The sequence below is a fragment of the Chenopodium album genome, chromosome 23 (genome assembly GCF_948465745.1).
Source record: "Chenopodium album chromosome 23, dcCheAlbu1.1, whole genome shotgun sequence".
Lineage (NCBI taxonomy): Eukaryota > Viridiplantae > Streptophyta > Magnoliopsida > Caryophyllales > Amaranthaceae > Chenopodium > Chenopodium album.
Genome location: NC_137856.1, coordinates 39,679,890 through 39,794,309, shown reverse-complemented (window position 1 = coordinate 39,794,309; position 114,420 = coordinate 39,679,890). Strand labels below are relative to the sequence as shown.

The 114,420-nt window shown below is 34.7% G+C and overlaps 12 protein-coding genes and 1 long non-coding RNA gene across 19 annotated transcripts in view; 7 read left to right on the top strand and 6 right to left on the bottom strand.

Moving 5' to 3' along the window:
- The first annotated feature begins 1,547 nt into the window (after positions 1 to 1,547).
- LOC145608576 (uncharacterized) lies at positions 1,548 to 5,448 on the top strand. The gene is made up of 5 exons (XM_081664188.1): positions 1,548 to 1,612; positions 2,285 to 2,429; positions 3,635 to 3,830; positions 4,350 to 4,369; positions 5,092 to 5,448. Exons 2-5 carry the CDS (start codon positions 2,317 to 2,319, stop codon positions 5,120 to 5,122), a joined length of 360 nt encoding a protein of 119 aa, XP_081520314.1. The 5' UTR covers positions 1,548 to 1,612; positions 2,285 to 2,316; the 3' UTR covers positions 5,123 to 5,448.
- Positions 5,449 to 6,583: 1,135 nt separating this feature from the next.
- LOC145609665 (protein REDUCED WALL ACETYLATION 2-like) lies at positions 6,584 to 13,670 on the bottom strand. 2 transcript variants are annotated; one of them, XM_081665117.1, is made up of 16 exons: positions 13,228 to 13,670; positions 11,708 to 11,799; positions 10,792 to 10,938; positions 10,644 to 10,700; positions 10,469 to 10,541; positions 10,049 to 10,207; positions 9,710 to 9,859; positions 9,369 to 9,624; positions 9,163 to 9,278; positions 8,882 to 8,968; positions 8,695 to 8,783; positions 8,539 to 8,601; positions 8,377 to 8,433; positions 8,055 to 8,151; positions 7,805 to 7,963; positions 6,584 to 6,991 (listed from the first exon to the last, which is right to left on the bottom strand). In XM_081665117.1, the coding sequence occupies exons 1-16, from the start codon at positions 13,258 to 13,260 to the stop codon at positions 6,986 to 6,988; spliced, it is 1,641 nt and encodes a 546-aa protein (XP_081521243.1). In that variant the 5' UTR covers positions 13,261 to 13,670; the 3' UTR covers positions 6,584 to 6,985. The 2 variants fall into 2 exon arrangements, with proteins under 2 accessions (XP_081521243.1, XP_081521244.1); XM_081665118.1 differs by having other exon boundaries at positions 10,792 to 10,935.
- Positions 13,671 to 16,644: 2,974 nt separating this feature from the next.
- Positions 16,645 to 22,714, bottom strand: LOC145609666 (4-hydroxy-tetrahydrodipicolinate reductase 2, chloroplastic-like). 3 transcript variants are annotated; one of them, XM_081665120.1, is made up of 9 exons: positions 22,659 to 22,714; positions 22,345 to 22,554; positions 20,780 to 21,017; positions 19,621 to 19,754; positions 19,455 to 19,529; positions 19,146 to 19,247; positions 18,099 to 18,208; positions 17,920 to 18,007; positions 16,645 to 17,151 (listed from the first exon to the last, which is right to left on the bottom strand). In XM_081665120.1, the coding sequence occupies exons 2-9, from the start codon at positions 22,540 to 22,542 to the stop codon at positions 17,083 to 17,085; spliced, it is 1,014 nt and encodes a 337-aa protein (XP_081521246.1). In that variant the 5' UTR covers positions 22,543 to 22,554; positions 22,659 to 22,714; the 3' UTR covers positions 16,645 to 17,082. The 3 variants fall into 3 exon arrangements, with proteins under 3 accessions (XP_081521246.1, XP_081521245.1, XP_081521247.1); XM_081665119.1 differs by having other exon boundaries at positions 22,638 to 22,702; XM_081665121.1 differs by lacking the exon at positions 22,659 to 22,714 and having other exon boundaries at positions 22,345 to 22,592.
- A 4,033-nt stretch (positions 22,715 to 26,747) lies between these two features.
- LOC145608187 (uncharacterized) lies at positions 26,748 to 30,612 on the bottom strand. Of its 2 annotated transcripts, XR_014105748.1 has the most exons (3): positions 30,147 to 30,612; positions 28,109 to 28,423; positions 26,748 to 27,027 (listed from the first exon to the last, which is right to left on the bottom strand). XR_014105748.1 is itself a non-coding variant. In XM_081663798.1 (2 exons), exons 1-2 carry the CDS (start codon positions 30,477 to 30,479, stop codon positions 28,181 to 28,183), a joined length of 576 nt encoding a protein of 191 aa, XP_081519924.1. In that variant the 5' UTR covers positions 30,480 to 30,611; the 3' UTR covers positions 27,786 to 28,180. The 2 variants fall into 2 exon arrangements, 1 of the variants encoding a protein (XP_081519924.1); XM_081663798.1 differs by lacking the exon at positions 26,748 to 27,027 and having other exon boundaries at positions 27,786 to 28,423; positions 30,147 to 30,611.
- Positions 30,613 to 37,365: 6,753 nt separating this feature from the next.
- LOC145608845 (nuclear poly(A) polymerase 3-like) lies at positions 37,366 to 47,551 on the top strand. The gene is made up of 11 exons (XM_081664436.1): positions 37,366 to 37,568; positions 37,714 to 37,912; positions 38,038 to 38,115; positions 38,996 to 39,115; positions 40,258 to 40,320; positions 40,405 to 40,566; positions 40,786 to 40,899; positions 43,170 to 43,232; positions 45,300 to 45,605; positions 45,923 to 46,093; positions 46,868 to 47,551. Exons 2-11 carry the CDS (start codon positions 37,769 to 37,771, stop codon positions 47,237 to 47,239), a joined length of 1,593 nt encoding a protein of 530 aa, XP_081520562.1. The 5' UTR covers positions 37,366 to 37,568; positions 37,714 to 37,768; the 3' UTR covers positions 47,240 to 47,551.
- Positions 47,552 to 48,215: 664 nt separating this feature from the next.
- LOC145607630 (uncharacterized) lies at positions 48,216 to 51,199 on the bottom strand. The gene is made up of 2 exons (XM_081663221.1): positions 49,024 to 51,199; positions 48,216 to 48,616 (listed from the first exon to the last, which is right to left on the bottom strand). Exons 1-2 carry the CDS (start codon positions 51,197 to 51,199, stop codon positions 48,216 to 48,218), a joined length of 2,577 nt encoding a protein of 858 aa, XP_081519347.1.
- An 8,651-nt stretch (positions 51,200 to 59,850) lies between these two features.
- LOC145609059 (uncharacterized) lies at positions 59,851 to 63,410 on the bottom strand. Its single transcript, XM_081664632.1, has 4 exons — positions 63,134 to 63,410; positions 62,241 to 62,927; positions 61,462 to 61,606; positions 59,851 to 61,211 (listed from the first exon to the last, which is right to left on the bottom strand). Exons 2-4 carry the CDS (start codon positions 62,743 to 62,745, stop codon positions 61,151 to 61,153), a joined length of 711 nt encoding a protein of 236 aa, XP_081520758.1. The 5' UTR covers positions 62,746 to 62,927; positions 63,134 to 63,410; the 3' UTR covers positions 59,851 to 61,150.
- A 3,198-nt stretch (positions 63,411 to 66,608) lies between these two features.
- LOC145609756 (uncharacterized) lies at positions 66,609 to 67,386 on the top strand. Its single transcript, XR_014106061.1, has 2 exons — positions 66,609 to 66,747; positions 67,145 to 67,386. It is a non-coding gene; the product is annotated as an uncharacterized LOC145609756 (long non-coding RNA).
- Positions 67,387 to 69,812: 2,426 nt separating this feature from the next.
- On the bottom strand, positions 69,813 to 79,462 carry LOC145606752 (galactokinase-like). 2 transcript variants are annotated; one of them, XM_081662576.1, is made up of 13 exons: positions 79,228 to 79,462; positions 78,965 to 79,149; positions 78,238 to 78,287; positions 77,974 to 78,068; positions 77,753 to 77,835; positions 74,259 to 74,327; positions 73,398 to 73,583; positions 72,969 to 73,103; positions 72,562 to 72,696; positions 71,741 to 71,811; positions 71,389 to 71,466; positions 70,299 to 70,440; positions 69,813 to 70,199 (listed from the first exon to the last, which is right to left on the bottom strand). In XM_081662576.1, exons 1-13 carry the CDS (start codon positions 79,388 to 79,390, stop codon positions 70,089 to 70,091), a joined length of 1,503 nt encoding a protein of 500 aa, XP_081518702.1. In that variant the 5' UTR covers positions 79,391 to 79,462; the 3' UTR covers positions 69,813 to 70,088. The 2 variants fall into 2 exon arrangements, with proteins under 2 accessions (XP_081518702.1, XP_081518703.1); XM_081662577.1 differs by having other exon boundaries at positions 78,238 to 78,284; positions 79,228 to 79,461.
- Positions 79,463 to 82,068: 2,606 nt separating this feature from the next.
- Positions 82,069 to 96,067, top strand: LOC145606592 (hyperosmolality-gated Ca2+ permeable channel 2.1-like). 2 transcript variants are annotated; one of them, XM_081662383.1, is made up of 13 exons: positions 82,069 to 82,284; positions 84,348 to 84,752; positions 85,549 to 85,695; positions 86,431 to 86,494; positions 88,121 to 88,330; positions 89,426 to 89,596; positions 91,177 to 91,224; positions 91,564 to 91,862; positions 92,429 to 92,708; positions 93,917 to 94,195; positions 95,092 to 95,325; positions 95,425 to 95,599; positions 95,706 to 96,067. In XM_081662383.1, the coding sequence occupies exons 2-13, from the start codon at positions 84,472 to 84,474 to the stop codon at positions 95,801 to 95,803; spliced, it is 2,286 nt and encodes a 761-aa protein (XP_081518509.1). In that variant the 5' UTR covers positions 82,069 to 82,284; positions 84,348 to 84,471; the 3' UTR covers positions 95,804 to 96,067. The 2 variants fall into 2 exon arrangements, with proteins under 2 accessions (XP_081518509.1, XP_081518510.1); XM_081662384.1 differs by lacking the exon at positions 91,177 to 91,224 and having other exon boundaries at positions 82,070 to 82,284.
- Positions 96,068 to 101,157: 5,090 nt separating this feature from the next.
- On the top strand, positions 101,158 to 101,817 carry LOC145607629 (uncharacterized). Its single transcript, XM_081663220.1, has one exon. It carries the CDS (start codon positions 101,158 to 101,160, stop codon positions 101,815 to 101,817), a length of 660 nt encoding a protein of 219 aa, XP_081519346.1.
- Positions 101,818 to 107,588: 5,771 nt separating this feature from the next.
- LOC145607628 (3'-5' exonuclease-like) lies at positions 107,589 to 108,278 on the top strand. The gene has a single exon (XM_081663219.1). It carries the CDS (start codon positions 107,589 to 107,591, stop codon positions 108,276 to 108,278), a length of 690 nt encoding a protein of 229 aa, XP_081519345.1.
- Positions 108,279 to 112,204: 3,926 nt separating this feature from the next.
- The window catches only part of LOC145607627 (uncharacterized), a 14,689-nt gene continuing 12,473 nt past the window's right edge, over positions 112,205 to 114,420 (top strand). Inside the window, exon 1 of the mRNA XM_081663218.1 lies at positions 112,205 to 113,254. Coding sequence (XP_081519344.1) covers positions 112,205 to 113,254 — 1,050 coding nt within the window. The remainder of the gene's footprint in view (positions 113,255 to 114,420) is intronic.

The window sequence follows — 114,420 nt, the reverse complement described above, 5'->3', positions numbered from 1 at the left end:
TGATACAGTTATAGGGGGTGGTCGTGCAGCTTCCCCTCTCCAGGCTGAGCTGCAGGCTTGCTATTGGGGTCTTCAGGCTGCTATCCATAGAAGATTTCATAGTCTCTTCATTTACACAGACAGCGCTATCATGGCTTCACTTTTCCAGAAAGGTCATTCGACGGATGTTTCTTGCTTATGGTTACTCTGCAATATTCGTCGTCTTTTGGGTTTTCTCACCGTTTGCCGGGTCTCCAAAGTGCCTCGGGACTAGGTTTTGCCAGCTCATTGGCTAGCTGGACGGGCGTGTGAGCGTAGGATTTTGTTTTGGTCCTTTTGATTTCCTTTTAGTTTTGCTCTTCTTTTGTTTTGTTAGTTACTATTGTACAAAAAAAATAAAAAAAAAATAACACTGGACACTTGACACACACGAGATAATAGTATAAACTATGCCCCAAATTCATCATTAATGCTTGTAAATTTACAAAGCTTCACTGAGTTATAAATAGATACAAACCTTCATCATTTCGAATTCATTGTAATGTTAGGCTTGACATACCGTTTAAGGAAAAATATAGAGTAGGCAAGACCTAAAAAAGTTTTTATAATAAATATATAAACAACATGTCATACAATATTTGTAAATAATAGATATTTGATCGGACAAATACATGCATAAAGTGAAATTAATAAAATTTAGCAAATTAAAGGTAACTGTCATCAAAATTAGACAACATTGGCCTCAAAGGCACCAATTATGACATGGATGCACCCAATGTCACTACCTTAAAAGGGTGTAGTCCACACCATGAACTATTAGATTGTGTGCACGAAATGACATTAATGGCATATCAAAACTCCATAGTTAGCAAGCCAATCCGCTACTCTATTCACCTCTCTGTAGCAATGTTCAATCTTCACTATCCAATCATTCCTTCCAACAGTTTCAAGTAACGCTTACACTTTTGAATCACATGAATAAAGGGAAAGTTAAGTGGTGTAGGATCCAGTAACAAATGAAAAACCACCTCAGAATCGACACGGAGCTGCACCTTTCGGTGACCACCATTCCAAGCAATAGCAAGTCCCCTAAGCACAACGAGTAGCTCGGCTCTTGTACAGGTGCAAGTGCCACAATCAAGGGAAAAATTGGTATTGCTTAATCTTTAAAAACAAAAATTAGTGTTGCTTAATTTATTTATTTTTTTTAAAGTAAGGCTATTTTAGTCATTAGTTACAACTTTACAAGGGTGTTTTCCCTTTATTCAATTGGCAAACATTAAGGCCCTGTTTGATTCACCTTAAAAAAATAATATTAAGTAAAAATAATTTCAGTTCAGTAAAATTAATTTCAGTTCAGTAAAAATAAGTTCAGTTCAGTAAAATTCAGTTTTCTTAAAGAAAAATTATAATAGAAAATCAGTAAAAATAATTTCAGTTCAGTAAAAATAATTTCACTTCAGTAAAATTAAGTTCAGTTCAGTAAAATTAATTTCAGTTCAGCAAAATTAAGGTGAATCAAACAGGGCCTATGTAATCGTTTTCAGCGCAAAATAAAGTCCAACAACACAATACTTTATTCATCTTCTCTACTGTCGTCTCTCTCCAGTCTCGATCTGCTGCTTCTCTCAAGGTTAGTTCTAACCTCTATTGTTTTTGGGCAATGTAAATCTTTCAATTTCCCAATTATTTTGTTGAATTCGTTTTAAGTTTTAATTCTTCAATTCTATGATTCAATGACTATTGCATAATTTCTGGCTTAATTCGGAGGACATTGAGTGTTAAATTGATCAAATTCCACTGAGTTTTTGGGGTTAGGGTTTTTGATTTATATCTATAGTGCAAATTAGCAATCCCCAAATTAGGATTTTCGCATAGGGATGTAGATATAGTTTGTGGAATTTAAATTTCAGGTTTTTAGGATGATTTGGTCAGAATTTTGAAAGGGATCAGAGATGTAGATGAGTTTATGGAATTGGGTATTTTTCTGATTGTGATATTTCATCTGAATGTGTCTGCTGGTATTTGGCTGCTTACATAGGAGACTTATGGAGGTTTAGAGCTTATAGTCAAATAAGATTATGATAATAACATAGAAAACGGAGGGGGAGGGGGTGGGGGCGGTGAGGGCAGTTGGCCCGGGGCTTTCGAGGGAGCTCGAGCTAATTTTGTTTAATTCCTGATGATTCTGCCAATTTGAAGGAAAGGAAGTTAGAGTTTTGTTCGTATTACTAGTTTGTTGATGACTTAGATCTGTCAATGATAAACTTTTATTTACTATAAATTTTTTAATTATTTTTTTCAGGCTGTGGTATTTGTTTTGGTATTAGAGAAGGCATGGCTGCAGACGCTACTTCTAGTGTATATGCCCAGAATCTTAAAGGGGACCTTAATGCACCCTACATCAATGCCGAGAATGTGCAGAGTAATATGAAAGTCATCTATTATAGGTACATCTTAACATGAGCTGGCAGGTTCTGTTTCAGTTATATATTCACTCTGGTATCACACTATCACGTCGAGGAAGAAATACATTTGAATTATAGAGCGAGATCAAGCTTGTATGGTGCATAATTTATTTGCAAGGAGATTGAATGTTTATTTCTGCACAAGATTAAGGCATATTAGGAACATTTGTTATTTCTAATTTCTATGGGCTAAAATCAATAAGTTTGAAAATTTTGGATTGTAGCCTTTTAAGGCTAGATTTTCTTAGCAAGAATCAAACTCTACCAAAATGCCTGTTAGCCTGTTTTCTGCTCTGCATTATTTGAAGTCACTCATCTTCCTGAGTCCTAAGTCCTAATTTCTCTGTGACTTTGCCCTCCTTCCCCTTTTCTTATTCCCCTTTGGCTTGACGAGTGTTCTTGGTTCTATTGTGGTTGTTATGTGTGGATAATTGTTGACTATAAGCTGCAGAATTTTTTAACTGACTTATTTTGTATATAATCTTTCAAATCTTTCAATCTTCTAATTCGTATTCTAGACCATCGTCCCACGAAAAATAATAGTGAATTTACTATATAGAACAAAAAAAAAAAAAAAAAATGGCAAGCCTGCACACTCTATAATTATGATCCATCTGTCCTTTTATTTGTATTTCGGTATGGCTGTGATTCTGTGAATGCTTAAAATTATGCACCAGGTGACTTTGGGAGGTTAGGGAAATTCAGAAAGCTATACTTCCTCCGCTTTTTTTAAGTGTTACACTTCCCAATTTCGGCCGTGTTTTTTTAAGTGTTAAACTTCCTTTTTTGGCAAAAAGTTACATTAAAATATTATATCTCTCTATTCTCATGGTCCTCACCCAAATCCACTACTACTTTTTTATTATATCTTTTCTCTCACATTCATTACTTTTCAATATACTATTAACCCCCCTATCTTTCTTTTTCAATTTTTAATACTCCAACTACCCCACTTACCTCTTATTTTATATAAGTCAATTAAATTGCCTAAAACTATGTGCCGGTCAAATTGTAACACTTAAAAAAACACGGAGGTAGTATTTTTTTTTTTTTTTTTTTTGAGGGAACTGGTCTATCTTCTAAGTGACAATATGTTTCTTTTTTAGTTTGTGGATTTTGACTTCCTGTGATCCAAGTACAAATAGCATCTGTTGAAGCTTTGACCATTTTGTTTTTCCTGTCTGCAGCCGGACATTTATGTCAATAGTAGGAGGAATCATTGCTGGGATTCTTGGATTTACAGGGCTAACTGGGTTTATCTTCTACTTTCTGGTGATGGCGGTAACTTCAGTGGGACTTACAGCCAAGGCAAAATTTTCAATTCATTCTTACTTTGATAGCTGGAATCGCATTTTGCTTGATGGCTTCTTAGGTGGCCTTATGGTACTGTTCTCTATTGTTTACTACTTGTTTCTTTGTTCACAATTCATCTTCAACCAATTCTCATAGGCACCTTTACATTTAGGCACTTAGGATAGACAAAGGACCTGAAATGTTTTCCTTGTTGTACAGAGAATATATTAATTTTAACCTTCACGTCGTGTTTTATTACACTGTTTTAATAAACCAAAGAAAGGAGAGGGATAAGGCCCATTCGGGTCTGCACATAGAAAAATTCATGTAACAAATGGAGTTTTGTTTCCATATGTTTGGCTTTCCTTTTGCCAATCAAACGCCATGGTCACTCTTTCAGTTCAATGTTTTATTTAGGCCGTCGGTTGTTATGTCTCATTATTGCAATTATATAACACAAATGGACACTAAGTTTTTAGTATTCTGGCCTTCCAGCACCTTCTTTCAATTGTTTCCTGTGAAGTTTGTTTGCTTGTTAAACTCATAATACGATGCTTTTTTAAAAATCTGTTACTTTTTCATTAATGAGCTTCTTTTGGTCTTATGCAGTCGTTCGTGCTGTTTTGGACGTATCCTTCCCACAAGTTTGGTTTTTATCTTCTACTTGGTTGAGAGATGTGTTTTGTTTGCTACTTATACTTTTTGCATGCATAAATATGGTCAACTGCAGAACTAAGAGTGTTTTTAATGTCCGTTACTAATCTTACTATTCATCTTATATACTACTCGTATCTTAATATGACCATTTCTTTATCACTGTTCTATTACTACATGCAATCCAATAATCAATATACCACTTAAGTTCAAAACATATAATCTAAAAAATCTTGTGTTGACACCATAAATATCCGTGCATTGTAGACAAGGTGATATGTAGTATCTCTTGTATTAAACATAGGTTCATTTAATGCCAAGTGAAATCCTTTGAGCATTCAGAATTCCTGGAGTCAGTTACATGCTCTTTCCTACCTGCTGGAACTGTGAACCTGTGTACTAATGTCTTAATTGTCTTAGTGAGTATAGTATTGTCAAGTTTCATTTTTCTTGTTACTTATAACTATGCAGTCGTGCAAGATGCTAGTTGGTGTTTCTTTTAGGCCCTAAGTACCAGCCTTTAAGCAGTCTGAAGTTTGAACATTCTTATATTACTGTAATTGCTTATGCATACAGAGATATACTGTAATGCTGGTCAAAATTTATACTTGTAAATATGTTAGCTCATAGTTACTGCGTGACCAAAATGTTGACAATTGCATTTAGACTTACTGCCTGTTTCCTTGACAATAAGTAGATTTGCTTATGACATTGTGCACATCTTTTGATGGACTATATCCTACAAGACTAAGGGCTGCTGCTGCTGCTGCTGCTGCTGCTGCTGATCCACTTGCAGCACCGATCTGCATTGCTGTTTTCATATTCAGAAATATTAATGGAGCTCGCACTTTCTTTCAGCAGATGTCATTTCCAGTTTCCTATGATATTCTAACTCAATTTTGACTTTGCTAGTCTTTTTGTTTGAGGAACTTCCAGCTTATGGAGTTTCAGTTATATTTGTTTTTGATGTAGACAGATAACTTGAGCAGAAAAGCTTAACACATGTTTCACTCTTTTTAGAAGAAATAGACAAAAAGTAACGTTATATTCTTTTTTTTTTCTTCTCATTATTATGTATGTAATATTATATTTTAAGAGGGAATTTTGGTGCAGTTTCTTACCATTTCCTCTGGATGGATATTAAATTGCACAATGGTGGCATCGACAATCTTTCAATTAGAATCTGGCATGACCACAATATAGCAACGTGGAGATGTGCATACCCCAAATTTTTTCCAGTTTTACACTTAAAAATTTGGACCTTTATAATGTCTCTTGTACAAGAAAGGTATTAAAATAAAACGTAGATTGCTTTTTAAGTTTCAACCTCTACAGGAAGAGTACGGGCGATAATTCTTGTAGATCGAGCCTGGAAAAGTAATTAGGGCCAGTCGGAAACCTCTAGGAGTGGCATAGGTTGGACCTGCAAGGATACGGGGTACGAATCGGTTATCGGGAAGGGCGGCCTCCCGATCCTGGGTGAATCTCCCCTCCAAGCAGAGTTGAGAGGGATCTCGGATCACCATCTACAGGCCCGATTTAGATGCAACATCTCTTACAGGACATTCATTTGCAGGGCAGTATATTTTCTTTTTATTATGTTATGTATGTTTCTAGACAGGTCGTACAGGATGCCCATGATCTGGTTGTCAGGGCCTGGGATACTGACCTAGGTATTTGTTTAGTGCCTGTCAAAAAAAAAAAAAAAAAAGAAGTTTCAACCTTAACAGTGGCAAAAATGATCACACAAGGGTAGTTTAGAAGCATGTTTTGTGAAATATTTCTCCTCCACAAAAGGATAATTTTCAATATACAACCAATTGTACAAAGTTATGTTTTTACTAGGGGAATTTCTTTGCACACGTACTTGTACCTTGTGACTTATGACCACACGTACAAGGTGCAAGGTGTAATCCGTTGTAGAGGAAGACTATCTTGCTATCATCACAGCTCATTGCCTACTGTCATCAGATTCTAGCTTTGTTACTTGTTTAAAAGCTATCACTTAGTGTGAAGTCCGCATTCACTTATAATTTACTGTTTTACAGAGATCACTAACCAACTCATACAATTCTACACTTCCTAGTCTACAAATGCATTCAAATAAAATGTAGGTGACCGTCAGCTTAGGTTATAACTGCAGAGGTAACACCACCTATACAATTTCATAGCTCACAGGGCACAATTAATTTGCCATAAAGGCCACGACAAAAGAGTCATGCTAACCACATATAACACATGATAACTTGTAATTGATACCATCCAAAACTGGTTGGTATACGGGATTAACCAGCAAGCTAATTTTTAGCATATTACATCTTCTGGATTTGAGAGTATATAGAAAGAATGGCTATTAAATGAATGAAACGTGTTTTCTTGTGCGCGCGTGTTCACCAGCCTTTCAGCTTACTCCTGTACACAGATCAGAAAGACTGGGCCTCAATTTCGTCTGGGTTTCATACGACTAGTATTTTCTCTGAACCATCTTTATTAGATAAGTTCTTTCGTGATAGATGATAACATATCAATGTCTAAGCATTTGAGTAGACTAGGATTCTGCAAGCATCTTCAATACTTCTACAGCTCTAAAATCACACCTGTTGACAAACAAACATTTACACCACATGAGACACAGTACAAACATCAAACAAGATTATTATCTTCGTGTATTAAGCAGCAAAGCACGACAAAAGAATCAACACACCACCTCATCCCAAATGGAGAGGGGTAGGAGTATAGCAAAAGGGGGAGGATGAGAGAGAGAAATTAAGATAACCCCGAGATGTGATAAATTCACAAGGTACCCTTTTTCTTTAACTTACCGAGGAACCTCTAAGGCTATGCAGCATACACAACTTTGGAAAAAAAACAAAACAAAAGGACGTTACTATCCTTATAGATAGCTGACTGGTAAAGTGTAGACTGGTAAAGTGTACACCGTCAACAAATCAAGAGTAGAATGTGAAAAAAGTGCACAATGTTAAATATATTGATGTTAACTACAAACAAAAATTAGAAGAATGAACACCACTGTGCCAAACATTAAATGCTCAAGCTTAAGTAAGCATATAATTGAGCACAGTTTAAAACAAAACAAACAAACAAAAAAGGAAATTGAGAAAATGGCACCCTATGCATTTTCTTGAATCCACAGCCATAAGCCCATGACCCAAGAATTATACCAAAATATGCAAAACAGAATTTATTTTGAGATAAAGCATAGTGCTAAATTCATAGATGCTGGGAAACAGTGATTAAAAAACCACTCAAGTTCAACCAGTTTTTAGTAATGCAAACAACTGTGAAACCAAGAACTTGATGGTGAATGAAAATGCTATCATGAGCAGATGAGCTTCTACGGAATGCAAACCCATAACAGATAATGATATCTTTTATGAAGACATTCTCACCATTATCTGAGGGACTTTTAGTAGCATTAGTGACAGAGTGTAGAGAACACAAGAGAGAGCCAAAGCTGCAACTATATTGTTCGTTAGCCTTTTGTCGTCTTTGCTTGGAAGAAATGCCACTTTTAATGTATTAGTTAATTCAAATAGCCTATACGAAACCTGTACACATTTAGCATACACAATCAGGAGAGTTGAAAAGGCATACAACAATTTTACAAAATAAAATAATAATTAAAAGTAATTAACTTACTGCTACATAAATGCTAGTAACGAGCATGAAGTTCAGCAGTGGGTACTCTGGGATAAATGACAGCAACAACTTGGGTTGTCCGTCAGGCACACTAGATCTGAAAATGAACAGACATTAGTACTACTTAAACTGAGTAGGAGAATGTACTATAAGACTTAACAAAATGGGTATACAAAAATCTGGACTCATCAAGGCCATAAAATGAGAATTAACTGGAACAGAAACAGCATTGCATGTAAACATCAATCTCAAAGCACCTCACCAGACAGTGATTCCAGAAGATACCTAACATATTACCAATATAAGATGATCAGTGTAATACCTTAGCCATATGTGAAACTGGGAGATGTAAGTCTCCAATGTGATTTTGCCAAGCCATCTGCAAAACCAAAATCAACCACAATTTAAGACAACAAAGACCACTGAAATCAATTACATTGTATTCCAAATTTAACCATACATGGTAGTCTTGAAGGCTACTTACGCAAAAAGTGTTAACGAGTAGCTTCGGAAGTGCTGGGTAACATTCCTCAAGCAAATGTAGACACTGGTGACAGAAAATACGAAGAAATCAGGATTGCAAAGTTTAGGTTACACTGTTACAGCAATTAAGGTTACAGATAGGGTAACTGATACTTACGTAATTGGGATCCACGAGGTGTAAGGATGATACTTATTGTATGTAACTTTATCTAGCTTGTATATGTGCTCAAACCAGAGATACCCTACCTAAAGATCAGAGTGAGATCATGTCATCACCCCAGATTCTATCTAACATAAAATTTTCTTTACAAGAGATGGCCAGTGATGCAAATTAGGGATATTACCGACAAAGAGCTAATCACGACAGCTGCTTTAATAGCTATTTTCCGTTTCACTTCTGCTTCTTCCAGTTTCTCCATCCACCGCTCAATCTGTAATAAAAATTTAGAACTTGAGACATGAAGGGCAGCTCAACAGCCCAAAAGACCTATGAATTAATTAAAACTACCCAAAAGTTTCTAATAAGTAATGCCATTTCCATACCACAAGACTAGTGAGGTTGCTTGTAGAAATGGGGGGGGGGGGGGGGGGGGGGTGGTAGAGAAAGATAAGTATTGAAATTCACCATGGGGTGATAATATGCATATATCATTCCAATTATCCAAATGTAGCGATCAAGGCCTGAGCGAAAGTGCCATTCATACAAGATAGGACGATTTGGTCTTGCAGGATCAACATAACCTTCAGTTTCAGAGCATTTGTTAGATCTGAAAAATCAAAATGATTAATAAATTTAAATTGAAGGCACCCATTGTAGACAGATATATTTACCAAGAAGAAAAGTGAATGGGCTCCAGAGCAGTTCAAACACCCCAGGTATTTCCCAAACCAGTATAACAGTCAGAAAACAAGCACCCATTTTTACAGTCATGATCCATCCAATCTCATTATATTTGTGCAGAATGCCAAGAGCACCATAAACCATTAGAGTAAAAAGAGTATGCATTGGGCATATGTAATACAACATATAACTGTTGTTTAGGACAATGCAGCAAAATATCACCAAGAAATTGAGCCGCCACATCATCTGCTTGCGCAAAAAGCATAAGTCAGAACCAATTCAACAAGTAATTATTGCGGATTAAAATTATCCCAGTTTAAGCGAGTCGCACCTGAGCAAACCTCACAAAGCTAAAATCCTTGCGGATATAATAATATGAGAAGTTCCCAAATCCAGTCATCCATACATAAGCAGCAATGAAAACACGGATAGCATTATAGACCTCAGTAGCAGCAAAATAGTGGTACATCAGAAAAAGAACCTGCCAGGAAAAATTACAAATGGACTGAGAATTGAAGAAAGAACCCATAAGATGAGACAATACTCCATAAGTCATTTTCTATTGAAAAAAGTGCACCAAAGGTCCAAAGGAGGATATTAAGCCGATAGCATATAAAACTCATGAAGTATTAATCATACAAAGAGGAACAATGAATGTTGTAGAACAAACCTGCATCCAGCCTTTCCATTCTTCAGTTTGATGCCTATTCAAATAAAGTATAGATTTTCCAGAAAATGGTGATCTGTCCGTATGTATTGTAAATGATGTAATAGCTGCAACAATGATAAGTAGAAAGTAGAGAAACAAGAATAGATCTCGATTGTAATCCTGCATCCAAAATTGACAAAAAAGGATTCAGAAGCTAAGAAGGTCAAATCAAGAAATCGACAGAGGTTACAAGAATATATATATATATATAAAGAAAAAATAATTAAAAAAAAAACGATAAACTACATGCATATCAAGTTTTTACAGATAACATTATATCACTACACGCATTAAGATAAGCCACTCCTCCTTCTAATCTAGTTTCTATAAACAATTTTACACTCGTTAAAGCATAAGCATAACAAAGTGGAAGGAAAGTACCTTTTTAGATTCACCAAAAAGATTTGTCCGGTCACAGAAGTAGAAGTAACCCAAGAAGAGACCGAACTCAGACCTGAACAAAACTCAAACAAAAAAATTCAGTCTACAATGACCACCTGAACAAAGCTCTAGAGTCTGAAGATACAAGAAGCACTATGAAAATTCATTTACTCACATAGCTCTCAATGTCAACCGATTATCAAGCAAGAAAGTCTCATCCATTAAAAGAAACCTGGACACATAAGACAGTGACTCATCAGAACAAAGTAGAATGCAAACTTCTGAAACAACTCTTTAATTGAGATGAAAGCCATTCTTTGAACCTTGAGATATGATGCATGAAAGATTCATTTCGAGCTCCCGAAGGCACTGAATTTGCTCCTCCACCTTCCAGCAAAATAGCATTCTCATTTTCCTCAGTTGCACTTGCACCATTTCTAATCTCAACCAGATTGACTTCAGAATGCCTGCTAAAAGAAAATAGCAGGCAATAATATTTATATATACTGTGATGGTAACCCAACGAGTAGCATTTAACCTTGCAATTGGCCTAATTTGTATCAATAAACAAGCTCACATGACATGTTCACAATATTCAGCAGGTATACGGCACTCACAGTTTAACACCCATAAAACAGGACCAGTGAATTCAGATAATAACACTCTTCCCCCTTGCATATAAAGATATATTTCACACAAAAAGGTATTATCAGAACATTCACCACAAACTAAATACCTAAAAAAAAATATTATAATTCCAAATAGATAAAGAGATTGGGCCAGATAAGTGTAAGGAATGTTGCAGCCTGATAGAATGATAGATCTTAGGAAGTTTCTCTTTATCGATAGTCCTTGACCTCATAACACTAGAGGGAAAATTAATCATAGGACATCATGTTCTTTATAATCATAAGCATTAGAGTCTAACAGCAACAGAAGATCGATACAGAACTGAACTTCACCAAACGGCTTTACTTAGAATAGATAGTAATTTCTTGCTGCATGCCAAAAAAATCCATATATCGTTGCTGGCTAGTAGTTATTGTTGTCCATATATTTAACCAAACTATTACATATTGTCACTAGTTTTCAGTTAAAATCAAATAAATAAATAAAACAAACACATGGATTACAATATCAGTTCATATCCTACAAAGTCCATTTCAATTATAGTGGAAGGTCCATCACCTAGATATATGCCCTAAAATAAATTAAACAAAGCCAAGAATTGGAACTCACGCTTTGGAGATGGTAGACCTTTTTCTATACTCCAATAATTCAGAATATAGCCATGCCACAAGAACTGGAACAAGTCCCAGGACAAATGATACCTGCAAGATATTTTTTAGAAAGCAAAAAATAAATAAAAGAAACAGTAGTAACAAAAAGACAACAAAATGTCAGGAGGAAAAAAGAAAATGGAGACTGAACTAGGTCTCAGCAGTAGTGATGTGATCTTATTACTATCTGTTCTACAAAATCAACAGTGAAGTTGAACTCAATATGTTGCAGAAATCAAAATAAACTGGAACAACCTTCCCCCACTACCCCCCATCCGAAAAATTAAAAAGCCAAATAGAATATGAGGCTTACCACATTTACCTTGTCATTGTTTACCAAAAACAATAGTTTCTAAATAGAAATTTGGAAGTTATCATGTATGATCCCATTACTACACCTTTGCTACATTAAAACTACTCATATCACATTATCAAAAGTTATTGATGGAAAAACCACATTAATGTTGAAGGTGTGCATAACCATATGAGATATGTCCATACGACCATACTTAGAGTAACATACTAAATTATATAAATTCAAAACTAACTAGTAGCATAAAAAGTCATATTGTGCTTGACACAATAGATGGAGCCTAAACTTGTGACCACAAGATCCAGATTTCTGGGATTGTTCATCAAAATATCACACGATACTGCTCATTTTGCCCACTAATTACCACCCACAACCAGCTATCCTCTTTTTAAGTACAAAATTAATTAATGTCCTATTTTGTACTTTGTATTTGTTTCCATCTCTAATTTTATAGGCTCAACTTGTAACAATAAAAAGAATTACATTTCAATAATACTGCTACTATTTCTAACAATTCATAGCTTAAAAATCTAAAATTCACTGTTGTAAGCTTTTATAATTTAACCTACAGTTTCATGTACTAGTTGTAATATATACAAGTACTAATATATATTTTCGAACTCACATATTCCAGCAATACCACTAATTTTACCCAGTGTTTCTACATTGAACATCAATCGAATACTATTTCCTCGCAAATTCGAATCAAACTTTGGAATCATCACAGTAACATACTTTACCGAGAAATTAGGTATTAAGCTAACATATCACACTAACATCAATCAATATGATTTCGTCATAAATTCGAATAAAACTTCACTTTCATCACACTAACCTTTTCGATCTAGAGAATAGAATATTAAGCTAACAAATCACACTAACATCAATCACATACACTTTCCTCGCAATTCCGCATCAAAAATTCGATATCATCGTACTAACAACAATGATTTACGCCTAATCCTCTAAATCATAAAACCTCAACCAAAAACTCAGATTCCACAATACAAACGAAATATATACGTATTTACCCCCAATAACACTGAAACAACAACATATTAGCGATCAAATGAAATACAGCATTAAACTCAAATCAAGCATAAAACCAACTAAAATCATAAAAAAAAAAATTAACAATAAAAAGTTGAATATTGAAAATATTGTACCTGGCCAGGTGTAACAGGATCTTGAGTCGGCATTATTCAAATTCTTCCGCAAAAAAAATAAATCGAAAATGAATTTTGCGAAGAAATTAATGTGAGATTATGTTGAATCAGTGAGAGTGAGGACGAAAATGTAGTAGCATTGAAAGTAATAGGAAGAGTAGAATGATTGGAGATTGGAAATTGGAAATTGGGGAAGATCTGACGAGATTTAGGGGGAAAAATTGAGAGAGAAAACCCTAAAAATCTGTGTCGGTCATCTGCTTGAGAATCGCCGGGAAGATGGAAAGAGAGAAAAACGCGGATAATACAGAAGAGGGAGAAGCAGAGTAAAAATGCCGAGTTGGCAGTTGATCACGTTTTCTAATCTTTTCCCCGCTATTTCTTCTTCTTTTCTTTTTCCCTTTTTTAGGTTTATACACTAGTTCGTCACATATTTATTCTTTTGTATGATTAGAGCTTAACGTATCTACACTTTTTGATTGCTAAACTAATCTCTCTTAGCAATTTAATTTTGGATTCGTGTATTTTGGATTCGTGACCCACAGGATTAAGTCAGGGTGGCTTAAATGGAGAGCGGCCACGGGAGTGTTATGCGACCGCAGCATTCCCTTAAAGTTGAAGGGAAAATTCTACAGGACTGCCATAAGACCAGTGTTGCTCTATGGTACAGAATGTTGGGCTTCTAAGAAAGAGCATATTAAAAAGATGGAGGTTACGGAAATGCGCATGTTAAGGTGGATGTGTGGAAACACTTTAAGAGATAGAATCAGAAATGAGGTTATTCGCAAGAAAGTAGGTGTGGCGGGCATTGTAGATAAATTAAGGGAAAATCGTCTGCGTTGGTTTGGACATGTAAGACGGAGACCCGAGGGTGCACCGGTGCGAAGAGTGGAAGAGTGGGACCATGGAGGGATTAAACGAGGAAGAGGGAGACCAAAGATGACTTGGTTGGAAGGAGTGAGGAAGGATATGAAGTGCATGGATTTACGTGAGGATGAAGTTTTGGATCGTAAGGGATGGAGGAGAAAGATTTATGTTGATGACTACACGGAATAATCAAATTTGGTTCATGTTAGCCGACCCCACTTTTGGGATTAAGGCTTTGATTGATCAATTCCATTTGCATGTACCCGGTGTACAGTATTTTTACTGTACATCGGGTTTTTCCCACGTGCAACATATTTACTGTTTTTTTTTTAAATCGCGGAATTTCATACCTAAAAATCAAAAAACGCAGAACAACAATGGAGGAGAGAGAAAGTGAGAAAACGCAGCTCTCGATCATCCATTGAGGAGAGAGAAAGTGAGAAATCGCAAAAATTGCAGAAAACGATCATCAATCGAGGAGAAAAAAGGTTAGAAAACGCAAAAATTGCAGAAATCGATCATCAATCGAGGAGAAAAAAGGTGAGAAAACGCACAAATAGAAGAATTCGATCATCAATTAAGGACAAAGAAAGTGAGAAAACTTACAAATTGCAGAATTCGATCATCAATGGAGAATTCGACTTTCGATACAACAAATTGCAGCAATCTCATTCACGAATTGCTACAAAAATAGAGGCAAATTGAGACTGAATTTGAAATCGATTTAAATCGATCGATTATAGAAGAAGAAGAAACTTATTGTTTTGGAGATGAATTCGTACCAATATTCAACCATCCAGACAATGCAGATGAAGCAATTGATAATGCAGATGAAGCAATTGAGAATGCAGAAGACGCAATTCACAATGCAGAAAATCAAGTGGTTCCTGATAAATCAATTGATTCAAATTCAGAACAAACAACCAAATCAAATGCAACTGAAGGTAATTTCTATAAATTTTTGAGATTGTATGCAAAAAGTAATCCTTTGAATACATAATTGTTACCCTTTTCATGCATAAACGTGACTGTACTTATGCCTAAATGTTACCCTCAGATTGAATGCAGAACTTTTGAGATTGTATGCAAAAAGTAACCCTTTGAATGCCTAAATGTTACCTTTTTCATGCTTAAAAGTGACCCTATTTATGCACAAATATTACACTCAGATTGTATGCTGAAAATTCAGATTGTATGCAAAAAGTAACCCTTTGAATGCCTAAATGTTACCCTTTTCATGTTTAAAAGTGACCCTATTTATGCACAAATGTTACACTCAGATTGTATGCTGAAAATTCAGATTGTATGCAAAAAGTAACCCTTTGAATGCCTAAATGTTACCTTTTTCATGCATAAAAGTTACCTTATTTTCACACGAATGTTACCCTTTTTTTATGCTTCCTGTGGTTATTATCTGATTTGTTTGTATTAAATAACAGATACAAATCCAATTGATGCTTCTAGTTTAGATCTTAGAGGATCATTTGTTGGTGTGGTAAGAGAAACTTTTGAAGAAATTTTGGAATTGTATGAAAAACATGCTGCTATACTGGGGTTTTCAATAAGAAAACATACAACTAGATTCAAACAACACACAAAAATAGTAACTGAGAAAAACTATGTGTGTTCTGCTGAGGGAAAGAGACATTCAGGTCAGAAGAAAACAATGTTAGTTGAAATGGTTGATGAAGAGTAACAATGGAGGAGAGAGAACACGCTCGAAATCGCCAGTTAATTGGTTTTTAGAGAGAGAAAAACGAGGAGAGAGAAAGCTGAAGTGAATGAGTGAATGAAGAGAGAAAATCGAGGAGAGAGAAAGTTCTATTGTTTCTTTATTTTGGCAATCATTATGAAGCACGTGCCATGGCAGTTTTCTTGTCCGTAAAATCCGCCATTCAATAATGTTATTGAACACCGGTTTTTTTAAAAAATTTGTGTTGATTGATTGATTGATTGATTGATTGTATTTGTAGATTTCATTAGCATAACGGCATATTAATTATTGGATAAAGTTATTGACTAATTTTAATTGTCATTTATTTCTTTTGTTAATCTCGTTGATGATCAAATTTGCTCTTAAGAAATAGAAAAGATAACACATTTTTGTTAAGCTCATTTTTTATGATTTTATGAGTAAATACCTTATAAATTGGAAAGGTATATCTTTTGTTCTTATTATATGTGTAACTTAATTTTTATTACTCCGTAATATATTAAAATTTCGTTTAGATGGTAACCTATACTCCAAATCAAGCAATCATCAATAAATAAACATATACTAAAAGCGAATCTTAAATGACACTTGTCAATGTGTGGTTAAAAAAAATAATCCGCACCTAATTTTTCTTTCCAAATTTCTCTTTTAACATAATTGATACTAATCAGCAAAATGAATGTGTGAACAGCCTTAGAATGTGGCCTACGTTAATAATTGTGAACCTCACGTGAGAAGACGTGGGCGTGGTGGGTAAACTGGAAAGCAGTAAAGCATTACTCTGTATTCAACCGACGATATGCATCTCACGTTCACTATACAGTATACACACATGATAAAATATTAATACCAGCACCAGTTTACCACTAGTAGGTCCACTATTAACGGCTTTGGCAAATTACACTTAATGCATACTTGATTTGTTGGCTTATTAATTCTTCTTAGGATTCTACAACATCTATGTTTCTCATATGGCAAAGTCATAAATGAGGCTACAGTCCCAGTAGACACAAAGCCAGTTCCGGCCATATTAGTCACTGCCTGAATAAGCAAATTCCTAGCTCAAAAATTTTTTAAATGTTCATTGGCAAAACCGCTAAGCCATAGAATTTAACACTCTAAACTACAAAACTTATGCTCAACAGCTCAAGCTTGTGACACTGATTTCCAAAAGATACCTGCTATGCAACAAAAATATCTAGTTCTACATGATTCCAAGCAGGAAAATGTGAATCATTGCACTGAATTGCAACCGATCTTCAAGCATCACAAACTCATCGCATGTTGCCTTCACGCAGGACATCAATCATATTGTAGATCCGTTTTGTAGCCTTGGATTGCACCTGTATGTACCGCATTTTTTAGTCCTCGTGGGTTTTTGCAACATCAATTACACCAAAAATTAAAGAAAATCAGGTTAAGCAACCTATTTAAATGCCATGAAACTATGGAGTACGTTTAGAAACTACAAATTCACAGCAAAATTATTTAAATTGATGTGCCAATACAAAAAGTTCTAGATTTTCACACAACAGCTATGTCACTCAGAAAATTGCAGCCTAACTAGCAATCAGTCCAACATCCATATAATATACTCCGTAACGTCCCTGGTGCCATACATTTGCCCACCAACGAAAATCAAGTACACTTACTTCATTACACTAAGCACTAATCCAAGTTATCCTACAGCTCTTGGAGCCAAAAATACAAACTAGTAACTGATCCCCACCTCCATATAGCCTGATTCAACAATAACATCCATATAGCATGATTCAACAATAACATTCTAAACAACTCCTAAACCAATATTCCCAGCCACCAGGAATAAGGGAAAAAAATAAATAAATAAATAAATAAATAAATTCCCCAAATTTCCAAGTATTAACAACAAGATATGAGTTAGCCAAGAACAAGCACTTTCTCGTTGAGCTTTCATCAATAGAGAGAAATTCCCTTTCAACACATCATATTTTGAGAATAATTTTGAATTTAAATTACCATAATGTCCATTCTTCTAATATTATAAGGACTCCCGTCAAAACAAAAAATAAATAAATAAATAAATAATAAGGACGGAAGAAAAATAAAACAAGACAGACAAAAATCTCTACCTTCTTTGCCAGGAAAAGCACAGCATCGACAGTACCCTCGGCATATATAGACCTTCCACATACATTATGCTGAAACTCAAATGATACCCTAAAAAAGAGACCAAAAAACTCCAAACTCTTTAGTAGGAATAGATTAACCATAGATCTAAAATAGGTGGATGAGATAAGTGTAAATTTACGTTTGGTCAGGAGACGTTAGGTGGTACATGTGGAATGCATGACCAGTAATGTGTTCTTTCGGGACACCAACCATCTCAACTTGCAACTCAGGATCCCGTATTAGTTGTATCTGATAAGAATATGAGCAAAGGATCAGGGAAAAAAAAATTACATTATGATCAAATAAAGCTGATGATAACAGCAACTCAAATCACATAGTGTTAGTGCCTCTAAGAAAGTTCTATAGATATTCCAAGCTCATTACGTAAGAAATAGTATGTTTGAAGCAATAACCATAAAGCCCTACTATGTTTTAGAAGTCGATGATCATACAGATGAAGAAAACAGTATTCGAAATAAACACAAAACAATAAAAGGTTTCTCACAAATTATCTGCTTCAATTCTTCTAAACATCATATATTAATAAAACTATGAGCAATTATGTCGCAAGGTGCATAGATATTCAGGGAAGATCAGGCACAGAGAGTATCCATAACTAAACTCCATCCTAAAGTTCCTAGTTTCCTACCTAACAAAGAAGCATGGAGATTCAAAAGCTTCAGGTAGCAAACTACGTATGGACTTGCCTCTCAGGTAGCAAACTACGTATGGACTTGCCTCCAATTTCCATCCTTGTCTCCCAAGTTCCAAACATATATCCAAACAATTCCATACACTCCCCTGCCCCCCCCCCCCCCCCCCTCTTCCCCCTAAAAAAAGAGGAAAAGAAGAAAGAAAGCAAAACACTCCCCATGCCCATACAGCTGTAAAGCAGAGGTGAGACAGTCAAGGTTGAATGATTAAATAGTTAAATACTAATGCTGGTCATAACAAATCCATTAAACCTGGAAAAGGAGGTGTAAAGAGTCACTTTAACGGATGGTTAGTAATGCTAATTTCTCCCTAAGAACGTAATATACTATTATCAGAAAGATGATTTGGATTTTCTTAACTACTGTAATCAAATAGTCATCCTAAGGAAAATTGAACAGTAAATTGATTAAATAAATTTTATTTATAAAAAAAACACCAAGGTAATTCACCCCTGTATACAAGACACACTTACCTGATCCATATCAAAGTCCACTCCGAGTTTCTGAAAGCATGAGATAACAGCTTTAGCAGTCCCAGATGCATCCTTTTTGTTGGCTTGATGAGACTCCATGACCTTCACATCACAATGTATCAGTCATACCCAATAATTAAGCAAATAAACCATGTCAACAAACCAAATTGATGATATAGAATCAAAATCATGATTGGCAGACAATATTCAACCATATATCAGATACAAACCACTGCTTGAATAACATTTTTTTTTTTTTCATAAGGAATTATTTGTATGCATCAGACAGAGCAAGAGGAGATGGCATACTTGAAGAGAATATCCAGAAAAAGCTCCAGGGAATTGCTCAGCCATAATTTCCATGGCTGCAAGAAATGCTACAACCTTAAATAGCCAAGGGTTTAGATATTCAGTGAAGAGAACTGCAATAAATAATTTGAAATTGGCTTGCACTACAGGACTATAAATGTAACACCTGCTTTCCCATCTGGGGTGATATAACAGCATAATTTTTCGAGTCCTCCACAGTCTTATGAAGTCTATCCCTGTCTCCACCAGTGGTTCCAATCACAAATGGCACCCCAATTTTGCAATACAAATCTGCATTATCTGCATACCAAATGATCCAAAATGATCAATCAAACTAGAAGGTAATTCCAAGTATCAAAGCATGATTAGATACTTCACCAACAATATGATTATCAACGAGCCCTCTAGACATTCGAAATAAATATTAGAACCTTGGAGTATAGCTTAAAATAATTCAACAATCAGGCCATAACATTTATTGATGGTACATTTTTAAAAGAGTTGCACTAGGGTTCTAGGGTGGACTAACTCGGATAATACTTTTTTATTGATCATGCATTCTGTCATTATGCATCTAGCTTTACTGTTGACCAACGAAATTGTTGCTTATCTATAGAAACAAAAGGGTAGAGAGCTTGGTTGAAGTTTTACAGGTCAAAATCTACATACGATGGTTGAAGTTTTACCGGTCAAAATCTACATACGATGAAAAAAAACTGAATATCTCCCATGACTTGTTTAGTATAACATTTTAGACAAAAATGATGAATGTCTCCCATGACCTTGTTTAAGAGAACACCCTAGACAAAAAAGGTAGGAGGAACATAACCTCACCCCTGAAAGCTGAGAGGCCTCATACCCCCAAAATCCATCCCACAAAAAAAATAACCCTGAAAACTTCAATACAGTAAATATTTCCAAGACAACGAAGAATAGATAAAAATATATATATACAGTATAAAAGGTATTCAGCAGAAAGCGAAAACTCGATTTTCATGTATATATAAAATGACCAGCCAAGACATGATAAATATAAAAAAAACCCAATGATCACACATTAATTATCAAATAAAATAGTCAAATGCAAGATAACTTAGGGAAAGAAACTGCAAATTCTTTATTGTAATAGCACAGAACTGAAGAAAAGAAGTATTGCACTGCACCATAAGAGAAGGACTAATGATTGATGGATAGCAAGAAAGCATCCACATTTAAGGCTAAAACCTTTTACTATTTACAGCCAATCAACAGCTGCACCCCATTAATTACTTATAAGCATAAAGAAACCTAGCTATAAATTACCAGTTTTCATATGTTCTGCATACCATTTACTGCAGTTGGCACTGTATAATCCACCACAATCAGCTCAGGATATTCATCATAGACAGAGGCAAGGATATCTTCTCTTTCGGAAGGACCGTGGACCTGAATTTCTTTATCCCCCACTTGGACAAGCTGACCACTCTCCTCTTGAGCACCGAATGATACAGGAACAATATGAAGTCCAGCATTAGCTGCTGCTTCAATAACTGCCTTTCCCATTTTGCCCATGCAACTATTGACCTAAATTCAAAGAACCACGTTGAACAATGATTTTAAGATAAAACCAGCCTAACAGAAGCACGTGATGTTGTTACAACCATGATATTCACATATAGCAGAGCAATGACTATAGAGTTTGCCAACTTTCGTCAAGATGAAACATTACAAAAGATAGCAATCTTTGATTTTTTTTTTTTTTAGTGGCTCAAAAATTGTAATACGTTTATAGGTATTTGTTTTTTGGCATCCAAGTATTTTTACAATATTTTTCTAGACGTTATTCTGAAGCCAGTGGCGAAGCTACTAGAGCATCCACAATGGTTGTGCATAAGGACCTGCTAGCAATTTCTAAATAATTGCAAGCTACATGCTAGCCATTGTGGAGCTACAACCTCTTGTAGCTAAGCCAAACCTATGTTAGTATCCTAGGATCAGCCAAGCAGCCAAACACTTGAGCCGTTTCAACAAAACTAATACATCAAAGAATCAGATCAATGCTTGCCAATTGATTCAAAAAATATCAAAGAAAACATAAAGATCAATCTAGCTGAGAAATCAATGAACTTAGCTTACACCTAAGAAATCAATCAGAAAGCTTCATACAACACACTTATAATTGAACTCCAGCTTTAAAAGCGAGACTTAAATTTCAAAAAGCCAATTCTCTACAGCCCCTCTATCCATGTTAAGGATTCCAAGGTAATAAAATAGAGGGACAAACAAATAAATAAATCGTGAGCACATTGAAGACTGTCGGCCATAAACTTAGCACCCATGTCTCGTGAAGTCGTGAACTTCTTATTTCCAAGAATCACTGATTATTTCGTGTATATAGCCAGTTCCAATCTCAGCATATACCCTCATTCATCATGCTCTTATTTTATCAGAGCACAACTATAAGCAACAATAACACTTTAATTTTGATTTGCTACAAATTTTCATTCAGCCAATTAATTTAACAAATGGGTAACAATAGGACACCAAAAAACAGTGATCAGGTTGATTAAGCATTATATGAATCACTCATACAGAGAAGGAGGAAATCAAACAGTATACCATTCTGCTAATGAGAAAAATGTGTTACTAGCAAAATTCAAGTTTTTATATAAACTGTACAAAAAACAAAGCATGATTTGTACTAATTAGTAAATACTAAAACCTAAACACTCCCTCCATTCCAAACTAATAACCAGGCTCGAAACTCGATAATTTTGACCATAGATTCCTCAAACAATATAACAATTCACGACACGAACATACTCCAGCAAAATTCAATTCAACATGATAGCAAGTTTTAGAATTAGGAAATGAAGAGGAGATAATTAAGAGAATAGCAAAGAGTTGATACCATAACAGGCAATCCAATATCTTTGGACTTGATAGAAAGATTTTGGGCATTAGGAGCAGGGCTGCTTGACATTACAGCTGAAACAAACGATCTTCGCCCATTCTCAAACCCAGACTTTCTGATTATATTCCCAGAAAATCCCCCAAATTTGGATTGTGAAGAAATGCTCACATTCACAGGAACTTTTACGAATGCCATTTATATAATAATCTGCACCAAAAAAAAAAGTCAAAATGCAATCTTTATAAGATTATATACAACAGAAATGACTACATATGGTTGAAAAAACAAACCCAAATCTAATTTGTTCTTACAAGTACAAATGCAAAAAGAAAAGAAGAAAAAGCCCTAAGTTCAAATTTGGGACAGCGCAAGGAGAAAGACTGAAAGAGAGAGTAAACAAGCAGCAGTAAGGGCCTATTTTGATTGACTGAATTGAGTTAAACTGTACTGAATTATGAGAGAAAGAAATTAAAATAAGAACTGAAATGAGTTGAGTTCAGCTTATTGGAGTTGAACTGAACTGAATTGAATTGAAAATAAGTTGAAAAGAACAAGCAAAAGTTTCATATGGGTTATGAGTTATGAGTTATGAGCTTATATTGCTGTGCATCTAAGTTGTGACATTATTTATTACAAATTTTCTACACCTGTTATTCTTTATAGTTGTCACTTTGCATTTTCTGAGAGAGGAAGGAATAAATACAAAATTATACATTAATATAATTATAAACATAAGTTTCAAAACACAAGTGTTTAAAATAAGAGTATAGTGGCTATCTATAATGCGAACAAAGATATTTATTTACTTAAAAAGTAAAAAACAGCTATAGTGTGCACCAAAAACAAAAATAGCTATAGTGCAATATTTATAACACTTCAGCCTATAATCCATACTTTTTGTGGAAATTTTGAGGGTGTCGGGGCCCGGTGGCAAAAGAATTTGAGACCTTAGGGGATATATCTCGGGACATATAATGTCGTTTGAAACCATATGTGATCATTATATGTTGTCATAAACGTACATGGTAGGCTTGAGTATAAGAAATAACTACAAGTTGTGAACGGGTAAAATGATCGTTTAAGGGCATATTGGATGGTTCCATCGACCCAATTGAACACCCGGAGGATTAGTGACCATGGTAATAATCTCGCCAATTTTTATATTCGGGCGAAAAAGGTCAAAAAATTACAAAATCGATGGCTATAATCCACGCTTTTTTAGGAAATTTTGAGGTTTTGAGGCCGGTGGCGAAAAGACTTGAGACCCTTAGGGACACATCTCAGGTTCATATAATGTCGTTTGAAACCATATATGATCATTATATGTTGTCAAAACGTCCGTGGCAGGCTTGAGTTTACGAAATCGATGTAAGTTGTGAACGGATAAAATGACCGTTTCAAGACATATTGGATGATTCTACCAACCTAATTGGACTCCCGAAGGGTATTAGGAACCATGGTAAACATCTCGGCAATTTCTAATTCCAGACGAAAAAAGGTCAAAAAATTACAATATTGAAGGCTATAATCCACACTTTAGAGGAAATTTGGAGTTTTCAAAACCCGATGGCGAAAAGTGTAGAGACCCTAGGGGTATATCTTGGTGTCATACAATGTCGTTTGAAACCACGTATGATCGTTATATGTTGTCATAACGTCCGCGGTAGACTTGAGTTTACGAAATCACTACAAGTTGTGAATGAGTAAAATGACCGTTTAAGGGCAAATGGACTCCTAGAGGGTATTAGGGACCATGGCAAACATCTCGACAATTTTTATATTCAGACGAAAAAAAAGGTCGAAAAATTACAAAATTTAAGGCTATAATAACCAACGCTTTTTGAGGAAATTTTGAGGTTTCAAGGTCTGGTGGTGAAAATTGTTGAGACTGTAGGGGATATACCTCGGGGTCAAATAATGTCGTTTGAAACCATATATGATCATTATATGTTGTCATAAACATACGTGGTAGACTTGTGTTTACGAAATCACTGCAAGTAGTGAACAGGTAAAATGACCGTTTAAGGGCATATTGAATGGTTCCACTGACTCAATTGTACTCCCGGAGGATATTAGGCATCATGGTAAACATCTCGGCAATTTTTATTTCTGGACAAAAAAAGATCAAAAAATTACAAAATTGAAGGCTATCCACGCTTTTTTAAGAAATTTTGAGGTTTAGGGGCCCAGTGGCGAAAAGCCTTGAGATCCTTATGGACACATCTCGGGGTCATATAATGTCGTTGAAACAACATATGATCATTATACGGCAATTTTTTATTTCTGGCGGTAGAAGTCAAAAAATTACATGATTGAAGACTATAATCCATGCTTTTTGAGGAAATTTTAAGGTTTTGGGCTCCGGGGACAAAAACCCTTGAGACCCTAAGGGATACATCTCGGGGTCATATAATACCGTTTGAAACCATATATGATCATTATATGTTGTCATAAACATCCGTGCTAGGCTTGATTTTACGAAATTAGTGCAAGCTATGAACGGGTAAAATGACAGTTTAAGGGCATATTGGATGGTTCCACTGACCCAATTGGACTCCCGAAGAGTATTAGGGACCATGATAAACATCTCGGCAATTTTATTTTAGGGCGAAAAAGGTCAAAAAATTACAAAATTGAAGGCTATAATTCACGTTTTTTGTGGAAATTTTGAGGTTCAGGGCCCGGTGGAGAAAGGCCTCGAGACCCTTATGGATACATCTCAGGGTCATATAATTCCGTTTGAAACCATATATAATCATTATATGTTGTCATAAACGTCCGTGGTAGCCTTGAGTTTACGAAATCACTACAAGTTGTGAATGTATATAGAATGACCGTTTAAAGGCATATTGGATGGTTCCACTGACCCAATTGGACTCCCGGAGGATATTAGGGACAATGGTAAACATCTCGGATCGGAAATTTTTATTTACGGGCGAAAAAAGGTTAAAAATACAAAATTGAATGTTATAATTCACGTTTTTTAGGAAATTTTGAGGTTTAGGGGCTTGGTGGTGAAAAGCCTTGAGACCCTAAGGGACACAACTCGGGGTCATATAATGCCGTTTGAAACATATATGATCATTATATGTTGTCATAAACGTCCGTGGTAGGTTTGAGTTTACAAAATTGGTGCCAGTTGCAAACGGGTAAAATGACCGTTTAAGGGCATATTGGATGGTTCCACCGACCCAATTGGACTTCCGGAGGGTATTAGGGAATATGGTAAACATCTCGAAGATTTTTATTTACGAGCGTTAAAATGTCAAAAAAACTACAATATTGAAGTCTATATAATCCATGATTTTTAAGAAAATTTTGAGGTTTTAGGGCCCGGTGGCAAAAAGTAGCTAAATTGAAGACTATGATCCACTCCATTGTTCGAGTACAGGCTGGATTCAAATCATTGTTGGTTATGGTCGAGTCATTTTTTGACAACTTTAGGGTCTCAACACTTTTCGCCACCGGGCCTCGAAACCTCGAAAGTTTCTCAAAAACTGTGGACTATATAGCCTTCAATTTTGTAATTTTTTTTTTACCTTTTTTCGTCTGGAAATAAAAATTGTCGAGATGTTTACTATGGTCCCTAATACCCTTCGAGAATTTAATTGGGTGGGTGGAACCATCCAGTTTGCCTTTAAATGGTCATTTTACCCGTTTTCGTACATGCCTCTTGTATTGGCTATATGCTCTCACAGGGCCTTTACGTTGTTGGATAATGGTCATATATGGATCCACATAAAATATTATATGATCCCTGGATTCATCCCGCAGTGTTCCGTGAAATTCCAACACCAGCTCCGACACCTCTTAAATCGCTCCAATTTTGTGTATTCAAGTCGGAATTAGGTTGGGTTAAATCATGTCTTGAGTTAAATTAGGATCAAGTTATGTCGGGTCAATCTAGCCACATAGTTTGGGTCGGGTTACAGGTCACTAGTTTCACCCCATTATCCGGGTACATGTTGGGTTCAGATCATTGCCGGTTCAGGTCGAGTTCTCAAGTTGGGTTAGTTTTTAACAGCTCTATACTTCTCAAGAGGTGCCATGGAATAAGAATGGAGGATGTATATAAAGTTCACTTACAATTTTTTTTTATTTTTTTTTTAAATTACTACGTAATTGTCATAAAAACAATACAAGTCCACTGGCCTTTTATCCGTCAAGGTTTTTTTAATTCTAATTTCTACTTGAACTTGGTACTCCCTCCTTTTTTTTAAATGCATCACTTTGAAAATTGTATTATTCACATACCATGATTCCATGATTGACTTAATTTTTTCACCACTAAAAAATGAATAAATATTACTTCGTATTATATTATATATCATTAGATTTGTCATAATATCTAGTTTCAAAATGTAATTTTTTTTTATAATTTGTTTTAATACACAATTAAAGATATTAAATAGTCAAAATAACATTAAAAAATAACTTTAAAAAAATTTATATATATTTCTGTATTCACATATACTCGGTAATAAATTTTTGCTCTCCTCTTTCCTCGATTATTTACTGGGCTGTCGAATACCGACCCACAATTAATCCACAGCCTATGTTGATCTACTTTTAACAACGCTTTGGCCCAATAAGATATGAGCCTGTCCAGTCCAGTCCATTCGCCGGGGCCGACAGTCTATGCGATCGCCTTTGCTATCACCCATTGTCGCTGTCTAGTGTCTACAAACCAAACAAACCCAAAAAATACACATCAGTTACAGATGAAACAAATCATACAATAACAATTAACAAATAACAATAGACCTCATTACACGGGTTTTTTCCCCCCAAATATAAGCCAAAAAATCAATACAATTGTACAAATAAAACGAATATGTCAACAAAAAAAGATGCGGTGTTTGTTTGTCTGTCTTATCCCAAAAAGGTTGGGACCCATGCTGCAGCAAAATATCAGTAATCCAGCAAAAAGTAGTGTCCCACAACCCATAATGTTAGTTACACGTGTCTTTCAGCATCTTAAGTTTCTCTCTCAAAGATTAATTGGCCAATATCATTAGTGTAGTAATAGGGTATTCAACATTGATTAATTAAACACAATATTCTACTTTTGATTATACCAAACTAACCCAACCCTTTGAGGTATTAGTATACATGATACAGGCCAAAAATGTATGTATGTCGAACCGAGCCCAAGACATATTGGCTAATAACACACTTCTTAGAGCCTGACCACCTCACATTGGATGGCCGAAACCAGTTGAGGGGAATAATGGGCTATAACAGCTTGTCATAATTTTGATCAATGAAATAATGGGTTATGAAGTATATGTTGGCCATGCCATCAAGGTCAATAACGGTCCGTGTCATTGGTCGGACTCATTTGCCACATAAATCCACCACATCTCCATGCCCCATCACAGTACAGCAAATGAAAACAGGCATGTATGGGCAACCACTGACGATGGTGCTAAATTACGGAACGGCACAACCAGTAAACTAAAGTTGTATAAAAAAACAGATCATCGGAATTGAAACAGTAAAAAAAGAAAAAAAAAAAAAAAAGCCTAACTTACACCCCTCTACTCTAAAACATACCTAACACTACAGAAATTTAACAGAGTTCATAACATCAACATGTATCAGATCTAAAGCTGAGAACAGTTCAAAGAGCCATTCTACTAGTATGCACTTTTTTTTTTTTCATTTTGTCTGCACCATTATGACACTAAAGAGAAATTGACACCATGATGATCATAATACAAGGATGACAGAGAGGATAAAGAGAGAGGGATTGACTTACATGCCGATGGGTCAAGCCTCCATCGGCATTTTTCCAGAGAGTAACAGAAGCCAAACCCCACGGTCCTCAACACTACCGTTTGGGTGGTCTTTCATCATCATCTCCATCATCATCACCAGAATCATCCTCGTCACCTGACCTTTTGCGCTTTGGTGGGGCCTCAACTTTTCCATCCTCATGATCATCATCATCCTCATCATCGGTATCTTCATCAGTATCTTCATCATCACCATTCTCTTCGGGCTCAAAATCAGAGGCATCCACCTCATCTTCGGCAGGAGCAACAGGGCGAACAAGATACTCAGTATCAGGCTCCTACAAAATCAGGTTCAAGAAAACTTTAATTATTCACAGAAAGATGACCAAAACATTAAACATTACCCTCAGCAAATTCGCTGTGTTAACTTTGTAAAATTTAAGAAGCACTTGTGAGCTCAGACTACCTAAACAAGCCACATCTTAATTTATTTAAGGACTAATATACACTAGTGAGTCGTCGTCGTTTGCTCTTAAAAGGGATCAGAGTGCCACCCAACCCCTTGTTACAAATCGCTAATCCTACTGAACCTATTAATCTATTAGTCTATTACAGATTTACAGTGAATGCTAAGTTCCACAGACCAAGAAGCTGCAAGGCATGCAACGTGTCTAAGAATCAATTAAATTATTACAAACCAGTATTAAGAATGTGTTTTGTGAGCATTATGGCCAAAAAATTAGATGAACATCATCACACAAAAGATCATATCATCAATACTTAAAGCTTGACACATAGTCTATAACAAAATTACAGGTATAGATGATTTGATTAGTTCCTGCATGCTACACCAGATATTGAATTGATATTACATCCAAAAGTAATCATCTTGCTTAGTTACAAAGTATTGGATAAATATCATCCATCCACAGTATTTAATGAGGCTAAAAATGCAAAAACTCAGAAGTCATGGTAAAAGTTACAGAATAACAGCTACGATTTTGACTTTTACCACCTTAAGATTTGTTACCAAAGACTCTATCAACAATCAACACGCACACACGAGCAATAAAACGACTCAACCCAGACACAACACCATAGGCCAGATTTTAAAAAGCTTTTACCAATGATGACCTTTCCAACTTTCTTTCAAAACCAATGAATCCAAAACTCTGCCCCAAAACTTGACATGAAGTAAATTTCATAAAATCGTCGAAATCGAGCATAACAATCATGTAATCCTCAAATAGTTACTGTAAATTTAGATCAAAAAATTACGGACACAGAACATTTACGACATCACTTTCATTAAAATCATTTCTATCGAATCACAAATTCCCTGAACAATGGAAAAGAACAAAACTTGCAAACAAAAATAAACTTTAAAGTTTAAACCAAAAGACTTTTTACTTCAATCAGAAAACAAAGAAAAAAAAAAATTGCCGAAAAAACAAAAGAAATGTTAAGAACTTTCAGATCTACCTAAAAAAAATTGCCGAAAAAACAAAACATTTTTCAGGAAAAAAAAAATAAATAAAACACATAAACCCTAAGACTTTACCAATAGACAGTAAAATATCGCATTCTGACTACTCCAACCTCAAAATTGACCAAAGTACCCTTCAAACAGTACATAACTCTGATATATGCATAGATCTACGCTACACAGCCCGCAGATCTAATAAATTAAGGTCCAGAAAACCAAAATAAAAAGCAGAAGCTGAACACATAGAAAAACAACATAAACACCATAAACTTCTTGATAAAAAAAAGTATCAAAAACGAAGAAAATCACAAATTTAAGCATAATAAAAAAAAAAGTATCAAAAACGAAGAAAATCACAAATTTAAGCATAATAAAAAAAGTATCAAAAACGAAGAAAATCACAAATTTAAGCATAATCAAACCTAGATCTACAGAAAAACGAAGCACATAAACAGATCTGACAATGAAATCCACAAAAAATGCTGAAATCAACATACCAATGATAAAATTAGCAGATATTTGGAATAATCCAGAATATCAACAAAAAAAATTATACATAATACGAATTTCGTTACCTCATCATCGTCATCGCCGTCGTCATCATCGTCGTCGTCGTCGTCATCATCGTCGTCGTCGTCGTCGTCGTCATCTTCATCTACCGACTGAACTGCGGGAGTATCAGAAGACGGTAGACCTTCCTGCACTGCATCCTCATCACCTTCATCATCATCATCGTCGTCTTCATCGTCATCTTGTTCAGAACCATCATCACCGTCATCTTCTTCCTCGCCGTCAACCTCTTCTTCTACAACTTGTTCAACTTCCTCCTTTATCTGGCCGTTAATGGCGGCTGCGACCTCCTTCTTCGCCGCCTCAATTTCTCTCTCCTCCTCCATTATCATCTTCATGGTTGCAATAACAGAGAATTTTTTGGGAATTTTCCTTTTTTAAAAAAAAAAAATTATTTTTGGGGGAAAAGGGGGAAAGCAGGGGAGTGAAGAGAGAGAGAAAGGGTGAAACAGAGGTTCGAACCAGTAGCAACTCTAGGGTAAGTGTGATCTCAACCGTTGAAAAAAGAGGTAAATGGGATTGATGACGTGTAAGGAGATCGGACGGTTGTGGATTGGTGATGATGGATATTTTGTGTGTTTCTGAAACGCACGTGTGATACGCGTGCGTGGAAGTTAGGGTTGAGGGTTTTTTGATAATTTCAAGAGGGTTTGATCTTCTTCTACGTACTTACGACTTTACGAGGCTTTGCTATCCCGAATATTCCTGAATGAAAGCCACCTTATTATTTGGGCTTCTGTTCAAGTCAGATTACTGAAATAGTGGGCCGTTAATTGGTTTGGAACCTTTTGGGCCTTTTGAATGGCTTAAAATATTCGGGAGGCGTTTGGCTCACAAACTAATATGATTGTATGACCCCTCTAACTACAACACTATTAGCAGAGATGGTAGTTGGCAACATTTTCCAGTTTTGATTCTATTACCTAATGATTTGGAAATGAAAAGGAGTGCCCTTCAATTTATTTGCAGAGGTGACAAAACAATGGAACTTGAACACTTGATTTTATTATCTGTTATGTCTATATATCATATATTGATCTCACTATTTATTTTCATCCTAGATCAAGGTTATTGCGATTTTAGAATTAATTCCAAACCCTATGTACAGCAAATTGGTAAACCAACATATGATGACCAAAGTGAGAACCGATTACACAATCTCAAAGCATGTACATGACATTATTGCATTATATACATGTGATCCTCATACTAATCGTCGTACCTCAAGTCCTCAACCATCAACACACACCATCATTTATAAATGTGAATTAAATAATTGTTGTACATGAAATCACAATTACAACATTAATTTATACTCAACCAATTTTAAACAAAACATGTTCAATTGTACACACGGGATAAGACTTTTTTCTAACCACACCCCAATAAAAATCAACAATCCTTAGGTGTTTGGTTCAAGCATCATAGGTATAAGGTATGGGTTTAGAATGACCAAAACCCATACCTTGTGTTTGTTTTTAGAAATTTCATTTTTCAAACCCATACCTCAAACCCCCAAAATATGGGTTTTTAAAACCCAAGGGGGAGGTGGGTATGGCTCATACGGTCATACACTCATACCTATACCTTTAGGTTTAAAATTAAAAGAATAACTATCATTCCTACATAAAAACCAAACCCATGAAATCAAGTTCCAACCCCATACCACCCAGATTTCATTCCTCATTCCAAACCTATACCATTGTTTGAACCAAACACCCCCTTAAAAAGTTAAGTAACACAAGCTTAAAATAAAACATTGAAATAACCATCACATAATTCACATTCACAAAGTTCACACTACAAACAATACGCAACTCTATACCTATCAAATTGTCTGTATTTCCCTCTTTGATAAGATAAAATTCTCCAATAAATGAAAAATGGGTCCACAAAATAACAATCCAACGTTTAACTCCTCCTCCAAATTCTCTCTCCTCACTAGACCCTTCTTCTTGCTCCACCAAAGTATATGCTCATAATATCTCCATCAAACAAATAAATAATAATAATAATTCTACCTTTAAATTAAAATTCAAGTATAAAAGGTGGATAGATCAACATCAATGGGTTGGATATGGACAGCAGCAACATCGTCGATATACCGGTGGTCGGAAATAGGAATTCAGGGAGCATCATCGTCAATCTCCGCAATTTTCCGGTGGTCGGAGTGTAACTTCACGAATTATACGGCGGAGAGATTGCAGTGGTTGAATATATGGGTGTTTGATAACGTGCTATGGACTTTGGTAACTATGATTGAGTCTCTTGCTTTGTTTTCTCTCCTCTGTTTCTTCTATACTTTTTGTGGTTGTACTCTTTAATTCAATTAATTAATGGAATTTGTCTAATGTTATTCTTTTTTTTTTTTTTTTACTGTATTTGTATATATTTATTGGCTTATAGTACTCGTATTAGTTACTTGTATTTTCCTTCAATTAAAAATTGTAATTTGCTGCTTTGTTAAGCTTTAATTGCTTGACATTTTCATTGTGGAAGGAGGGAGAGAGAAGCAGGATTTTTTAAAATTTTGTTTTGGTTTTTTTTTTTTTTTTTTTTTCACTTTGTTTTATTTTATTGTTTCGATTTATGTCTAGGTTCTTACCTTTTTTTTTTTTTTTTTTTTAAATGTAAGAATAAGGGGATCATTTAAAGGGAGAGATAAGGAAAATACCTCAAGAGGCTCAAGTAGTCGAGTACCTTGAGATTTGAATCTTTGATCCCTAGACTGCTACTATAGTATATGAGATGAGAGCAATGACACTATTTCATCACCTCAACCTCTATTGCTATTAGAGTAGTATATTTTTGTATGGTATCGTATTCTTATGGTATATGTATCTTTAAAAAATAAAGAGTACATCTATATTCTCATGTAAATGTCTCAAGAAAAGTTTATGAAATTTTTTTACTTTGGAGGTAGGTAGGGATTCCCTTACCCTCCTCTCAATTCCCAACTGAACTACAAAAACGGTGAGGGTTAGGGTGAATAAGACGTGGTCATGATCTTCCTTACAATAAAAAAAATAAAAGGAATTAAACTTTGTAAAATCAAGTGAGGAACGAAAATAACAAGGAGACTAGTAATGACAAATAAGTCATTGTACAATTGTACTCAAGTGATGGTATACGATTCATACGTATTACATATTTCCTCCGTTTTCAATTAGTTGCAACATAACCCTTTGACACGTATTTTAAAGAAGATATTAAACTATGTAACGGATAAATTAATTTACAAAATTTTACCATCTGTAAGAAGAAGGGATAAGTTGCTACAGTTTAAATTTCTTAGCTTAATTTATTCGTTTACCAAGTTTAATCACCTCCTTGAAAAGCGTGATAAAAGGTGTATTGCAAGTATAAAAAAAACAAAGGAAGTATGTATTTTCCTTGTGTCCTTAGGTTTTTGGTACCTTGAGCTTTTAAATTTTTGTTAAAGTGTTATGTTTTGTGATTTGGTAATTTCACTTTGGTGTCATGAAATTTCTACTGGTATTTCTTTTCAATTTGATAATCTGAAATTTATTAATCTGATATATATAAGATATTGAAGTACTGATATTATATATATTTAGGCCCTGTTTGGTAGTAAGCTTATTGTAGGTATATTAGCTTATTTGACTAACTTTAGCTGATTGACTAGTCAAACAAGCTAATACAAGTGTTTGGTAGTTAGCTTATTGAATGAGCTTATTCCACTAAATAACCTCATTTTGAAAAAGCTCATTTTAGGAGCTTTTTCAATTAGCTTATTCATTAATTATTGTGAAATGACACTTATAATCTCATTTAATTTAAAATCCTATCTAAACTACCTACCCCACAATTAACTTATTGGTCATTTCACATACTCAATCACCTTTAAGCTATCAGCTATTTACCAAACACTTTTATATAATCAGTTAATACAATAAGTTAGTCAAATCAGTTAATAAAATCAACTAACTCAATCAGCTTCAGCTTTCAGCTTTCTCCCAAACAGGGCCTTAATGTTGATACTAGTGAGTAGCCTGGGTTCGTTACTACTTTTATAGTTGTGCAACTACTAATTTTTAAGAGCATCTAATAGACTAATAGTTTGTATCTAGTATGTGTTTTTGATACTTTGCAGTATAATATTATATATCGTGCAATGTTAAACCATAATTAACATTAGCCTGAAGGTTCTTCTAAGAGGTCAAGTGTTCAAACCTTTTCCTCCATTTATTTTTTCAATATAGTTAAGACAACATGGAGTATTGTTGGTTGTACGTGTGGATGACGTGACATATTGAGGAGTTGAGAGGATGATGTTGCATATTGAGGAATTGAGTAAGTGACGTGACGAAATGAGGGAATTTACGTGGCGCATAGACGTTCTTGAAAACGCCTTTTAATATATTAGTATAGATTTCATTCATGGTTTCGGTCATACATAATACATTTTTAAGCATGATTTAAGAAGTTTTATCGATAATGACAATGTTAAAAGACACTCCACCTAAATAAGACACCATAGCAAAATTTCATTTTTTTAAGGCATTAGAGAGAAAACAATACAATTTTTAAGGTATCAGAGCGAAAATAATATATGGAGTACTCAAGATAGGTATTGAAATGGAATTACCAAACCATTGGATTATATAGCGAAACAAATTTTAAAAATCCAAAAACCAAAGTGGAATCATTGAAACCATTAGACACCAAATTGAAATTAAATTATGTCAAATCTCAAGGCACTAAAGTGTCAATTTTCAAAAATAAAATTTACCAAGTAATGCTTGATTAATGATAATGTTACATGTTACAATTGTGAAATTTATAATTTAATTAAACTCCATAGAGGTGATATCCCCCCCACCATCCAAAGGGCCTTGCCCACTAAATTAAGGAGTAACAATATTAGTTCATGCAACAATTTATACTTGTGCAGTAGTGCAATAAGGAATCTTATTTTGTTAAATTTTAACTTATAATTAATAAAAATCTTATTGCCTAATTGGCAAAAGTCATTTACGCAATTACCGGTTTATCGATTTAACCTTTGAAAAAACTACCCTCTAACTGATTTTGTGTGGCACACTAACTATGTGTACACTATGTGAGTATATAATTTTCACTATGCCTATAAAGAAGTATTCCACAATTCTTATTTTAGCATTATTTGAGAGGCAATCAAACCTCACCATCCGGAAAAACAAAATATGTATAACAAAGGGGAAATTTGTAATCGGTAATATTTAGGATAAATAAAACTAATCCCCTAAACTTTAACAAAACAATTTTCCCAACATGTAAATTGAGACAATATTCAGGCAATATTGAACTTATAAAAAGGCGTATTAATTTTTAGTTGTTGTACCTATTAGAATACTCATATTTCGTAGTGTTAATTATTCTAAAATAGATGGAATAGCCGAATAAATATATACTCCGCATTCGTATACGTGGACGTCGAGAAATTACAAGTTTATCTTATGAAAAAAAAAATAGTGACATTTTTGTAAATAAATCAATATTTTTTTTTTTATTAAATATGAACTCAATAATGTTGAATTATTTACTCCCTTTGTGTTTTTTAAGTGTTACAGTTTGACCAAACACGCATACCAAGACACGATGACTTTGACCACTAATTTATCTAATTATATGTTAGTAAAATCATAGGGAATTTGATATTATGAAAGTATACATCATGACAAATCCAACAATGTATAATATAATAACATTTGTTTTTTTTTTTTTAGATTAGTAAACTAATCAAGTCAAAACCATTATGTGAATAGTAAAAAAAAAAAAGTCAAACTGTAACACTTAAAAAAACACGGAGGGAGTACAAAAATAACATACTAACTAAATGTTGGTTTATTTACAAATATAACACTAGATAATCGGTTTTTTTTTTAAAAAAAAAAAAATTAATTTTATTTTTTAATTTTTTATCACAAAGATAAATCGGGGTTTCCTTTTCGGGTGCCATGTCTAATCACCTCAATATCAATTATTTCAGGTGTAATAAGTTTAGTTAAGTTCAATTCAGCATAAATAAGTTTTGATAAGGGTTAATCAATTACAAATTACAACTTAGGACAATTAGGAGCAATTTCCATGAATAATGTGAGAAAAGAACAAAATTCCATAAATATGCTACATTTTAATAAAATTCCCGACATATTGTCCAGGTCATCAAGTGTAATTATAATTATTATTATTTTTTTTTCCAAATTTAAAACAAAATCGCTAATTGAATTAACGGTTTCATATAATGTAATGTACTGTAATATTGATTGGCTTGCTTGAATAATTGGTTGAAAAAATAAACCGCTAATTGATTTAGCGTTTCAAACTTTTATTTTATTTTTTTAAAAATATCAAGTTTACAAAAGATGACGTGGACAGAACCCCGGGAATTTTATTAAAATGTAGCGTATTTATGGAATTTTATTCTTTTCTTACATTATTTTTGGAAATCGCTCACTTAAATAAGTTTCAATAAATTTAAATGAATTCAGATAAAATAAGATAAGTTAAGACGAGTAAAAATCAGATGAATAGAATAAAGTTAGAGCTGCTCATTTGCGGGTTTGAGCCGGACATGGGCCGGGCCAAATCCTTCAATCTTGTCCAACGGGCTTAATATGCAAGTCCAAGCCCTTTTTAGCGGGCTTAATATGTTGTCCATACTCGCCCTCTTAAACGGGCCGGGCTTGCCCACAAGCTAACAGGCCTTATGACCTTTGTTATTTTCGGTGGATTTATTTCTTAAAAATTGCAACCTATAATTATTGACGGTTTTAAATCTTAAAATATAAAGAGTATACTATTTCGTTAGATTTAAGGGTATTTTTGTTTATGCTATGGGGAGAGATAAATGACAATAAAATATACTGTATAAAGACTCTTCACTCTTATAGATATCTAGTACCTACTACTTCGTATTATCGTATATAATTTGTACTTTATTTTCTACGTCGTATATATTTTATAAGAAAATATTATTTAATAATTTACAAAATGGGCCGGCCCGTAGTTACTGTTGTCCATGCCCGCCCATTTCTACAAACGGGCCGGGCTTAGCCCATCCATTAATATTTTTGTTTCTAATAAAGTTGTCCAAGTCCAAATTTTAACGAGTCAGACGGGCCGGGTCTAGCGGGTCGGTCTGTCCATGAACAGCTCTAAATAAAGCTTTAATTTTTTTGAAAACACCTTGGAAACACATAAAATGACCACAATGTATATTCAACGGCAAAAGCCAAACGGAGAAATGCCCTTTGCCCTCCTTGAATAAATTTTAAAAATTCTCAGTTTCAGACCACACCACATCAGGTCATCAGCACTATATAACCCAGAAAATTTCTCCCAAATTTGGTTGTAGTACTCTTTCAAACTTCATCTTCCTCAACGTGCTGCTAATTTTCTCAACTCTTTCCCAACTCAAACCAGTATGTAATTGTTCCTCTTCCTCTCTTCAATATTTTTTTACTGTTGCATTTCCATGTCCAATTCTTCAAGATTACCCAGAATTTTCCTCTAAAATTTTTTGTTTGTTTGTGTGTTTTTTTTTTTTTTTTTTTTTTAATTTTGTAGAGAAATTGCAATTTAATTCTAGCGCTGAAAGGATTAAAAATTGTGATATTGGTGTATGGCAAATGCATACCATCACATAGGAAGAAGAGTTGATTTAATTAACCCACACGACGTTGTGTGCTTTGTTCCTGTATATAATCCGCTTCCTCCTGCTTTCCTTGTTCGTATGGATGTTCATCTCTCCATTTCTTTGCATCAGGTATCTCCCCATTTATTCAATTTTTCTGGGTTTATCTTTAATTTTTCTGGGTTTCATGTTAATTATTTTCTGGGTTTAATGATATTCTGTTTTTGGATTTAATTTCATGTTCTTTTTGGGTTTAGTTCATGGTTAATGAAGGTCTGTTGCCGTCTCCTGAAGAGACACTCAAGAGAGAAACCATAGTTCAGAAGCTCAAAATGGTATTTCCTTTTTTTTTTACTTTTTTTTTTTCGCCTTTAATTATATGATTTAATTTTTTTTGAAAGAATTATATGATTTAATTTAATGAGTGGGGTTTTGTTTATAAGATTGCCTTAATTTAGAAAATCATGTTTTTGTGCTTCAAAAAAGAAAAAAGAAAATCATATTTTTGGGTGTGTTTATTAAGGCATTAATTGATAAATGCTTTATATATATATATATTACCTCCGTTACATATTAGTTGCAACTTCGGAATATTTTATCTCTCACAAATAATACCCAAAGTTGCAACTAATATGTAACGGAGGTAGTATATATATTCTTGATCGGGAACGTGTGCTTTTGTGTATAAAGTGTAAACACTGGTTGTTTTCAATGAAAGTTTTGATGCTACGATAGTATGACTGCATGAGAATGTCACCAAGGCATTAAATGAAAATAATGTATATTAAGGAGCAGTAAAGTCCCTTTTCCAATAGGTGAAAGTAGTACTACTGGCGCTGGTGATCCTATTTAAACTATTAATTTGCAATCTGCATCTTATATTCTTATATCCCTGGTTCCAATTTTGTTTTATCTCATGCCATTCTACCAAAGTAGGATTTGAAATCAAGAATATCCATGTGGATGTATAGTGTATGTTGCTCAAGGGCATCATTTAGTTGTATAGTCATCCACTCATTTTTCCTAAGGGTGGTGTTTTGTTCAGATAAGCTATTGATAGAGGCACTTATTTTTCTCCCTCTTGTGGCAGACCTCCCATTTAAGTGTTTGTTATTAGAACTACTGCTTTTTGTGGTGTATGAATCTAATTCTAACTGCTTTCAGCCTTTCAGTATCCTTTTTAATTGGCTCATGGTGATTATTTCCGTGTTGTAGATTGTACAGGAATGGATTATAAAAATTGCTCACCAGAGGAAGCCTCCTAAACAGAGAAGAAACTTAGGGGTCAACAATGCATCAGCTACAATATTAACTTATGGATCTTTTGGCCTTGGGGTAAGAATTCTGTTTCTCACTTGCAGTATGTGCATGGACGCATGTTCTTATGTTTCTTACACTCATAAACTCATTTTTTATATTAAGATTTTGGGCCTATTAATTACGGAGTATTGTTTTCTTTGATAAATTGTGATCAGATTGCGTTTTTAATGCTCTGAATCTGTTCTCCTAGTTTAAGGCCTTGTTAAGCAATAACTTCTTAATCAGCTTTTAGAATTTTGACCCATTAATTTATGGATCTTCTAACTATAAACAACAGTGTTTGATAAAATAGTGTTTTGGGGTAGTTTTGACTTTTGAGAGGTATGATTAATTGTTTGGAAAAACTAAACATGAAGTTCTGTTCTATTTTTTTTCCACCCTAATTTAGCAGTTTGCTGTACAGAACACTAAAGTCTTGGTAGATATTCTCTATTATAAGATTTAATAGCTCAACTACTACAACAGCTAATAGAGCCTTAGTCAGTTTTGTATGCATTGAGGTCTACATGCAAGCAAAGTATATATTTAATGGTCCTAACATGGTTAGTACTTGGTTAAAGCTCAACAGAGAGGCCTGCGTTTTTATATGGTTCTTAGAAGTTAGATCCATCTGCCTATGTTGATTTGAGTGGTTTCTGTCCTCCTTGCCCCTTTAGGGGGTTGGGAAGGGGATGTTCAAATTTTTAATGGTTTGACTATTTTGAATGTATGTTACATGGACTCGGGTAGTAGTGCCAGACTGCCAGTCCTTTTGGATATAAGTATGCATCAAGGAGTTGGCCATTTTATGAAAGCTTGATGATTATGGTCCATAATGAAGTGTTAAATATTCATATCACGTTGAAGTATCACGTACCAAAATGGTAATTGAGGTCTAATAAAGAGTTTAAGCACCATAATATGTGCAAGCTCGTAATATTATATAATCTTGAAATCTCCTGGAAAATTGAAACTAAAAATATCTGATGTCATATTCATAACAAGGTTAAATTTGCTTCTAATGGAGCTCCTTGCATCTTATGCTCTTTCATGTTGATATAATTTAGAATTGATGCTCCAATTGTTCAATATCATGGTTATGTTTCTGTTTAGGCGACGATTGATAACAAGCATGATTCAGAATTTCATCTGTAGTTTCTCTTATATGCTTTACCCAGGTTCATAGTTCAGAATCAGACATTGATGCTATATGTGTTGGTCCTCGGTTTGCTACTCTGGAAGTAAGTTTCTTTTTTCTATCAATCAATTTTATGGAATTGATGCGTGGCTTGGATGTTGTCTCATAGTTATCTTTGGCATCACAGGAGGATTTCTTTATTGTTTTATACAATATGCTTAAAAGCTCACCTTCAGTGTCTGAAATCTACTGTGTCAAGGATGCTAAGGTGCCATTAATGCGATTTAAATTTGAAGGGATCTCTGTTGATATGCCATATGCTCAACTTCCAGTCATGTCAATTCCTGAAGTGAGTAAATGTTCGCTGCTTAAAGATGGAAAGTTAGTATGAACAATATAGAGCTTATTCACAAGGATAAATGAGAATTAATCTTCATTCTGTTTATTTCTGTTATGTAATTTAATTTATTTCCATTACAAAGGATACATTTTCCCCTTTTACCCTACAAATAACGTATCCTAATAAAAAAATGTTTCTTTTCTTGATCTGCTGAAATCATGAATGCAGAGTGTGGACCTGCTGAATCCATTGTTCGTGACCAGTATTGATAAAACTAGTTTGAAAAGCTTATCCGGTGTTTGTGCTAATCAACACATCCTTCAGCTTGTTCCAAACTTGGAGGTAGTATGCTCTTACCTGTGTCCCTCTTTTTTATTCAGATATTATCTAGATAATTGTGTCAATCCTTCTGCTTCCAGAGCCATATATGTGATATTGTAGAGCCTTTCAAAAATGAAAAATTGCAGTTTCACAAAAATTGTTGTCCCAAAGTGTCATGTATGCAGCGTGTGTGTGGCTATTTATAAATGTGGTCAAAACATGTGTATACTTTTACTTTTGCTGATAGCGGGTTTATTTTCCATGTTAGGCTAATGTGGGTTTGTATATTCAGTCTTGTCTTTGAGTAAATGATTCTTTTTGGCTGATATTGTGCTTATTATGATTTTTTTTTTTTTTTTTTTTTTTTTTTTTTTTTTTTTTTTTTTCTGTTCTTGAAACTAGCCTGTTTCACTACTACCAGTTTCTGCTTTTGAAATCTGAAGTTTAGTCTTTTTTGATGAAAATATTTTGGTTGATGTCAATATCAACCTCTTATTGGAAGGTGAGCTAGTCTATTATTCCTATATTTCATGTCCTTACCATCAAACCGTGTCTCTTGCAACTTCTCGAGTTTTGTCTGCTGTCTATTGTACACAATGCAAGGTTGATAAAGGTTGATAAGAGAGATGATAAGTTCACCTCTTTGATTGTCACAAATCGTCTCACTTTCTTATTAATTCTTCTAGATACCTTCACTAAAAACCATTTGGCCAAGTCTTGCTTTAAGCAGCTTTACCTTTCTTCTTAGGTCTATCAGAGCTATCTACGTGTTGATGATTAATTGATTTTAACGGGGTTATAGGTGGTGCTGCATTTTGGTGAACTTTGTCTAATATGTTACCTTCTTTGCATTAATCATCTCCCAACATTATTGTCAAACAAAGGATCAAATTGTTCCCAAAGTTCGAATGAGTCATTATTCATTACTCGCTGTCTTAAGACCATCTCCATTCTCCAATGGTGTAATTCATAGGGAGTTTTTTTAGGGGAGAGTATTTTTTTGTAAAAAAAACCAATAAGTATCTAAACTTTGATTCTCATAAAGAAAATTGCTAAGTTTAGATACTCAATTTTGAGTCTCAATTGACAAATTTGTGGTCCCCTTATCAATTAATTCATAACTATTTTTTTTATTTATTTAATTTTTAGTCACTATAATCTCCTACCAAAAATAATAAAGAATTGGAAATGGTGGGCCATAATAATAGTATGCTTAAGAGAGTCTCACCATTGTAATACTATATATTACAGGAGTTGCTACTTGCTAATTTAAGAAGATGGTTAAAATTTTAAAAACAACTCATTTTGGCCATTGGGTGTTAAAAACAACTCATTTTGTATTTCAATACTCGAAATTTAGTCTCACCATTGGAGATAGCTAATTGGTGTCATTTTTCTGGCATGCCACCCGTGACACAAAGTAGCTCAGTAAGAATTAATTAATAGGGGTGTCTATTCGGTTTTCGGTTTGGATTTAGGCCAAATCCAATCCGATTCGAAATAAAATTCGGTTTTTGATTTTTAAATCCAATCCGAATTATTCATGAATCCAATCCGAATTAAAATTCGGTTATTTGGATCCGATCCGAAAATTCGAACTAAAATACATTGTAAATTTTTAGGGAATTAAGTGATAATAAAAATAAAAATGCAATTATAAAAAGCCTAGTCTTAAATTCATAGTTTTTATGATTAATACAAATATTAAAAACATAATTTATATTAATGTAATTATCAACAAAAATTTTACATGATTTATATATTATATCCTTATTTGTAAAAGCATGGTTTCACATTTCGGTTAATTCGGTTTTTTGGATCCGAACAAGGTCAATCCGATCCGATCCGAATTTTCAAAAAATTTCAATCCGATCCAATCCGATTTAAAGTTTAAATCTGATCCGAATTAATAATTCGGTTTGGATTGGATTTCGGTTTTTATCCGAATAATAGACACCCCTATCAATTAATCAAGCATTGTTTATTAGTTTACTACATTCCCTTCTACCGGGAATATTGTTATCCATACTATAGTAGGATATCTGGAGAAAATTTTACCAAATCCATGTTACAAAGAAGTATTTTTTTAAGAGGTTTGATCTAACATGAATTATCCATAATATCCATTTGGTGATTATAGCGGATCTGAGTCATTTGATACTGGTGCCTGAGGCTAATGAAGAGTAGTCATGTGTAATATATATATGTTTATTGTTTCTTATATATGACTACTCTGTATATCTACAGCATTCAGTTATTAGTTTCTTATATTTGTGTTTCATATGTTACAGAATTTTCAGTCATTGCTGCGGTGCATCAAGTTTTGGGCCAAACAACGTGGTGATTATGGTAATGTAAGTCATCTTTGCTTGAACTTCGTCAGCTAGAGATTAACAGTTTGCTTTCGGAGCTATGTGCTCCTTGACTGCTTTAAGCTTTAAAATGCATTAATCTGGTGTTAGTTCTTGTATAATTACATTTATCATGTGACTTCTGGATCTCTTGAAACCCAACAACATTCTGTTCTTTCTTCCTGCTTAAGAAGAATGTCACATTAAGAGGGACTGAAAAATCTATGTTTGAATTGCTTAAAGCACACCTCTAAGATTAAATCCCCATTTTTTCATAATCTCGCTCTTCTCGAATCTGGAGTAGTTGTAATTCGTGACCATCAACTATAGTCACCAGGACGAAAAAATGAGGCAGCAACTTGTGCTCTGGTTATTAGCATACATTTGTTAAATTGACGAAAGTATAGTATGTTTACATGAAGACATAATTAATGCAATCCTGCAGCACAAATTATAGAAGGCCTCGTGCATATATTTCCATTTTCTATCCGTGCAAAATGCAAAATTTTATAACTGTTCCTTCGTGCCAGGCTTACTACAACCATTCATATGTCAAACTTAGAATAATTTCATGCAGAAGGTTTGGGATTTTATATTGTGGACCGTGTCAACTTACTGGATCATAACCTGCTATAATAATTCCATTAACACCTTGCAAAGATATGGCAGACAAATAGAGTAGCCCAATGTATGGATTTGAGTCGGACAAAACAATACCATAATCAACAAATCCAGCAACTAGACTTAGCATAAATGTAGTGACTGGAGCCATTCTAAAAAGGGAGAAATTAGCACTACTGTGTGAAATAGGTTCTTTTAGAATCAATTTTGAACCATTTGCTAATGGCTGTAACAACCCGAATGATTTCACTATATCAGGACCCTCTTGACATTGAACAAAAGCCATTACTTCACATTCAGCTAGCACTAAAAAGGCCCCTTTTCTTTACTCACACACCATGATCTGTTGTCTGGATTTTGGCCATCAGCCAATGTCAATTGCCCCACCAACTAGCTATGATGTTTCTAAACTCTTGCCTTTTCATTTAATGCAATAGCACATGTCACATTGTCAGGAATGTCGTAATAATTTATCCTTTATGGGCTGTTGGCCATTCTTAATCTGTAATTAAGTGTAAAGTAATTATGCAATTCTTCCCGTTGGACTGTGGTGGCATGTTTTGTTAGTACACAAAAAGAAACCTGTATTGTTGCACTTTATATTATCTGTAGTAGCTACACCAATTTCCAGTGAGGTTTCTGCCTCAGTATCGATTTAAGCAGATAATACATGCAATTTTACGTCTTTTGTTGTTTGTGAGGCAATTATTTAGCAATATCTGCTGGTTGCGTGTTCTGATTCACTATGATTCGTTGTGGCATCGTGCAAATTTAGTGCTAATATTGGTATTCAAAATGGATGGGATGCTCAGTGGGTTACAAGCTTACAACACTGAAATATGCTTGCTCGTGGAAGCTTACCTCTCAGTTGTATTTAGAAGCTTATCTCTCAGTTGTATTTAGTCTTCTCTTTCTTTGTCACTGCATTAGGTCATGGAGGATGTTTGGAGAGTAAAACAACTGCTTTGTTTCCATTCTCATCGATATTATTGTTTTTCTACACCAATTGGCACTCTTTGTATCGCTTTTCTTAATGACAGGGTTATAAATGAGTGATTTTCTAGGTTCTGGTTCCCCAATGATTTGAGGTGAAGGTTTTAGGAGCTGGGTGGGTGATTTTCCATGTACCTGCTTTTCCCAGATTGTTTTATAAGTATATTGAGGCCAGGTTATCTTAAGGCTAATACTATCAACTTGGCATCACTCCATGTAACGTCATAATGGTAACAGTGATAGGTGATTAACTTGTTGAGTTTTGTATGCAATAAGAAATAAAGGCAGATGAAGTTTGGAAGAATTGGAATTAAGAAATTTGCCTTTCTGTTGTTTTAAGTGTGCATCTCTCAGCATCCATGTTTTACGTTCTTGTCACACGTTATCCCATTGGCCACTTCTTTCAGGGTAGTCTCCATGTAACTGGATATTTGACAAGTATGTGTTTGTTTTCAGCTGTTTGGATTCCTTGGAGGGATACATTGGGCTATATTATCAGCTTTTGTTTGTCAAATGAGTCCAGATGCTTGCTTAAGTGCCCTTGTGATGAACTTCTTCAACACATTTGCCAATTGGCCCTGGCCTACACCTGTTGTTTTGCATGATGGAATGATACATGTTGTGCAAGATGTGACCGAGAAAGTAAATTGGATGCCAATTTGTCTGCCTTGTAGCCCTAATCAATGGTGCCAATCTAACGTCACACGGAGCACGTTTAACCGAATTAAGAAAGAATTTTTAAGAGGGCATGAGATCACCAAGGTTAGCATACTTGATTTTTGTATTAATAAAACCTTTTTGACCAATTTTATAATTCATCAGTGATACCAGACTGTGATTTTATGAATGGCTTGGTTGTTTTTTCATTTTTTTAAATAACTATCATAACCTATAATATGAGCAAAGGTACTGTTATTTGACATTTGAATTCTAGTAGATTGCAGACAATAATGGCTCAAGAAATTTTGTTTACTATTTTTACATTTGGAAAAGATACTCTGTTTTTTAACCTGTCTTTTTCAATTTTATAGCTTTCACGGACTTATTTCTTCTTACACATTTTATCTTTAAATTTACAGGAGATCCTGCGGCCGAATTTTGACTGGGATTGTTTATTTGAACCTTATAGTATGATGTACTGTCATTTGTATCCCCAATTTCTCAAAATTTACCTCTTATCTCGTACGAAAGATGAATTGGGAGAATGGGCTGGATGGGTGAAATCACGTTTTCCCTCTCTCATTTTGAAGGTAAGTGAGTTTATATGTCACGCAATTAGCTCATTGGCCCAATTCCTCTTTTTTCGTTTTTTATTTTCCAGAAAAGAAAAATACATCATGTTTAGGGGAGTCTTCTCCCAAGACTGAACCCTACCTTATCAAGAGTCTAGAACCTGAATGTTTTTTGATGAGCAATTCTACATCTTTTATCTTGCTCTGCCTCATGTTATTTTCCCTCCTTTTATGGGTGGAAGTCTATCCTCATCCGTGTAAAGAGCACTAACTTTAACTGTGAGATGATGAATCTTTTGTCTTAGGCCATTTCTCATTTATGTGTCTCTCTGTGTAGTTGTTGCATCCGTCTCTTGCCATTTTGTTTGAATATAGTCGCTGGCATTCTTCTCTAGCCTTTTTCGTTCCTTCTGCATTTGTTAAAATGCTATATGAGTATATTTTGGGTGAACAGGTAAAGAATGGTTAAGAAAATTAAAGATGATGAGAGAACCTTTTGACACCAAACCATTTCTTTTCCTTGTAGCCATAATCCTATGGTTGTTAGTTTGTGCGTGTGACTTGTGTCTTTATTTGCTTTCCGTCTCCTTGAGCTCCTTACACTTTGTAAGCCTTTTCTTGTGGTAAAGTTGCTCACGCTTTGTATGCCTAGTCTAGTAAAGAAAAGGGCTTCGGTAAGCATGCTGTCCCCCTTCCACTCATATGAGCAAACAATACTCACACGAGTAGTCACACACAACACACCAATGCCCATTGTTGTCTGGAAATTCTCATGTTTGGTTTTCCCTGCAGTTGGAGGACATCCACGTTTCCTGTGACCCCAACCCCACAGAATATGTTGACTCTGGAGCAAGTGTAGTTTTCTACTGGGGCCTTAATATTGATCAATGTACTGATGTCAATGTAGCTTTGCTTGAGAAGGAATTCAGGAACTGTCTCAGTAACAGCTACCGAGGAAAGCCAGGGAAGATGTTACTGAGTATTGTGCCAGCTTCAGAACTGACCAACATCGAACTGGTTCCTACCAGGAAAATGAAGAAATTGAAAGCGTTCTGCCGAATTCCTGAATATGATCAGTATAGAATGCCTGTGTACTCGAACCCGCCAAACAAGTTTGTTGGTTATGTTGCCAGTGAAGGTGGTCATGCTGGCGTATTAATTTAGGCTTGCACTAATTTCCTTTTCATGAAATGAAATGGAAAATAGAAAAACCGAAAGCCCCTATTTTTGGTAGATTCCTCTGCTAATCATCAGCTCTAGGTAGCGTTATTAAACAATAGATGTTTGTACATAAAGAAGGTAAAAGTTGCTCTGAAATGTATAGATTTAAGTGGCGATCTACATCTGTACAGGAAAAAACGAGTACATTAAATTCTTTGAAGATCAACTAACAGTAGAGGAAGAATTGAAGTACACTGCTGATTTTTTTAGCCATAAAGCTGCTTAGTTTTCCAGTGGAAATTTTTTCAATTGCTAGATGTACTGTTTCTTATTTTCCAAATCTTATAGATTGAACTTCACTAAAATACCTGTTGTATTTTACATCTTATACAGGTTCTTTTGAGGAATGTACTAGACTAATTGAAGTGTACGTTGTGTTTAGCAGTTATTTTGAGTCATAGAGTAGAAATTTGGCAACCAGTATATCTCTGCTTGTTACCTTTTTTTTTTTTTTTTTTTTTTTTTTTTTTTTTTGTGATCCAAAAGCATAAGTTGTTTTAAAACAAAATGTAATGCTTATTACTAATGCTACCACGGTTTTTCACCCAATACCTTTGCATTTCTAAGATTGTGTCTGTGAAATTCCTACAGAATGCTGATTTACTACAGTACGCGCTCATGAAATTTAAGAAGATACACCATAAATAAAATCTACATACCAAAATAAAAATCCTGCCAAGTTTATATTCTTTACAGAAACACATACTAAAGAAAACATATTGTGTGTAGTATGATGCTCGACTTTCTGGTACAGTACTTCTGGATCCTAGGACTGAGTCTGTCTGAATACTTTGATTCCACACTGACACTAACAATCTGTCGAAACGAAAGCTGATGCTAAGTTAATTAGTTTCATGCTGCTGTAAATCATGTTTCAGTGTTTTATCAGTTGTGTTAGATTTGTGTACCTTTTGAAAAATTAATAACGCCTCCGCCTTGGATTGAGAAGGGTGTTTCTTGCTTCTCGTAGCTCGCTTATGGCTGCACTTATTTCCATTCGATCATGTGGCAATTGATTAGAGCATGCCACTCCAATCTTTATCATAACTATGATGCATTTATCTTGTTTTTGAAGCATTTCTTGGCTTCTTAATCCTCTGCTACTGTCCGGTTGTTCGATTTCATGCTCAGTAACTGCAACGTCAACAATCTGCAACACTTGGTGAGGCAATGCTAATGCTGCCTTTGCATACATATGGAGGTTGAATTCTTCCTTAAACATATCGTCGGTAGGTCTCTTTCCTGTCATAAGCTCCAGCAACAAGATTCCATAACTGTAGAGGTCAGCTGCAATGGATACTTCGCCTCCCAAGCCATACTCTTAACATATATAGAATTTCAATTCAATCAAAATTTCATATGTAGTCAAAAAAATGCAGGAGAATACTTTGAAGAATATTGCAAGATTAAATATACACCATGCTTACATACATGTTATTTGTTGGAGAAATTTATTCAGTACTAGTCTAGCTTAGAGAATTGAAGTGCAAGAATGAATTCCTTGATAAAAGACTTATAGATATACTTTATCATGGTACTAAAAATTAAATGGGGCTAAGAGGTTGTTAGGAGTATAATCAATCAGTTGGTCATGTGCTTTAAATAAAGGTAATACCGTAATAGTCCAACTTTCACCATGAAACCTTCCTTAGTGTGTTGCAACTATTGTGACATTTTCATTTTTGCAACTATAAGAAACGGATGAAGTATAAACATTAAAGTTATACCTGGAGCAACATAGCCGACAGTTCCTCTGACTCCTGTGGAACTGCTTTGATTAGGATGTAAGGGTTGAGCAAGAATCTTTGCTAACCCAAAATCCGATACATGTGCGACCATGTCATGATCAAGAAGGACATTGCTAGGTTTGAGATCACAATGTACAATCGAGATTCCACATTCATGGTGGAGATAGTTGAGTGCATTAGCCACATCAATCGCTATATCCACCCTTTGGAGAAGGGTCAAGTTTCCGTTTTCGTGTAACCATCTATCGAGACTTCCATTAGGCATGAACTCATAGACGAGAGCTTTGAATTCATTTCTTTGGAAATCAATAGTTGAGCAAGCTGTTATTATCCTTACCAAATTACGATGTCGAATGTTCCTCAATGCTTCACACTCAGTGATGAAACTCTTTAACCCACCTCGTTGTTGCAAGTTGACTACTTTTACCACAACAATCTCTTGGTCGAGGATTCCTTTAAACACAGATCCATGTGTACCAGAACCAAGTAGATTTATTGGAGAAAATCCATCAGTTGCTTTGAGTAGCATATCATAAGATACTTTCAAGAATGAATCCTTCTCTTGTGCATTTTCTGAGTTTGATTTTCTTTTCCTATATCGACCTGTCAAGTACAATGAACATATGCAGGTTGCCATGGCTAGTACCCCAACAAGTGCACAAACTATTGGAATTATCGTCGTTCTTCTTCTTCTTCTTCTTCTTCTTCTGTTCCTATCTTTCTCCTCACACCTTGGTAGATGAAGCTCATGAATCCCACCACAAAGCCCATTGTTTCCAACAAGAGATATTGCACTTTCATTTGCAAAAACCCCTTTAGTTGGAACGCTTCCCTTAAAATTATTGTAAGATAAATTAAGGTTGTATATTAAGGGAAATGAAGAAAGATATTCTGGAATCGGACCTGAGAGGTTATTATGAGAAAGATCAACATTCAAAAGATTTTTCAAGTAGTGAAATGACGGAGGAATTTGACCTTGGAATAAATTATGATCCATGTACACTTGTTCAAGAACTGGTAAGCTGTTAAAGACATTTGGAAGTTCTCCAGAAAAATAATTATTAGACACACTGAAAATTTCCAAATTTTTTTGGTTGCTAATCTCCATAGGTAAGGACCCTTCTAAACAATTTTTAGCAAAACTCAATTGAATAAAATATGTTTTTTCAAAGAGCTCTTTGGGCAAGGATCCATTGAATTTATTTGAGGTTAAATCCAAATATAACAAGTATGTGCAATTACTAAGGTTGGGATGTATATTTCCATGCAAGTTATTATTATAAAGACCAAGTTTTCTTAGATGTGATAAATTTCCAAATGAATTGGGAATTTCACCTACTAGTTTGTTGGAGTAAAGGTCTAGACATTCCAACTTTTGAAGGCTCCCAAAATCATCAGGGATGGAACCTGTGAGTTTGTTATTTTCCATCATAATGGCCTTAAGATTAATGAGCTTACCAATACCTATAGGAATTTCTCCATTTATAAGGTTTTTTCCAATCCCAAGCCAAGTTAAATGGTTGGAAAGGTTGGCTACAACTTTTGGTAATGCTCCTGTAAAGCTATTTTGTTGCAAGTCTATGACTTTTAATTTGGTACAATTAACAAGTGTACTAATAAAATTGATGTCACCTACAAAATTATTAGAAGCAAGGTTTAAGAATTTTAGGTCATGGAGGCGTCCTAAATGAATTGGCATGTTTCCTGTTAAGTTGTTATTATTGTAGAGATAAAGTATTTCAAGTCTGAACAAACGACCTATCTCAGGGGGGATTGAGCCTAACATGTCATTATCATTAAGAGCAATCATTCTCAGGAAGCTTAGGTTCCCAATGAAAGGAGATATGGTTCCAGACAAACCTCTTGCTTCGAGGTCTAGCATAATGACCCTATCATGTTTGTGGCCACAAGTGACACCCTCCCAAAAACAGTGGTGAATAGAGTGATTCCATGAGCTCAAAACACCATTATTAGGACTACGATCAATAAGTTTACTCTTGATGGCCAACAATGCCATATAATCCGTTTCATTACCGACGGCATCAACATAAGCATTAGCTACTCTAAGATGTTGTGTTGCTAATAATAGTAATACAGCAAGCAACAGGGAAATAGTTGGGGGTTGTATAAAAGAAAGAGGGTGGTATGGCTTCATTTTGTGTGTTTTCTTTTGCAATATTTGCAAGTGAAATCAAGTTTTCATTCCAATTCTATATATACACACTGAGTATTTAGTTTTTATATTTTAAAAGGTTGATTTTTCAAGTATAGCTTGTAATAATTGTCAAAGTCTTCCACTCATCATTTTTTATTATAATAATTTTATGTAACCTGGACATTTATAACAAATTTACCACATGGAAACTTTTTCATACTACTGTATACCTTTATTACTTGTAATTTAGTATCGGCCTATGATTTTTATATTATATTTTCAAAGTAACTTTTATATACTGTTAGAAAGTTTTTTTTTATCAAAAGAAAGAAAATATTGGACTTGTTTCAACTTTCAAATAAAAGAAAGAAAATGACTGATGCACCGTGCATCACGGGTGTAATTTTTTTTTTAAAAGCATGTAACACGGTGCACTTGATCATTGCGTTACATATCTATACTATTATACTAATATATTATTAGGCGTTTATAAAAACGTTATGCGTCATGTAGATTCCTCCAAATTATACCATGTCACTTCACAAACACTTGATGATGCCATGTCACTTCATGAACACATTTATGATACCACATCACCTATTAACATCTAATCATACATGCCACACCGTACCATCACTTCATATAAAAAATTTGAAGTTAAGAAGTTTGGAACCCCAAACAACTTATAACAAAACTGACTACTCAACCATCTAAGCTAATTATCAAACATGTTACAAATATGTAAAAGAAATATACATAACTATAAACCACATAGTTTTTGTTTTTGTTTTTTTTTTTTTTTTTTTTTTTTTTAAAAAAAAACACACACACACATTCATTCCCCAAAAAAAAAAATGGCAGGCATAATTAATGATTTAAGGCGGGTATTGAAATTACCTTGACAGTTTGACTCTTTATTCCCTATTATTTTATTTTATTTTTTTAAAAAAAGACCTTTACTCTTTTTTTTCATTATTGTAAAATTGAAGTGTCAGAGCTATCTTATACGGAGTAAATTATAAAATTGATTCAACAATAGTAGAACCAATTAATTATACTCCCACCGTTTTAAATACTTGTTTCACTTTTCATTTTCGGCCGTTTTAAAATACTTGCTCCATTTCCTTATTTGGAAAACCTTTACTATATTTAGGGCCTGTTCATATTTACTGAACTGAACTAAACTAAACTAAATTGATTGGAGCTGAGCTGAACTGAACTGAACTGATTAGTTTTGAACTGAATTGAACTGAAATTGTGGGAGTTTCGGGGCCCGGTGGCGAAAACTCTTGAAACCCTAAGGGATACATCTCGGGGTCATATAATGCCATTTGAAATTATATATGATCATTGTATATTGTCATAAACGTCCGTGGTAGGCTTGAGTTTACGAAATAAGTGCAAGTTGCAAAAGAGTAAAATGATCGTTTAAGGGCATATTGGATGGTTCCACCGACCCAATTGGACTACCGGATGGTATTAGGGACCATGGTAACATCTCGGAAATATTTATTTTCGGGCGAAAAAAAGGTCATAAAATTACAAAATTAAAGGCTATATAATCCATGTTTTTTGAGGAAATATTTAGGTTTCGGGGCCTGATGGCAAAAACCCTTAAGACTCTAAAAGATACATCTCGGGGTCATATAATGTCGTATGAAACTATATATGATAATTTTATATTGTCATAAACGTCCGTGGTAGGCTTGAGTTTATTAAATCACTACAAGTTGCGAACGGGTAAAATGACCGCTCAAGAGCATATTGGATGGTTCCACCCACCTGATTGGACTCTCGGAGAGTATTAGGGACCATGGTGAAAATCTCGGCAAATTTTATTTCTGGGCGAAAATAGGTTTTAAAATTACAAAATGGAAGGCTACAATCCGCGCTTTTTGAGGAAAGTTTGAGGTTTCGGGGCCCAGTGGTGAAAACTCTTGACACCCTAAGGGATACATCCCGGGGTCATATAAAGTTCATTTGAAACTATATATGATCATTGTATATAGTCTTAAACGTCCGTGGTAGACTTGAGTTTATGAAATCGATCACTGTAAGTTGCGAACAGGTAAATTGACCGTTTAAGGGCTTATTGGATGGTTCCACCCACCGAATTGGACTCCCGGAGGGTATTAGGGACCATGGTAAACATCTTGGAAATTTTTATTTCCGGGCGGAAAAAAGGTCATAAAATTACAAAATTGAAGGCTATAATCCACGATTTTTGAGGAAATTTTGAGGTTTCGGGGCCCGGTGGCGAAAAGTGTTGAGACCCTAGGGACATATCTCGGGTTCATATAATGCCATTTGAAATCACATATGATCATTATATGTTGTCATAAACGTCCGTGGTAGGCTTGAGTATATGAAATCGGTGCAAGTTGCGAACGGGTAAATTGACTGTTTAAGGGCATATTGGATGGTTGAACCCACCCAAATAGAGTCCCGGGGTGTATTAGGGTCCATGGTGAGCATCTCGGAAATTTTTATTTCCGGGTCTAAATAAGTGAAAAACTGTCCAAAATTGAAGGCTACAATACACGATTTCGGTCAATTTTTGACATTTTTTTGAAAAATTAACTAGATGTGTTGGGTGGCTCCTGGGGTCATATAAGGAGGTTTGAAACCATAAGACACCGATAAAGATGTCCATAAAGTACCAAGAATGAGTTTTGATTCTACTTTGAAATTCATAAAATATAGTGTTGTCATGTAAGTGTAATAATGTGATGTGACTTGATTATAATAACGTTATATAAGTATATTGAAGTGATGTCATATAAATATAATGACGTCATGAAAGTATATATATGAAGTGATGTAATTTGGTTATAATGATGTCTTGTGAAAATAATTTTTTAATGACGTGATGTTATAATATGACATGACTTGACAATAATGATGTCATAAAAGTATAATATGATACATAAGTGATGTAATATAGGTAAAATAGTGATGTGATATGATCAAGGGCGGGGGGGGGGGGGGGATGGTGGAGGTCCGACCCCCCGTGGCCCAACTGCTAGCTCTCTATTTTAACAAAGCTGGCCCCCTTAGTATTAGTATAAATATTAAACTCTTACATAATTATTACCTTATATGTCACAACCCAGTGGTAGAGTAACTATAATTGCATTATGGGCTTGAGTGCAGGGTTCGATTCTTGGAATACAAGCATTAATATATATATATATATATATTAAAGATTTGGTGACGAAAGTGTGCAAGAAAACAAGCTACTTTGATCTATATATGCATGACAATTTTATTCACAGACTCGAGAAAATGGACAAGCGATACAAAAGGCCTGGCCAAGATAGTTATTGAGAAAGATCTAAACGAGGAATCTCGTCTACGAACTTATTGTCGATGTGAGGCAGCTATGCGTGTGCTATAGAGGAAAGAAAGCCCGTGACACGGGTAACGGCCTGTAAGAGAGAAACTAGTTTTTGAGCCCGGGCGATGCCCTGGATTATTACATGAAACTAATTGATCATTAATATACATTGTAATTTATGATTTAATTTTCTTTAAATGAATATGTGTTTTTTAAAAAATAATTAAACCATGTGGTTTATACTGCTATATATATTTATTTTTCATATTTATAACATGTTTGATAATTAGCTTAGATGGCTAAATAGTCAATTTTGTTGTAAGTGGTTCAGGGTTCGAATCCTCTTATCTACATATTTTTTTTATATTTAGTGATGATGTGTCATGTTGTGATCGATGTTGGATAGGTGACGTGGCGTCATCAAGTGCTTGTGAGTTGACGTGGCGTCATGAATTGTTAGTGAAGTGACGTGGCGTAAATTGGAAGAGCCTACGTGGCGCATGGACGTTTTTATAAACGCCTTTTAATATATTAGTATAGATGTGGCAAATGTTCGGAGGAGTACAAGGCGATTGTGCTCACTCTTATGCCTAGTGCAGATGAAGCTCTTAATTCTGGTAGCCTTGGTGATGCAATACAAGCTCTTAAGTCAATAGCAAATTATGCTAAGGCTTGCGATGATGAATTCTCTAAAGAACCATTTTCTAATATGAGTGTGCACGACATATCCCTGCTTGCATCAAACATTATTGGGATCATAACTTAGTACAGAGTGTGTTTTCTTTTTCAGCGACTATTCTAAACAGTCGCTAAATTCCTAATGTTTTCCTTATTGTGAACGCAATCCAATAAACGTTCAAGTCTATTGGTCGCTTTAACAGTTTGGATCATTTGTGTAACTAATAAAAAAAGAACTTTGTTCTAAACTTCGAACTAGTTTTATACTATATTCAATTCCTCATTTATAAACTTCAAAACTAACCTTAACACATATCGATCGGTTAATCAATTATCTTCTGAATCCACGTGGACCACGCCACTGTTAATAGCCAATAATAGGTACGTAGTCGTACCACACACCGCAGGTCCCTCTACTCTTGCTAGTCTATCTACCAATTGAACGTTCCTATAAACTAGAGGTGATCATTTGCGGGCTTGGACGGGTAGCGAGCCGGGCCTATCCTTATTTTTTGTCCAACGGGCTTTATGTAGCAAACCCGAACCCTTTTATGCGGGCTTATACTTTGTCCATACCCGCTTGTTAAACGGGTCGGGCTTGCTCGCGGGCTAACGGGCCTTAATTTTTGTTTTATTTTTTATAACACTAACTAATCTTTTTATTATTTACTTGTGCTAAAATTATTTTGGTATAGTTGTCTTATAATTTTTTGTTCACAAATGGTAATAGAAATTAAAAAAAAAGGTTGAAATTATGACATATGTTATAAATATATGTAAGATAAAACTTATTTAATAAGTGTTTATGATAAAATATAAAATTGAAATGAATAATTGTAACTAATAAAAGCTTATAGTTCAATATACTCTCTTTGTATTTATTTTCAAAATTACACAAAGTATGTCATAACTAACTAACTAAATAAAATTATTAAAATAAGAATGTTATTATTATTATTATTATTATTTATTAATAAACGGGTCGGGCGGGCTAGCCTGCGATACATATTTCTTGTCCATACCCGCCCATTTATGTTAACGGGCCGGGCCTAATCCGCCCAAATATCCAAATTTTTTTCAAAAAGGTTGTCCAAGCCCGTCCTTTTTGTGGGCCGGGTTGGGCGGGACGGCCCGCTGGGCCGGGTTGGGCGGGCTTAGCGGGCCGTCCCGCCCATGAACAGCTCTACTATAAACACATGTTATACGTTGCGTGTACACACCCGTGAATTTGGAGCCTGCCTTTGAGATGATTGAACTTACATAACATACATCACGAATTCACGACTGTACGAGGTGTATTTGACAGCTTCAATGACAAGGAAGCGAGTCCGGAATTGAAGTATGTACGGGTTATCGATAAGTTTACATTGAATAGTATGAAGAACGATTATTTGGTTTATTTCAATGTCTAAGTAAGGAGCGATAATGTTCCTAAGATTGGGCTTGTAGTGTTGTGCACTTGTGCTGCAAATAAACACACCCACATCGAATAATAATAATCACATTATCGTATTTAATATAGACATTGTAGTGTTGCTTTACTGCTTACCCTATGAGATGTCTCACCATCTTCAACAGATGGTAAGCCAAATCAAATTTCGTACTTAATGAGACAAATATCTCTAAGGAAGGTGAGCTCCCATCTGACAAGGATGGGTAATTTTTTTATTATTATTATACAAAAGGAAACATATTAACTACTCAGACTTTTGAGAAAGGAAGCATATCAACTAGAATTTTTTGTAAAAGGAAGCATATCATCTAGAATTATTTTTAAAAGGAAGCATATCAAGTATTAACTACAACTTTTTTAAAAAGGAAAGCGTGTCAACTATAATCAATAATTAAATCTCAAACCACTAATAATACTCCTCGAGCAACTCCAATAATGGTTGTAGTTAAGGACTTGTTTGTAATTTTATATAAATAGTGCTTAGCTTAGCTACTAATTTGACCATTAGAGCTAGAATATACAATTAGCTTGGCCAAAAACAAATTACCTTTGTCAATATAATTTGCTAGAAAAAAACTTGCCTACAAGAAAACGCGTGCTAAAAGTAAATTAGTAATTAAGATGAAAACAATAAATTAATAATTTAAATAGTAAGCTCGTAGCTAGCCGTTGAAATTCAATCTATATAAAGAGATAATTAGCTTAAAACATTATGTGGCATGACAAGCTAATTTGACAATTAACTTGTCACTGGAGTTGCTCTTATAACCCCCTCTCTTCCCCAGTCCCCCTCCCTCCAAAAAACCCTCTTTCTCTTTTCTCACTCTCTCTCATACAGTCGTAGACACCCTTCCCCTGTTCTTGCTCATCTTTGATCTTTATCTCAAACTTGGTAAGTTTTCTATATTGCTCTTTTCTTTTTTTTTTTTTTTTTTTTTGGGGGTGAGAAAGTGGGCCAAGCCCAATATTGCTCTAATTTTCTTTAATAACATTAGATACATGTTTAAATATGTAGAATTTTTTAAATTAACAAAATTATTATTGCATGTCAAACAAAAAATATTAGGATAAAAAATATTTGTTTGTGATTTATGCATTATGTACTTTTTTAAAATAAATTTGCATTTGCATAATTAGATATGTTATTAATGTTTAATGGTTAATAAAATGCATTGACAAGCGGGAGAAAATGAAACATTTTATATAGAGTATAAAAGAAAAACTAGCTAATTAAGTCATGTGTATGCACGGTTTTACCATTTTTTTTTATAAAGATTTACAACAAAGCCCCTATATATGATGTTATTTGTCTTGTTATTAAATTGCAGGCACAATTTTATTTTAAGCCACAAGCAAACATATGGAAGGAAGCTGTCAAGCCTTAATAATACTTGGTGTTGTTGCGCATCTTATAGTTGTAGCAAATGGTCAAAATGGCACCTTAATATTGTTAATAAACCATACATGCAAGCAAACAAATAACTATGATCTTTGTGTTGCAACATTAAACTCAGATCCTAAGACGGGTAATGCAAAAGATATGAGAGACCTAGCCAGCATCATGGTGTCCCATGTTGATGATGAGGCAAGCAAAACCCGAGATCACATCTCCGGTCTCCTAAAGGATCGAACAATAGATAAACCAACGAGGAAACTCCTCAAAGCTTGCTTCGATAAGTATAACATAATCATAATAAATTGGCTTAAAGAAGTACGAGAAGGTTTATCCTATAGAGACTATGGCTTTGCTCGAGATTCCATGGCCACGGTACCAACAAATGTGGAGTTGTGTGACAGGAGCTTTGAGGCACCAATCAAGTCTCCCATATCTGCTTATAGCAAAGCAATGGATGACCTTTCCAATGTTGCTTATGCTATTGTGTTTTACATATATACGCACCCCCCTCCCCCTCTAAATTAATAGTGTTTACAATGTTATAATCCAATTTAATAATTTGATATATCAAAACTATTGTCCAAAACATTTAAATCTCAAATTGCACACAATTACATAACCCACATCCATACTAAAATAAATTATTGGTAGTGTAAGATCGAAAAAGCTACATTTACACTCAATGTACAAAATGATTTTACACACTACAAATTGAATTTACACAACTTAGCAGGTCCCACGAAAAATAAAAATTAAAAATAGACCATCCTTGATGGATGGCACATCGATAAAGACAAAGCTAAGTTAAGCTACCTAAGTGGGCAATATTTCTTTCCAAGTATTCTTAATTAAAGTAAGATAAATTATTGTATAATTTCAATATGGGAAGGAGTAAGCAATTCCTTTCAATCATGTTCAATTCATTCACCATCAATCATGGAACTTGTTCCTTTCGAAATTGTTTCTGTTGAAAAACAGCACATAAAAAGTAATATTAATTGTGTTTCATCTAACATAGAGCTGAAGAACAAATTAAAGTGTTGTATATATGATGCTAAGGAAGTCAATTCTCCCTGACTGCCGTTTCTTATCTGAATTCCAGCTTGACAAAAAATCTGCAACTGCAAAAATGGTCCACCCTTACCGGATGGCTAAATACACCATCAGAGCTGAGGGCATATTAAATCAACTCAATTTGAATTAAGGCTATACCCATCTATAGTAGATAGGTACTCCATTAGTTTAGAACAGCGTATTTAAATTTGATTATTTTACTTTTTTGTATCAATGTGGGACTTATACTTGTTGTATCTATTATCTACATACACAAGTTCCCTATGCACAATTTGCTCCGTATTAAACATATGATCACCTCTTGGAGTGTGCAATGGATGTTGCATATGGAGGTATATAGCACCAGCAAATAACCTTTTTAGCAAGTTGTCGGTTTTTAGGACTGAAGAAAAAAACACACACACACACACACACACACATTATAATTGGGATTACTCCAAAATAAACAAAAGTTGGGGTTATTAAAAGTAATTTAGACAAAGTTGAAATTATTAAGATGAATTTTTCTTATTATTACTTTACTATAATTCAAATATAATCTTTTCTTATTATTGCACACCGTGTGCCTATTAGGTTGTCAATAATAATGCTATTAAATTCCTACCCAAAATCATCTCGGAATAAGTGGTGTGATCCTTATAAATAATTACTCGGTAGATTTTTTTTAGGTAGTGATTAGATGAACAAGTCTACAAACAATTAATACAAAGTGGTTAACATTTAACAGGCTAAGTAAGCCATTAACTTCATTTATTTTTTTACAACCCTGCTAATGTGAGATAAATTAAACAAAACTGCTAGCTGATAAGATGCCAAAGACTGAAAACTTATTGGCCTAATTTCATTCGGTAACATGAGTGAATGCTTCACTTGAGATGAAAGTGTTACAGCCCTATTCATTGCTAAGGTTATACGGTATACCAACATGGCGACATCCATTGGGTGGACGAGAACGAACCGTTCAAAATGAACGCATAAATATGTCGAGAACGAAGCTTTAATGCAACATCCATACATTGCTGAAGATCAGGAGTTTGGAGTGAGCTTGGAGAATATGCAACATCCATATTTTGTTGGAAAAGGGCCAACATTGATTACGGACTAGTAAACTTTGAAGGCCAAGATGCTCTGTTATCCATCTACACCTTTTTCGTTCTTTTTTAACTTATTCAAAGTTTTACTCGTGACATTTATGGATAACAGAGCATCTTGGCCGTCAGAATCCAGCCTACAAACCATACCACTTAATTGGATCTTTATCTCAATAAGCTTGATAACAGTACTTTTTACTCCCTATTACAAATGCAGGGCCTCTACTACTGCAATCCGGAGCGCTAGAGATACCAATCTTGACTCCACAGAAGTCCATCAAGGTTTTCGATGAAAGTGGAGATAAAAACCAATATCCCATTATTGGTTGACATACATATTGTAACAAGGTACCAATCTCCGAGGGATGCTGGAAGAGCAGATATGACTCATATGAGGAAGCATGCTGATGCTGTTAATCATGACAGGAGCAGAGTTAACAATAGTCTAAGTGCTATGCTTACTGCACTGGCCAAAGCACTGAATGTAAAAGTAAAGAAGAATTATCTCCACACTGAAATTGCAGCTAGGAACCAGAGATTGAGGAGCCTACTCCAGCAAGAAACCAGCTTCAGAGGAACCTGATTTAGAGGAGTAGCCAATTTCCATATTTCCACTGATTTAAATGTTTTCTCTTGTCCCCAGCCCCCTTACAGAAGTTACAGGTATTCATGAGAGAAAAGAGGCTAAGTGTTTTAAGATAATTGTTATTCTATATATCAGTAAAATGCTTCAAGCCCCAAGAAGCTACGGAGCACACAATTTATGCTTATGCAACGCTATGTACACCTCAAAATCAAACAGCTACAGATTTTGTTATTAGTATGAGTGTTTTTACACAACCATCAGCAGCAGAAGAATAGCTAACACACCGAATTTGGTGAATCCTGAAACCACAAAGGCACTCTAGGCTGCAAGCTATACTCAGCCCACTGCTCTGCTCGCCTGTTCTGCTCTATTATCGCCAGAAGACTGCTCCACTAATCTGCAATATATTGACTACATGAGAGGAGACTCTATAAAGGACTTACTACATAAGACAGCACATTGAAACGAGGTATGTTACTTAGACTCAGGTACAATGACATGATCACTTGTCCAAGTGGCAAAACTTGACAATATTATGAACATTTTCAAGATTTGGGTTCAAATTGATATGTCAAGGGTTTATACTCATATTAGAGTATTGACAATCTGGGACAACCAAGAAATTATCTTGCAGAACTTAATAATACCTATGAGATTCAAATCCGGGTCCGTCATCATAGCTTGCTGATGATATCGGGTTATGCTGAACAGAAATAATGCTACGATCTGTGACTCCGGATGAGATAGGCGATCCCTGGAAGCTTGCAGCTGAGCTAGTCCTAGATGAAATTCCTGCAACATACAAGATATCAACGATCTTTTAGCTGATTATTTAGTACACACTTCTAGTCATGGGGTCTGGCTAGCTCTATATTTCATTTGCTTAAAGATCATTGAATTCATAGTCAAACATATGAACATACAAATTAACATTTCAACAAAATTTGTAATAGCTTATAACATATTCTCAAAAAATTACGGATTATCCAATGATAGAAAAAGGATGATTTATAAGCTCCAACTTTAACAGAAAATCCTTCTGCAACTATACCAATACGGCAGTTTGATGTATACAAATCCTCCAATCCAAAAATGTATAAAATTACTAATAAGGAATGGAATTAAATCAACATCTTGAAGCCAATTCTCTGCCAAATAGCAGGGAATTGGCTTCAAGAAACTGTGATACAAGTGTAGTAGGGGACTATCAAAGAAAAAACAACAATGAAGAATGAACTTAATGTGTGGTGGATACGAAATGAGAATTACTGTATTAAAAACCAGAAATATTTATACATCTATTACAAGTGCATTGAGTACCTAGAGGAGATTAAAAGAAGTTAAAAAGCAACATGAAAAAAAATTCTAATGATATAGAAGACAATATCCACTAATTCATAAACAAAATACATGTAATAAAATTTACCTTGCAAAAGCACAACTAGGCAGAACAAAACAGTGAGCAGAGTAGCAAATAGCTGGTTTTTGGGCGACGAAACCCTTGCTTCTCTCGTTTTCTTCAATGCTTTCATTCGCTCAACCCTTGCACGTTTAAGCCTAGCAAGTTCATGAAGTTCCCTGATCAGCTTCTGATCAGCTGAATCCAATGACAAACCTCTAGGCGGTCGTGGGGGTTTCGGGGGTTTCTTAGCACTCATCGCCTTTGGTCTCTCCTTAACCACCTTCTTCTCCGGTACTTCCACATTCCTTTCATCTATAACCATTAATTTCACACTCTCCGTGTCTTCACCGCCAAAACTTGAAGGCGATAACCTCTCTTCAAACTTAATACCTCCATTACCACTACCCTCAAAATACAATGGTTTCATCTTATTGTTCTCAATTTCTTCATCCCCACTATAATCTAGGCTTCCCCCCATTTCAAGATCAGCATCAAAATACCCGTCTTTTGAAGTAACATTCTCCATCATAATAATATAATTTCCAATAACTTATCTCAACCGCAATACAACATAACTCATTTCCTTACAATTTCCTAATATTTACACACTTCCCACAAATTTTCTTCAATTAATTATATATTTTACACAAGATCCAACCCTAATTTCGGTTCCCCCAAATTAAATTTTTGACTCAAATGTTGGAAACAACCCTGCAATTCGAAGCAAACATTTAAACTTTCAAACATCCAGAAAGTTGAACAAGTATATATTATCCTAAAAATTCAAAGTGAACAATTAATAAGCACTAAATTAGCTCAAAAACCCAAGTTAAAAATCACATTCTCAATGCTATAAACAGCAGCAAAGTATCAAATTAATCTAAAAAATGGAATTAGCGTATAGATTATAAAAATACCTTTTGTGGGGAGCGAAGAAACTGCAGATCCGAAGCTGGCAGTAGCAGCAGAAAACGAGGATAATTAAAGAATTTATTAAAAAAAAAGAAAAAGAAATAACTTAGATCCTTCGTGAATCAGTGAGAAAATTAGAGAGAGAAAAAAGGGGAAAAATGTAAGAGGATAAGTTTGAATTTGAGAATGAAAACCCAGAATTTAAAAAAGTATATACTGTAAAAGAAACTGAGTCTATGTTGTGAGTCACAGCTTTAATAAAAAAAACTATTTATAATAAAAAATGATAAAAATGAGGGTCAATTTATTGAAAGTAACCCAATTAAAGAGGGAAACCCGGGATTGTCACCGACACCTTATTACAAACCCATTTTATCATCAACTACCAAAAGCTTAATTAAGACATCAGGATTGTCTTTCTATCCATTGAAATTAAGGAATTCGAATTTGGATTTAACTGTTTGGTCAATTGGGTGGCCTAATTTGATTCTATGAATGGTTCGGGTCAAGTCTAGGTCAATGGATCCGAGTTTGCTCGTTAATGGTTGTCTTGTTATGACTCGAAAATTCAACATAAATATTATTGAAAGATTGAGTTTAGAACATGTTTTTTTTGTATAGAACATGTAGTTTTGATTCTTTTGAATATGTCTAGTTAGGATTTTTTAGTTAAGTTGGCTGAAAAAACAATTAATAAGCTGATTAATTAATGTTTAGTTTTTGACAAATGCTTTTTAGCCAAATATTTTCACCATTTTGGCTTTTTTCAACTTGTAGTAAACTCAACCAAAGTAATTAAGTACTCCGTAACAATTATTTTGGTAATTAATTGTGTTTGTGCTAGAAAGCTAATTTTTAAGAGTAGCTTTAAGCTAGAGGTAGCAAAAGTTGCTCTATCATTATGGGTTAGTGACGAGTCTTTTTAAGACGTTTGGATGTTTGTATAAATAGATCAACATACACCTTACACTCCGTAAATAGATCGGATTAGTATCGATAATTTATAACCCATTAATTAAATGGCAGAAACATAAATTTGACACGATAAAACCCAACCCAACCCAACCCAAATAAAATCTCTACTATAAGCTTTGGTGGTTGCTTTTTCATAATTTAAATCATGATTTTGCCGGTACTTATTCTAGTTCATTTTGTTTATTAAGTAGTCAACATCCACAATGACAAATAACAAATTCAAAGGATCAGTTCGTTCATGCTTTTGTCCTTTACAACTACATTAAAATTAGTCACATAATAAATCATAGAAAAAAAACCAATATGCCTTTTAATTTTGTTTTTAAGAAGACTTTTAAAGTAGTATTAAATTATCTCTCCAAGAATTCACATAATCTATAAACAGTAGACTTGATTTAATACCAAGTAGGCAATTAATTAGTTTATACTTATAAAATATAACCTACCTAGCCAACTGCCAATTTCGATTAAAAACTAGAATAGGTTCGTTGGCCCATGACCGTCATCATTCATCACCACTTAGCTCAAAGTACTCCGTATAATATTGAAATTAATAGGAGTAATTATATTTTCAGTTTAGCTCGGTTTAGTAAATTAGAATAGGCCCTACGTATATACCTAATTAAATAAATAATCAAAAGTTTAAAAAGTTAATAATTCTTTTGAGAATGATTGACAATATAACTCTAACAAATAGCACATAAAGTAAGCTGCAAAGACTCAAAAAGAAAGTCGACAATTGAGTTTTGAATGACCCACAAGCAAATAATAAAGATTCACCTTGTTTGTTTGCTTTAACTTCTAATAACTATTTTTTCTTTGGCACTAGCTTCTTTGAAATTTTATTAGTTAGTGTTTTGGTGATGTTAGCCCAACTACCCAATATTATCATAATACTATCTTTGATGCAAATGTTAAGATAGATAATGTTATAAAATACAAGTAAATGGCTATCATTAATCATATTTAAGAGTTTGAACATTAATCACTAATCTGTAATCACTTATATATTACAATCATATGAAAACATTTTGTTTAGGTGAAAGTTATTCCAATAGTGGCATCATTTATCCTTATTGAGAAATGTTATGAAAAAAATATATATATATTACTTGCCATATAGCTTTACGTGCTAAAGTCAATCTCTAGCATAATCTCTACTGTATTTTACAAGTAAACTCTTAAGTAGTTTGGTATCCACATAATTACGAAGCGCATTATTGATAATTCCTTTATTTTCATGTTTCAAGTGATTGCTTGTCGTATATGTTTTTTAAAACTTGAAACACGCATGACGTACATTAGATCTAGTGGAATGTAACGGAACAAGAAAGCGGTTGATAACCAACTTTGAAAGCAAAGGGTTCAGAAAAACAGGCGTGGATGTGGTCATGTGGATTAGCAAGAAATTAGCTCCAAAATTTACTCACTAATGTTTTCTAATTATTGTAGTGCAACTTCTATAAATGTGGCCACTTTTTCTGTGGATTTGTTTAAATTTAGCATCATATGAACATAAAACTCAGGTGTTTGAGATTTAATCCCTGTATATTCTCCCGGTATTGATGGATCACATTAATGTAATGCAATGCACTTCATTGCCTGCAGCAATATTTTATTTTTTTTTCACTTCATGCTCTGAATATTGGGAATTAATTAAAGATCTTTATGTTTGACTTTTATTGTTTATGTTCACAAAAGAATACTATATTCCGTACTTTATACTAGTAAGTACTCTACTAGTAATTGCGTACTTCACTCTCACTGGAACAAAGTCTATGTTATACACATCGTACATATGGTTAGGTTAAAAAAATAATGCAATTTGTTACTATATACAGTCAGTTGTATTGAGAAATACTCGTATGTACTTAAGAAAAAATTGTATTCTTGGAACTTGGTGCACTTATATTTTACTCCGTAATAATTTAATTTTGTAAGTTTACAACTAAAATTCACAATACTTCATAAATGAGACCTAAATGAAAAAACGGAAAATTTCTGTACATGTGACAAGATATGTATCTCCCTATTTAGCAGTCCCTACACCATCTTCTGATGTCTGAAAATCATAAGTTCCTACTACTACGAGTAATATCAACCTTAATTATTGAGCATGCACGAGCACATTAAGGGTCGTGCCTCCACAGACCACCACTCATCGTATATATCTTAATCCCTCAACTAGGGCTGGCAAAAGCTGACCCGACCCGAACCCAACCCGAAATAAATGGGTTTTGATAGAGATTTTCAACCCGTTTATGTAATTGGGTCAACCCGAACCCGACCTGAAGTTAATTGGGTCAACCCGAACCCGACCTGAAGTTAAATAGGTTGAAAATCCCAACCCGAAACCAACCCGCATAAACCCGTTTATTTAATTGGGTCGGTTTCAGGTCGGGTCAACCCGAACCCAACCCGCTTAACTTAAAACCCTAATCAATATTAAAATATGGGCCAAGCCCAAATTATCTAACCCTAATTCCCTAAAGGCCTAAAGTCCTAAACGGCTAAAATTCTCTCGCCGCTCTCTCTTCTCAGTTTCTCTCTCTTCTCTCCTCTCTTTTCTCTCTCTAACTCTTGAAGATTGAAATAAAACTACTTGAACCTTGAAGATTGAAGCTTCATCTCGAACATTCTGAAGGTAATAATCCTATTTTTCGATTTTTTATGAGTTTGTTTGCTCATGAGTCATTTGTTTATGCAATTTCCTTGATTTGGTTATGCAATTTTCAGATTTCTTTGATTTTTTTATGTGATTTTTTGCTATTATGGTTTATGTATGCTTTGTTTATGTGATTTAATCATTTAATGTTGTTCGTTTGTTATTTTCTTACTCTGCAATTTCTTTCGAACATTTGATTTGTTATTTTGCGATTATTTACGATTTGTTTATGCGATTTTTTTCCCTGATTTGATTTTCTTACTCTGCAATTTCATGAGTTTGATTCTTTATGTCATGACTCATGAGTTTATACTTCTGTTTTTATTGTTTTATCTTTTATGCCATGAGTGTAATTCTTTTTTTAATTTATTCACAGATGGCTGATAGCCCTAATGCTGGTGAACCCATTGATCTTCCGGATTATGTTGTTAATTTCTTCTAAAATTAGTTGATGAAACTGTTACTGTTATTTTGGATTTTTGGACATGTATTTGTAATTTGTTGGCTGGCTACTTTATATTTTCAAGTTTTAGTTGCTGTTGTGACTCTTGTGAGTGTATGAAATGAAGTATGGACAATGCACTAATGCACCAGGATTTTCTGGAATTATGTTGTTAAGTTATGTTTGCTTGAATTATGTGTTGAACTTGAAGTCTTGAATACTTGAATCTTACAGGTTAAAGAAATTAGTCAAATTACAGGTTAAAAAAATTACAGTATAAAGAAATTATTAAATTACAGGTTTTTATTTTATTTTTTTTTAATTAAAAAAAAAATCAGGTTTAGGCGGGTCGGGTTCAGGTCGACCCGTTTATAATCAGGTCGGGTTCAGGTTGGTTTTTTTGACCTGTTTAAGTAAACAGGTCGGGTTCAGGTTGGGGGGTCCTGACCCGTTTATGTAAACAGGTCGACCTGAACCCGACCCGACCTGTTTGCCAGCCCTACCCTCAACAAACAGCAACGAGAATTAATAGAGTAGCTGAGTGGGGTGATGCTAAGAAACCAAATTGACCCAAGATTGACGTTAATTTCACAATATCATTAACTAAATTTGTATTTCAACTTGCCCATTGCATTTAATTCGTAACTCGTACGACATGCATTATTAGAATAATAATCTTGCTTGTTTGATCCTTTAATTTGTCCTATTGTGTATTGTCTTATAAAGTTGATAATCGAACGTTTTATTTGATGAGTTTCAGGTCATATACTCATTGAGAGAGACGGATATTTTTGTATTACTACGGAGTTTTTTGTATTACTACGGAGTATGTATTATTGATTGGAATGCATCAAGTTTAGTTGAACTTTAGCTTGTTTACACTATACTTTATTTGAATAAGTTTATATGGGTTCGACTCAATTAGTTTACAGCCTTTACACTATGTTTGGATAAGATCATAAGATGATATACTATTTATAATATAGGGTGTTACATGAATTTTAAGTTTGGTTGGATTCTAATTAATCAAATAGTTATATAAAGTAATCTATCTATACTAATATATTAAAAGGCGTTCCTAAAAACGTCTCTACGCCACGTAGACCCCCTCACTACGCCACGTCACTCACTCAACTCCTTATTACGCCACGTCATCCACTCAATTCCTCAATGTGCCACATCATCTGCACTACCAACAATACTTCATGTTGACTCAGCTATATTAAGAAAAAAATATATGGATGAAAAGGTTCGAAACCTTTGACCTTTTTGAAGAAATGTTATTGTTTAACCATCTAGGCAAATTGTTGATTATGCTTTAATGTTTCACACTAAATAGTATTATACCATAAAAGTATTGAATATACATACTACATACACACTAATACACTATTAAATGCTCTTAAAAATTAGCACTTGCACAACTACAAAAGTAGTATCCCGGGGCGTTGCCCGGACTACTCACTAGTTATTATATTAAAAGCACACAGCAAAAAAAAAATTGTATGTATTTCCTCAAGTAAAACAAATTATTTTATTGATATCTCTGTATTTGTTATCTTTTCGTACCCGTGTGTCAATTTGGCTAGAGAAAATCTCAATTTATATGTATGACACAAATCTCTCAGGAAAAAAGAAAAAAAAAAGGACAAGACTCTGAATTACTCACACGCCGTAGTAGACCTATCACTTCTTAACTCAATTAATGGAGTATATAACTACACACTTTTAGAGATATAAGTGATGTTAATAATCATAACTCTCTTTAAAATTTTCAACCAACTCTCCAAAACACCATTTTTCTTTTCCATCCATTCTCAAAAAGTTCAAATAATACAATCATAACCGTTACAAACTCAACAATACTTGTATAAATATTATGGCGTGGTCCAATGCTATAAACCCATGCTATATGTGGTTTGGTGGTTATTGGAAGTATCAAGAACAGGAGCAGGTGCAGCAGGGGTGAGGAGCCAATATCAAACAAAAAACAGAGGAATGAAGACCCAAATGATATGGTCTCATTTATGCATGCCCATAACGCCAGACTTTTGCCAGCCAAAGCCAAAGGTCACAACGCTCTTCATAATTTCTATTTGCTCTTCATAATAATATTCACGGAATCACCTTGTCAAAAAAAAAAAAATTATTCACAGTATACAGTATACATATTCTGCAACACTTGTAGCACAGACTAGCGTTTATCTTCTCAGAACGTTTTTCATGAATCCTACTAGTACATTTTAAAGTTCCATATCTATTTTTAGTACGAGGGAGATTTTCTTTTTTTTAGAAGAAGGATTGTACTGAATTGAAACCTCTCACAAACCTTCATCCCCAAAGAGCACCTAGTGAGGTTTAATACCATAATCTTTAAGTCACGAAGCCAAACCTTTAACATTAGACCAAGTGTTACTTGATGGGGGATCATTATAGATAAGACATGCCTACCAATTCTTTGTCAATTTCAAACTAGTTTTTGTACAAAATCCGGGGGTTGGGTATGTACAATAACAAAGACCCTATCCATCTTCACTTTAACTTTGTTATGAATTTATAGTATTATTTGGTGGAAGGTAAAATTTGTTTGATTGCATCGAGATGACAGATGACCTTCTGAAGTTTATATGTCTGAAGAAGATACAAAAATCAGTTCACAAGACATAAAATTGCTCACGCCTTTTTTATTTTTTCTTATTTTTATTTTCATTAAATTACACATTTCCTGTAACAGAACAGGTGTGGAGGTTTGCTCCACAGATATAACTGGTGTCCATTTGCTTACATAAAAAAAATCAAGGACAGAAGAAGAAACAGTTACTGTGGTAGACGAAACTAAACTTGGCTGTGCAAAGATGAAGAGGCAGCAATGGACAATCTAAAACTTAAAGATGGCAGCACCACTAGATGGCTTTGAGGCAAAAACATAGAGACCAAGGTCATTGTTACCGATCACCCCCTTGTCAATCCTCGATTGGTAGAAGTGCTCCTGATAGAGACACACAAACAAAATGGGTCAGATTATTCTTCTTATATTCGGATTGCACACTTCAAAACTCTATTAAAACCTGGAGTGGGTTGAACTTACTTTCAAATCAAGGATAAAATGTGGCACGGTACTTTCCTTTACCAAAGAAACTGTGCAGCCACCCCATCCGGCACCTGTTAACCTTGAACCAAGAGCACCTTTGTCACGAGCAACTTTCACAAGTTCTTCTAACTCAGGACAGCTATATTAAAAGTCAAGCATTCACCATCAAGAAATAAAATCTTAGTTAATCAAGAAGCACCAAAGAGAAAATGATATAATAAAGTATGTTCCAATTTCTAACTTCTGCATAAAATTCCACCCTGTCTGCAACTAGTTAGTAAAGGATCCTACATACTGCTACGCTACAGAAAGAAACTGGAGGGTGAAGGGCATTTCATTCCACTCCTCCTGCAGCTAGAAATCAAAGGACCTACATATTCCTACAGGAAAAACTGAAGGAAAAATAAACACCCAGCGCAAATCAAGTGGCAAGTAACAGCAAACAAATCCAACCGAGTAACCACCAGGGCTCCAATTTGAAGCACAATTTCTGTCAAAACATCAAAATGGCCAAGGGAATTACTCATTCCCATTGCCTTAAGCAGTCAAAGTTGCAATTCAGGCATGGGTATCTTGTTCATAAAGCACAGAACGGTGGATAGCCCCCCATGTAAGATGGACCTATATGATCAGTATTCCTTATTCCTTGCCACTCCTTTACTCAAAATCTTACTACGTAGTAGTTTTTAGGTGTCAGCAACCTCGATTTCTCAACTAGACTTAAACTGTCAGCAAACTCATACTTTCTCTTAGACCATTAAAAATTAACGTTACAGTTAATATGTTATATTAGATGTGAAGCAGGACTGCAGGAGACCAGAAGCAAGTGATAAAACATTATGCTATAGTTGGTGACAATATAGGTTTTGCTACAATTCTCCTTCATTCCTCTAAATCTCATCATTATTCAGGTCACTAACAAGCCTCGATAAATATTGCTTAAATTCGTAAATTAAAGTTAAAGCACTCTAACACTCTTCGGTCAACCTAAAACAGCCACACACATGTACTTTAGTACACAGGAAGACTTCATCAAATAATTAAATTGAACTCAAATTAGCATCACTAGTGGTTAATGCCTCTATACCTGCATTCATAGAGAACACTGCAGCTATAATGACTCTCATTCATAAGGTCACCAAGCTTCTTAAGCATATCCTCCTCACTGCAAAGACAAGTTGTAGAATATAAGTATCCAAAAGACTATTTATACACAATATGTAAAATTCTAATCTCAGCTATTACAGATAATTGTCAAATATTTGTTTCAAACTACTGGGTACAACAGCTGGGACTCTTCATGTGTTTAGACAGTAACTCACTGCATATGACAGTCTCCAGCAGAATGAAAGGATAATAGGCTCCAGCATGATATTTAAAAGATACAAGACAGGGGAATAGGATGCAAATGCTCAGCCAAAAGCTAAAATTCAACTTACCTCAAATCTGAGGACACTGTATCCTTGAAAGCATGTACCCTCTTGGCTTCAGAATACACATGAGCAGCCCTCTGGAGAAAGGCGATTTGGCGTTAGGCATAAATTGCAAAGGGAAAATGACTAATTTACTACCACAGTGGTGACTGGTGTGCAAGCATACAACACAGCAGATGGATCAAAGAATCATTAAATAATCCATCAGTGAAACACTCTAGCCTAAACATCAATGTAAGGTTTATCTAAAACCATCCTAACAGGAAAATAAATGTTCGGAGCTAAAACAGCAAAAGAGAGATTCACAATTTAGAAAATTACCATGATGACTTGAATTAAAAAAGAAGAGAATGTTCCAAGAACAACTAATGAAAAAAGCAGCAGGGACAAAAAGACAAGAAATTCTACTCTTTCATCATAATTTGGCAGCTAGAGCAGATTGCACAATACAATTCAATTGTAGTGTATATAGTGGATGAGATAAAAGTATCAAATTTCCATAATGAGAAGACACCCTTGATGAGAATTAAAACTTTTTGAAAAAAGAAAAGGAGTGTACACTAAATAATGACATTGTCAAACACCCATTCCTAGCATCTGATAACATGCAGCAACTAAAGAGTTACATCTTATATGTTTGTGAGTACATAACAACCAACTACATACAAATAGGATCTACAATAGCCAAAGATAGAATCAAACAGATGTGTGGTAACTATGACACAATCAGAATTCATGAATGCAAACATAGTGGCAAGGGTCTAAAGCAAATTAACAATCACCAGAAAGTCAAGTACTGCAAATAAGATCCATCTGTAATATTATACCTGATGCAGCTTATAGTGTTGGGCTGCCTTCAAAACATCCAAAGAAGTTGGGGAGTCACTAAAGATTGATTGCAGACTCTCACTAGTGATCTTCTCAATATCTTCAGCAGTATATGGTTCCTCTTTAAGATTCTCCTAGAAAAATAGGGAAGGTTTGCATCGTCAAACTAGTGGTAAAAAAGGATTGATTATGCCAATCAGAATTAACCAAACAGTTGGTGATTCATAGTGCAGCACAATATGAGCACTCTGTTAAATGATACCATCGTATAACGCGACACCAACTTTGTCCTACATAAAATTCTCTCTACACCCAACACATTCTAATTAAAGGTAATATAGCATAATCCATTATCGGTTCCTAAAATAACGGCAAATAACTAAACCGTGGAGGTATGCATGGGTACCTGGACAGCTAGTACAGGATCAGTGGAGCCACGAGTGCCAGCAAAGGACAGACAGAGGCCCTCGACATCAGAAAGTGTTTTGACATTGGATGCTGCCTCTTTTGGATTCATTCCAAGCATAATACCCAACACAATCTGCAGAAGTCAAACAAGCAAACTTTTAAGCAAAACTCAAATATCAACAGTATTGCATCAAACACTCATATCAACCCTAAGTTTTTACTCAAGAAGCTACTAAACACATTCTTTGATAATCTTCAGCTTAGTCGGCAGCAAAATAATCAGAAGAAAAACAATGTCACAAAATTTTGGTTTTCAATAGTCTCATCATAACTGCCTAATAGAACTTAGAACTCATGTAGAATGAATAATTTTGTAACCATCAAAATTTATATTCAGAGAGTTAAGTCAAGTTGAAAATAAACTCACTGCAGCAAGTCTGCATTCAACCACACGATTATTGTAATTTGTGGCAGCAGTGACAGCTTTCTGAGACTCTGCCAGTGAATGCGCTATTACAAATGATCCCCCAGCTGGAAGTTTTACGTCAGTTGCACGAATAGGATTGAAATCTATCAGCTCCGCGAATCCAGTCTGGGCCATGACAGAAATTGCCTAACAAAAACACGCCTAAATCAATTGATACATAGAATACCCTCAACATTGATTGATTTATTTATTTACATTCAGAATTCCAAATGTATTGACATAGAGCTACATTTTATTTTCTCAACAGAAGGTTAGGTGGGGTCTTTTCATATTATGCAGCAATATTTTTATAGAGAGCTCTTTATAGATCCAAAAACTAGCAATCAGATGCCAAACCAGGTCAAGAGCAAATTGATCTAAAGCCTTCAGTATGGAACTCTAACAGTTGAGTATCAAGAGAAGTTCAGGTATACGTCTGGAACGATACTAGAGTTGAGAAGAAAACAGAGAATGTGAACTGTAGTATAATTTAGACAGACATAATAAGATATGAAAGCAATGAGTGGGTAAGATAATAATATATGATTTCCAACATGAAGAAAAAATGAAAGTACATTCGTAAGTCTTGAGCCTACAAAATTCAAGAATTGAATATAAGAAGTATCTATTTAGCAAGAAGTGGTCCCAAAAACTTCTAAAGACAAGATAACTCCACAAAAAATAATTCAACAACATTGACAAACTGCATGTAGTTAGTGAATTTTTCAGTAAATATTCGTATAATTTCTGAACTTAATGTTTCCGGTTCAGTCTTTGATTTTACACAAAATCCTTTAAATATATAACAATATGCTGTCTAACCTGATCCATTCCACCAGACTGTGTCCCTATGTGCCGCTCACATTCACAAGTGAGTTGTGCAATTTCTTTCTGCAAAAAAAGGGAATAAAATTTGAAAAGAGAAATTATATTAGAATTTAAAATCTAGATTACAACAATATAGACAGTAAACTACATATGACTATAGAATATAAGCTGTACTGTACATTCTGTAATCCCCCGTATTTTTAAATATTTTATAAATGAAAATTTATTTTATTTATAATATTTATTTGTTATTTTTCATAATTTAATTTCAAAAGTTTCAAATTATTAATCTGGGTCGAAAATTATTTGAACAAATTATTTTATGCACCTTTATTCTACAATTTATGTCCAATCATACAAGCCTAACCCATTTGTTTACTTAATCGACCCATTATTTTTATGAGGCCCAATCTTTCTTTTCACCCTACAATAATTCTCTCCTATAAATATCCCATGAATCTCCAAAAAATTTCCCACACAAAAAGGTTAGTCTTATTTTCATCCTCCTTTGTTTCATTATTTTGCTTAATGTTAATTTAATTGTTTTGGGTTTTGATTTTAGTATAAAGATTATATTTTTAGTATCAAATTATATTTTAATGGTATAAAGATTATAAATTTCAGATTATATTTATGTTATAAATTTCATATTTTATGAATTATAAACCTAGGGTTTCAATTTATTGAAAATCATGATTTTAGGGTTTTTATGAACAATTGATTTAGGGCTTTTATAGTAATGATGTTTTGAAATTTTGGTGATTATAACTACTGATTAGTTTAACTTAATTCCAGATTATTTTGAACACATAGATTCGTGTTTTAATTTTTAGATTTCCGTTCGTTAATATTAATCCCGTTTTAATCCCGACCAGGTTCTAAACTCATCCGATTTTGACAAAAAAGTAGTGTTTTCCATGTGGAAACCACGTTTTAAGAAAGACTCACTACCTTTGGTAGTGAGCACCACCCTCTCGAGGCCAAATTCAGCCTCTAAATATGATTTTCGGGCAGTTTTTGGTTTTAACGAAGTTTTTACATACTTAAAATATTATCCTTGAGTTTGATTAATAAAATTAATTATGTTTAAAGTTAATTAAGCATAAATATATGTTTTTATTGAAGTTTCAAGTGTTGGAAATAGTTTCTAAGTACTACTTTTGATGTTTTATAAAGAGGGTTTAATCACCCATTAAAAAGAGAGATTTTAGGGGTTTTTATATAATTTTCAGATTTTTATTAGACTTTGAACTTGCTGTAATTTCATGTATAAGAGTGTATTTTAAGGTTTTTATGAAGAAAAATTTAAAGAACTATATATAAGCCTTTAATTTTAACAAAAGGGAAGGTTTTAAAGTGTTGTTTGATTTGGATTTTGAAGGTTTTAAAGTAAGTTAGTATTGCTGTAAATTTAATTGATTGGGTATTGATTGAGATGTTATTATTTGGCTTAGGAGAGGAGTTTATTGAAGGTGATTTCTAGTTAGTAAAGTGGCATACCAATTCGTTTGCTCAAGGTACGTACAAGTTACAAAACCTTGCTTTTAGGTGCATGTTTAAGGACGGATCGAGAACTTAGTATCATGTCTAGGGATGACTGGGTTAAATTGTTTGTTATACATTGTGAATTTCCTTTGACGTGCACTATTCCTTATTGTAATTATTGGTTATGTTCTAATTATGCAAGGTGCGCTTAGAGGCAAAGGTATGTGATTGGTGAAATGACTTAATTATTACTCATTCATGATTTAATGAAATAGGATGAGTAAAGGAATGGTTCATGTCTTATAAGACAAGGTTAAGAGTTTGGGGTGCCTTATGCACTCAAGGTGTTTATACACCGAGGTAGTAAAGGAATAAATAATAAATGTTGCTTGCCACTAATAAATCAAGAATTGAAATTGAAAAGTTGCTTTACTTGATTGAATTGATATTGGATTGATTGTATTGTTATGCATATGAGTCATCACCAAGTCTAAACCTGTAAATCACGTAAAGTGCAAGATGGATGAGCAATAAAACTCTGGATTGGTGCACTTCTGGAGTAATGACAATCAGGGGTTGGGGTACATGGGGTATTAGCCGTGTACTTTTCTCGAGGCCGTCTGATCTACGAGTCTCTTATTTCAAATATTTTTCAAAACTAGGAGTTAGGTGAGATCTCATACTAACTACGGTCACGGAGTCGCGCCCGTGGTCGTTGGATGTTTATTGATGTTTCCGAAAGGAGGCATGGGGTTTTTCTTTTATTGATGTTCCAAATGGAGCATGGGTTGGACAACCTTGTCTATTGCGTAATCCAATGAATAAAAATAATGATTTACCTATTATTAATTAATGGAGTCTTAGTAATATAAATAGTTGAGTCGTGTGTTGAGTCTATATTTTAATGATGCATGATGATTGATTATTAGTAGCATGTTATGGAATTCTTAATTTATTTTGCATCTTGTATGTACTCAGCTTTGCTGATTGCGTGCTTTGTGTGTCTTTCTTTGGTCATGGCCTTCGCCTTTCAATGACCCTGTGACGATCCAATTTTTACACTTGTAATATTGGGGAGCAGAATTACCACAGGTTCTTACACATGCAGCATTCATCAGGGTTGTGGGATCTTGAGTAGAGAGTTGGTTGTTTCATTTTATTTCTTTTGCAAGTTTGAATTTATTTTAATTCGATTTTATTCGACATTATTTCTTTTGGGTTTGAATTTATTTGAACACTGAATTTAATCACTTACTACTTTTATTGGGTTTTGAATAAGGGCCTTAATGGTTCCAAGTTGTATGACTTAATTTGGTTTCATTCGTTGGTTTTGAAACTTATTTATAACTGATTTAGTTTTTCCGCTGCTATTTTCTGATAAAGCCTTAACGTTTGAACACGTGGCGGTAGCACGCCAGTAATTCTCTTGAATATTGTTCAGGGTTCTCAGAGGTTTAAAGAGAGAATTATTGGGGTGTTACACATTCTGTTACAGCCTTTTGTTCCATCCGATATAAATTGTGCAACACCAGTCCAATATATATTGCTTTCTTCATGCAGAAGCAAGTTCAAGTAGCATCGAAGAATTATATATTCAAAAGTAAAGTTTTTTAAGGTCCTATCGTTAAAAGCTTTTCCCAAATCAGTGACAATTAAAAAACTAATAGCAGCGTAATAAGATAGGCCTTAAAGTGATCTCAGAGAGCTGTAAGACACAGATACAGTCTGACTTGAGAAGAGGATATAGCCCTTAAAATTTCCACTCAACAGATCATCCATATTAAAAGAAAAGCATTCAATCCTCTTGGATTTTTTTATTATTTTTTTTTTACACAGTCCTCTTGGATCATTCCAAGCAAGTTTGTTATTTCCGAAGCTTAGAACACAAATAAATAGCAAATGCAATTATTTGCTTCCAATTAATGACATGGATTGTGAAAAGCAACTGAGGTGAAAATCAGCGAGCAGTAGTTTAATTAAGTACTACAAAGAGTTATAAATACCTTAGGGAAGTTCACCCCAAAAGCAGCCATTATAGCAATTGTAGAAGAGCAAACAAAAGCGGCCGAACTTGACAATCCAGAACCTAAATGAAAAAGAAATCGCAAACACAACTCAAAATGAGAACTGCCATAATCAGATCATTACAAAAAAAAATTGTTCTTTCCTATGCTAATCAGAACCATTGTGACAGGTTGAGTGAAAAGAAAGAAAGAAAATATACCAGTTGGCACTGTTCCATCTACAATGATATCCAGGCCTACAGGTTCACCAACATTTACACCTTTTGATTTGGCATATTCATGGTAGCCTTTATATCTGCATATCATATATAAAATATTACGGAAAACTCTTATAAAAAAAAAAAAATTATAGCATTGTATACTTTGGAAGACTAAAAAGCCGTTCTGAGCTGATTGATTGATTAAAAAATAAAATCAAAATGCATCAGCAGTTACAATATAATCTAAAAATCTACGAATCTTACCCACAGATGAAATAATGACCCCATTTGAGATTCTTCAAGTCAAGTTCCTGCTTAACATAATAGATTAAAATTAATTATAACATCTGCCACTTATACCAAGAGCAAGTGTTAATATATTCTGAATTTCTGGTCATAGCTTTTTACTATAGAAAAACAAGTTATAAGAGAAACAGAATCAAACAAACATCTCACAGCTTAATAATGTGTCCTTAAATAACATCAGTATGCACAATTACTAACTCATGTAGACGATGTAGTCATGTGTCCATAATATTCCTTCTGTTCGGGAATAAAAGACACATTGTCCCAACCCCTTATTATTATTGCAGAATTACCATGAATTCACCCAAGTAACCTATCAATAATTAATCTCATAATTTATCCCTTTTTTCCAATAACAGACAAAGGCAGTACTCGTATACCCTCATGCTATTGATTCCGCCATGAATACTACCACAAAAACACAATGCTAATTTATCATGAGAGCATAGATCACAACCCAACTTTTAAAAACACTCTAAGAAGTGAAACCCAATTCTTCCTATTCCACTCTTATTTCAACCTAATCAAACCCAACTCTCTTCAATTACATTTGAGAGAAGTGAAGCGAGCTTAGCGCATAATCCAGAACCAAAACTTTTCAGCTTCCACATAAAATAAAAACACAATTCTCATACTCTATATAATCAGCAAAATCGACGAAATACGAGAGATGATTAAAATAAACCTGATTGGGATCAGCAGGATAAGTACACATTGAATATTTATTATCATTAACATTCGCAATTCGAAGCACTTTCTCTTCATCTTCGCCTCTCCTTCGGATCGCAACAATTGTATCTTGTCTAATCGCCATCGGTAACACCGAATATCCTTCATAATCTATATGCTCTCCAATCAAATTAACTCTCCCTAATCCAAAAAAAATAAATCAGATCATCAAAATTAATTAGCATAAATTGAGGAGAGAGAAATATGAAATCAAAAAACCTGGAGATCGCGCGAAGATTTCAGGAGGATGAGAGAAGAATTGTTGGAATTTTGATTTGATTTTGTCGAAACGAAGTCTTGCTTCTTCGAGAAGCGAGCCATCGCCATAGACGGGTTCTAGAGAGGTGTAGATTGGTACTGGTTGATCTTCGTGTTTCGCCATTGTTTTTGAATTGATTGATGATTAATCTGGGGGAGAAATACAGGAGGATGATTAATCTGCTAAATAAGTCACATAAAATTAAGTCCAATTTTAAAAACCCACACATATCGGTACTGGCTGACTCAGCTAATAATTTTATCCACTTCATATTACTCGCATATATCAATTTATCCAATATTTATTATAGCTTATACTGTAACAAAGAATTTAATTCTATCTAAACTTTTCAAATTCTATACAAAATCAAATCATCTTAAATTAATCTTAAGTCTAATAAATAAAATTTTCATCAAATTATCTTATCAATTTTTTTAAAAACAAAATAATAACAATACGATTATCAATAAGAAAACTTTACGGTGTATCATTTATATATGTTTTGATATTTGATTATGCCCTATTGAATTTGAATTGAGTAAATGAATACATCTTCCACAATTCACATGACTACGTTATCCAAAATAGTGAATGGGTCATCCACTTAACATAAAAGTTCACCTCCCGAGCTCTCCCCCTTGCCAATAAATACGGGAGTCTTATAACTTTATTTTTAAGTTTTTTCACCAATAAGATTCACTTGCTAGGGCTGCTACTATGCAAGAACTAGTCTCTCGTTGAGGGGGTTGAGGTGTACATCTAAAAATACTTTAATGCCATTCTTGCTTTAAAAGTTAAAACCTTCAAAGTTTGCATTATAATCTAATCATGTCATAGAAACAAGAGGCAGCCAGAAAGCTTAATATAAACCATAAGCTTCAAACATTTTATTTCCTACCTCCATTACTTATAAGTTTTAACATATCAAAAGAGTCAATTCTAGTTACACTTCATAGTTATAACTGCATAATAACATCAAATATCAAAATCAACCAATGCCAGACGATAGTAATTGGGTCAGCTACAATAGAGCATCAAATTCCTAAATTGATTTATTTTCCAGACAAGGGACCTACGAGCCTAGAGAGCGCCATCAGTAAAGATACTTCTTGCCACCACCACCACAGTTGTAGTTACCCTTGCTACCTCTAGAGTTGCTGCCACTGTCATAATTCACCCTAGTGACCTTCTCCTGCTTATGGTACTCAGTGTAACCTGCTTTGTCGCCAACCTTCACAGTTGAGCTAGTCTTGTACTCAGCCTTGTATCCGATTTTCCCCCTGTTAGAGTAATCCCCACTTGAGTACGACTCCTTAGCAGTCTGGCGCAAGAAGTAGCTGCCACTCTGCTTGTCATAGTTGTTGCTCCTGGTGGTCATCTCATAGTTCCAGCACTAGCTCCGCTCTGTTTTGTGCTGATAGTGGTATTGTCATTCGGTGAATATATCAACCCAATCGTCCCCACGTAGTGATTCTTCTGGTTTGACATTTCCTGCAAGAGCGCAGCAGGATTATTAGAATAAGTGAAATTTAAAAATCAAAGAAAGCATCACACACGGAAATCATTGAAGCATTAAGCATTAGCAGTTTAGCACAGATAAAGGTGGTTTCAAATTCATACTCAAATATTCAAATTAACTTCCCTAATTACTTTTCACTCGTAAACAAGCATCTACAATATATGAAATACCTCCATAATTCTTTCTTTTTTTTTAGCCAAATAAATTTCTCAATAAAAATCAATTTAGCCTTTTTTTTTCCTAGGGAACATGAATCAAAGAGAGAAATTATTGGAATTCCATTGATCAATAATATAAAAAAAAGTTAGTTACTGGCCATTTCGATCTAGATTAGTGAGTAAATTTGGGGAGAAAAGGTACAAGACTAACAACCACCAAGGAATATCACAGAGGAGATATACATGAGCTAGGCTGACATGAGGATTAAACAAGCACAGTATGAAAATAACTCGATCTAGCATGAGCCTGCGACAAGCTTGACGAATAAGAAGCTAAGCATGCAAATGGAAGAGCAGATTCAAAATTTGTTATGAGCACGACGGGTGGACTTGCGAATTATCCCACTTTATACATCTAATTTACGAGAAATATAAAATTAATAAGGGGCTCATGAACCCAGCATGTGCCCCAAATCATGCATGGGCTCCATTTATTAATAATCGGCATGAGCTCAACATGATACTTTGGAGTACTTTTTTTTCTTTCAATCTCTTTTTTATTTATTTTTTTAACCTGTTTGAAGCACGATTAACTTGTGGGCCTCCAAGATCTACCCCGTATCAAACTTTACCTCCCATGAAATATTCCCGACATGCTAAGCTTGGTTTGGTAACATAAACATCACCATCACAAATTCACAAGCATTCAACGCAAGAATCTTAAACCGCGTAAAAATCACACCCATAAACAGAATTAAAATCGTACACTCCATGCCCACGTTAATTCCAAAATCACAGGGCTCCAAAATTCCCAATGAAGAAATTCAAAAACTTCAAATTCCTAAATACTTTCCATTTCAAGGCCGTAAATTACCTACCATTATCCAACGTGACGTAATCATTTTAATCAATAAAATAAAAAAATGCTGCGCTGGATACACTTAATACCTTCCACGTTGACCTTCTGCAATATCTTTTTTCCAACAGTCCAAAACGGTCTGACAACTACCCAATCACACCGTCCCACGTGGCCAACCCCGTTACTTTCTCATTAATTTGTTTTATTCTTCCCTTTTAATTCACCACATAATTAATTAATTATAATTAATTTCTGATTTTTTTTTTGCATTATTCCAAAATAATCTCCGCCATCGCTCCAAAAATCCAAATTTTGATTCAGTTTTTCGTCGTTTTTTTTTCGAAATTATCCCCAAAGTGTGTTTATAATTGCTTCTAGGGTTTCATTTCTTCCTCTCTTTGTGAAGTATAAGCAAAGCATTTCAGTCTTTTTTAATTTTGTTGCAATTTGGTTCGAATTCATCAATTTCGTCGGAATTCAGGTATTTTTCTTTGCATTTTTGCAGTTTTTTCTTTGTTTTCATGTTTCAGGTATTTTAATTTCGTCGGAATTCAGTATAATTTTTAAATTTGATATTGAGTAATTGTTGTCCTTGATTAAGTTATTAATTTAAGATTAGTGAAAAATTGTATAATTGCACTATTATAGCTACAAAGCTATTAGTTTTGAGCAATTTCTGTGTTTTTTTTTTTTATTTATATTTATTATTATTAAAGTGTTTATAAAGTGATACATAAAGCTTAATTTCTTTGCCAGAAAGAATTCTGTCCAGAATTTTGCAGTTTTTAGTATTGTGGAATTTTGTCTGTAGTTTCTCAATTTTGTTGGCATGAGAGATTTTTTGAAATTCCGATAGTTGCAAGGCAATATTGATGTTTAAAAAGTCAGCGTTGCGAAATCTGAGCAGTTAATTTTGATGAAGTATGTTGTAGGTGGCGGTTTAGAGGGTAGATCATTGGCTGGTGCTTTTGGGTTGATGTTGTGATGAATGATATTATAGCAAAAAACTTGTTTCGTAGTCATCGTAGATGAATCGACTTAACGGAGCGTTGGTCTAAAGTTCTTGTACTATAAATACATCAGGTTCCATTGTAGGATTAATGATTGGGAAGAAAATGACGGGGTTGCTGGTTTTTGTATTGGCATTTGTCTGTCTGACAAGTCAAGAAAAAGTTGAGAATATGTTTCACGGCGAATTAAACCCTTATAAACTGTAATGCAGTGTCTACAATGATCAATCTAATATCTACAGCGAATCTCTGTCACCATATTTAATTGAAATAGTGAGAGGATAACTGGATAAGTTTGACAGATTGCAATCTTTGTGCATAGAGCAGTTGTTTAACAGACCAAGTTTTTCGAGTTCTAATTGACGTCTTCTAAATTATTGGCTTGTAAATGGAGGGTTTCCTTTGTGCATTCGGACCAAGACTGACTAAATTAGGTTCCAGCCAAAATGAATTGTATAAAGGGTCTAATGGTAGGAATACTGCCATTCATTTCATTTGGCGAACATTAGAAGTTTATCTGCAAAGATAAGGTGTGAGTGTTGGGTTGCTCACTTACAGTGAGAAAAGTAAAGTTTGGATTTAAATTAACGCTCTATACAATTAAGACAGGTGCCTCATTCCTATTGCCAATATGAAAAGGAACATTGTATCCCCTTGTCTTCTCCATTCCTGAGCTTGAAATGGTACTGTAGGCTCCATTAGTAAGAATAAGATGCAAGACAGATTTCACACTAGCCGTTCTAGAAAGACCATTCAGTAATTGGGGAATGTGCATATCATTTATTGTTATACGCGAAATTTGATTGATATTCCCTCTGCTTATTAGGTCACAGGGAGTTAAGCTCTAGACAGGCCCTTTTGATTAGTAGAAAAATCAATCATGGAAGAGAAGATGCTTTAGATAGTAAAAGCTTCTTATAAAGTCAATGTATTCTGGAAGTCTCTGCGATCTTCTAATCTCTGCCCTTAATCAGCATAAAATGAAGCAATCCTGTTCCTGCTGTATCCTGTTTTAAGTTTTGAAGGAAAATTGTGATGGTTTGAACTCCCCAGCAGCCCAGTTTAAGCCATTGCACTGTGGGTTTTTGCTTGCCTGTACTCTCTTCCCCATAAATCTTTTAACATTCCTACTGCAGATATTCACTAAGCAAAGGATTAGTCACTTTATGCAATACATGGACCAGTGTTTTTTTTTTTTTTTTTTTTTTTAAAATATGAGATATGGGTTTGATTCTCTTAGACAGGTAGATTATAATAGGTGTCTAACTTGAAATAAATACTAGCATAAGAGATTAGGAGGAAATAATTTATAAATTTTTGTAATACTCAATTTCTATATAGTGCTTATACCTCAGTGTTCCTAGTTCCTACCATTGGTTGATGTGTTTTTATTGAAAATAGCGCTAATATGACTTTTGATACATAGAATTTGAATCTGTTCATATACTAGTAATGTACTTTTGGGATAATGTTTCTGCTAATTAGCTCTCCTCTGATTATCTCCTGATGCAATTCTTTTACATTTTTTTGGCAGCACCTGCATATTGTAATCATTTGAATTCTGCACAGAACGGGCTTTCACAATGGCTCTATGATATAGAAATTATTATGATTTTCTCATTACCATGGTATAATCTTCCTGATTTTTGTGGTTTAAAATGGAGATATCTGCTCTATTGACGTCGGCCGGGATCAATATAGGCATTTGTTGTGTGCTTTTTTCATTATATTCTATATTGAGAAAACAGCCAAGCAATAGAAATGTATACTTTGGACGTAAATTGGCACAGATGCGATCAAAGCGTAGTGATCCTCATTGGTTTGAGAGATTTGTGCCTTCTCCTAGTTGGATTGTAAAGGCCTGGGAGACATCTGAAGATGTAATATTGGCTGCTGGGGGATTGGATGCTGTTGTATTTATGAGAATGCTTGTATTCAGGTGACTAATCTTGACTTTCATACTCATTTAAAGTTGTATAATTTGTATATCAGTATCTGCTTTGTCTTTATTTGATCTACATATTAACCATAGATTTTTGTTTTAACCATATGTATATCAGTATATGCTTCGTCTTCGTATTTGTACTGTACAATCGGTTGTAATTGTGCATGGTCCAACCAGGCTATTTTGCACAGTATTCTAATGATGGTTGAGCTGTAATATGAGCTGTTAACTGGAGGGAGCATGAAAGACAAATATGGAAAAAGAAGCTCCAGTTGAATTGTGTCAAAAAAAAAAAAAAAAAAAAAAAAGAATTGTAAAATGTGGCCATCTTTATCGACTATCAATAATTTCTTGATTGTATGGTCCAATTTCGAAATGTGAAGTATGAAAAAATAGAGCAAATATGTAATGCAGTCTATTTTCTTGCCATTTTAGATAGATTACTACTAATTTCTCAAATGCCATAGGCTCTTTTTGGTATGGTTCAGTATAACTTTTTAAACTAGACTAGTAGGGCATTGCAAGGGGAATAATTATGCAGTTGCTGTACTATATGAAACTTGTCTTCATTTATTGGTCTTGTACTTTTGTTCCCTGTACATGCTCTCTGTTATTAGTCTTTTTACCCTTTTGATTGAATCCTGCCCTTTTCTGATAAGTGTTCTTATATATATATATATATATATATATATATATATATATATATATATATATATATATATATATATATATATATATATATATTTGCTATTTCTACAATCTGATGCTGTTTAATTTTTTTATTGTGCAGTATTAGAATTTTCTCAATTGCAGCTATTGTGTGCACTGCTATTGTGCTTCCCTTAAATTACTATGGTCAAGAAATGCAGCACAAGCTCCTCTCTTCTGAGTCGCTGGAAGTGTTTACCACTCAGAATGTTAAAGAAGGTTCTAGATGGTATGGTTGCATCTTCCTATCTAGTGTAGTTGCATATCTTTTTTTGGAATTTCTGGGTATGCAAAGCAAGATTTGTGATTCCTTCAATCTAATGTTTATAAAAGATTTTTTTTAAAAAAAAACATCTAGATAGTGTGTGTGTGTGTTGTTTTCCCGGTTTTTGATACAAGCACGTACTCACATATGCATCAAATGGTATTAGTTTAAGAATTTATGACAAAATGACGCATTGATCAATTTTCTTAGTGCTTTGTTGGTGCTTTAGTGCGTAATGTTTCTACTTTATACTTCTTATACTTGATCCTTTGGGATTCATTGATCATTTTCTATGTATTTTTTCTGTTGAGGCCCTTGGGAAGTTGGGAGTTTCTTCTTAACTTTACTTTTGGGGTCGGAGTTATTGTTGATTTTGAAAATTTGGGATGAGGCGGTGTTGAGATCCTCTCTTACCCACTTTTGCGAGAAGATAATTCATCCTTCACATATTATTTTTGGTTGAGTAATTGCAAATTTCTTTATTTTATTATTATTATTATTATTATTATTATTATTATTATTATTATTATTATTATTATTATTATTATTATTATTATTATTATTATTATTATTATTATTATTATTATTATTATTATTATTATTTTTATTTTAGGCTGATTTGTCCAACAAAAAAAGATTATGGTAATTATCTTATATGCTGCTATTTAGTGTAATTGTTACTGCTGTTTTCTTTTTCAGGCTTTGGGCTCATTGTCTTGCACTGTATATCATTTCGTGCTCCGCATGCATTCTTCTCTACTTTGTAAGTATAAACATCTTGAGTATTTCAAAATTATAGGCCACTTGCCCTGATTTCTTAATTATATTATATTCTTGTAAATATTAGAAGCACATATACCTTATGATTCATCCGAGTGTATTTTGCAACTTTAGTTATACACATTTGAGGGGTTGTTGTTCAAACTTGCTATTTTAACGCATCATATGAAGACATTGATGCATCACATAAAGATGTTGGTCCTTTACACTATGTTTGGATAGAGAGAAATGGAGGGAAGGGAAAAGAAGAGAAAGAGAAGGATGCATCATCCTTTGATTGAATACCTAATAAAAGGAGGGAAGGGGAGGGAATGGGAAGGATCCATTTTCCTTCCCTTTTAATAAACTATCCCTCCATTGTTGGAGAGATTTGGAAAGAAAAGGGGTGTTCACCTTCCCCTTCTCCTCTCCTCACCTCCCTTTCCCTTCCCTCTTTTTCCTTCCCCGTCACTATTGTTATCCGAACATAGTGCTAGATTGCAAAAAGATGACTACAAATGGCTTACAACAATAACAAAACCAAAGCCCAAAAAATAATGGGGTTAGCTGCATAAATTATGACCTATCTCCTATAGCCATCCACATGAATCCATTTTTCCATTCACATGATTTACGAATCTATCTAGTGCTCCATTCTTTTGCAAATCCTTTATGGCATTTTAAGCTTTTTAATTCCCACTTCTCGTTTTTTTTTTTTTTTTTTTTATTTTTTATTTTTTATTTTTTTTTATTTTAAATCTTGGTTTCTTTTGAAATCTTTATTTACACAATCCTCCATCTTCTATACCAGTGCATCCTGATTGCTGTCTTACATTCTCATACCAATATAGATTTTCTCTTATCTTATCCTCAATGTCCGCAACTTGAATTTTTTGTTGAGTATCTACATTTCAAACTTTATCTGTTAAGGTGTTCTTACACACCCATCCTAACGTACAACACCTCTGCTACAATCATCTTCTTACTATGCTCCTTAGATACCTAACATTTTAACTTGTATAATAATCTAATTGCTTTGCAGTCTTACGTAAATTTTCTTTTAACATAAAAGGCATGCTTCGATTGCTCAATAATCCCATTGTTGTTCTCTATTTGGGCCACCTAGTCTATGAGTTACATCTTGATCAATATCTCCACTTCTGTGTGAAATTGATTTGAAGCTTTTAAAACATTCTTAATGGGTAACTTTTTGTCATCAAATGTCACAACACACTTTTACTTGGTTATACTTCAACTTAGCGTAAATTTGATTTTTTTTTTTTTTTATTTCTAGCTTTTGTCTAAGTACTTAAAGCATATCTTTGTTGTAATTAATTTGTAATAAGGTAATCCTCTGTTACTCCTCAAGATATTTGTTTTACGTGTATACACATACCCTTTAATCAGGTCAATATAAAGTTAAAAAAACTTAATAGAGAATTCTTTTAGTAAGATATATTAATTATTGGGCTATAGTTTGGATTTTACAATATAACAAATGTGGCCTACTATTATGATTTAGAGGTCGTACCAAAACTTCATTGGCTACTCTCTAAATCTGGAAGTTTATTTGTGTATGTACAATTTTGAAAGGGTTTTTCTCACTAGTAGCTGCTGTAATTTCCTTCAGGAGAATAAAAGTATTATTAAGAGGCGCCTTGCGTACATTAAGGGATCTTCTCAAGATTTAAGTCAATTTGCTGTACTTGTTCGCGGGATACCTTGGTCTGCAGAAGAGTCATATAGTACTTCATTGAAGAATTATTTTACGAAGCATTATCCATCTTCTTATCTTTCACACCAGATGGTATATCATTGTGGAAAAATTGAGAAGCTGATGGTATGTTGACTTATTAAGTAATACTGTAAATAGTCTGGCTGTAAAAATCCTTTTTAACTATTTACAAGTTTTAAATGTGTGATCTTGATAAAATGGGTGATTTTGATGCTTGCATGCTGTTGTGTAGCCTTTTATGTACATATAAAAGGTTTTTCTTGCAAGTGATTTCTATACAACCCTTCCTCCTTTATCTTAGTAGCTATCATTTCTTTTCCTTTTGTCTAAATTTTCATATTTCATCTTTTTTTTTGGAATTCCTTGTGTTTGTTGGAGGTGTGCATGTGACCATGATGACATATTTGGAGGACGTGTTCTTAGAGAAGTTGTATAGCCTGGAGATTTTGCCTGATGGGGTACACGGCTACTCATTTGGAGGGTGTAAGAGATAGATAAGGTGATTTTAACAGAATATGTGGACTGAACTTAGGCATTTGGTACTTTGATGGAAATGAAATTCCTGGTCGTAACTGGTTTCCAGTACAGCCGACCCGAGATTCATCAAAATGTCTTTAATTGTGGCCAATTATATCAATACCATCAACTTCAGTACTTTAGGACAATCCTTATTATATTCGAGGATGACTATGCGACCTATTTTCCTTCTTTAGACTTCAGTGATTGCACAGCACACTTATTAGGACAGAGTAGGAAAATTGGTAATGGTGTCGGGGTTGGACTTTTGGACCTTAATTTAAAAACCTATTCTGACTGTCAAATTTAATTTTCCTTTATCTGACCTATGTTTCCCATCCTTGATGTGTTTGATATAGTTATTTTAACAGATCCTGTGGAGAAAAAGCGCAATAATAGAATAGATAAATTACCCATTCTATAGCGTTCTCTGAATCTGCTGTCCTTATCAGCTGACTGTTCTATCATACTATGTGAACTTGGTTTCTTCTCTACAAAATTATGAAGTCTTTATGGTATCAGATATGTTCTGGTCTTATTGCAACTTATGAAGCCTTTCATTTTGTTAAAAGTGTTTATGTTAGTTGGCTTTATTATTTTTATCTTTATCATTGCTGGCTGTCCATGCAGTTTCCTACCAAAGTGTTACCTATTTATGACTGGTAGTTAACGTATTTGATGCAGAAAAATGTCAGGGAGATGTACGATGTTCTCTATCATGATAGCATTCCTTCCTGTCACTCATGCGGTCTTCCAGGTGGAGGGCGTCCAAATGTATTTAACATTCTTGTTAATGAACCAGAAGTCATTGAAAAAGGGAAGCTTGATTTGCAAGACTTGCGTGATAGAGGAAAGGTTAGAAATGATAATGTCACCTGTTATGCTACTTTAGTACAGCTGTGAATGTGTCTGATTTCTACTTTCATCCTGCTCACTTTCTATTTAGCAATAATTATCGCTGAAACAGTTTTTCTTAATTATATTCATGGTCTTATGCTTATTGATGCCTAACTTTATATTATTAGAAGACGACTTGTTCTCTCTCTTGAGATTGGTGGTGGGGTGGGAGGTGTTTTTTTTACCTGTAGCAGAGTATTCTTGTTTGATGAAATGGAAGGCTTTATGCTCTATATTTTTTTATTAAACACTAAGATAGTTGATTAAAATTTGGTATATGTACCATCGGTTAAATGAACAACTGATTTAGGGCGTGATAAATGTCCTCGGGGGCTGGGTACACCATGTTCACTTCATCACACATCGACTTGAGATATAGTAAATTAGTTTCACATTACCTGTATACTAGGTAGGATAGGATCCAAATTTCTATCAGCTGTTGATATGGTGGGTTATAGGGTATAACCTCAATCCTGCCCCATCAGGCCAGGCCAATTGGTCTCTCTCCTAGTATAATTTGTCTCTTCTGCCTCCAATCTCTCCATCACTATGTTGTACAAAGTAAACGTCATAATATCACAATATCAATTATTATTCTTGGTAAAAAAAAATTATGGTGATATTAGATGGGTATAGGGTCATTTTTGTCAAAACTAATGAAGTAATGTGTAATGTTTGATATTGTATCAGGCAATTGTAACAGCTGTCATTATTTTTAATTTATCACCATAGCTAGAAAGTTGCTTTACCCTCATAGTAAGGACAATTGATTGTAAAGTTATACTCTTATTAAGATGGGAAATTCTAGCTGATGTTTTTTTCATCATTTTCCTTGCCAAAATAATGACCATATCACTAAAAAATAAACAAAATTCCACTTGGAGTTGGGGATTTTTTCATTAAAGATTTTGAGCTTTAGTGATAATGAAAATGCGAAAATGAATGTCATTGTCTGGTTGTAAGAAGCTTTATGTGAAGCCTACTCGTTCCAAACTTCCAATGCAGGATGAATACATAATCTATGCTTTTCCAACTTTCATAAAACTAATGTTTTTGTAGATGAAGGAAGAACTTAGTCTTCTTATAGGTTTTATAAAAGTTTATGCTGTAATAGGATTCTTTTGACCCCCACACTTTTTGAATTCTGTAGCTATCTTTAAGAGTAATTAATTAGCTTTTGATTCGTCCCCCCCCCCCCCCCCCCCGAAGAATTTAGCATACTTTTTCTAGTGGCCTGCTAAGCATAGCAAGTAGCAACCTACTTCAGATTGTGATGTTTTTATCGTTTAGGGTTCCTCTTTTTGTTTATTCCTGACGTCTGCTTAATTGTTGTGTAATTGTGGGTTTGGGGAAAAGAATAGTTTAATTTTATTGGAATTTTAGAAAAAAACATTCTGGTGATATTATGGACTGGACCAGTAAAAGAAAAGTCAGCAGCCACTGCAGCTAGTCAATGAAGGGCTGTATTTATTAGTTGATATCTGATGCTAGTGTTAAATGTTAAAAGGTTTATTAAAATTCCCTTGCTTAAATTCCAGCCAATGCTTGACTATGAAGAGCTATTTTCACTGGGAATTTTGTCCAAGGTAACCCTGTGGTGTTTTATAATTTATATGCTTCCTTTTATTTTTAAAAATTATTAGTCACAGAATTTCCATCTAATGACTATTATCTGCAGTTTGTCAGTCTTACCACCCCTCGCATCCACACAAATTAAAAAAAAAATAGCATGTTATTTATTTATTTTGTTATTAGGAAATTCTGGGCGAAGAACATCATTAATTATTTCAGATGCAATTCTTGGATTAAGTATATTTGTTGAATTTCCTTCATTTTTAGATAATCATGTGGTATCTTTTGAAGTAGTTATTACTCTTTTTTTTTTTTTTTTTTTTTTAACTGTGTAGCTGCTTCTTTTGTTCCAGGAGTGTCCATCTGCTTTTGTGTTCTTTAAAACCCGCTATGCAGCTGCTTGCGCTGCACAGGCTCATCAGTCATCAAATCCCATGTTGTGGGTCACGAATCTGGCCCCAGAGCCACGTGATGTATATTGGCCAAACCTAGCTATTCCATATAGGCAATTCTGGTTGCGAAGGACAGCAACTCTTCTGGCTACTGCGGCTTTTCTGGTCTTCTTTATTGCTCCAGTTACTCTTGTACAAAGTTTGGCTAATTTAACACAGCTCCAGCAGGCGTTTCCCTTTTTGAAAGGACTTCTAAAGAAGTAAGTGACATGATGTTATAAAAAGATGTTTAATTTTTAAATACAGGTTGAATGTTTGATTGAATTATGTAGTTCGTTGATGATAAAACAAAATGACAAAGAGATTTAGCATTAGTATGTTTTGTTAGGCAATGCAAAATTTTAGGGGATTACCTGTGTATGTGCAAGGCTGCTAATAGTTTGAATAGTGAAAATTTTTTACTATGCTCGTTGGACAACAGTGGAAGATTTCTCTTCTCCAGCATCCTGTGTTTGTATGGAGATGAACTCTGAAAGCTGAATTTTGTCTTCTTATTTTTGAAGGCCAGAAAGGCATAACATTTTTTTAAGTGTTAATTCCAGTGATCTTCTTGAAAAATGCTACAGAGGACATTCTAGAATATGGCATTGTTCGAAGTAATATATGTTCTTGGCTTGTAGCTGTTTGCAGTTGTGGATCTGGGACCCATTTGTCACCCTATTGTCCAGCAAAAGGGCTTCTGAAGGCTGCATTGCTTGATCAAATAGTTTTTTATAGTGCATCATTTAGTACTTATTTTTTTTTTCTTTTTGTTTCCTTTCTTCAGGCCGTATGTAAGCCAGCTGGTTACAGGGTACCTTCCCAGTGTCATACTGGTATTGTTTTTTTACACCGTCCCACCATTGATGATACTCTTTTCAACAATTGAGGGGTCAATTTCTCGTAGTGGGAGGAAAAGGGGTGCATGCTGCAAAGTCTTGTTTTTTACCATCTGGAATGTTTTCTTTGTTAACATTGCATCTGGAACTGTGCTCAACAAATTGAACGTCTTTTCCCAGCCAAAAGACATACCTACACAACTAGCGGCTGGAGCAGTGCCTGCAGCGGTAAGTATGTGTTGTTTTCGTTTTATAGCTTTTTAGTTGTAGATCCCTCCTTGCTATCACTTTTTTCTTTATCATTGTATTCTTCTAAGTATCTCCTGCATGGGCTGCATCTCAGATTGTAGCATATCTCAGTATAGCTAACAAGCTTTAGACAGCCTTAAAAAGTGTTTTTTTTTTTCTTTAAGTACAGATGCTTGGTCTGAGACTTTAAGTACAGATGCTTGGTCTGAGTTTGTGTCTTTGGTTGTGCATTTAAAGAGTAATAGTTGTGTTACATGGACTCAGGTACTCTTGTCTGACTCAGCCTTTTTATAAAATTTCTTTTTGGGTAGGGGTGGGGGATGGAGTTTCATTATTCCGACCAGAAATGATCAAAGATTAGTTTATAAGTTTTTCTAAGATAAAAAACTGAATAAGGATTTGAGAGTTTCAACTCTTGTATTAATCACGAGGGCTGTTTATGTGAAGGGTTGTCTAAAAAAAATGTGAAGGGTGTGTTCTTGTCATCTAGTTGCTCTTCTTTCCTCTGTTTAATTTCTTATCTTACAAGAAAATAATCTTAATTTGAGGCGTATGATATGAGTTAGAGGGAAATATGCAAGGCACAGTGTGAAGATTTAAAAATATAAGTATATGGTTCCTCATTGAGATTTGGAGGTTGCAGGCTCAACTTGTGGAATTATGCTGCACATTTGTTGCTTGACTTCCTGGACTTGCTTTGGCAAAACCTCTTGTGCAGGGTTACTTAGACTTGGCTATCACTGGCATACATTTTATATGTTTTTTTAAGCCCCTTAGCAACCTGCATGGCTGCTCTGCTTGTGTGACTGATCATTTTGTGTTTCATAGAAAAAAAGGTTTCATTTAGATGATGCTGTAGAGATTTAGTTATCTGCTTAGGGTGCTCATTTGGAATTCAAGTTGCTCATTTGGAAATAGGCTGCATATACCTTGCATTTTGACTGGCATTGGTTGGACCCTCCTGCATAGGGTTCTATTTTTATCACTCTTATTATTTACTCTGTATCAAATGCTATGAATTGCATATGTTTAGCATACAAGTTTTATTAAATGCCTTAAATATAAGTCCTGTCAGCATGCATGCTCTACAAATTTTACTGATTTTTTTCTCACATTGTTCTAAAGTTTATTAAAGATGTTGTAGCAAGGGTTTGTCTTACTTATTTTTACTCACTAAAACTATGCAGGTCAAGTTCTTTATGACTTATGTCTTGACATCAGGTTGGACCAGTTTGGCATGTGAAGTTGTGCAACTCTGGCCTCTTCTCTGTAACTTCATCTATAAGTTCATCCTCAGAAAGAATCATGGCCCATTTGATGGAGAGTACACCTTTCCGTATCATTCTGAAGCACCTAGAGCCCTTTTATTTGGACTTCTTGGTTTAAATTTTGCAATCTTGGCACCTTTGATGCTGCCATTTTTGCTGATTTATTTCTGCCTTGCTTATCTTGTGTACAAAAATCAGGTATGCTTTCCCCCCCCCCCCCCCCCCCCTCCTTCTAAAGTCACCTTTGTTTTTCCTTTTTCAGTAATTTGTTCATGGAGTTTTACCTCATGATGCAAAATGCTTCCCTATTGCTATTGGTGTAAATCCTTTTTCTTTCATCTGCATTAAGAACTGCAAATGATAAAGATAAACCTCTGGGAAAATTGTTCTCTCGCATTAATTATTTGTATGCAAGAAATTGGAAGAATGAAAGTATAGAGGTAAGGAAGAAGAGGATTCAGAGAGAAATGGACAATTGATTGTAACTTGGTGCAATTAAATCGTCAAATGATGTTTACAAGCCCAGGTCTTAGAGTTGCTGGACAGTCCCAATATCCCAACTACAAGCTAAGCTAAATTAAAAACACTCCACAATTTTTCAATTCATTTGTTCCCCTCATAGACCACCTCCTTGTATAGATATTCATTCTGCTTTATTCTCTCCCTCTCTACTCTGTTAGTTTGAATCAATTAACTCATCTAGATATCTCATTGGATCTTGCTGTATACGTTTTGATCTGCATCATTAAAATATCAATTCTATAAATTTTTATTAATATATAATCAATGATAATAATAGCCAAAGATTTTCATTAAAGACCACGTAAAAGGCAAATGAGTAGGACTTAGGAGAACAGAGGGAGTACCTCTCAGCTTATTCCCCAGGCTACCACATAAACCCTTATTATCCTTCCCCTTTGGACTAGTTCATTACATATCATATTATTTATGTTTTCTACTGGTTTATTTTTGGGTTGGAATATGTGTATCTTATGATTGGCATTTGAACATGATCATATATGCATCATAACAGCTTGCTTTAATTTGAACTGATGCATCCTTTTGCACATAATTTTTTTTTTTTTTTTTTTCAGATTCTCAATGTTTATATCACGGATTATGACAGTGGTGGTAAATATTGGCCAATTGTCCAGACCTCAACAATATTTTCTTTGGTGATGGCACAAATTATAGCTATGGGAGTCTTTGTGTTGAAGAAGTCGACAGTATGCTTAGGATTCACTATTCCATTGGCTATATGTACACTGTTATTCAATGAATATTGTAGGCGGAGATTTCTCCCTGTGTTCAAAAACATTGCTTCTGAGGTAACATATTTGATATTTGTGGTGCTTATCTGTACCCCTTTATTGTAATCACAAGGTGTAAACAAGAAAATATGAATTTGATGGATTGCGTAATTGCAGGTTCTTATTGATTTAGATCAGCAAGATGAGGAAAATGGGAGGATGGAGGCTATATATCAACGGCTTCAATCTGCCTATTGTCAATTGGAATGGCTTGCATATGGTGGCTCCAGACCAAAAACAAAGTACTTGTGTAACGATGAAGACATTAGGCACACTCAAGAACTTAAGCCAGGTCTGTCCTGTTATTCCTTTTTTTTTTTTGGCATTGAGAATTTTATTGTACTTGTATCGATACTTTAGCAACTAATGCGTGGATCGGACATGTTTTGTTATTGCAGAAATTGAATTTAGTCAAGAAATTACATCAGATGAATCTGTAGATAGACCAAGGCCTACAAATCACAAGACAGAAGTCGAATCCAGTCCAATTAGATAGTAAATCATTAGGCTATATGATTGCTTTTATATTCTTCTTCCATTTTTGATCTTCTGGAAGTGTATAGTGGTATAGACGTATAGTGGTGATATCTGGTTGAATCAAGGCTTGTAAGAGCAAGTTGATTCACAATATATTTGTATAGATCGACTTGTATAGGATTTGAGGCAATACTTTTGTTCTCTGCTTCTTTTGTTCAATTATACAAACAAGACTGCATTCTTCCACATTACTAGGTTGCAATATACTTTTCTGGTTCATAGAGATCCTTATATGTTATACGAGTATACAAAGAAAAAAGAAAACAGAAAATGAGTTTACAGATTATAATGGTATACTCCGTAGTAGAATTTACTATGGAATTTGGTAGCTCTTCGGCTTTTATTTTTTATGCTGTGCTAGTGTTGTGTTTTTCAAATTTTTTAGTGTGATTTGCTGCTCATTGTCTTTTATTATATGTCATCAACATCAGCATGGTCATTGCTTTTACTGATTCCTTAGTACTGCGCAACATGTATTCTATCAATCAATAACTATATACTAAAAGACACACCAGCAATGACATGTGTTATCTCATGGTGTGTATTTAGTTATTTTTCTTTTTTTAAAAAAAAAAATTATTGATTAAGGAAATCAAATTATTTACAAAAATAACATTATTTTATATACATATTCCATATTAATAAGTAGTAATTATAATATTTACAATAAAAAGATTTCACAAATCTTTCTAAAATATAAACCAAAAATCATACTCGCAGTAATTTGTGACCTACTTTATAGCAAGAAAATAGGAAAAATGGAAATAAATAATCCCACCTTTGCCCAAACTAAAAATAACAAACCCACCTTTTGATATTTACGAAACAAACCCATCTTTGTATGTAATCTTCTTTTAATGAACCTTGACCTGTTGGTGACCGAGTTTTGTAGGTTGAATGCCACGTGTTAACTCATAATTGGTGCATTTCATTTTTTTAAAAAAAAAATACAAAAAAACAAAAAATAAAAAAGAAAAAAGAAAAAAAAAACCCCAGCCGCCGTGAAACCCTAGACTTTACCCCCTCCACCACCAAAACCGGCCGGCCTCCCTCCTTAACCACTGAAAACGGCCGGCCGTCACCAGTCCACCTGGGAAACTGAGGACCTTCACGGGTTTTGGTGGTTTTTAGGGTGTTAATGAGAGATTTCGGGGTGGTTAAGGAGTTAAGATGGCGTCTTTCGGGGTGGTTAGGGAGCTTGGGTGGTGTTTTTCGATGCTGGTAGGGAGGTTTTAGGGGTTTTCGGCGGTTAGAGAGGGGTTTTCGGCGGATGTGATGGTTTTAAGGGCGGCAGTTGTGGTGGTTTATGGTGGTTTCGGGGGTAGGATGTAAGTCAGGGGTGAAATTCATGGGTGGCTTTGGTATAAGGGGGTCCCGGTCGACCGTTTTCGGGGGTTAAGGGTGGCGGCCGGCCGGTTTTTGCTGGGGCTAGGGCAAGGTTAGGGTTTCGCGGTGGCTTGGGGGGTGGCTGGTGGGTGGTGGTTTTTTTTTCTATTTTTTTTACATTTTTTTTTTGTCTTTAACTTATTTTATTTGGACCAATTATCGAGCGACACGTGGCTTTTAAAATATAATAAAAAAAAACATTTTAACTTGTTTAACAGGTTATAGGTAAAAAGGTTCATTAAAAGAAGATTACATACAAAGGCGGGTTTGTTTCGTAAATATCAAAAGGTGGGTTTGTTATTTTCAGTTCGGGCAAAGGTGGGATTATGTATTTCCATTTTTCCCAAGAAAATATATAGCTTTGATTTTTTGCCTACTTTTGTTTTAGTTGTGTATTAGAAGCTACAATTAAAAAATCGACATATCACATACTTTTATTATTTCTCGACTAATTTATAATAAAATACTATATATAAATGTAGATCACCGTGCATTGCACGGGAGCTAACCTAGTTTATATATATAATTATAAATTCTTCAAAAAAAAAAAAAGCTACAAATATAATTCCTTGGAAAAAAAAAATCTAAATCTATAATTATATTAAAGTAATTACCTACAATTTTTAGAAGCAACCCTAAAGGTTTAGGAGAGTGAGTTGAGCTGAGTATAATAATTTAGTAAATATTACAGTACTATATTTTAGTAAAAATAGTTTGTGAAATTCTTATTGGTGACCTTCAACTTGTGATTTGTGAAACACAAAAATGGTAACCCTCAACTTGTGAAACACAAAAATGGTAACTCTTTTGAAAATATATTATATAAAATGACCCTATTTAAGAATATTATCCCACTTATAACCTTATTTTCACAAATGTCGGAGTAGTTAATTTTATGGTTAATTAGATCTATTTTGTTAAAATAAAAACTAAAAAAATTTACTCTACCACCATTCCACCAACCTAGCACAAGTGGACAACATGGAGGTTTAGAGCACTCTCACTCATGGGCATAATTTTGCCCATGAAGAGAATTAAGGGGAAAAAATGAGAATTATAGCTCCACACTCATGGGCAATAAAAATTATGACCGTGAGGAAAATGGCAAATGCCCATAGCTATGGCTAATGGTAAAAGCTACAGTGAAGGTGGGCCCTCCATGTTTAATTATAAAAAAAAAAGAATAACAAAACTTGAAAATGTAAAAAGGAGCCATTGCTTGTGTTTAATTATCGAGCATATTTGGCAAATTTTGGTCCTGAGCATCAATAAGCTTGTGTTTAATTATCAGGAAAAATGAAAATATATGATTTTTTTTTAATTAAAAAAAATAGGTAATGTTAATGCTTTATTGTTTGATATGTAAAAGTCGATCAATTGAATAAAATACTAACGTCGTTAGCATACACAATGTACAATTTATTGTTAACATTCATAATCATACAAATAATTAGATGATGATAATAATGGGTAGGAGAGAGAAAAAGTAGGTGAGAGAGAGTGGTGTGGGGTTTTATTTTAGCCCATGAGTGTGTGAGAAAGGCATGATGGACCACTACCAGGTAGGGACTCTCATGCCCAATACCTGGGGTATATTTGTCATTTAACATATATTGGATAGTAACTTCATTAATAGTTACCACATGAGTTGGCAGTAATAAAAAGTAGTTTCTCTCTCATACTTTTGGAAAAAATACCACCACTGTTGTCAATTTGTCATTGCCGCTTTCCTCCATTAATATCACCACCAAAACCAAAGAAAATCATCGTTATCATCATCTTCTTCTTCATCAATTACATTATGGTTTACATTATTGCACCGCCTTACCACCACCACTATCGGATGTCCAATAACAGCATACAAATCAATAGTAGTAGTATACAATCACCAATAACAGTTTATTAATTAACAATAACAGTACAAACTTAACCTAAACCAAAAGTTATAAAACGATAACATTTAAATCAAACACATGAAATTTCCAAAAAAACAGAAAGCATATAAACCCAGATTCACAGATAAATGAAATAACTTTTTAATTATACTAATCAGCCAATAATAGTATACTAATAAAAATAACAGTATACTAATAAAAAATAACAGTATAACAATTAACAATAACTGTGTAAAATTAATAATAGTTATAACTGCCAAATAGTTTTCATCGTCGACTTCAACCCCAATCATCCAAAGCTTAGATGAATAATCATCCTACCTGATTTGTATATTAACTACAAAAGCTTGCAAATTCCATGGAAATAGATCAGAGCTTTGCGCTTAATTTCGTTCCACAAGGGAGCTTGACTTTCCCTCGAGATTTTCGATCAATAACCACCATATTTGTTATCTCCTCCAGATCTCCGGTGAATAGCCACTGGCTATGATGCCATTTTTGAGAACTCCGTCTAATCCTCTAGTGTTTTTTCATGGAGAAATAGTTTTACCCAACTATTTACCCCGATTAAGGTGGATTTCCATATTTGGGAGGAAGTTCTAGCCAAATTCCCCTCTCTGAGCTACACCACCGACGCCGATCGACTTTTTTTTTCGCGGCAAGAGCAGCAACTAAAGGGGTGGGGGGGAAAGTAACTTCTCTCTCCTCTTTTTTTTTACCCAACCCTTTTTCATTTTACCCCCTCCCTATTTTATTTTATCTTTTTTTAATTTGCAAATATTATTTTTTTATTAGGGTATTGGACAGCGGGGCCTATACCTGGTAAGGGGCAATAGTTTCTCGTGTGTGAGAAGTTATAAAAATAAAATGCTCATGAGGAAAAGTGGAAAAGAGGAGTGAGAAAATGGGGAGAGAGATAATGGCATTTTTTTTTTCACCCATGAATGAGATTAGTCTTAAATCCAAAGTCCAAAGAGCTTATAAGTCAGAGAATTTGTATGGGCTTGTTTCCCCAAGGTCTTTTAACCTTGGCAGAACTCGACTCTATTATTTGATTAATACGGTACATATTATATGTTCTGTTTTCTTCAAAAAAAAAAAAAAAGTTCCTCAATTTGATTTGTCACTGTGTACACTCTTTCAACCATCTTCATGATTTATGCATAAAAATTGTACTTTGTAATAATTTCTTAGGTTCATTTCAATTCTCAATACCCCTTCTTTCACATTAGTTGCAACAGTTTTTATTTTCATTCGTTTTATTAAAGTTGTAACACTACTTTATTTAGAAAGGACCTAACATTATTTATCCCACTATCCCCACTTTCACAAATATTTTATTATTTCTCTTTCATATCAACTCCACCCACACTACATTTTATTATTATGTTTATCTCTTACAAACAATACTTTATACTTTGTATCATAAGCCTATAAGTCTAGCTTATAATTTTTTAAAATATGAGTCAATCCTACTGTTGCAACTATGCAAAACGGAAGGGGTATATAATATAAAAATATTAACTTTTTATACTGTATTTTTTAAAATAAAATCTTCCTTCTCTTAACATTAACACACGTAAATAATGTAACAACTATAAAACACGATCACGTTCATTATTAAGAAAACAAGCATAATTTTTTTAATAATTACACACGCCTATTTTATGGGAAATTATATTATTACAATGTACAATAAATCAATAATCTAACATCAAAATACAAACGACCCTTAAAAAAGTAAAACAAACGACCCCGTCTAATGACTTGACGTGACGATCTTCCGTGCATGGCGTGGTGATCATTCGTCTTCGTCGTTGATCTTAACCGTGATCGTCAGTCGTCAACTAATAATCATCATTTATTCAACAATTTCTCATTTTTTTTAAAAAATAAAAATTATTTAATTTCACCTATAAATACCCAAAACCCTTCACCACTCCTCACCCCACAGGCACAACTCAGAACCCCATTTCAGAGGAGAGAGAAAATCCACACAAAAAAAAAACAAAAAAACCTCCATTCCCCAACAATGGCGGTTACCATTCAGGAAAACCCACCTCCATCCCACAAAGTCCGGCACTACACCATCACCATCTCTTCCAGTTCCACCCACAGCCACACCATCTCCACCACCGTCACCTCCCACCCCGGCGCCGCACGCGACTGGATCCACCGCACTCTCTACCAATACCGCCGTAATCGCCACCGTCTCATCATCGGCCTCGGCGTTCAGTGGACTCCAAACACAATCTCTCTCATCAGCAGTCCCGCTTCCACCATCCAGCTCTGTATCGGGTCTCGCTGCCTCATCTTCCAGCTCCACCACTCTCTCTCCTCCCCCCGCATCCTCTTCGACACTCGTAACACCTTCGTTGGGTTGTGGAATCACTCTGATGCTGCGAAGCTTCTGGAGTGTGATCACAAGCTTGAGATGGTGAAGGGTATGCCGATTGACCTCAGGAATCATGTGTTTGACCGCCATGGGAGGTCGCTTCAAGGTGGTTCGATTGTTGAAATAGCTGCACAAGTTCTGAAAGTTGAGATTGAATGGGATCGTGAAACTTCAATGACTGATTGGGAGGTTCATCAGCTTAGTCGCTCTCAAGTTCGTCAAGCTACTGTGGATGCTTTTGTTGCTTTCGCCGTTGGTATGGATGTTCAAGCTTGGAATCTTAACAATTATATCTGATTTTTAAATGTCACTGTTTCTTAATTAAGTAGCAATTAATTATTAATTAATGTGTCGGATGGTTGGTTTTATGTTATCCTAATTTTTACCCGTTTAGGGTTTGTTTGGATATGGATTTTTGATCTTCGTCAATTTTTTTTTTACCATTTTGATGTATTTTTTGGTTTAGGTAAAAAACTGCCATTTTGATGGAATTGTGTGTTGCACCAAATTCTGACATGTTAATTTGTGAATGGGGAAGTTAACCTTTATCCAATTTTTTTTCTCTATTTGTTCTAAATGCGTGAAACATGAAACTTCTCTGAATATTTAGGGAATGCTTTTTTTTTTTTTTTTTTTTTACTTTTATTTGTTTACTTGTAATTGTAGCTTAGATATTACATGTGAGATTTTATTGGATTTTTCTTTTTAAATGTAATGTTTCTAAAATAGTATTGAAGATCATCCAAAAAGAGAAAAAAAAAAAAAAAAAAAAAAAAAAAAAAAAGGGAACAATATATGGGGTTATATACTTATATGGAGTATATTTTCTAGAAAAAATGATTGTTTTAGTCTTCAATAAGCAAAAATAAATAAATGGAGTAAATTACAAATGTTTGTTGTAAAAAAAATCCTTTGATTATTGAAGTAGTATTTTCGTTTGATTCCTCCCAAATTAAATGATTCGATCAACCTCTGGTCTAGTTTCCAAATAAGTTGAAACATAGCTGAAGGATTTTTCAAATTCTGCATAGCCAATTATGGTATAACTGGAGAAAATTATGCATCCTTCAATAATCAATATATATAGCCTCTGTCATTCAGCAAATTATTCACTTATGACCAAAATGTTAGAACATCTGTGGAAAACATGCATGAAAATTGTCCTAAGGTTCTATGTTGATCTCATCCATTAATGCCGAATATCTCTTCTCAGTATTAGCGGTTGAACCAATAAACCAATTTTATGTTTATATGTGCTAACATGATACATGTGATCAAAGAAATAATTATGGTTACTTACTTTGGCCATGTTTGGTGAATGGCTTTTTGGTGGCTTTTTGGTTAACTTTTGGCTTTTGGCTTTTTTATGTGGTCAAACAGCCAAAAAAAAGCCAAAAAATGTGTTTGGTAATTGGCTTTTTAGCCAATGAAAAAGCTAGCTTTTAAGCCAAAATGAAAAAGCTGCTTTGAGTAGCTCTTTTTGTTGACTTTTGGCTTGTTGGCCCACAAATTATCTAATAAACAGCCAACAACCAACAATTAATTTACCAAACACTTTTATAAACAGCCAGCTTAAACAGCCAATTTCAAAAGTCATTATAAAAAGCCAAACATACCGGCTGGTCAAACAAGCCAAGTAAACCAGCCAACCGCCAACAACCACTTGTCAAACAAGGCCTTCATCTATATTATACACAATGTATCATGTACTTGTATGTATGAAAAAATGCATTATTATTGCCTCATTAGTAAGCTAAGTCAAGGTTCATCATTTGAGATTATTTCTTTTCAATTCACCATATTTTCGGATAAAATAGGCTAAAACTATTAAGACTAAGGGTCTGTTCTCATTGACTGAACTTAACTGAGCTGAGCTGAACTGAACTGAAATGAATATTTTATAAGAGAAGGAAATTAGGAACTGAACTAAACTAAACTGAACTGAACTGAATTTCAGCGTATGAGAACAGGCCCTAAGACATGTCATTTTCACCTTATTTTCACTTATTTTAGGAAAAATAAGTTCAAATCAGGGTTGCTAAGTTTAGATAAGATAAGTTCAAGAAAAATAAGTTCATATAGTTGTGATAAGGGTTAAGCAGGGCTACCGACCCAAGTTCAATTTATAACTAAAATAAGTTCCAATAAGGCCTAATAAGTTCAAATAATATCAGATAAGTAAAAATCAAGTGAATATAACGCACCCTAATAAGGGTGCGTAATATCCTGAACTTATTACACCTGAAATAAGTGAAAATAAGGTGAACAGAACATACCCTAATTTATTTCTTTCTATCTTTTTTTTTCGAGAGGGCCCTAATGCCTTGTTATATTTACTGGCCTATTCATAAAAGATAAAATCTAAATAAGATAAATTTAAATGAGTTATGATGAGAGCTTATAATTACCTTGAATTTCATTTATTTGCTTTTATCAATTTAATTTGAACTGATTTTAGACACAAATTTAACTTAGTTATCCCTCAATAACCCTTGTAGAGTTGTATTGATTTATCAAAACCTTTTGATTTTAGTCATAAATATTATGGTGATTTTATTTATTTGATTTTTACTTATTTGATTTTTTGTGTTGTTGGCCACACATTGTGGTCGGCTGACTTGTATATGGAATATATCCAAATTTTGATTTTGGTCCATGTAATCCATATGAACAATGGAGTAAGTAATGTTCCCCTATAATCCACACTTCTTGAGGAAATTTTGAGGTTTCGGGGCCCGGTGGCAAAAAGTGTTGAGACCGTAGGCGATATATCTCAAAGTCATATAATTTTGTTTGAAACCATATATGATCATTATATGTTGTCATAAACGTACGTGGTAGACTTGAGTTTACGAAATCACTACATGAAGGCTTGTACAAGTTGTGAACGGGTAAAATGACCATTAAAGGGCATATTGGATGGTTCCACCGACCCAATTGAACACCCGGAGGGTATTACTGACCATGGTAAACAACTTATCAATTTTTACATCCGGGCGAAAAAGGTCAAAAAATTACAAAATTAAAGGCTATAATCCACGCTTTTTGAGGAAATTTTGAGGTTTTGGGGCCCGATGGCGATATAATGCCGTTTGAAATCATATATGAACATTATATGCTGTTATAATGTCCGTGGTAGGCTTGAGTTTACGAAATCACTTCAAGTTGTGGACGGGTAAAATGACCATTTAAGAGCATATTGGATGGTTCTACCTACCCAATTGTACTTTCGGAGGGTATTAGAGACCATAGTAAACATCTCAGCAATTTTTATTTCCGGGGAAAAAAATGGCAAAATATTACAAAATTATTGAAGGCTATAATCCATGCTTTTTGAGGAAATTTTGAGATTTCGGGACCCGGTGGCGAAAAGCCTTGAGGACTCTAAGAGATACATCTCAGGGTCATATAATGTCGTTTGAAACTACATATGATCATTATATGTTGTCATAAACGTCCATGGTAGGCTTGAGTTTATGAAATCACGGTAAGTTGTGAACGGATAAAATGACCGTTTAAGGGCATATTGGATGATTCCACCGACCCATTTGGACACCCGGAGGGTATAACGGGCCATGGTTAACATTTCAACAATTTTTCTTTTCAGGTGAAAAAAGGTCAAAAAATTACAAAATTGAAGGCTATAACCCACGTTTTTTGATGAAATTTTGAGGTTTCGGGGCCTGGTGGAGAAAAGCCTTGAGATCCTATGGCCATGGGATACATCTCGGGATCATATAATGTTGTTTGAAACCATATATGATCATTATATGTTGTCATAAACGTCCATGGTAGATTTGAGTTTACGAAATCACTACAAGTTCTGAACGGGTAAAATGACCGTTTTAGGGCTTATTGGATGGTTTCACCGGCCCAAATGTACTCCCATAGGGTATTAGGGACCATGGTAAACATCTCGGCATTTAAAATATCCGGGCAAAAAAGTCAAAAAACTACAAAATTGAAGGCTATAATCCACGTTTTTTGAGGAAATATTGAGGTTTTGGGGCCCGGTGGCGATAAACCTTGAGACCCTTAGGAATACATCTCGGGGTCATATGATTCTTTTGCAATCATATATGATCATTATATGTTGCCATAATGTCCGTGGTAGGCTTGAGTTTACGAAATCACTTTTAGTTGTGAACGGGTAAAATGGCCATTTAAGGGCATATTGGATGGTTTCATCGACCTAATTGTACCCCCGAAGGGTATAGGGACCATGGTAAACATCTCAGCAATTTTTATTTCTGGGCAAAAAAAAATGTCAAAATACTACAAAATTGAAGGCTATAATCCACGCTTTTTGAGGAAATTTTGAGATTTCGGGACCCGGTGGCGAAAAGCCTTGAGACCCTAAGAGATACATCTTGGGGTCATATAATGTCGTTTGAAACCACATGTGATCATTATATGTTGTCATAAACGTCCGTGGTAGGCTTGAGTTTTTGAAATGACTGTAAATTGTGAACGGGTAAAATGACTGTTTAAGGGCATATTGGATTGTTGGATGGTTCCATCGACCCACTTGGACTGCCAGTGGATATTAGAGACCATGGTAAACATCTCGGCAATTTTTATTTTCGGGCAAAAAAGGGTTAAAAAAAATTACAAAATTAGAGGCTATAATCCACGCTTTTTGAGGAAAGTTTGAGGTTTCGGGCCCGGTGGCCAAAAGCCTTGAAATGGTCATTTTACCCGTTTTTGTACATGCATCATGTATTGGCTATAAGCTCTCACGGGGCCTTTACGTTGCCGGATAATGGTCATATATGGGTCCACACAATATTATATGATCACGAGATTCATCCCGTAGTGTTCCGTAAAATTCCAACACAGCTCTTGACACCTCCTAAATCGCTCTGATTTCGTGTATTATTATAGGTATTCAAGTCGGATTTGGGTTGGGTCAAATCATTTCTCGGGTTAAATTATGATCAGGTTATGTCAGGTCAATCTAGCCTCATATCAGTTTCAAGTTCAGGTCGGGTCAATTTCAGTTAAGGTCATTTTGGGTCGTTCACCTTTTCGATTATATGTAGGGTTTAATTCGAGTCAAATTCAGATCGGATTCAATTTCAGGCTCGGGTTGTGTGTGAATCAGGTTTGAGTGGGTTAATAGATGGTACATTCAGGTTCAAGTTAGTGTTGAGTTGGGTTTTGGTTTAAGTTCAATTCTAATAAATATCGATGTGCTCAAGTTCAATCCCAATAAATATCAATGTGCTCAAGTTGAACCTATATAATTACGTCTTTCAAAATTTGATCAGCATTATTAAACCTATATATGAGTAATAGAGAACAAAATGTATACAAGTTGAATCGGATTGTGGGTTTACAAGTTCTAATTGGGTCGGGTACTAGTTCGGGTTCAGATTGTTGTTGGGTCGGATTAAATCGGTTGACGGTTACTCTCAGGTCGGGGGCAGGTTCGAGTTCAGGTCAAAAAGTATTGGATCAAATCGGTTATCGGTTAACATATGGTCAAATTCAGGCCGGGTTACAGGTCACTAGTTTCACCCCATTGTCCGGGTACATGTTGGGTTCAGATCATTGCCGATTCAGATCGACATCTCGAGTCGGATCAGTTTTTGACAGCTCTAAATTACATGTTTAAATTGAAATGAACCTAATATTCTGCTGAATCATTGAAAATTTTTCGTTATCATTTTTTACATTTTAAATTTGCAATAATTATGCTCCAATTTTGGTAACCTAGTCCTTAATTAGTTGATTGATCAAGTTTAAAATTTGATTTTAAATTTTGAAATTGTGATTACTAATTGGAAACTCCATTCTCAATTTATTTTTAAAAAAATACTCTGTAAAATCTACTCCATTAATTATAAGGATAAAAAAAAATTCTCAAACTTGAGTCTTATCCACTGAAACACTCAAGTAACCCTATTGCACCGCAGTAGCTACCCATGCAACAGTCCTACTCTACACTCTGCAGAGGCTCAACCCCTCCACTCTTTGCGTACTGCATAACACATTTTCTCTCTCCCAAAAAAAAATCACCACTTTCTCTCTCTAAAAAGTAGAATCTGAACCACAACACAAAAACAATGAACCCAGACTCCATAACCATAATTCCCGACTCAAACCCCAACCCAAACCGTCGCCAAACTTACACCGTCAAATTCTTTTCCGAAAGAATTGACACCGTGGTCACCTCCACTCCCGCCGTCGCACGGCAGTGGGTCTACACTCTCCGCCACAACCACCGTCGTGCACTCTACACTTCTTCCCTCACCATCGGCCTCGGCGTTCAATGGCGCCCCACTTTCTCCCCTGACTCCGACACCGCCGCCACTCTCCAACTCTGCGTCGACACCGACTGTCTCATCTTCCAACTCCATCACGCCTCCTCCGTCCCCGCGACCCTCCGGAAGCTTCTCTCCGATGATCGTGTCACCTTCGTTGGGGTCCACAATGGTAGAGACCGGAGACTTCTAGAAGAATCGGAGCACAGGTTGGAAGTTGAGTGTTTGGTTGATTTGGCTATGAAATATGGGTATGGAAATTGGTCTATGGGAGAAATGGCGGCAAGATTGATGGGTGCTGATGACGTGGTTAAGCCTTACCGGTTGGGAGTGAGTAATTGGGAAGCTTATTGGTTGAGTGATGAACAGGTTCAGTATGCTTGTGTTGATGCTTATCTTTCTTATTGTCTTGCTCGAGCTCTTCAAGATCAAGATCAAGATGATGATGATGATGTGATGTCTTCTGATGGTAATGATTCTGATTATTATTAGTTTAGCCCTAGTTCCATTTTAAATTCCACTATTATTAATTTGACTATTAGGAAGCTATACTAAATTTTCATCCAGTTTTTGTAATTTTGATTACCTTTTTGATTGGGGTGGTCAATGTTGCTAGGTGCAGTGATTGGTTTTGCTTTTACTAGTTTACTCAATTACTCGTAATGTTTGGGTCTCTAATTAGTACAATTTTTGCACATAAAATGATTTCTCCTATTTGTATCAATTTCTACTCTTATACGAATTTTTTTTTTTTTTTAGAATGATTTCTCCTATTTGTTCTGGCTGCAACATATTGCTATCTAAATTTGCTGTTATTAAACTGAATAATTTTGCAACTATTTAATGACGTTGATTTCCTTGATTGAGTATTTAAAATCAAAGAGGCTATTATGTATATCACGGGTCATTTGCTTAATCAATCAACTAATGAGTAAAAATATTATTTGCTCATTTTGGGGAAAAATTCTGAGCATATAATGAGAATTGGAGGGAAAAGGTGAAAAAAAAAAGAGGGAGGGTGATTTTTTAAGTCATGTGTTAGTCACATGACTGGTCAACGCCAGTGTAAAAAAGTGAAACATCGGAATATGATGTCAAGGTCCCTCTAGACAACAAATCATACTTATAAGGTCCTTTTAGACCACTTTGAACATATAAGGTCCTTCTAGACAAAAGAGTGAAGCTACAAGTCTCTTACAGGCAAATTTTCAATTAAATTAACCTAAATTACAAAAAGTATATACATGAATGTGACAAATAAACCCTTTTCCTTTTATTCTTTGAAAGATATTAGATTTTAATACTTCATGTAAAGTAGGAATTGAAGAACACCCTTACAGTGCACCATAACTAGGAGAGAATGAAAAGGATGATTCTTGATCTACCACTTGCTTCCATTGCTCTTAAGGAGTATTATTAACGAATTAATTAAACAATCTAATTTAAGGATGACTGATTTAAGTGAGTACAATACATTGTGTGCTGAATACTTCATTATTTTGAAATGTTAAGATTTTCCTAACTATGAAATTAAAGAAACTATAGAAAAAAAAATAACGAAAAGAGATACTACCTCTATTTCTTATTATGTGCAACAAAGGGATATTATTTGTGAGATATAAAATATTCCTTTGTTGCACATAATAAGAAACAGAGGTAGTATATAGGAAACAATATTACTGTATACAACTAAATAAGGAGGGATTCTCAAAATAATATTGATATTGATTTTTGAAAAGGCCAGTGTCATACTAGGAAGGAAGATCACTAAGATTAACATATATATATATATGTATCATACTGAACTGAGTTGAACTGGCTGAACTGAACTGAATATTTTATAAGAGAAGAAAATTCGGAACTGAACTGAACTAAACTGAAAATAAGCTAAAGAGAACAAGCCCTTATTTAGATATTTTTTGTAAGGGAATTGAATATCATAAACTTGTTTGATTATGTCATAGAATATAAATATTATTATTTAGAGATAGGATTAATGGAAATTAAAGGGATAAAAGTAATAAAATATCAATATTTGAGCTAGCATATTCAACATTCAATCAAAAAGTGAGAAAGAAGGACAAAAATGGTGACTCGAATAAATGGAAAATTATGTTGTTTGTAAACATACGATGGGAGATTAGAAATTTTGAAAAAAAAGTTTTAACTAATGTTTACATAAACCATTTCAAAACTTACAGTGTGCCATGACTAAGAGTGAAAATAAAATGAAAAAAGCCAAAAGGATTATTTTTTTGATCCACCACTTGCTTCCATTTCACTTAATTAAAGAGTTTTATTCATTTAATTCGATTCGATTGTATGTTCAATTAACTTTCAATTTATAGCCTGAGTAATCTTCTTAATTTAGAAATGTCAAGATTTTCTTAGTTGTGAAACTGAAATAAAATCATAAGTTTATATTACTTTCATGAAAAGAGATAAATCAAATCTCAAAAAGAACTCTATACATAGGAGTTTGCTAATTATACTTTATCAATTAATAAATCTGTCTATCCATACTTTAATTTACCAATTCTATAACTTGTTTGAAATATTAGAAACTCATTGCTAAACGTATTTTTCCAATTCAAAGCCTCAATTCAAATCTAGTTCAAAGCATTGAGGAAAATATTGAGACTGAGAAGGGGCAGGGCAAACAAAATCGAGGCCCAGTGCGAGTTCTAAAAAATGGACCCTTACCCCAATATAATTAAAATAAATACTTATTTCGAAACACCAAAAATTTGCTTTAATGTATTTAAATACTCCAGTAAAATATATGGATGATTAAAAAAAATGTTCTAACAAATTCACCTAAAAAATGGTCACTCCTCCTCGGATGTTTTTAATAAATCTCATCTACAGGGTCACAACACTTTCGAACAACTACTACTTCTCTCCTTACTTTTTAATTTAGTTGTTAGGAAGAAGAATGAATTGAATTCAACTTGAATATAGGAATAAAGAGAGAGAGTATATTGGAATAAGTAAAAGAATATTCTAACCCTTGTTTGTTTCAAAAAAAAAAAAAAAAAACTCTATCCCTTGTACAATAGCTGGAAATAAGTACTACTACTTAGTAGATACATTTTAAAAGGGGTTCGAAACCTGAACTACAAAATGAAGGATTTAACTCTTACCGCTGAGCCACGGAATAATTACGTATTTTCAATTCTTACAAAGTATAATTATCAAACTAATTTTGGGGCCCATTTTTTCTAGGGCCCTGTGCTAGATGTTTCAAAGTAGCAAGGGAAGAACTCACTTTACCTTGCAAACAAGATTTTCTCCACAAGAAATCAATAGCCTGCTATTGCTAACCACACGAAGGTAGGTCTAGCTTGATTACATGGTTAGTTCGGTTACTACAATAGATGTCACGCACTCACGCCATTGACAAAATTGTTTTTGTTATCATCATTATCTCCCCCAAGAAGATAGCAACCCAGAGTAATCGACTCGAATACCCTCTTTGAATTTTAACTCTTTGAATAGTAGTCACCACCACAACAAATCTTCACTCTCTTCTCAATACACATAATGTTGTGGTGATGACTATAAATAGTATCATAAAATCCATGAGCTAAACAACTAAAGTAGGATACACATATTTTGTATTTTTTTATAAGGATAAGGGCCCTACCAAGCCGGAACCTCTCACAGGTCTAGTAGGATACACATAATATATATCTCTTATTTATATTTAGCAAGTACAAATATGTGTCAAGTGGTAAATAATAGAAAAGTGAGATAATGTTAACCTTAGCTTTATGCCTTTATCCTTTTACTACTTTTGTTTTCTTTGATTCCATGACATTCCATTTTTGGAATGTTAAACCCTAAAAGGTATAATCTTCTTATCATCTTATGGTGTCAAGGGTTGTAAAAACTTTTGTAAAAAAACGAACAAATTAAAGTTGATGACAAGGTATTTATTATTTATCCCATATTCGCCTTCAACTTTAGCTTGCAAAAGAAATAAATTACTTTTTTTTTAAAGTCGACCAATAAATACATATTATTGACCTAACATTTAATTTTGATCAGATATTGTAATTTGTAAGCCAAATTTACCAAATCATGGGTCAATTCACTATATCTGATATCTTTGTCCGCCTTAAATCATAAATGTGTTAAGATAAGGAAGAATATCTTAGGGAATATATTTGATATATTTGTATTGTGTTATCTTTACGTAGGATAATATTTACTAAGATAGATATGAATTAGATTCCTACGTTGATTAGGTTTCTAAGAGATGTGTATAAATATTGAATTGATGATGAATGAGAAGATCACACTTTGAGTTTATTTTGACATGGTATCATGAGCCAGGGAAAGAACTCAATTTTTTTTCCGTGAGAATTTACTGAAAACAGAGAAAAATAAAAACAGAGCATACTTGGTTGTGAGAGATGGGTGAGAAAACACCGGTAGATTTAACTTATTACCTTGGTTCTAGTGATGCTCCGGGGAATGTAATCACGCCTATTCAATTGCGTGGTGAAAATTATGATGAATGGGCTCAAGCAATTCGACGCTCTTTAATGGCCAAACGAAAATTTGGCTTTGTGGATGGATCAATCAAGATGCCGACGGATGATAAGAAGTTAGAAGACTGGATTGCTGTACAATCCATGTTGGTCTCGTGGATATCCAATACACTTGATCAGAAATTACGATCGACGATTGGAGACTATGATGATGCAAGTATCTTGTGGACGAATCTCAAGAATCGATTTTGTGTTATCAGTGGTACCCGTGTGTGCCAGTTGAAGACGGCGTTAGGTGCGTGTCATCAGGCGTCTACGGAGTCCATAGCTGATTACTTTGGTCGGCTATCGAAGATTTGGAAAGAACTTCTCAATTATACGAGGGTTCCTAAGTGTAAGTGCGGAAAGTGTGAGTGTAACATAGTTACACAAGTTGAACAGATTAGAGAAGAAGATTACTTGCACTATTTTTTAATCGGCTTGGATGTTCATTATGCTGCGATTCGGACTCAATTACTTGCTCGAACCCCTCTGCCTAGTGTGGATGTCGCTTATCAAAGTGTGGTGATGGCGGAAAGTTTACGTGAGGGGGGTACGAAGGTGGAGAATGCGATGGCCTTTAAGGTTGATTCAAAACATAAGCCACGTTTTGTGGACAACAGTGATAAATTCTGTAATCACTGTAATAGAGAAGGTCACGATGAAAGTGGATGTTTTCAGTTGATAGGGTACCCAGAATGGTGGGGGAACCGTGGTCGTGGTGGTCGAGGACAAGGCCGTGGTGGTGGCCGAGGAGGGGGGCGTGGAGGAGCAGGTGGCCGTGGCAGCAACAACCAGGCAGCAAGCTCGTCCTCTTCTTCCCGGCAACAGGTGCGTGCAAATAAGGTTGTGGGTACCAACTCTAGCAAGCAGCAGCAAGGGTCTGTCAATGCTGATGATGCATCAGCCTTGGTGGGAGTCTCCGCAACTCAAGTACAGCAAATCTTGGATATTTTAAATCCAACTAATAAGCAATTGCTGTTGGGGTTTGGTGAGTCCGACTCACCGCGGAAAACAAACCCAAAACCAAGACCGCACTCGCAATAAATAAAACCATAAACATAATTAAATTAATCACAAGATTAAGATAAGCTAATTACCCTTGACGCGTGCTTCGCTCCAAATGAGCTCTTACTTGAAAGCTTCAAGTCCCGCTCGCACGGAGACCTCCAACGAAGTCCACCCGCACCAACAAAACCGACTAGGTCCAATGTCTTGGAGTTAGCAAGACCCGACCAACAAAACCCGAGTAATAATATTGAGTTCAAAGGTTTTCACTAAATGTGATGCCTTTTCCAACTCTTACTCAAGCATCTTTCCCAATGCCCATACTTGGGTATTTATAGGAAATGATGGGAGTATCATTTGCTCTCCCATCAATGTGGGATACTTTGATTTTTCCATTTTATTTTAAAGCTAAAATAAAATTAATAATCAAGCTAGTAATAAATCAACAAGTGGCAAGCTCATGTGAGTGGTTAGGTGAGGACCATTTGGAGAAAGGGGGGGGACCAAACTTGCTCCCCACTCCCTCTCCCATACCCGGCCAACACACTCAACACACACACATGGACCACAAGCCACATGGCACCCACCCTTGGGCACCAAGGCAGCCAAGGTGGGCTGCCATGTGGTGCTTGTCCTCGGCAGCCACGTACAGCAGGCCCAGCAAGCATGCGGGCTGCTGCTGCTGGCCTTGTGCCTCGGCCAGCACTGCTAGGCAGCAAGCAATGGCCTAGCCATGCTGCTGCTAGCTGTTGCGGGCTGGCGCGCCTAGCGTGCTAGCTCCAGCAGCTTGTTGCGGCATGGCTTGCTAGCCATTGCGCGCACAAGCCTAGCATGCTAGCACGCACTAGGCAGCGCCTAGCCTTGCGATGCTAGCATGGGTGCGCTAGCACGCACCAGCCAGCCTAGGCTCGGCTTGGTGCGCATGCTAGCCACCATGCTAGGCCATACGCCCTTAGCACTCGGTTTGCTAGGGCATTCCGATGCTAGGGGTATTTTGGTCTTTTGTTGATTTATTACTATTTCTCGTCTCGTCTTTCACTATTTTTCGACTCGACTTCCGACGCTCGGTTTCGACGCTCTAAGCTCGAATT

Excerpts from the sequence above, each read along its gene's own strand:
- LOC145606752 (XM_081662576.1), bottom strand. The coding sequence starts at position 79,390 with ATGGCGAAACACGAAGATCAACCAGTACCAATCTACACCTCTCTAGAA. Across the intron at positions 73,104-73,397 it reads TTGAATGCAGACTTGCTGCA|ATTGTGTTGGGTATTATGCT; the intron begins GTGAGTTTATTT and ends TGACTTCTGCAG. Across the intron at positions 70,441-71,388 it reads AGTGTTCTCTATGAATGCAG|CTGTCCTGAGTTAGAAGAAC; the intron begins GTATAGAGGCAT and ends CTTTTAATATAG.
- LOC145609665 (XM_081665117.1), bottom strand. The coding sequence starts at position 13,260 with ATGCCGACTCAAGATCCTGTTACACCTGGCCAG. Across the intron at positions 8,602-8,694 it reads ACCTCGTGGATCCCAATTAC|TGTCTACATTTGCTTGAGGA; the intron begins GTAAGTATCAGT and ends TTCTGTCACCAG. Across the intron at positions 7,964-8,054 it reads TTACTAGCATTTATGTAGCA|GTTTCGTATAGGCTATTTGA; the intron begins GTAAGTTAATTA and ends AAATGTGTACAG.
- LOC145608576 (XM_081664188.1), top strand. The coding sequence starts at position 2,317 with ATGGCTGCAGACGCTACTTCTAGTGTATATGCCCAGAATCTTAAAGGG. Across the intron at positions 3,831-4,349 it reads GCTTCTTAGGTGGCCTTATG|TCGTTCGTGCTGTTTTGGAC; the intron begins GTACTGTTCTCT and ends GGTCTTATGCAG. Across the intron at positions 4,370-5,091 it reads TCGTTCGTGCTGTTTTGGAC|ATTTGCTTATGACATTGTGC; the intron begins GTATCCTTCCCA and ends GACAATAAGTAG.
- LOC145608187 (XM_081663798.1), bottom strand. The coding sequence starts at position 30,479 with ATGAAGATGATAATGGAGGAGGAGAGAGAAATTGAGGCGGCGAAGAAG. Across the intron at positions 28,424-30,146 it reads ACGGCGATGACGATGATGAG|GAGCCTGATACTGAGTATCT; the intron begins GTAACGAAATTC and ends CTGATTTTGTAG.
- LOC145609059 (XM_081664632.1), bottom strand. The coding sequence starts at position 62,745 with ATGATGGAGAATGTTACTTCAAAAGACGGGTATTTTGATGCTGATCTT. Across the intron at positions 61,607-62,240 it reads CCTAGTTGTGCTTTTGCAAG|GAATTTCATCTAGGACTAGC; the intron begins GTAAATTTTATT and ends TGTATGTTGCAG. Across the intron at positions 61,212-61,461 it reads CCCGGATTTGAATCTCATAG|ATTAGTGGAGCAGTCTTCTG; the intron begins GTATTATTAAGT and ends AATATATTGCAG.
- LOC145607628 (XM_081663219.1), top strand. The coding sequence starts at position 107,589 with ATGAACCCAGACTCCATAACCATAATTCCCGACTCAAACCCCAACCCA.
- LOC145606592 (XM_081662383.1), top strand. The coding sequence starts at position 84,472 with ATGGAGATATCTGCTCTATTGACGTCGGCCGGGATCAATATAGGCATT. Across the intron at positions 91,863-92,428 it reads TTGAAAGGACTTCTAAAGAA|GCCGTATGTAAGCCAGCTGG; the intron begins GTAAGTGACATG and ends TCCTTTCTTCAG. Across the intron at positions 95,326-95,424 it reads TCAAAAACATTGCTTCTGAG|GTTCTTATTGATTTAGATCA; the intron begins GTAACATATTTG and ends GCGTAATTGCAG.
- LOC145607629 (XM_081663220.1), top strand. The coding sequence starts at position 101,158 with ATGGCGGTTACCATTCAGGAAAACCCACCTCCATCCCACAAAGTCCGG.
- LOC145608845 (XM_081664436.1), top strand. The coding sequence starts at position 37,769 with ATGGCAAATGCATACCATCACATAGGAAGAAGAGTTGATTTAATTAAC. Across the intron at positions 40,321-40,404 it reads CTCGGTTTGCTACTCTGGAA|GAGGATTTCTTTATTGTTTT; the intron begins GTAAGTTTCTTT and ends TTGGCATCACAG. Across the intron at positions 40,900-43,169 it reads AGCTTGTTCCAAACTTGGAG|AATTTTCAGTCATTGCTGCG; the intron begins GTAGTATGCTCT and ends CATATGTTACAG.
- LOC145609666 (XM_081665120.1), bottom strand. The coding sequence starts at position 22,542 with ATGGCATTCGTAAAAGTTCCTGTGAATGTGAGCATTTCTTCACAATCC. Across the intron at positions 21,018-22,344 it reads ATATTGGATTGCCTGTTATG|GTCAATAGTTGCATGGGCAA; the intron begins GTATCAACTCTT and ends CTTTGAATTTAG. Across the intron at positions 18,209-19,145 it reads TGGACTTTGATATGGATCAG|ATACAACTAATACGGGATCC; the intron begins GTAAGTGTGTCT and ends TATTCTTATCAG.
- LOC145607630 (XM_081663221.1), bottom strand. The coding sequence starts at position 51,199 with ATGAAGCCATACCACCCTCTTTCTTTTATACAACCCCCAACTATTTCC. Across the intron at positions 48,617-49,023 it reads TGTCGGCTATGTTGCTCCAG|AGTATGGCTTGGGAGGCGAA; the intron begins GTATAACTTTAA and ends ATATATGTTAAG.